This window comes from Tauraco erythrolophus, chromosome 7 (assembly GCF_009769465.1).
Source record: "Tauraco erythrolophus isolate bTauEry1 chromosome 7, bTauEry1.pri, whole genome shotgun sequence".
Classification (NCBI taxonomy): Eukaryota; Metazoa; Chordata; class Aves; order Musophagiformes; family Musophagidae; genus Tauraco; species Tauraco erythrolophus.
This window is the reverse complement of record NC_141471.1, coordinates 34,990,952-35,135,130: the sequence shown is the minus strand read 5'-3', so window position 1 is coordinate 35,135,130 and position 144,179 is coordinate 34,990,952. Positions and strand designations below refer to the sequence as shown.

Below are 144,179 nucleotides of genomic sequence, written 5' to 3'. Positions count from 1 at the left end.
GAGGTTTAATTGCTGGAAGAAGTGTTTTCAGAGAAGCTGGTTTGGGTTGTGTAGCTTTTCATAACACCATCTCTCGTGGAAGCCAAGGGGCAGCTTTTGGGGTCTAGACCGACCTGCTGCTGCTTTCATAGCATGAGCTGTCTGGACTTTTCAAGTGCTAGGAGTTTAATTGCTTTCCCAGGAAGTATGGCTAAAAGTCTTAGACATAAAAGCTAACAAAGATTTATCTACTGAAAAATGGAATAAACAGGCATAAGTAACTAACATCATGTGAGCAAGTGTAGTATGTGAGTGAAGAGGGATGGCTTAAGTATCTGACTAAGCTGAAAAGAGAAATTGCATCATCAAAGCTTGGTGGCTGTCAGAAGAAAAGCTACTTTTGACTCTACAAGTTGAACTAAAATGCTGAAAGCAAGTGGAATTTTCCCATGATTCATTTGATTTTTCCTCAGATTCTTTCCAAATGTCTAATCATGAAGCAATCTGTAATGTATTTAAATATATATAAATATATATTTTATAAATAGAAAACTATCATCCAAGTATATTCATATATACTGCAAAGTGGATGCTTTCCTGTCTTCCATAAATGGGGTTGATCAGACATGTTCTCTTAGAAAAAGCACATCCATAACTCTATGTATTTGTGAGAAACAATTAAGAAGTGAGAAATGCAAAGATTATCCAACGATGGTGGATGCAGACCAATTTATCAGAATCAATATACATTATCATACTGTGCAACTTAATGTATAAGTGTAAAAAAATTATAGCAAGGTACTAAGATATAAAAATAAAAAAAAAAAAAGAAAGAGAAAGAAAACATTAAAATACAACACTGGAAGAGTACCAAAAGGATTGGCATAAATTCATGGAAAAAATTGCTCCAAATCTCAAAGTATATGTGAAATAAGAAACTGAAGAAAATAGTCAAGTGAGTCTCTATTGGGAACCCTATTTATTCCAACTAAAACCACATTACTGAATATTAAAATAAATCACATTACAGATGTTTCTTCACAGTGCTCTAACATTATAAAGTGGCCCATTAAAATTTTTTTTTTCATATTCAGTGTTGCTAATATACACTTAATTTGCAGTAAATAAAACACATATACTGGGTTTGTAACCAAGACTATTAGTGCTATATAAAGTAGTAGTTGTTTGGTTGAGTTTCCTCTGAAACAACACACACACTACATTGACAGGTGTTCATATGAATAGCAGATGTGAAAATGGGAACTCCATTTACCATAAAAAACAGGCAAGGTATAGGATTGTCAGAGACACCATTTATTTTGATCCCTGAAATGTTAACTCCTTGTTTAAAATTCCCTTCATGCTATCCAAGTGGGACAAAATTCCAGATTCTGCTAATTCACTCATTATTATAAGTAATTTTGGATGCTTCTGCAACCTGTACATTTCTTTTCCATTTTACATGTTCAGGATAAATAATTCCCCTGAACGTGTGTCCTTCACTCCAACCCTCTTGTATTATTAATATCTAGATGAAGAAACTTCACCCTCCTGTGCTTCAGAGGCCCGTCCTTTTCCTTGGAGCACTCCTTGTCTGCAAGAGTTAGTTCCCGGGTGCCTTTCTGGTCAGGACCTCCAAAAATTATTTGCAGGACTGATAAGCCAACCTAGCAATCTCTTTAAGAAAGCGGAACTCCCTTCATCTAATGTAAATGTATAATCTGAACCAAAACTGAGACTCCCCATTTAGATTTCTGGTAAGAAATAGGCACTTCCCTGGTGTAGTTCACTGTGTGGTATGCTCAGACAGATGTTTTGGAAACAGATGAGTCATATCCTAGTGGCACTTTAAAGGCAATCATCTTCTTGATTGCTTCAGCCCTAAATGTCTGCAGTTGAATGATGTGTCCCGTGGCAGTGCCTGTTTCCCCCTTGTTTCCTCTTGGTAGAACACCATGTGTGTTCTCAGTGAATGCTGCCTGTGGTGGATCAAATACTGAGGATATTCCTTTTTGCAACCAGGGGTGAACAAAAATGGCCATATTCAGGTCAAAGGAACTATTCTACTGGTGGTTAACTGCAAGGTGGTTTTGCTTTGGAAAAGGCAGTAGTGACAGACAACGTTCCTAATGATTAGAAAGAAATAAGGGTGTTACTCCTATGGAAACAGCAAAGCAAGGAAATACATAACGGTCAATTCAAACAAGTCCACAAAATCTATTTTTTGAGCTAACATGACTTTCTGTGAAAGCATTCAGTAAAATAAAGACTGGCATCTTTGGGAGAATTACAGGAAGGCTTAGTGAGTTTGCTTTGGAGCATGTGATGCTGATGTGGTCAGACATCTGCTGGGGATAGGCTGGGGAGAACTCAAGCGGATGTGTGAGCTTCCCTACGGGCACGGGAAATTATTATTTCCAGACTGAAAGACACACTTCACAAAACAGTTTCTGGCCATAACTGCTGATGAATCAGGCAATAAATGCTAAAATGAGAAGATGGCTGCTAGGGTCTCAGGTAGGTAAGAGCTGCCCGCAGTCTAGATGACAAAACACAGCACAGAGGCAGATGGAAGCAATCCAGTGTAAATGATTCACTTACCGAGAGCAATGACCAGTCTTCTGCTGAGGAATTTTTGTTAGTTTTAGAAAGTAATCCTTTTGCATCACTATTGCTTTTGGCACTTCCCCTCTCATCTCTGTTTGTCCTTTTGCATTGGATCACATGGTGCAGCATTGGCTGTGTGTGCTGGGGAAGGTGCTTGAGGAGGAAAAGCAACCCAGGCAACTGGAAGTGAACAGTCAGGGAGAGCTGAAACCCTTGAAAATGTCAGGGTGATAGGCAATCTGTGGCAAGGTTTATACCTAGGGCAGCTGGAGGCTGATAACGAATAGTGAGGCATCTGGATTCTTCCACTTTTGCATGGAAAACTATCAGTCTTTTACAAGTACCAAAGGATCAGGACTTTAAAAATAAGCCCTCAAGTATATTTTACAAGAAAAAACCTGACATACATGCTGTTTGTGGCCTTGTTGCTTAGCTGTTCCTCACCCATGTTGGAGATCTTAGAAACATGTTAATGTCTCAGACACGGGGAAGGTGTGTTTTACGAAAGTCGAGTCTGTTTTACACACAGCAGTATGGATACATTGAAGGAGGTCAAGTAATGTACTGGCTTTCACCCACTGTCTTGACCAGTTCATGTGCAGCTTGGATATAGCTGTATTGACTGCCAAGCCACGTTTCTCCTGTATAATCCAAGTCCATTTGCAAACAGAAGAGCTTGGAAATACCTCGGAAAACCTGTCACTTGATTTTCTTCTTCAGCAAGCTACAAACATGGCTCCAGATAAACTGTGCAAACTCTTCTGCTTTTGGTTGTTTCTCCTTCGAGAAATGAGTTCCCTGGGCAGAGGGCCAGTGGCAGCAGGCAGCGGGTCACAGCAGGCACTGCTGTGACAACAGGCTACTTCATGGAAGCAGAGGCACAAGCCTCATCCAGAGAAGATACTTAACCCTTGAAATCCAAGCTCCATTGGCACTAGGTTATCAGCTGTCTTACTGATATCTGTATGATAGGATCTAGCAGATCGAGATCTGGCTTTTTTTTTTTTTTTTTTTTTTTTAAACTGGTATTACAAGGACAGCTATTTTCCTAGGGCAAGCACAGTCCTGGAGAGCAGTTTCACTTCAAACCCTCCAGCAATGTCAGGTGAACAGACCTTAACGATCCTGCGCAGTTTCTTAACGTTTCCCTTAGTAATTAGGTGAAATCACATTTAATTAACATTTAAATAGGCCCACTCCCAAGTGTGACGGGGAATTTTCCTAAAGCTCAGTATGGCAAGAGCCCTTCGAGCTGACACATTCCCACTTGCAAACACAAGTGAAAAGTCAGCAGTGACATGCATGTTGACAGTAGCAGAGAAAGGCCAAGGTAGGTATGGCCTGACACAGATTGTTTAGCAGAATTTTGCAAACTCTCCAAATTTTAACGAAACTAATAAATTTAATCCAGTTAAAAAAAAAAAAAAAAAAGGCACGTGGGTGTAGTATTTTGGCTGACCCTGAAAAAATGCCAGTTGATCTTTTCTCCTCGCTTTTCGAAAAAAGATCATTTCTAAGAGTACAAGGGTTGCAAACTGCAATTTCAATGAAAGCTTTCATTCTTGCCATACAGCCAAAATTATTAAATAACTTCTTTAAGAAGATGTGTACTTTACTGATTTTAGATGAATATAAATTGAAATTTTGTAGGCTGCAGAGGACAGTAGACATCTGGGAAAACACACGTGATGATAAGCACTGCATGAATTTACTGTTTTGCAAACAGCATTATTCCTGAATTGCCGACAGGTATTTCAGACTGGAATAGCACACCCAGGGATGGGAAACATCCACACCCACTGGGACTGGTGCACTCCAATGCCCATACAAACAAGAGGACAATTAACTCTTTGAGGGCATAAGGATAATCAAGTCCTATGTCCTCCAATTCACATGCTTCTGTCAACAACTTATCCCGTCTCTGGGGCTTCAGTCTGCCCAGTAGTAATCAACATTTTAACTAGACTAATGATTGCAAAGTTTTAATCAAATCTAACAGCTATGTATGATACTACAATGGGGTCAAGTGGTTAAGACACTCTCAATTCTTTCTCCAAAATCCCTTACGAATGCCTTCTCTGAAGTCTCCGCTCTCTTTTTTAGAACATCATACCTTAATAATTCCCCAGGAGGTCTAGATGAGTGCTGACATAAAGTAAGGGTCCAGGCTAAGTGCTTCTCATCTAGTCAATAACAAATACTTTGGTGTTCCTTGACAACCATGGGCTGATGTGTTTCCTTCATCACTGTTCTCGTGACAGTCATCTTAGGAGTGAGGTCCCTGGTGACACCAGCAGCGACTCACCACGTTGCAGGCATATTTGGAGAACACTAGCTCCTGCTTGGGCAGGGATAAGGGAAGTCTTTTTTTAACTCTGGCACTCGGGGTAGATGGCAGTACAAGACAGAGAATGATGGGACTGACAAATCCTTTGCTGTTAAGATGTGTCCTCATAGGCTTTTCTTTTCTACCAGGGCTGATCCTTTTGATCTCTATATCAGCTTAGGGTTTGGTGCTGAAAAGGTTCTTTTAACATGCATTTGCCTCTGAATTTAGGTCTGCTTTTAATCAGAGCCAGCCTACAAGCCGTATGGGCATATCCAGCTGGGAAGGTGACTTGGATGGCCTGAAATAAACCATCAGAGTTTGTTGTTACTGCCTACAAGCTGAGTGTACTAATCTATTTATATCTCATGGACTCAGTAAAATCATCCAGCTCAGTCTGTCTTTTAGCAGGCATGCAGTAGTGTGCTTTTTTGTCCTTCTTCCAGGTGGCTGGGATTTGGCTCTGTTTCCTTGCTCATCATCTCTTTTCCAGGATTTGCTTTTTTCTGGTGTTTTTCTCAGATCTGCAGACGATCTTTTAAATAGGGCTGTGATACAAGCAGCTTTTAGTACATTTGTATTGAGATAAATCAGTAAAGTCTGTTCTTGTGTTACACAACATCTCCTTTGTGAACTTAAGTAAATCAATGCTATTTACTTCAATGGTGTTTTCCACTTCCCCTGTTTAATGACGGAAGAGCAGAGGACATTTCTGAGGCACATCTGTCTGGCACTGCTCTTTCCCTGCTTGGCCACCACAGCTCAGAGTGGTGCACACACGTTCCCTCCGTCATGACGTCAGCACCTGCTTCTTCTGGTCCAGACCAAATCCTACCTTTCTGTAAAGAACAATGTGAGAGAGTGCTGCTGAGCCTCTTACTTCATTTATCCTTGCTTACTTTATTTATCCTTAACATACACAGCTGGTACTGAGTCTGTCCAGCTACAGCAGCATGAGAACACTATTGCAAACAAGGGTGAGGAACATGCCAAAAGGGATGCAAGTGTAGCCACTTTTTTTCTTCCATGGTAGCTAACATTCACCTCTGAAAGAGGAAAGAAGCAGAAACATGAGTCACAGAACTTATTTTTCTGACCATGCAGCAGCTCTTTCAACACCTTCCAGGTCAAATAATGCATATTTGCTCACTCCTCTTGTCTCTGTGCTGGTAAATAATCCCAAGCTGATGGGAAGGAAGCACGTTTTGGATTCTTCTGTTATCTGTATGGATGTGAATGTAGTATTTTCCACAAAGATGCTCTATTAACTAGCCCCAGATGTTAGATGATTCTTTATGCTATAGACCCTCCACTTAGTGACTGTTATCTCTTCTATTTATATACTTAAATCAATTTCCCATTATCACTTCATCTTACTTAATTGTTACAGCAATAGATCATAATGAATTGTAATACTACAAAAATTTATTATTCACTACAATTGTAACAAAACGACATACATATGCATCTAACACAAAAGCACAAAAAAACTCTTTCCCCAAAGATTTATGGGTTAAGAAGGAAGATATTTTATTTTCAAAACTGAGAATCAAACTCTACTGCTTGTAATTTTAACTCCAGTGCAGAAACAAAACAGGGAAGGTGGGAATTAATCAGAGCCCACATTGGATAATTGGGAATATAATGAGGGCAGCAGTCCGGTAGTATCTGCCTATCGTGAGAAAGCGAAGAGGTCACAGGGTCAGGGGTGCCTGAATGGGTGATAACTCCTTTTGTAACAGTCCCTGAGAAAAACCATGTAAGGGAAAGTGACTGTATTTATTTTGGCAAAGCTGAGACCAGAATTTGTTTTCTTTTGTGTGTTTTATCCCCTCATGAATTCTGATGCCAGAAAACAATTGAAAGGAGCGAAGGAGATAGTCATTACTGTAAGTTTTGTTTGTTACAATTGAGTAGAGTTATCTGGAAATTATAAAGTACTGCAGGTTGCTCCAGGCCACAAATCCTAACCCAAAGCCACGTGCAAAGCCTTAGAAAATTAAAATGCTAAAATTGGGTTTAACCAGCCAAAAAAAACAGCTGCTGAGTCACTCTGACTACACAGTACAGATTCTTCAACTGTTGAATGATGTATTGCAGCACCCTGAGGAATATATCAGAGGAATAATCAGTTATTAAAGCACATGTGTAAATGAGTTTTGCCAACATTTCAAACAATCTTTAAAATTATTCATAGAATCATTTAGGTTGGAAAAGAACCTTAAGATCATTAAGTTCAACTGTTAACCTAACACTACCAAGTCCACCACTAAACCATGTCCCTACGCACCATATCTACTCAAAATAAAAGACCTCATATTGAGAACTACTTTTTAACTTTTTTTTTTAAAAAAAAAAAACCCAACTATTTACATGGCTGATGTGAGTCCACTCCAAAAGAAGCCGTCCTAGCTCCCCTGCAAGACTTTTGATATTACCCTGATGGATGCAAAAAGCAATTAAACTCTGTTAGATCAGCAATTGAAAAACGCTAAACAAAAAAAATAGTATATTTTATGTCAGTTTATGTTTATATGGAAAGCTTGTAACTATTACAATTATTGTCTGATATAGAACATTGCGTCTCAAGAAACATGTGAAGCATCATAGTATCAGAAACGTGGCATAAACTGGGGAAAACCCCCAACAAACCCACACATCCAGCCACTTCTCTCTAGATTTAATACAAATGCGTTTATTTGGAACTCAGCAGTCAGTAAGAATTGACAGTAATCTTTAATTAAGATGATTTTATGGCTGCATCTGGCTGATGAAGAAACCCAAGGGGCAAGCACAAGCACCAGCTCACTGCTTATCCATGATGCTTAACCAGTGTCAAACGCTGGTACTGCCTTGGTTTATGGCACTTGATACAGGCCAGGGTTTGGGCAGACAGCGAGAGTAGTGTGCCCCACCTAAGCCACGGTGTGGATGAGACTACCCAAGGTCTGGCTCCCTCCAGATCACACAATTTCCCAGCAGATTCAGCCCCTGGGACTCCGCTGTGCCCCTTCCATGACTCACCCCAGGGCATGCACTGCTCACCTCCATGGGTGTGTGGGGCAAGGGCTATATCGGGCGCAGCAACCAGGCTGCAACATATGGTCCCTGCTCCATCAGCACAGACACAGCCAATGGTAATTTTCTGTAAGCTTTTCACGTCTTCACAGAAAAAAAACAATTAAAAAAAATAATCTGCAAACTATTAATTAGAGACTTGGGCATTTACAAGGGCATAGTAGTGTCCTTCCTTTGCCAGTAACTGGCTGTGGGTGCCCTGCTCAACCACCCTGCCATTCTGGATCACTGCAATGACGTCTGCAGTCTGTACAGTCATCAGGCGGTGCGCAATGACGATGCAGGTTCGACCTTGCCGGGCGTTATCCAGAGCTTTCTGGACGATCTGCACACAGATGGCATGAAAATGCTGTTAGCATCTAGAAAGCCTTCACTTGTCATAGGAAACACATTTGATTTCTTTCTCTTTGTTGTCATCTGAATATATCTCCCATAGATATACAGATTAGGGCATACACGAGACTCCCACTCAACAGGGTTTATCACTGAGGTCAGTGAGGCTGACAAATGAGCATGAGACATTGGGTTCTTAGGCAGTTTGGGTCAGAACACAAATTCAGTATTTACCATCAAATATAGCTAACAGGAAGACAGCTGAATAAAATCAGCTCCCCATGGTGTTTTCTACTTTTTGAGTTTTCTACCTGTTTGTTGAGTAGATACGCTCAGCTTCCTACTGTGATTCAATTCCCAACTTATAGCCAAAAAAGCTACCATGATACACCTGCCCTGTTGTTTCACAGCTGAGCATTTGCAACATATTTGCATTGATTTTATTCTACAGAAAGCAACTAGCCCTGTACATAGACATATATATTTCACATAACAATCATTACTCACCTTCTCACTTTCTGTATCAAGAGCAGAGGTAGCTTCGTCCAGAAGCAGAATGGCAGGATTACGAACCAGAGCACGAGCAATTGCTATTCTTTGTTTCTGACCTCCAGAAAGTTGTGTTCCTTTCTCACCCACCCGGGTATTATATTTCTGGATGTGAAAAATTAAAAAAGAAGGCCTGTGAATACTCTTAGAGAAGGAAGATTAGAAAAGTAATGTTTTTAATGTTTTATGTGTGGCTATAACAATGATTAGGTATTTCCATCTCAGAAGAAAATAATAGTGTAAGTGGTTTTAATAAAGCTAAGGTTTTATAAACACCTCTAGTATGAAGAGTTATACACATATATTCACATATATTTATGTGAATATATATATATATACGTAATTTAAGTGAATATATATATTCATATATATTCCCCAAAGGCTGGAATAGGTCTTGAATGGTATAAGCGTATGATTGTAAGAGTAACTAGAGATTCCACGTTTACTAACATATACATGAAGAACTTGATCTTGCATTACTTGTGAATAAAGAGTCCCAAACATTATTAGTAGTAATGAAAATGAAACATTTTTCAGCATCATTACATCATTTTCAAGTTACTCAGAACTACAGTGAAAACAAACCATCAAAGCATTTTTCTTTGTTGGAACCAAACTCTTGGCAGGCGTAAAGGTCAAAAGCCATGTCATTCACTTTTGATTTATTGCCCCTTTGTATTTGTTAAGAAACACTTGTGATGCATGGTTCATCCAATTAGAAATGAAGAACATTTAGTTTTTCTGAATCATTATAGAAAAAAAATTTTAAAAAAAATCTGTCTCAGAGTAACTCGAGGAGTTTCAGCTTTCAAAGGGAAAACATCAAGAAATTATGATGACCTGTTTGTACATGAAGTGTCCTCTTATTTTTTCCTCATAGTACTATATTAATAGGAACATTGACTTTTTTTGAACAAACTAACAAGAATTTTAAGCTTGAAACGTACTGACATTTTAAAACATAAATTCCATATTTTTTTCCTGTTAAGGGAAACAGAAATGTTTCTTTTTGATTTGACTGAAGTAAGCATTGCCTAGATTTCTCCATGTCACTCCAAAAATCTAATCTCACTGTGAAGAGAAGGTCACTATCTCTTACCTCTGGCAGGTTTTCAATGAAGGTATGAATATTTGCTGCTTTAGCTGCTGCTTCAATTTCCTCCTGACTAACCACCCGACTGTTGTCTCCATATTGAATGTTTTCAGCAATGCTGCAGTCAAACAAAATGGGCTCCTGGGACACCAGGCCTAGTCTGGACCTCAGCCATTGTAAATGCAAAGATTTGGTATCAAATCCATCTGCTAACTAGAAAAAGCAACAGAAAAATGATGCCAAGTTGACTACAGAGCTCATCCACAGATACAAACGGTAATCAGGAAAGAGGAATTGTAAAAGGAAGCCTGTTATGTGTTAGATTCCCAGCTGGAATCACGAAAATTTTGCATGCAAAATGGAAAAGAACCAGTAGTATAGGTGGAATATTTCCTTTCACTAGTTTTTCATTTTGTGTGTGTTTTTGCTTCCTTTTCCCAGCAGTTGGAAACACAGAAAGCAGATCACCAGCTGTCCCTGCAGCCCTTCCCGTCCGACTGACCACAAGAAGCACCAGGAACCTCACTGGAAAGCCTCACTCTGAGAAGCTGAACACAACAATAAATATTCACAGCTGTAGGCTTTTAATGCAATCTTAAAACCTCCAAGGAAGTCTCCTTGGACTTTCTACACCCATGAATGGAGACCACATCAAACAGCCCATTGCAACCCTCCAACAGCAGGCCGTACCATCTCTCTGGGATTACATTCATATTACCCGGACTATGCATCTATGTCCCTAATGTGTGAATTCATATTAACAAGATGACTTACACACTGACAAGCAAGTGACATGAACGTTAAGCCCCTGTGTGACCAGGCTGTGAGCAGCTTTGGGGAGGTAACATGATCTGACCCCATCATTCTGTTCCCCAGTGAGACCAGAACCTCAAGCTGCTGCACTATGCCAACATGGGTACCAGTGCTGGCATGTGTGTCTAACATGCAATGACAGAGGTCTTGATGTTGTCTACAGCTCCACTGGAGCCACAACCTCAGTAACACACACCTCTTAAAAAGGCACCTCTCCAGAGATATTGCTAGTGTTGTTTAAAGCCTTTGAAACCTTGGAATATAGAGAGTTCTGTAGATTTAATTGTTATTAATAGCTACACGAGTCTATTTTTACCACTTGTCCTTTCGCAGGGTCATAAAATCTCTCCAAGAGCTGAATGGACGTGCTTTTGCCACAGCCGCTGCTTCCTACTAATGCCAGAGTCTGTCCTTTGTTAACCTTCATGTTGAGTCCTTGCAAAACTTGAACTTCTGGCCTTGTTGGATATGCAAAATGGATGTTTCTGAATTCAATGTTGCCTTCAAAATTGCTCTGAAAAGTAATAGAAAGTTCACGTGCTCATATTAGCATTTATTAGCTTTAACTATAATAACACTTTTAAGACTGTTATTAAAGTGAGAGAACCGACAAGAAAGTTTGGGAAGATGTTTTCAAAACTGCTTTTGATGTCCTTCTTTTAAATTACATATTGAACTGAGCGTACTATCATTATTTATGTGATGGTCTGCAAATGTTAGTTGCTAGATCCTTCTGAAGAAACAGTTTTCTGCATCTCTTATCTATTTTTCACTTCACCTTTGAAAAGAATATCTTTAGACAAACAAGGTTAATATTTTTCATTTCTGACACATGCAATTGAGGCACTTCTACTCTTGCTGTAACCTATAGCGTTTGCGTTCCTGATCTCACACTGCAGGTAGCACAGTCTGAACGAATGTAACACAAGGTCAAGATCAGCTATAAAACAGCAGAGCTCCATTCTTCAGTCGGTGATTTACAGGCACGCAGGACAAACTGTGTTTTAAAAAGCAACGATAGCTGTTAATCAGCCATTCTAGCCAGGCTGATTTCTAAGCACAAGTGGAAAAAAGGGACACACATTAAGGCCTCTCCTGTCTCTTAGGGCAGGAGTCAGCCCTACATACATACTAGCAGCACCACTAGCACAGTGCTCTCACAGCAGCTGATGATCTCATTTAACGAGCTCAAAGCTTGGCTTTGCAGAAGTCACAGGCATCATCGGTATTCGAGTCCAGCCTATATTGGAAATATTTTCATTTATGTTTTATTTTACCAGGGACCTTCTGCCAAATCTTTCAGCATCTGTGCTGGAGGGCCCTGGTTCAAGAAGACACGTAAATGTGCTCGTAACTTTAAAGGCTGAAAATCCCGTGTGTGAGCTTAAAGTTATAGAAACCAGATTATGGCTCCCTGATCGGGGCTACTATCTGAATCCTACACAAGAAGTTCATTTTAAAATTAGATGGGTGTGCAAATGTAATCCTTCCAGATCATGTAAACTGAAAGCATTTCATGCAGAAATTTGACAAATGCTGACATCAGTTTCCTTAATGACAATTTTGGTTTAGAGGTGAAGTATTTTGAGATTTTTTTGACACTGTTTTTGGTTTTTTCTTTCTTGTCTTTTTTTTTGGGGGGGGGTGGTGGTGGGGGGGGTGTTTGTTGTTCCCCTGACTCCCCTGCCGCAACTTTAAAGCAAAACAGACTATTCATTAAGACAGTTCTGACTTCACAAGAATATATTTTTACTTTTAAGAGTTTCCATGGTTGTAAGAGGATGGATTTTGGAAAAACTGTTCTGTATCTGAAGAAACTAGATTGTCTTATCCACCTAAACAGTAGAAAAATGCATTTGTATTTCATTTCTCTTGTAAACCCTTACAAAGGCAATGCAACTGTGAGTGGAACTGACATTGTCAGAGCTTCCCTGAAATCATTTAAGATGTGGGTGAGTAGAATGAAAAGTAATATTTTTGTTTTAGTTCACTCAGAGCAAGACTACATTTAAGGATATACACTTCTGACTGAAAACCAAAAATAATCTGGCCCATTATAAATAGCAAGATAGTACCCACTATTTTACATAATACCTGTCTTTTGTGACACCTTAAAAAACCAACAATGATGAACACAGTTTTTAAGACAACACAACATTAGTAATTTAGTTTGTTTCAAGGTTTTTCTGAGAAAGACCTTACCAATTTTTCACCTTCTTCACTGTAACTGTCAATTAGAGGTTTTCTGTCCAAAAGTTGGAAGATTCTTTGAGCTGACATTTTAGCTTTGCCATAATCTGGTGCCAGAGAAGCAGATTGACCAACATTCATAGCTGAAAATACGATGGAAGAGAAGACACTAAAAAACAAGAAACAAAGCACCATTCATTTCAGGTAGAAGAATGCATTTTTTTCCTCATGTTTAAAATAAACCCTCAAAATAAAATTTTTTAGCATCTTTAGATTATGACATTTCTGGAGCTCTCCACTCCCCAAATCATCCAGTATTAGGAAGTTCTGCCTATTCCTAAAAGTACTTTATAGATGAGCAGTGGTGTCACATCACTCCTCCATGCAATGCTCTCTGCCTTAAAGGAACGTCAAGCAGCGAAGTCTTCTCCCGAGTGGGCATGCTGAGCATGGCACACGCTTACTGCTTCGCTGCCCAAAACCACACCTTTCCCCAAAGCAGTCCTTCTGCCCAAACTGCACTCCCAGCCAGACTGAATTCCTGAATATCTGTTCCCCATTACCTCTGTAATTAGATGAAATAATTTGCATGTATTGAAATCATTATCATGTGTATCGATTTTTTTTTTACATTTTATAAAGCATACTCACATAAATACATTTTCAAAGTTGGTCAGACAATGAGCAATAAGCCATGCTCCAAATCTGTAGACTGCTGCATTAATGAAGTAGTTTGCAGACTGAGCTACTCCATAGACAAATCCACGCAAAGGAGCTTTTGTCAAAGCATCTCTGATAAAGGAAGAGACTTTCCGTAAATAACTTGTAAAACCAAAACAGCAGACACTGACTGGGGGATGGCCAGATTTCTGTGTTAAAGTTTTTAAGCGATACAGCTTACCCCCTGAAAACACAACAAATCAGCTCAGAATACATGCACACTCACAAACAAGCCCTGCCAGATCCTAAAAGCATCCTGCATCGTGACATGGATCTGCCCTTAGGACAGAAAGTTAGAGCAATGAGATCCTTCATCCTCAGTTATGCTATCTTGAATCTCCTCCTTTGCTTTTCTATAGCAGGGCAGGTCACTAGAGCAGTTAAAGAAAAGGATAAAATTTACTAACTACCACATATGACCCATATTATTAAGAAAATAAGCAGGCTCCAGCCCAGGATAAGAGCTGCCTGTGGGCTTCTGCCAGGTCTTCTCATCCGAGCAGAGACCTCATATCCCGATTCAGAGCAGGGACGCACTGCTGGGTATCCCTCAGGGGCTCAGACTAAGCCTCGATTTCTCAATCTATCCTTCTGGAGAAGTTTCATTTCATGCAGCTAATTGAATGCACACTGAATCAGAGCCCGGAGGACCCTCTGCCCTCATGGTTTAGGATGCTCTCTGAAGAAACGGAAATCTCCGTTCTAGTCCGAGCTGTAAATCAGAGACCTTTGACGGTCCAAGCAAGCATCCTGCCCATATCTGGAGGTATTACTAGTTCACTAGACACTGAGTTTTAACTCTGTTTTGGCTGATTATGCAACGCATTATTTTCAACTCCTCCTTTTACATGAATTCCCTCAAAGGACGAAAGAAAAATTAGATTTTTCGAATCTGAAATTCGATGATTGGAATGCATTTCACTGGATGATACACAATCAAACACGGTATTCTGAGACACATAAGCATAAAATGCAGTTTATAAACCGTTTACATGATGAAAAAGCAAATCCTGCAAATGTTTTTTCACTCTGCATTTAAGAATATATATTAAAATATAACAAGTGAACAAATTTCAAAACTACGTAAATTGCTATAGATATCCTTCCCGATCTTGTGGATATCAGATAGTTTGCAAAAAATGTATCAAACCATGACAACAGTAAAACTGAAAGACTAAAATGTACAAAGAAAGAATTATTAAAGAAAAAGATCCTACCTATATGGACCATTCAAACTTTTAACATATCTTTCATAAAATGCTTCTTCCCTGGTCAGTGAAGCTACAGTTCTTATGTTTTCAACTGACTCTGTTGAAATCTAAATTAGAGATAAAACAAATAGGTAAGTCCTTACAACTGCAATTTACAACATACCTCCCAAATACGTTCTCTCTTCCCTAGCATTTATTATTTTAGATCAGAAAGTGTTTGCTTTAGAGACGAGATCCAGGTCTTACTACCAGGTGAAGAAAAGCCCAGAGGGACAAGATTATTCACCCCATGGTCACAAGACAGGATGAGGCCTGAAGCCAACAGCATATTTGAGTTCACAGCATTGGGCCAGCACACAGGAAGCATCAGCAGCCCCTGCCTTAACCCATGAGTTGTGATCCCAATGAATTAAACCTTATTTAGTAATTTAGGAACAAACCCCAATCATCCAAACGCAGCTTGCACTTTTGCATGGAGTACTGTCTCCTAGAAGAGCTTTATCAGCTGAATGAAGACAATACCCCTCATTATGCACATTAATGGCTTAAATTTTATGATGGAATAAAAAAATAGCAATGTCAGGGCTCAGTGGCTCAGCCCTGCCATGCTCTCGGCTGTGGCATAGAGCAGCACAGAGCTATGCCGCTCGCCCTCAGTACAAGGTACACCAGTGCCCGGTGCTACTGCCATTACAGCTGACCCTGCCCAAAAACCCACCATGGAGGCTTTCAAATGTGTTTTTATGGCCTAATTTATTGACATTTTGTGTTATCTATGTTTTGCTTTTCTTAGGGACGTGTAAACATTCCCTTTGCCCTCCACCCTGTCCTGTCTTTTCCTCTCCCCTCCTTCATTTATCTTGGATAATTGAGTCAGCTGTGATATAGCTACAGTGTCATCCTTATAAAGTGATCTCACTGCATAACCGTGTAGTTAAAATTGGAGAACTTACTCTTCCAGCTTCTTCCAAAGCTTTTTGATCTTTTGTGGCATGACCAGACATAGAGCTAACATTCACAGCGTTTGCGCCAATAAGGAAAGGAACGCAGGCCAGGATAAGCAAAGTTAACTGCCAGCCATATACGAATGCAATAATGATGGCAGTCAGCAGGGTAAAAACAGTCATAACCATCAGTCCAAGTCGGTTTCCAGTTGCCTAAGAAAACCCCAGAAACCCCCAAATATCCGTCATTAGATTTTGTTGCTTGTATCGCACTTGAAATCACTATACAGTCGAGGTCAGCAGTTCAGCTGGAAGATGAAACCATGCGCGGTCACGTGCGTGGACATTATGCACCTACTTCTCTAACTGTTCCTAAATGTTCCTCTTATCTGCCAGCATTCAGGCTTCCCAGCAAGGTTAAAGGAGTCTAAACAGTTGGTCACAGCAGTTATTTAATTAAATATGTCTGGGACTTCCTGCACTACCTGAGGCACAGAAGACTGTGGCCACTGTCACAGTAGGGTAGGTTGGCTGTTTGGTGTCCAGCATTAGGTAAGACAGGCTTCTTTCTAACAAGTAATTCGTTGACCCATCCCACTAACAGTGGTGGAAAATACTCATCCTCAGGTTCTCACGCTGCTGCACCTGGGCTTGGGTTCTCAGAAAAAAATCTGAATTTGGCCACCCTGCAGAAATGCTTTATTTCAGCAGGAATAATGAGTGGGAAAGATGAACTCACACTGAAGAATGCCTGTCTGCTCCCAGCCTGTGTAACCTTTTCATCAAGAACTCTTAAAATGAGAGATGATTAGCATCCAGCATCTGGGTGGGCTCTGATCTGCAGAAAAAAAGGTCTGAAAACAGCCCTGTGGAAATAGGTCATCTTGATGGAAAAAAACCCCAAAAATTCTTGGGTGGGAAGCAAAATTCTTCCTCTTTTGCCAAAAAACTTTCCTGCCCTGAAAAGGCTTTTCTTGTTCAATAAAATTTAAAATAGCAATAATTAAACCAATGTCAAGGTGAATTGTTGCCACATGTTCTAGTGGCTACACACAAAGATGAATTTGGAAGCTTCAGCCAGTGCAGCACGAGGCACGGTACTTACTGACACTCTGCAGTGCTCCAGAGAATACAGTAACTTTGGAGAGCAATTCATGCCCTTATCTGGCTTTTGTAGTTAGGGGACTCTGTTTACCCCTCCTTTCTACTGCCCTCACAGGGTGATGTAGTTCAATGCCACTGAAGCAAATTGGCACTTAAAGAAATTAAAATGACTAAGAATTGTCAAAGACTATTTTCTCACTACCAGCTCATAAAAAAAGAGGACAGGAGAGAAAAACAAAAATCTACTGAGATTGAAAAACATCGGGATTAAAGGGTTTTTGATGTACGAATCTGAAGGACACAAAGACATTTGAAAAATAAAACAGAAAACTTTTCTCCTACAAGTCCTGCAGTATTTTTTTTTTTTCTCCTCAGGGAGGAGGGAAGAAACCGAGGGACATTTGGCCAATCATCAGCAACTGCTGCTGAAGGTGAGCAGTAGGAAGAGTCGTACAGAATTTGCCATAGTCTCTTGCCAGTGCCCAGTGCCCGCCTCTCCCATACCAGCACCTTGAGTCATTCCCTCCCTTGGCCATCACACTCCCTCGTGTTTTTCATTAATGCTGGGCTACCTCTTACTGTTTGGCCTGCTTGTGTGTGAAGCACAGTTGGTGGAGATGGGAAGAATTACCTTCATTAAGGTCTGCAAAGATTTGTATCATCTGCAGATGCAACTTCTTCTGGTACTTAGGTGACATCCATCATAGTGTGTAAAAACCTGAGGTCCACTGATTCTGGTCCCCAGCACAGACATTGTTTTGCTTGGTGAAATGGTCTACAATTATTATATACTTAACTTAAAGACTTGCAGGGAGGAAAATGAAAGGTACATGCACATATGCTGGATTATTCATAGTTCTCAAATTATCAGCTGGGAAGCCATTTCCAAGGCATCAACAGCATGCTATGTAAATGCATCTGCCAGTGTCTGTGGGGTAGATTTACTACCTGTGTTCTGAAATAACCTCAGCGTCCCCTGCCAATTACAATTAACTTTTGTAAGAAAAAAAAATTAGAAAAGCACACAAAAATGGAATCAGCATACCCCTTTGACTTGGGAAGCATCTGTGGCAAGCCGAGTTAACAGAACACCAACAGCATTTTTCTGATCATCGTACCATCCAATCTCCTGCAAGAAAAGATACTGTTATTGTTTTTTTTTTTTTTCAGAAAATTACATGTTCTTATCATATTTCAGATTTATCAGGATTACCAATAAAAAGAACAAACATTTCCAGCTCAGGTGGCATATGGTGAAATGAAAGTTCAAGTCATGATGGCTAATTGTAATATTCTTCCTCTGTGGTCAGTATCTTCCAACTAAACTAAAAGAAAAAGCTCAAAAAGTATTATCCTGTTTTGAACATCTAATTGTTCACAATCAAAATGTAATTAACTGTAACGTTCTTCTGAATGTACCTATTTAGAAACTTTTATTATGATAACATCTTTTACTCAGTCCTTCCTTGAGCCTAATAAAGTTAAGTATTGTCTTCTTACAAGTCCTCTATTCCATTAACTATAGAAGAACAATTGCTTATCTATATTTTTACATAAAGAAAGGACTCTTATCTCCAAAGGCCATGGCAGTTTTTTTTCTCATCACTAATTTTTTTTTCTCCTAGTCCCTTTTGGATGTTTCTATGAATACACAGGTTCTTGTACCCCAATAGGTGTGCAGAGTGCCAAGTTATGCATTCTCAAAACTTCTATGCAAGTAGCATGAAATGGCACAGATTACGGGAAGGGTTTAATATAAGTACTTTATTCTTCTCATGGGTAATTCTTGATGCAATAGGGCAATTTAAATTTTTGATAGTAAAAAATTATCAGATTGTCTGTTTGCTATGAATTGCAGCATGTAGATTTAAATCTAAATAACTAAACAGATTAGACTTAAATCTACATATTCGCATCATGACCACACAAGCAAGAGGAAATTCAACTTTTTTCATCATCCTGGTACCCATAGACAGCTGCAAAGCATGTGCATGTCAGTGTGTCAAATATGCACATTTGCAATGACGCTCCTTCAAAATTAAACTATTTGCAGTAGCAGCACTGAGGTAAATTGCACATGAATCAGGAGATTTTCAGAAAAGCTGTATTTTTTCTGAAGCTAGTGGTAGAAGAGGCATATTTTTGTTTTCTTTTCTCCAGACCACACAATTAAAACCCAATATGTACCTCGTAACAGTCTGCAAAAGCCATCTGGCTCTCATGATACCCTAGCTGCGTAATTCATACCTGCTGAAGTAACGCTCTGAAGGACAAAGAGCGCAGTCTCATTGTTAGCATTTCTCCAGATTTACCAAACATGAATCCCTGGGAGAGGAAAGAGAGTCATGTTTTCTCATCTCATGCTTTAACTCCATTTATAAAGCCACACAACAAAAGCAATGACACCAAAAAGTCTGCCATAACTACCTGTGCATTTATAAGTCTTGGGAAAAGTGTCATTCGTGGTCCTGGAACCTGAAATGCTCTTTTCCCACAGAAAGGAAGCAACATACAAAGATGGCAGGAGCTTTGCTGTAATACCTTATTCATACACCTCAGCAGCGCTAGAAGATACATCCATCTGTCTAGTCGTCGGCCTCCCTAGTCCAAGTGCTACCAGAGACATTAACTCTCAGCACTCATACCAGTGGATTTTATGGTATGGACATGGACGTGCAGTAACTGTTTCCTGTAAGCTGTGGAGCAGTCATAAGAGAACAGCAAATGATGGAGTTTGCTTGATGGTATGAAAACCACCATCTGCTATGGAAAGAGTCTATTTTACACTTACTTTGGCAAAAGTCTATAGACTGTCAATGAGAAATGCCAGTCTTAACTTTGACTTTTATGGCCAGACCCTCAACTTTGATTTCAGTCGTGCTGAATCCACATTGCCATCACTGGCTTATTTAAAACAACAGCAGATATGGACATATGTCCTCAGGTAAGCACATCCATCAAACCCACGTATCTCAGGAAGAACCCTGCCACTTCTGCATGTTTTTGTAAGCTCTGATCAGTGTTTTGCTTCTCCAACTGCACTGATATGAGTTATACCCACAACCTGCTGGGGAGTTAAGAACTTACATTTCAGGTAGTGACACTTACTTGGATTATGTATGCTACTAAGATAATTGCTCCAAGTAAAAGAAACATTAAAGAAAGCACCACAGTGTTTTTATTCCTCTTTTCTGGATCTGTTTCTTGAAAAGCCTATGCAAGAAAAAACAAACATGAGTACGTAGACAATGAGTGCCCATTACATAAATCAGCCTTCGTCTCAAGAAGTTTGTCTGCTTCCATCCCTGGCAGTGTTCAAGGCCAGGTTGGATGAGGCTTTGAGCAACAGGAAGGTGTCCCTGTCCATGGCAGAGGAGTTGGAACTAGGTGATCTTTAAGGTCCCTTCCAACTCTGAGGTTGCTGACTGAGCCACATCACGGCTGTGTACCACAGGTCGAAATTCGACCTTATATTAGAACTCAAACCATTCTACGATTCAATTTCTCTTAGCAAGTATCCTGGATCCTGAAATCAGCCTGCAATCAATTGTCTGTTGAGGGCCAGAAGACAGTCCAGCTTTCCATTTAACCTACACATCACTAATTTGTTCACCCAGCTCCAACTATTGTTCCTCCCTCTGCTAGTTAGACACAGTTCCACTGGGCTTCTGCCTCTAGAGAGTCATTTCGGCATTTCCCCATTTTTCATTGGATCCATTTATACAAGTGAATCCCACCCAGAGTCTTATGTATCGGGACAACTGGTTGAGCGTGTAGGAGGCTCAGGACTGCAACGTCCATTTCAAAAAAAAGCTTACCCCAATGATTTTTCCAAATATAACAGCGAATGCAGGATGGACCCCTCCTGAGACGGCAGCAGCAATCACTCCCAGTAGTACATATAGCCACTCAGGTTTGTTCAGAGCCAAGATTCTCGAGTAAGGCACGTCAGGGAGATTTTCTTCCTACAGGAAAGAGAAGGCTGTAAAGTTTTCCTTGGAAACATGAAATTCCCCAGAAAATGGGTGTTCATCAGGTTTTGAGTAGTGAGCTGTCTTGGTAAACTACTGAAAGCCCTCTCTGTGCACTCAGAGCAAGCAAACTGCAGCTTTGCTATTTCATATCCTAGAACTTCCACTGCATTGTGAAAGTTTGGAGGCAAAAATTTAACAAAAGGCTAAGTTATGAGGGGAGAAGGGCAAGGACATGTCATTGAAAGTCAAGACAGGACTGGTCATCATGAATGGCAACTTTAACACTTGAATCTTTATAAAGAACTAAAAGTCTCAGTGTTCAGAGCACAGAAAAGATCCCTCCAGTTCAGCTAAATGCTAGTGGGCTGGCAGTAATACAATTGGGTAGAGAGGACATCTTTCTCTTTGCAAACTATAGTCTATGCATCATTACCAAAAGCATGAAAGAGGCATGTGTAACAGTAAGTCAGCCTGCATCTCCTTTGAAAGTACAAAAAAATGCCCTGTTCTGCTTTCCTAATTTATTCAAGTGCTTATGCCTCCACAAAGGGAGTTCTGGAGAAGCAAAAAAAAAGAAAATATTGGAAATGAAACAAAATATTAGGCAGGGTTACGATTTAAGTTGCTTTTGCTTGTTTTATCCCATGTTTCAGATGCTGAATGAAGGTGGCTAAACCTCAACCATAAAAGTGGGCTGAGGTTTCTGAAACAAATAGTTATGACAGCTGAATGCTTGATTTCTCAAGTTTTTGTGAATGTGATGAATACTGAAGTCTTAAGCATGAACACCCACCACTTTCTCTGATAAGGTCTTAAGCAGTATTAGTACACAGACAAAAAGTTGCAAAATTTTTTTTTTGTGATAATAGGAGTGGATCCAGTTCCTTCGTACTATTTGAAATATGTATTAGTTAGAAGCTATATTTTAGTGAAAAGGAATATCAATAGATACAAAGTACACTAAGGCTTCCATAAGTATTTTAAATAACCAGATGCTGCATTACAGATTAGATCCTAATCCTAGATCCTTCCATAGATTTAAAAGATTTTTAAAAAGGTTTTACTTCAGAATTTATGTTATCCTTTATTCATGTCAAGGTTTCTGAAGGCAGGTATAAAAAACAAATCCAAAACCCCCAAAATGCCAAACAACTCTTTCAATATATTTCCCGCAAAAGACTGTAGTTCAAGCAGTACAAAATAGGATCAAGTTTCTATTGAGCTGCCTACCCAAAGTCTGAGCCAAAGTCCACTAGAAATCTGCTCCTATTGATTGCGATGTGCAAGTTTTAGTCAATTTTGACAAATCAAGGTTCTAAAACCTGAACTTCCTCTGTGACTTTTATTCCTATATGACATTTGTCAATTAAAGGGTTTTATTTGAATAAAACCTCCAGAACTGTACGTTTTAAAGCATATACTAAGATTGAGAGAGAGAATAATAGTTCTTTTATTTAGAATACATTAGGGTTTTGATATTTTTTTTCGTTTGACATAAAGGCAATATGATATTCCAAAGGGCCTTAATACTTGGTATGCGCACTCCAGGGATTACATTATCCACCAGTATTTGCAACAGTGAGTACCAGAAATAAAGAATCCTGCAAATGAAGTCTCACAACTTGTTTTAATTATATAGAATTAAAACATCAGTAACACTGAAATAATACACTTACTTTTATGAAGCATAACAAATCAACAGCACAAGTTCTTTTCAGTTCTAAGTCAATAGTGTTAAAATGAAGTATTTAATAAGACATACACAATTGCCCTCATATTGCTATGACACAACAAATACTCAGCCTGGTGAATACTGACTGTAAGAGCACCAGGGTAAAGGCTGCATGGTAGCTAGCTATCTGAAAGTAATTAAAGTTATGTGCTTTGTGTTTATGCTTACATGTTATCACTAAAATTCCAAACTACAATTTTAATACTAACCTCTAGCTCTTTTTTTTTCTTTTTTTCAGAGGATTTTTTCTTAGAAGAGTTGCTTTTGCTCTTAAGTCTGCTGGATCTTCTTCGAATGCTGCCTCTCCCAGAGGTCACCGATTCTTCAAAACCATCTTGAGTCAGCTCCTTCGCAAGGTCATTTCTGTCATTTTCCTTGTATTCCTCAGCCCCTGTGTCTTCGCTTTCTTCTGATGTCCCGTCATCTTGAATGTTATTGCTACAACTCTAGTGAGGATTCAGGATATACAATCACAAGACTTTTTGAACAGGGAGAAGGAAGAGTAAAATTTTTTTCTCATGAGTAGTGCTGTTTCAATCATGTGTTCACTGATGCCCATAGGCTACAGATATTTCAGTCTGCAATGGCAGAGAGGTAAACTATTTGGTCTTGGTTTTTTTTCTTCCTATTTTCTCTTTTTCTTTAAGCAGTCTATGGAATCCTCCTGGAATCTAATTATTCTATGGTTATGCTATAATTATATCACTTATGTTCGTGACATATTGGATTGTGTAAATGTGAAACGCTTTTATGGGTAAAACCCCCAAGAATTTCAAGCCTGTGTCCGTGCCCAGACTAGAGTGACTGAGCAGTGGCCAGCTGGACAACGTGCAGGAAATATAGAGAGAAAATATCTCCACATACCAGCATTTCACAACTTCATGAATTGGAGAAAGAAAATAAATAAATTTGCCCTTACCTGCTGTGTTACAAGAGAATAGTAGACTCCCTTCTGCAACATGAGCTCACTGTGTGTTCCTTGTTCAACCACAATGCCATTCTCAAATCCAGCAATAGTGTCAGCAGTCTTAATGGTAGACAGCCTGTGAGCAATCACGATGGTAGTACGTCCAGCCTGAGCCTTATAGAAAAACAACAAAAGCAATTTACATTAAAATGTGCAAGAAAACAGCACAGAAATAAAACAAAGTTTTTAAGGCATTTATAATATAAAATAAATCCAAACTCTAAAAAGAATTATTTCTTCTAAAAAAAAAGATTACCCCTCTCCCCGCCCCAGATTCATGTATCTTGTTTACTAGTCTAAGGACACTTTCACTTGCCTAATTCAGGCAGAGAATACCACATTAATCTTAGTGCACAGGCAGTGCAGGTATTAGAGGCTATAATTAAGGTTACTTGTCTTTTCACCAAACTTGAAATGTTTGAGCTAAAGTTGCCTGTAAAGCGTTTCCATGTGTATGCATCCATGGGAGGGAAACATAGTGAGCATAGTTAGATCTCTCTCAAAATAAAGCTAGGATAGCTTTATTTGGAAAGAGTGGCTCCCCTCTTCTCTGGCTGGAGCAGACGGTGGCTTGGGGACAGGAGGAGAAATCCAAGGGGACATCGCGCAACAAGTGTTCTGTAGTCAAGAATCCTACTGGAAGTTACTTCAGTATGGGCACAAGAACAGGGGCATGGAGAAGACGGCAGCTTCAGTAGATGAATGCTTCCTTGGAGATTTGGTTTTTCCCCCTACACCTGCCATCAAGTTCTCACAGATCTGATGCGAGTCACTCAAAGCCCGTGACAGGAGTTCTGTCTCGGTGTCGTTATCATGCCTGTGCCCTACTGCACAGAGGTGCAGAGCCTTCACCACTGCAGTTGACAGTTGTGATCAGCACAAGCGAAATGCTTTAAAAGATGCAAGGTTATCTGGAAAACATCAGACTACAAGCATCTGCATACGACTGCTCAGACGCGGTGTGTGTTTGTGAGGTTAATATCTCTGCTCCTCAGCTGTGAAAGTAACGAGCATTAGCACCGCTTTTTGCACTCAGGGATGTTGAGAAGAATTTAGTAAATCCCATTTGGAGACTACGCTGATGGACATCAAAAGCTGTGAAAAGATGAGTAAGTTATGATTCAGGGCTCACTTTGGTGTGTTCTGGGAACATGCTGGAGGAAGAGTATGTAGAACAGTCCCCTTAATTGAGCGATCTCCCACTATATTATGCACTAAATGAAGCAATAAGCTTCTGGAAAAGGCTAGTATTTGATCGTGGAAATAAAGAACATGCAGAAGAAGGCTAAATTATGGCTGAAGTGGTAATTTTTAGTGCTTAACTTTGCCGCAATAGTATAATTTATATACCAATTAGATTGTTACTTCAAAGCTGATAGTATCAGTACAGTCATGTGAGTATAACCAACAGCTACATTTTACCTCAGATTTAAACTGACTGGCAATGAAAGTGGTAAATTCTGAGTTTCTCTTGAGCCATACTTGTAACTCATATCTCTGTAACTACTGAAATGAAAGGGAGGATTTTTCACTTAACTTTTATAAATACATTAAAATACATATTAGATATATGAAACAACATTCCAATCCAACCATTAATTTCTTTTTTAATCAAAGCCTCCAGGCTCCACTACATTCTGGTGGAAACAGCTGATGAAGGGACCATGAACTGGTGGGACAGAGGCACAGGTATGAGCTCTAACAGCTCTGCTCTGCATTAGGGCTCAGCTGCGGGGCTGATAAAAAGCTCGAGGAGGGCAAAGACTCGGTATTTGTAACTGGGTCTGCCTTTTGTTCTGTGTAGACTCTGATTTGCACTGTCTTTGTAAAAAAAGAAAATGGCTAAGTCTCAAGAGCTTCCTGAAAAGTATGAAACAACTGTTCAAGAATGAATGCTAGTAATATTGTACTATATGTTTGTATTAATCCACCTGAAAAAGGCCATTCAGTCCTCATGCCTTGCCTTAGATTCCATCTGTATTACACCAGCAAATGAACAATTGTAGTTTAAGGAATGAAGTGCAAGAGGCTTAAGTTAGTTACACATGAGTGTAAGTATCTTCATAATTAGTACTAATGTTTAAAAAACATCCCAACAAATAGATGTGATTCCTAAGTAAAACTTTGATTATTTAAAATGCCTGTTAAAACCCTGAAATCGAAACTTGCATCCAAATTTTATTTTCCAGTGTTCTTTATTCCAAAGGAGACCTGCAGTAAAAATTGAATGTTCATTTTTCTTAAGTGCTGTTGCACCTTTTCATGGTGACTGGTAGCTTCAACAACATGACTCCTACCTTATCAAGAGCTGCTTGCACTATGGATTCACTCTGCGTGTCTAGTGCAGACGTAGCTTCATCCAGAAGAAGAATCTTGGGATCTCTGGCCAGGGCACGGGCAATAGCTATTCGCTGCTTCTGTCCCCCACTCAGCTGAGCCCCTCTTTCTCCTACCATGGTGTTGAATTTCTGAGAAAGAAGAAAATGAAACAGAAGTTGTGGAACATCTCAGATGAAATCCTTGCTTCTCTGTGCAAACAGAAGTACTCAGCTTCTAGACAACAGGTGGCGTTATCCAGCTGACTTGAGCATAGGCAAACATGCAACTACATCCATCCATCTAGCTCTTCACCTCTTACCCCCATTATGTACTTTATATGCCTAACTTTGAACCTACGGTTCTTTAAAGTCTTGATTTTCACTTGCTCGGAGAGTGCCCCAAACCCTGGGTTTTCTCAAGACTGTAAAAGGTATCTCTGCCTTTTCTGAGGACTGCCTACCTTTCCAACAAGGTTGGGATCACAGAAACCCACCAGGACCTCTGACGCCACCTTCTCTGAACCTGAGACACCTCCCCCCCCGGAGCCATGGCTTTAGTTCCTACTGACTGTGTCATTCAATCCAAAGTGGCAAGTCTCAAAGTCCACTACAATCTTTTGTTATATAGCTGTTTAAGAGTAAATACAATTAAATAACTCCTCCTGAGTAGGAGGAACTTTGGACTGACACGCTAGAAGTGGCACATGCTTGAGTGATGGGGGTCAAGCTCTCTGAAATAGGAGAACTTGAAATCAAATCCCAGGTGGGCACTTCTTCCACATTTTTTTAACTGCAGGACCAAGAGGAAGGACACATCAACATCCATTCCTGAGGATATGTTTTGAACGACTGATCTTGCTTTCCACCCCCACTCTGAAAAGAGTAAGGCACCTACTGCTATAAGAGAATGTAAAAAGCTGCGAATCTCAGGCAGAAGGAGAGCTCAAGCTCCCAGCTACTAAAACCAGCCTTGGTTCAAGATGTACTTATATTTACTTCCACCCTTCATTTCCTGTTGAATGCACAGACAGCTCCCAACAAAGGATTTTGGATTTCTGGATCTTCTGTTTAAAAGCCCAACTCTTCCCGTGTTTAGTGAGATGGGCAGGGATGGTAATACAGGTGTGCAGCCTCCTTTCTCCTGAGTTAAGGCACGGACATTTTTTCCAGACTTTGGCACAAACCCTTTGAGGGCAACCAAACAAAGGCACAATATCTAGCCCAGGAAGTCCCTAAACTGAAAGTTGCTAGAGGCTGTAAGAGTATTTTGAGAAGTTATACTACAACTTAAACTCCCATGCTCTCCCTTCTCAGAAACAGGACACCAGCCTAAATGGACCTTTCGTTCTTACACTCGAAAGAAGTTAATGAACTCACATCAGGCAGTCTAGATATAAAGTCAAAAGCATTGGCTTCCTTGGCTGCTTGCTCAATTTCAGCATCAGAAATATCTTCTCGGCCGTAACGAATGTTCTCAGCTATAGTTGTTCCAAACAAAATGGGCTCCTGACTCACAATACCAATATTTTCCCGTAGCCACTTTACATTAAGCGTCCGAATATCCCGACCATCTAAGGTAATCTGAGAGGAAAAAGTGTATGTCAAAGATGTTAAGGAAATGCATTCTGTTCATAATAAATCAATTAATTACTATTACTTGACTTCAGTATCAGCTACAAGGACAAAAAAAAAATTGTTGTCTTTAGTGGAAAACTCTGTTGGGGGAGAAGTTATAACTGTAGTTTTTCCATCCACCGCACAAGCTAGAAAATAGTGAGAAGCAGCATAAACGGAGAAGACTTTTTTTTTGTTGGGTCCTCTCCCTCCAATAACCATGCTGTCCAAGCTGGCTTAAGAGTTTTCCAGCTTCCTTGCATAGCTTTTACCCTGTTCTCATGCCCCTGTGCCAGTTTGTTGCCCTTACAGTTGTGGCTACACAATCGCCTCAGTGGCTGTGCTTTACGCTAGACCAAAGAAATAATCCAAGTTGACCAGAAAGGAAGGGAAAGTTATTTTTAACCTAGATCATTTGCAGTGTGGTCCTGTGAACACTGACATTAGCACATGGGAGGAACAGCAAACTGAGGCATGGGGCAGGAATGGAGAGCCACTGAAACACTGAATTTAAGAAACAACTGTGCTAATAATAAATAGCCATCTTGATACACTATGTAGTGATAGTACAGCATTTAATATTTGAAATGCTTACCTAGTTTCAACTAGTAGTAACGACTACTAAATAGCATTCTTCAAATATTAAGTATAAAAAGAACATTCTCTTTAAAAATATATTGTTTATTTTTCTTCTTTTTTTGTTTGGAAATGTCTTATGAGAAGTATTTACCATTTACTGATTTGATCTAGTGTTTAGTGGTAGAGCAGACGTACAACGTGTAACGATGGAAACTTTTGGTGTGGGTTAGCAGAGAAAAAATGAGCCAAGAAAACAACCTTTTAAAATAAAATATGAAAACTCTCTCCAGGTTTTAGTTCATGTTCAATTAAAAGTAAGCAAAGTACAGCAGAGCACTGTTTGCTTAAAAAAGTTTACAGCACCTTAAAAGCCAATAGCTGATGAAAATAATTTTAAATTCAGATCTTGCATCAAGATTTGTGGTATTTACTACTTCTGGCATAGTACTGCAAGAAGGAGGAGACTGATGAAGTGAAACCAACAGGAAACAGTTCATTTGAAATTTAAATTGTGGAATTGCTGAACTAGGCAGAGATATGCTCAAATTCAATAAAAAGTGAAAATCAAGGTTCAGTCAATATGGGAAACTTGTGCTTATCCTAACAGCTCTCAGGTTTACAGTTCACTTGCAGGAACTCACTTCTCCCTGGACAGGATCGTAGAATCTCTGCAGCAACTGAACAGTAGTGCTTTTTCCACAGCCACTGGCACCAACTAAAGCAAGGGTCTTCCCGGTTTGAACTTTCAAGTTTAGGCCTCTGAGGATCTGGAGGAAAAAACAAACAAACAACAACAACACATCAAAAACCTTAGTTTGATCATTTTTATTAGAGAATGGTCTGTTGAGGTAACTGTAGCAATAATCAAGGCAGTAGTAAGGGGCGCAGTGTGAAGTTATGGCAATATTAGTAAGTTAATTTTACCTGGGAATATCCTGGGACAGTGGTATGAAAAAACCTGCATCTATGCTTGTGAAGTGTATTAACCTTTGAAACAGGATAGCTACATGCAACCTGCCTTTTGGGAACAGTCCCTGGATCCTTCTGGCTACCAAACCAACCCTGGGAATTATTTGAGAAGATTGATAACTGGAACAGGCCAAGTTCATGCCAAGAAACGTTTTAAGAGTTCCCTTGCATAGACCATTGCATTCCAGTGCCTGGGAAAATTCCCCAGCACACTAAAATCAACTAATATAGATACAGCCACAGTACTCTCAACTAGATAGCTCATTTTCTACAATTTGTGTGATCTGGTAGCAGGCTTGGGGTCTTACATTCTCCTGCTGTACTCTGTTTCCCAACACTTGGACAATGACATAACGCTTAGCTAGGAATCTCACAAAAAAAATGTTTCTGATGTGCTAAATATCATTGCTAAGAAACAAGCCTGCTTTCTTCTATTTTTAGAACATAAATGGCTGTTTTGACAAGATAACTGCTGGAAAGCCCTTAATAAATCCCAATCCTTATTGTTAACAGCCTCAGTAACCTGGGGAGTAGTTATAGATTAATGAAATCTTTGTTGCCATTTTCACATTTAGGAACATTTTACCTCAAAAGATGTCCATGTCATATATGAGTAATGATGTGTAGTTGCCAAAATATTTGGCTGCTATGGGAACTCTTCTTGTTTATACCAGGCTGATTTATAATTTTGCCTGCATATGTTTTTGCAATGAGATTAAAATAGTTGCAATATTGCTCTTCTCCCTGTGTTACATCCAGCTGAGTTTCTGTCTCCAAGAAGCTGATATCCTGGTGCCTGCATTATCAAGTAAGAACTATATTCTGGATACCATAACTTCTCCAGATGCAAATAGTCACAACCATCTAATAGGCTATTTTTAACTCTTTTTTATTGGGCAAAGTGTTGTCAAGATTAAAACTGACAATAACTAGACTCCTTAGATCTCTCCGATTTGGTTCAGCCTGGACAGGGGAGATAACACTGTGTTGCATCCATTGCTTGAGAGATTGTGGACAATTTCTACATCTCTTTGCTGATTCCTTTTGGCTCTATTAAAGAACATTAATATTTTTAGTAGGGAGAGCTGCTGACTCAGTAGATTTGGGAAGGATGACAAAATATTTCTTATTTCCCTCCCATTTGGCTTGCAGACCCATAACGTAGTTCATCAGCCTGAATAGCACTTTTAGGAAAAAGGATGAAGAGTCTGCTCTGTCACTTCTGATTTCTGAGCCAAGAGTGAAGGATGATGCATTGCAGTGACTTCAGTTAGGCAGAAAGCCTAGATCTGGGTCTGTCCTTCAGCAGCCTCAGCATCCTGGAAACAGATGGGACAGACCTCAGATGGCTGAGTAGGGAAGAGCCAGTTGAAGAAATAGCCACAGTGGTATGAACTTCTCCTTTCTCATCCCTTAATTGGCATGTTCGGCTTTTAGTTGTTGACATTTGAAATGTCTATTTCTATATTTCTCTGCATCAAATAACAACAGCAGCAAATCACTTTTCCTTTCACCTTTGTTAATGTCTTCAAAAGATTATCAGCTGTTGAATAGAGAGGTCAAACCAACTGTATCACCACAAAAGCAGATCACCATTACATGACATACATGGTGCTGCACAATACAGTTACTAAGGGAAGTTTAACTGGCAAAGAACAGAGACATCTGTTTATTGAACAGCAATTTTAACATCTGCCCAAAATATGATTTGGCTTCCAAATGTATACTTAGGATCTAGTTTCAATCCATTTGATAGCATATTGTTGTAAAGCCTATCTCACAGGTCATTTTTCACATGGGATATCACAGCAACTCGTAACGAGCAAGGGACTGGAAAGAGCAACTTCCTGGTTTAACTCTGTAAGTTCTAGAATTTTTAATGACAGATCTTGAAAAATCTTATTTGGCTCGTCAGACCTCTTGTTCACAGAAATTCAGACTAAAGGCAACATATTTTTCTTAGCTTTGTCCAGCACAGGAGAACAGTGAAAAGGTAGCCAGGGGTAGTAGATCTAGAGCTTTGTCTTTGTGTACTACTGGAGGAAAAAAATAATGTCCTATCTCCTAAGATAGGAATGCATTTTGCATTCAAGAACAACAACAAGATTAGAGAAATAATATGGACATAGGCTGCAGAATTTCAGTACAGTAGCTTAACCTGAAAAGAACACTTACTTTAACATCAGGTCTGGACGGGTAGCTGAAATGGATGTTTCTGAATTCAATTTCTCCTATGAGCTTGTCGGGTTTGTAGCCTTCCTTAGAACTGCTATCTATGAGCCGTTTCTGGAAAAAGGTTTTTAAAATATGTTGCTGGTTATTACACTTTTGAAACTGCTATTTCAGCTGGATACATTGTGCTCTCCCTTGCTTTCTCAGCTGATGGTTTATACTGCAACACACCATTGCAGAGCTGTTGCATTTTACTTGCAGGATGCTGAATGCAGGGGAGCATGTAACTGTGAATTATACTTTGACAAATATAGCACATTTTCAAATGCAACAGAATCCACAGCAAAAAATCTGTAATTGCAGAACTTAACCGTATTATCTTGCAGCCAAAACATGGCTCTCAGTTATTCATATGGGAGGGTTTTATACCCACATCAAGAACTGTGTAGCCATTTCCATATGAACAGCATAGTCCTATTTGTTTAAAATATCTTATATACACAGATATCCAACTGCTCCATAACACAGCAAGACCGTGAGTATAACAATGTAGAAACCTTTTTTCATAGCAACATCAACACTGCAGCTTTATATTATTATAGCTTTCAATAGCACTGTTAATCCCCTCCTCACCAATGCCGTCTCCTCCCAGAAAAACAGCTCAGTTGAAATTGTGCATATGTGTATTTTTTAAAAAAATTATGTAGTGTCTTTCTACTTTCCCTCTGGAGTTGCAAGTCTAATATCAGAGAAAGACTTCATCCATAAATCTCAGATAAACATGCCAGGTTTCCCAACATTCATTGTAAGAAATAAAGAGGCAGTTTTCTTGATGTGAATGGAAATATTATGGGTTTCAGTGGTAGGCATCTTTAGAGTTTATGATTTAGGGCCTTTTGAATGTTCGTTACATTTCTTGAGAAAAAAAAAGGGGGGGAGGGCAGAATTAAATCTGGTTGAAAGGCTTCATTTCTACATAGATACTTACTTTATTTATAATTTTATACACTTCATAGGCAGCCCCACGTGCATTAGCCACACTCTCCAGGTTAGGAGCCGCCTGGCCCAGGGAGAAGGTTCCTATGAGCACAGCGAAGAACACCTGTAGGAGATGGACAGAAGCATCTCAGTTAACAGTGATTACAGAGCTACCAGTGCCCAGCTGTTAAATGCCTGAGTCTTTCTAGAGAACCTTTTCCAGGAGAATTAAACACAAAAGTGAAAACTGCATTTCACAGTTGCTCCTGTCCACTGCCCACTTTCCTGGAGTGAATGGTAACTACTGGCATATGCTTTGCAGCATGAATAACTTTTCTTTTTGGTGCTCTTGCATTTTTTATCATGGACAAATAGAACAAAAATTTTTCTCTGTAGCTATCCAGATGTTCCCAAAATTAAGAGGCTTGCAAAATTTAGACCAGATTTTTGGAACTGAAATCTCATCTTTGGGACAAACACACAATCAACTTGACATGCTATGAGGAACCATACTGAGGAGTCAAGACATCAGAAGTCACTTCAGTGTGAAAGTTAAGCATGTAGGCAAAATTTGATGGCAAAAACATGGCTAAACATCCTCAAATCAATACCAGCTTAGACATGTTGGTAATGTATGGTAAACTCCTGCAAGTGAACAACAACAAAATGCAGAGAAGACACTGTCATGGTTTGATGTGGAGGGGGTGGGGGTTCTGGTGGCAGGAGAGGGGTTTTGGTCCCTGCGACCTCCCCGGTTTTGGAACCGGGTTAGGCTTAGTTCTGGCCACCAGATCAGACTGCCATCCCCCTCGGGGTTGAGCCAATAGGGCGCCTCTGCAAATTGCCCTATTTAAGTCAGGACAAAGGAACCGGAAAAGGTGCTTTTCCCAGGATAGAACAGAGAAGGGAGGAGGGCACTGCCCCCGCTCCCTGGCTCCTGGCCGGGCAGCTGCCTGCGTCGGGCTGGCGCCGCCCACGGAGAATGGCGGCGTCAGAGCCAGCTGGGGAACTCGGGGGCACCCCACTCCCGGGGTGCCCACTGGGCTGAGTTCACCTGGAGAGGAGGACTGAGATCTGAGAGAAACAGCCGCATCGACAGCAGGTCAGTGAGGATGGAGCGGGAGGAGGTGTGCCGGAGCCGAGTTTCCCCTGTGGCTGATGGTGAGATAGCAGGCGCCCCCCCTGCAACCAGGACGGCCTCAGTGGAGCAGAGACCCACTCGCAGCCCGTGGAGGGAAGATGCCTGAGCCTGAGGATGGTCGTGTTGGGGTGCACGACAAGGCAGAGCGGCATCTGGAGTCTGCGTGACGACCCACGCCGGAGCGAGTGGCTACAGCTCCCTAAGTATCCGAGACTGTGGTAAAGCCCACACCGGAGCAATCTGTGGGGAAGGATTGTTTCCAGTGGGCTGGACTCACGTTGGAGAAGTTTGTGGATTTTTCCTCGTGCGTAGGGGATCCACTGGAGCAGGGGAAAAGGGTGTAAGGACACCTCCTCCTTTGAGAGAGAAGCAGCAGTAACAGCACGGAATGAACTGACCTGCACTCCCCCAGTCCCTGCCCCCTGTGCTGCTGGGGGGAGGTAGAGCCGGGAGGAAAAGGAAAGGGGTGGGGGGGGGGGGGGGGGGGGGCGGGGGGAAGGTGTCAGTTTTAAGATCTGGTTTTGTTTCTTTCTGTCCTCTCGAGTAACCGGTTTTGTTTCCCTTTGTCCTTCTAAGCAACCATTAATAAATTGTTTTGCTTTTAAGAAAGCCAAGTCTGTTCTGCCCAGGACCATGGTTGGTGGGTGCTCCCTCTGTTCTTGTCTCAACCCTCAGTCCCTTTATTTATTTATTTTCTCCTTCTCTCTACTTTATTGGAGAAGGAGATACTGTGTGAGTTTTAGTTACTGGATCAGCCTAAAACCACAACAGACACTGAGGCTAAATGAGATGTTGAGGACTTCCCAGTACATGTTCAGCACACCTGTGGAATACATTTAATCCTAGTGTCATAGAATCATAGAATAGTTTAGGTTGGAAGGGACCTTAAAGATCATCTAGTTCCAACGCCGCTGCCATGGGCAGGGACACCCTCCACTACACCAGGTTGCCCAAAGCCTCATCCATCCTGGCCTTGAACACTTCCAGGGATGGGGCATCCACAACTTCTCTGGGCAACCTGTTCCACTGCTTCCCTGCCCTCTAACTGAAAAATTTCTTTCTTATACCTAATCTAAATCTCCCCTCTTTCAATTTAAATCCATTGCCCCTTGTCCTATCACTACATGCCCTTGAAAAAAGCCCCTCTCGAGCTTTCCTGTAGGCCCCCTTTAAGTACTAGAAGGCTGCGATAAGATCACCCCGGAGCCTTCTCTTCTCCAGGCTGAACAGCGCCAACTCTCTCAGCCTGTCTTCATAGCAGAGGTGTTCCAGCCCTCGGATCATCTTTGTGGCCCTCCTCTGGACCCCCTCCAGCAGCTCCATGTCCTTCTTATGCTGGGGACTTCAGAGCTGAATGCAGTATTCCAGGTGGGGTCTCACGAGAGCAGAATAGAGGGGCAGAATCACCTCACTTGACCTGCTGGCCACACTTCTTTTGATGCAGCCCAGGATACGGTTGGCTTTCTGCGCTGCCAACGCACGTTGCCGGCTCATGTTGAGCTTCTCATCCACCAGCACTCCCAAGTCCTTTTCCTCAAGGCTGCTTTCAATCCATTCACTGCCCAGCCTGTACTTGTGCTTGGGATTGCCCTGACCCGCGTGCAGGATTTTGCACTTGGCCTTGTTGAAGTTCATGAGGTTCTCACAGGCCCACCTCTCCAGCCTGTCAAGGTCCCTCTGGATGGCATCCCTTCCCTCCAGTGTGTCCACAACACCACACAACTTGGTGTCATCTGCAAACTTGCTGAGGGTGCACTCGATCCCACTTTCCACGTCTCCAACAAAGATGATAAATAGCACTGGTCCCAGTACTGACCCCTGAGGAACACTGCTTGTCACTGGCCTCCACTTGGACGTTGAACCGTTGGCAGTCCAGGTTACTTGTCTTTGCTCCATAACCACCAGCTCTGGGTTGTTCATCCTGCCCTACAATAGGGGCCAAGACTTGCGAGAAAAGCACAGATACTTTGTCTCTACATTTATTACAGCGGGAATTCTTAAGGTGCTCTGTTCAAACTTGTTATCAAAAGCTAGGTAAGAGGGAAGCCTTCCTTTCAGTTCTTTATAGCAAGCAAGTCTCTAATAGCTAATTTAGCAAGCACTTGGCAGAAGATAGAGAAAATCATATGCGCCACTTACATAACTATTTTCTTGATGTTACAGAGCATTTTTCAAAGCTGCATTGCTGTACTTACAATTAACACACGGCCAATGTCATAATTTTCTTCCTCAGCAGTGAGCTTGGTTCCATACCAAAATGCAAGCGCATAAGATCCAAAGATAACAAATTGTGAAACACCTAGAGATACGTTGGTCGTAATTGATTTTTTCACTCCAACACTTCTAGCCATCTCTAAGTTAGCATTATATCTGAAAGTGGATTAAGCAGACTATTAATTTGACAGGTACCACATGCCATTCTGATTGATATTTCCTAGTGCCCTTTTTAATTAAAAGGTTTTACCATAAAAGCAATTGAAGTCTCACAAAGAGACTACAGATCTAATATATTTTTTTTAACAGAGGACTCATAGGGATATAATTCCTTTGAATAAATCTGCTCTGACGTATGCTGACAACATTCTCATACTGCTATGGAAGACAGATTTAGAAAACAACTGAGTAACATGACTTTATTATCATGATGGAAGAGAAATACCACTCTTGAGCCATTTGCATTAGTTTGCATTAGTCCTGAAAGGAAATCCTGAAAAAGTTTTATCAACATTACCTGTCAAAAGTAAGGTTTAGTTTTTCACATTTGAAAAAGGCAAAACCAAGAACAAACCCCAGGCACTATAGATGAAGGCAGGTAAACAAATAGAAGCCAGAGCTCTAGCACCAGAGTTGTTCTCTTACTGGCCATTCTGGGAAGTCAGGCATCTTTCCCTTAGGTTAGCTTACTGATTGATACAGCAATATAGCAAGCAAGTGGACACGAAAGACCAGTATAAAGACTGACAAGTTCAAGGAGAGAATTATTTCTTTGAAGGATTGTTCACATTCATTCGTCTATGGTGTCCAGCTAATAGCTTTCACTTACTCAAGCTCAAGCATAGCCTAGGAATAGTGCATCTATTTACTTGTTACTGACATGCTCAGCAGCTTGCACTTTTTCCTAGTACATGTTTTCTATACAAAAAATCCCCAAAGTAAGAAGACATAAAATTCAGTCAGCTGGGAAGGAATCCTAAAATAAGGTGCATTAATTTTGTTCATGTAAATTGCTCACAAGCTATCAATGCTGTATTTGTTACTCAAATATATCTAAGCATTTTAGCTTGATTGTGTTATTAAAACTAAGCCCTATGTTCAAGTCAGCAGCATCACGGACCCTCCAGGGAAACGAGAACTGGATTTAAGCATTGTAACAAGTACATGTGATCACTCAGCTACAGAGGAAGAGCCAAGCCACTGCCAGAGGGAGAAGATGACTGAAAGTCCCTTGCAAGTGTAAACATTTGTGGTCAGTGGAGGCACTGTGCAGCGAAAGATTGCTTTTCCTAACTCTGAGGTCATTGTTCAAAAGCCATGCATGAGTCACAATCCACAGTTTGCAAAATACCCTTGTCAGTCCCTGGTAGCAGTTTGTTCCTAGTAGAAAATGTTTCTAGGATGGCCAACAGTTTCATGTATTTTTTACATTAAATGGAGGTGGAGCTGTGGAAAAGGCTGACTGGTCAACTGTGGAGGAAAGAATGGGTCTTACTGGCATGGAGTTACGCAGGTATCAGTTATTTTCTCTCTAGATCTCAAAACAAAAAAGAGCAAAGAAAAAGTATTTTGAAGCAGCTCCTACCATTGGATTCTCAGACACTGGTATTTGCAGGGACCAAGAAGATACGGGGCAGGAGGGACAACTGATCTAGGTCATCTTAAGGCTTTTATGTCTTTACTGCGTAAGCAGAAAGGGTCTTAATATTGTTGCAACTTAAGGACAAATCCTAGTAAGCAGAATACAGTGCTATGAGATAGTCAGAGCTCAGCCCTTAGAATCACACAGATGCAGGAGCAGGGTGTAGGACTTTGAGCCAAGGCTAACATCACCTTAGAAAATTCACACAAGAACCAGGGCACACATAAGAACTGAAAAAGACAGAAGAGCTTCATGAATTGTATGGACGAGGTCTTCTGCTTTGCCTTTCCCAACTGCATGGTATTGGTGATGCCTTGTATCTGTATACTGAATGTTATTGTTTATGATATGTGAATAAATTTGTTGTCAGCCATATCCACCTCACCTTCCGCATGTGACTAGAGCCAACACTGGATTAGGACAACTACCATTGTTATGTACAAATCATTAAAGTAATAGAAACCAGTGATGCGACTTTACTTAGGGCTGCTATTCAGCAAAGCTTAAACATAAGGTCATTAAACAAAGATCAGAACAGCAGTGCACATGTTTCAGAGTTTAAGCAATTAATCACATGCTTTGCCACATTTGACTACAAGATATGTAGTCACTTTCAGTTTAAATTCAATTCCAGATCTCGGAGGAGAAATCTGAGTCTATGCTGAAGTGATAACTCAAAATAGTCTGTACTCACTGACTAGATCTGTTTACACATTTTTATTTTCAGACGAGTTGTCCACTTACAGAAGTACAAAACAACACTAAGGAGAATCTCATTCCCCTGCCCTCCAAAATATCCCACCTCTCAAAGCACAAACCCAACCCACAGCCAAACTCCTTTTCCACATTTTAAATATAATGATGATTTAAAAAACCTACTTTTCTAATGCCTTCTGCTGTCCATTGAAAGCCACAACAGTCCTGATTGCTGTCAAAACTTCTTCTGCCACAGCTCCTGCTTTGGCATAAGCAGACAGCTCTTCAGCAGTGAGGGATGCCAGGAGCTGGAAAGTTGAAAAACAGATGTTATTGCAGCCTACTGAAAGGGGTATGTACGCTGTATGGGTAAATAAGAATGATCAACTTTCAAGGAACAAGACTAGGTTTTAGGAAAGAGGGAGTCAACTCCTCTCCACACCCTGAATTTCCCCCCAATCCAGCTTATTCTCTCGTGTCCTCATTAAAGCGAAAGACTACACAAGCATCAGATGAGCTTTGCAACTGACCCACTTTCCTCCCCACCTGAGGACAGCCCACCAGCTACGCTATCATGTGCGTGGGGTCAGGGAGGTGTGACATAGCTGCTCTTGTCAGGGGTGTCAGAGGTGTTCAGAAGCTAGAGTGCCAGTAGACATTCTAAGCAAGGTAGTTGCAGTACAGCTTCTAATGCTCTCCTTCGTAGCTATTTGAAATGCTTCCAGTAGAAAAACCCCTTAGTATCATGTCAGTAACCACTCAGGAATACGAGCAGTACCTATTAACATGGCTACAATGGATCACAAAGGGAAAACATTTTCCTATTTGAAAGGAAAACCTCTCCAGATACGTCACTAATTTATATCACTTCAGTCTGCGGCAGCTGTGTGTATGTCCTAGTGTCTACTCTGCACACAGCATAGAACTCGGTAAATTATTTGCTAGAGATGTGATATCATATAAGGGCAGGTTGAAGGAGCTGGAAAGGCATTTATGCTAAGAGGTAAGAGTGAGGGTCACAAGCGCTCATCTGGGCTTCCCCAGCGCTCTGCATGAGGAAATTACTGCAAGAGGAAGATGCTCTGATGCAGGATATCCTCCCGCCATATGGCACGAGGACAGAGTAGGTGGACAGAAGGAACACAACATGCAGGTATGTGCTTGGGAACCCAGAGAAAAGCTACAGGAGGAGCGGAAATCATCAAGTAAGCGTGGGGCCAACCTCCCAGCTTTGAAACAACACTAGGTTTCTCCCATGGTCTCCCCATTTCCTGTGCATAAGAATTGTCATGTTTTTCTGGTTTGCTTTGTTTATGAATCCCCACACACTTACAGTTGACCAAACTGCTGCTGATCCAGCAAGCAGAGGGCTGACTGACAAAATCACCAGTGTCAGCTTCCACCCGTAGATGAATCCTATAATAATCCCTGCCAGAAAAGTGGAAAAAAACTGTACAAATATACAGATCTTGTCTCCGATGCCTTCGTGGATGGTGTTGATGTCACTTTAAATAACAATAATAATAAAAAAGATTTGTTAGCTTTGAATGCCTTTCATTCTAACTCCCTTCCCCTCCGTTTCATGCTGTGTGGCCTAATGTCAGAACCTTTGCCATTTCCTAACTGGCACAGTGAAATTTCTAACCACAGCTACTGAATGGTACCATTAGTCTCTTGTGTGGCCAAAACACAGCAGAAGCCTCCTATTTTTTAGGACTCGTTTTCTGTATTTTCCATCACTCTCTGCTGTTTCTATGTCCTGTCACTAGGTCACAAATGACCTAGTTTCTTTATCCAGAATCCAAATGGAACAAGTAACAGCTGAACAACCTCCTCACCTCCCGTGACCACCTCTAAATGATTCCTTCTGCTCAGCTCTCTGATGCATTTTATGTTTTTATTTTTGACTACAGACTCAGATCAAGGGTTATCTCCATTCTATCAGAAAAAACACTATTTGGAAGAATCTGTTTTCCATACAAATTTCCTTCCTCATTTTCTCTTCCCAGCACATACAGATATTAGAGCTGAGTGGTTTCATTTAAGCTTCTCTTATACCTTTCAGAACACAGCTCTGGCAACAGCTATCATAAAATTGAGGAAAAAAAAAAAATCTGTGTCCATGCACATAGTCACATTTCATCTGGGGGCATATGGTCCTCATCCCTGGGTCGATTTAAGTCTATGGAAAAGCTCCAAAGACTTTAACTGACTGGATGGAGTCCAGTCTGAGATCTGGCTGGATGTAAATACAAGCTCATTTCCATTCAATAAAGTGTCAGAGCTTTCAGTGTTTGTAAACTAGCTGGAGACAGCAGAGCTGTTTATCTAGTACTGTCTGCCATGTACTTCATGGTCATTAGAAAGCCAATGTCAGGCATTTCACAGCAAAAACCCTTCCAACGCACATATCGCAGAAACTACACAAATGAAGTTGAAGAAAATGAATTTCTTCCTCAGAGCTGTAATATTTCACACTCCAGGTTTCTTTTTCTTTAAACTCTCTATAGGCTATTTCACAGAAGATAAATAGCAATTTTCTTTTAAATGTCAAAAGGAACAGAGCCCTCACTCTGTCAGTCTGGTGTTCAGCGTTCCTATCTGGGTAGTATCAAACCAAGCCATCTCCTGATGGAGTACTGCATAAAAGAACTTCTGCCGGATCCTGGCTGTCTGCCTTGTAGCAGCAATCAAAAACGTCCATACTTGGATGGTGCTCAGGAGCAACACAGCACAGCCAAGTCCCACGTAGTAGTAAGCAAACCTGTGATAAGGGAACAAAGGTCATATGACCCCGTATGACTCCACTGCATCTCATGAGAGAAGTTAGACACACAAAGCCACAATTAGTCTTCATTTACCCCACTAAAGTAAATACCGAAGCCTGTGATAGGTTCTCAGAAAGCTTTTTTGAGAAGACAAACGTTCAACTCCTGCTCAAAGGGGTAATACAGTAAAAGAAAATTCCCCAATACTCTGTTAACAAAGATTCTTACTTGGTCATTTCAGCTTCTATATCTACGTTTGGAATTGATGAACAGCTGGAACTATTTATTGAAGTATCTGTGAGGGGGGGAAAAGTAAAGTAGTAATATCTGTGAAAGTATTACATTTAGAAGATAAATCATGGCAATCTAGGGTCATCAGTATGGGAATGTTTTGTATTTTGCAAGCAGGGTTTAGCAAATACAGATTTATTTTTTCTGAACTTTAGTAATTACAGTGACTGATAACTGATAATACAGCAAGTGGTTGTGCTCCTTATTGTCTCACCAAAGCTGAAGTTCATTCATAAAGAGCACAGCCAATGCACTGCTTTTGTCCTGTTCAACTCACTAAAGATTGATTTAAACAATTGAGTTATCCATAGCAGTATGAATTTTTTTCCTTATATACTTGTTCAGATGTGTGTACCAGTGCATAGTCTGGGGAAAAAAAATCTTAGTCCCTGTAGCAAAACATAACAGGTATGTAGAGAAGCCTAATTTTAACTTTTTACCTTCTGATGTGTTTGTTTCCACGCCGGTTAGCACAAGGGCGTTTGTCATCTCTCCAAAGACAATGATCATAAGTGGCAATCCGGTACCATTTGCAGCAGCTGCGATCAAACCAACTACCATCAAAAGGACATCTACCCAATCAGCATAGGAAAACTACGTGAGCATTAAGAAAAAAGGGAAAAAAGAAAGGAAAAAAAAAAGGGTGACATTATGCCTGACAGCTCATGTATTTGTTACAGTACAGCAGACTTAGAGAACATACTTTGTTTCTACCTACATATTCTAGGCAGCAACAACACTCCAGCTGAAGGCAAACTCAGAACACGAGAAGAATTTTGTAGTAGGTCTCCTACATCTTTAAATCAGTATTCAGTAGGGCTGCTAAGGGGATATTGGCAAGATGCATGGCTCTTCTGCAATGCAGCAGGTAAAAAACCAAAGCGTATGTCCTACATGTTTCTAAGTGATTACCTTCTCTGTACGATATATTGCATTTTGTGTTCCAGTAAGTTACATATTTACCAAGATAATGCCTTTGAAAAGTAAACAAGAGTGAGTCATCCACCAGCACCTGGGTTATATCTACCAGTAGAAAGTATCTGCAGCAGTTTGTAGCTCAAGGCTTATCTACCCTTGAACATTTGTTTGGTTTAAAGACGGATGTGAATTTAAACTGCCACAACTGTTCCTGGATGTGTTAATATGAAATCAGAACATTTTATTCCTGACTGTTCTAACCCTCTTCCAAAGCATAAATGGACATGGAATAAACCTGAGAAGAATAAAAGTTCTCTTTTTTCAGAATAAGTAAGTCCACATGTAAGAGCTATTTGGGAGTAGCTATTGCACAGAAAACTGACACAAAACCATACCACCGGTTTTCTCAGACAGTAGATCCCTCAGATGTCAAACAAAGGAGAAATCCTTTACAAATAGAGGCAAGACAAGGGCCTGTGCAGTGTATATGTCCTAGATCAGCCTCAGCCGGGGTGAGCTTCATCCTCCAACAGCACTAAGGCTGAACTCCTGTGAGTGCTACCAGTACTCTGAGGTGAGAATCTGACCTAACAGGCCAAATTTTAGAGAGGCCTAACATAGGTCTCAGGCTTCTTCTCCAGTTTTAATTGCCTATTAATTGCAATTCGTAAATAAACAACTCGCAGTGACAAACAAAGAAAAGGAAACAAAGCCAACCATCAAACCAGTCACTAACCAATTCAAAAATGCCAACCATCTTTTTCTCTGGCTTCTCATTTTTCTTCCTAGAGGAAAACACAAGAGACTAATTAAGATGAGCTTTTTCTAGCAAAGCTGTATTAAGACCCCCCACCCCCCCATACACAGGATATGTCAGTGGCCAATGTTTTAAGTTCAAAGAATACCTACGTTTTTTTCCCAGCCTTGAACTGGTCACTTTGCTCTAGGTTTTCATCGTGTTGGAAAGAATGGTTGTCATATCCCTTGCTTGTACATTCTGTGAAATAAAACCCAGACTTTTAAAACATATTATCCCATATTTTGTACCAGTTTCTTACAACTCTCACTGTTGATTCTTTTGTATTAAAGCTTAAAGACTAGTTTTTCCTCACGTTTGTGGAACTGCCTGGTAAATTTTTTTTGAAACTTCCTTTCAATTAAGCTCATCTACCTCTACTCCAGAAAAAAACCTTCCAGCTCCATTTCTGAGATGGAAATGAACTTTGTTTTTACAATTAAAATATATTTATCCAGAAAGGCCATCAAAGACTAAAAGCAAGAACTTATTAATTCTGCAAACATCTTTGCAACTGAATGTAAATGAGAAGACCTACTGAAATAAGTGGAATTGCTTACAGTGAAGGTTATAATTGCTGTAGATAACATGGAATAGATGCAAGTTAACTGAAGAATCATGTCTTTGCCTGCAACAACCATCTTCACTATGTCTTTGTACAGCAGTAGATGTCACACCCTACTTCCTTTGTGCTAGGGGCTTTAGAAATCTAGATAAAAGAGGAATTGTACCCCAGAAAACTTATGATTCGAAATCCATAAAACAAGATGCAGTAAACAAATAAAGAAACTGATGAGCAACCACAGTAGGGAGCCGGTTGTGAATCGCATGGGGAGAAAAGGGCTCCACACACCAGCCATCTCCAATTTACATTTATTTTAACTTTAACTGCTGGCTCACCATGAATAGAGCTATCCACATACTGGTTTTAATGTCAATCAGTCTGTAAAGACTGGTTTAGACAACTATTCAAAGGCAATAACATGCTTCCACCTAACAGATTATTTTAGGAGTGTTTTCATGCCCAGGCTAGGGCCCGTCTAAATATTTAGTCATATGAATGACTTCTGTTGAAGTTGGTGGAATGACTCAGGCATAAACATTTTCTGGGTGGTGGCTTTAGTTCTCTAGAAACTCATTGTGGTATCTCCTATAGAAATACTATGGCAATAAAGAAACATTTATAATGCACCTTTAGATTTGGAGCTGTAGATTACATTCAAACACACACAGCACTTTCACACCTCTGGCTTACCAACATTAGAGATGTCCTTTTCCGTGGAATTTACGAAATGATCCTTCATTGTTATCCTTTGCTGTATGCTTATGAGATAAAGTCACATTAATCAAAACCTTCATTAAAAAAACAGCAAAACATTTAGAAATAATAGATACTTAAAAGAGTTCACATTAAAATACTTGTGTTTTTTTCCATGACTCGTTATATTTTGATCTCAGCGTTGTCCTATTTAAATATAATGACTAAAAGAAATACGCAACAGCACAATAAAAAAACCCTACTTTTAATGAGATATTAAGAACAGTGCAAACTAAACCAACAGAACCTAATTCAGTCTGTTTTAGTAGTCTTTTATGCTAAATTCCTAGATCATTCATATGCAAACTGCTGTGGATGACCAATTACAGAATAAAAGATTTCCCTCATGATTTTGTGTTTGATTAGAACTTATTGAACAGTTGTAACAAGATCATAATGATAAAGACTAAAGATACATGAACACATTACACTGTACACCAACTAAGTGAAATTTAGAGGCAGTAAATAACTGATGCTTCAAATTTCCTTAGGCTTTTCCTCTCGATATATCACGTATGTGGGTTTTAAAACAAAAAATAAAAACATGAAAAACCACACAAGAATTTGATGTAGACTAAAATAATAACGATAAAAAAATGCATAATCAACCAGGCATTCAAAAAAAATTTTTTTTTTTAACCCCCCCTTTTTGATAGATTTCTGACTGTGTTTTTTCCTCATGTTATTTCAGCTTACCTTGACAACCCACGCTGTGCTCGTACGCGGAGGTGACTACAGTCCCTTATGGGGGACGGGACGGGACGGGACGGGACGGGACGGGACGGGACGGGACGGGACGGGACGGGACGGGACGGGACGGGACGGGACGGGACGGGACGGTGCCTCCTGCCCCGCAGCGACCAGTGTCGCTATCCCGGCCACGGGCTTTATAGCGGCGGGCGCCGCCCACCGCCCCTCCCCGCCGCGGCTCGCGTTTCAGGTGAAGGTCGGTGCCGCTGCCGGGCAGGAGGCTTCGAGGAAGAGGAGCCCGTGAAGAGATTTTGGCCGGCGGGATCCTTCCCTCAGCAGCCCCCTCGGAGACAGCCCGCGGAGCTCCGGGCCCTGCAAACCGCACACGGCGAGCCCCTCGGCCCCGTTATCAGAGTAGGGTTTTCCACCTTCTATTACTCGCTCGAAGAATTTTAGTTCGGAAAACCCTGCTGATAAGCTGAGGTGGGGGGATATTCGAAGAAGGGTCGCTCGTCCGGTGAAAAACTCTGGCTTGTGAAAGCTATCTGCAGGGTCATACGAAATTTTGGGAGTTGCTTCACTGAATTTGGTGAATTTCAAGTAAGTGTACAGATATGCTGGTGAATTTGAACTAAGAAATGTTGTTAAAGTAAGTGTTTTCGTTTTGCACTTCTAAATGACATGAAATCAATGCTAGCGAAATTCACTAGTGTATTTAGAGAACCTAAGCATCACATTTTGTTCATTTAGTTCCCATCTCTTCCCCACAATTTGTGTGGGGTTTTATTTTGGCAAAAGTAAGACTGTTTCTTGGTTTGGGTTAGCTCAGAGGGGTTTTTTGGGTTGTGGTGTTTTGTGTGGGTTTGTTTGTTTGTTTGTTTTTCTCAGAAGAAATCAGATAAACAAATTAGATTTTCTGCATAACCCTAAATATTACAGTTTGTCAGCTTCCTCATCTGCACACACTGGAATCTGTATCATTTGCTTCCAGTAATGCCTTTAGTGTTTATAAAAACTAAACTCCTAGTTTAAACTCTCATCCGCTCACATGCTATTATCCCAAAGCTGAATTCCAGATAATTAAACTAGTTACTCAGCTGAAGTTACTGTCAAGCAACAAGTTCAGGACTCAGCCTAATTTAAGATTCCCTTTTCTGCCTTCCCCATAGGATTCAGATTACATTACATGTTGGTTAGGATGCCCTGAAAGAACCTCAGAAGAAAAGGCATTAGGCATCATCGTCTCCTGCCCACTGAGACCTTGTATGTTCAGTGAGATTCAAACTCCTACATGTTAGACCTATTATTTTTTGGGACTTTTTTATCTCATTAGCATTACCCAGGGTTTATATTACTGACTCAGTTTTAAGCCTGCATGATGCACACACAGAGCTGTGTTCTCTGTTCCAGAAAATTAATGAAAAGCTTTGGCTTCTGCTGCCATGAAGAATCTGAATTTACAGATTAGGAGAAGAGACAGAAGAGGAAGCTGAAGTACTTCTCTGTCCCAGCCCCAATGTTCACAGCTGTATGCAGTACTTTCAGCAAAGACAACAGGATTTTCCTGTTATCTCAATGAGAGCAAGAATAACTCCTCATCATGTTTGAGTTTTTGTTAAAACAGGTGATTAACTGTTATTTTCAGAAGAAACTGTCATCACATTTAAAATTTTAAACATAAAGACATCCTACCTAGACAGCAAATGCCTGGATTTGATGCCAGATGTGGGGCTGACAGAGCACACAGATGGCCAAGTAGAAGAACGGAGGTAATATGAATTCCAAAAACTCTCTTGGATCAGTTTTCAGAGCTTCTAAGTACCCACATATCTTCCTTGGGATCACTGGCAGCTAGGGAGTGTTTGGTGCCTCTGAAACACAGACACTTTGACTTTTCAAAGCCTAGTTATTCATGCACAGTAGCAATAAAGTGTCAATTACAATTCAGATGCACTGTTCTGCGCACTGCGTTGCCTGGTAAGGAAAAGCCTCCGAGCTCCCCTGAGCAGGACAAATGACTGAAAAAAGAAATGTAGGGTGTTGAGAAGTTGTTTCCTTCTCTCTTCCCTGCCTCCCCATTTCTACCTTTGCGAGTGATGTTATACTCTAAGCAGGTTAATGAGCATCTCCAAAGTGGGGAAAACCCTACAAAAACCCAAACCATAAGCAAACAGATTAAACCAGAAAATGAACAAAAGGAGGAGTAAGAAATAGTGTCCTGGAAAAAGACTCCTGATCTAACTTATTGAGAAACAGGGACTCGTAGTCTAATTACAGCTAACTACTCTGTGCTTAAATAAAAAGTAAATTTCCACAATCTCACATTTTTGCAGAAGCAAAAATTCTGAACTAAAACACATGTGTCAAGCAGAGAAGACTCCCATCAATAAAAGAAGCCAGAGAAGCAACATAAGAAATGGTAGTTCACAATAACCCCCTTATAATTTGAGGGGGAGGAGGGTAGGGAGGGTAGTTGCAGGGAACAGACATCATGATGAAATATCATAAGATGATTTGGAAGGGAAATACTATTTCTTCTTGTATCCAAAAATATTTGTGTAACTTTGGAAAATTAAATCTGAAAAATACTGTATTTCAGATAATATACACCCGTGCCTCCATGCATTTGGTTAATCTGTCCAAAAGTGGTCAGTAACAGGAAATTAAAAACAGTCAAGTATCATTAATTAGCACCAGCCATAACTGACTGACCTAGAAAATGTACCTACTTCAATGAAGTACAGCATTATTAAAAACAAACAAACAAAAAACTCCACCAAAACCCCTTCAAAACACAAGCTGGAAATGAGAATTCATTTCAGAAAAGCATTAACACGGAAAAGAACACAATGTATGGTATGCAAAAGTAGTAGACACCCAACTTTACTGGAACTTTTCCTCAAAGTAACAGTCAAATACAAATAAGGTGTATTGTATTTTACAAGTTTTGTGGCTGTTTGCTGCTTTTTGATGTCTTCCACAGACAAGAACACTATCAAGACACCCAGCTTGCATCTACAAGACGCATGTGGGGAGTCAGGGCTAGTATTTGACCTGTTATCTTAATTGCAGTTGCTCACCTACTTTTTCTGTGCACCTGGGAGGTAATTAATATGACAGAGCCATAAAAGACCTTTATCTTTCCTTACTGCTCTTCGATGTTAGTTGCTTTGTGACTTTTGCATCTGTCTTGTACGTGTGATTCAGCCAGAAAAGACCTGCCAGAATCACTTAAAAAAGAAAATTAAAAAGTCCTGTTTTCTTACTTGTTTGTCAGAAATCAGACTAAAATGGAACACTGATAGGATAGTTCTTGTAGCCTTTGAGGACTTGTCACCATTAGTTGTAATCAACTCCCACATATCTGCAGCAGTAGAGAGACATACGTGTTGTACTCAAGCTCAACAGTAATATTATTAATAACCACTGACAGTAGGTGTAGTCATGGCACAGTACTCACAGCCTTACTCTGAGACAGGGTCATATTTTGATGGCATAAAAGGAGCGGCTCGTTATCATCCAGAGTTCTTCACTGATTTTGCTGAGTAATAGGTTATGGGTGTTGGCCATTTGGCTTGTGAATATGGGACTTATGAATGTGTCCTACATAGTTAACTTTTGTCAATGTAAAAATGAATAGACAGATTCTGCCTAAGCTGTTAATTGATGTCTGGGGGGCAGAGGAGAGGTAGGATTTTCTCCATCACTGCCTGGCTGATCCAAGTCGGGCTGTACAAACGTTTGGCAGTACTGAGTACCCACAAGGAATGGAAAGGACTCTCTTCTGGAGCAGCTGTGGGCTTCTGTGTCTTTCCGAGGAGACAGTTTTTTCCTCACTCTCTGTCACAGCGACCCAGGCTAAACCTAGCTGGGGTAGTACAAAATAGAAAGTCCAGTTTCAGAATACCAGCTGGGGCAATGAGAGAGGGGTAAATTCTGTTAACTAAGGTAAGCTTAATTACACCATTGGTTAAGCTGATCAAAAAGTTTGGAGATATTAATCACATTTGCAAACTCGAAGTTAAGAAGTTTTCTAGTTTCTTTCCAGGGAGCAACTAGCTAAAATGTTGTAATTCTCTGAATCAAAACCAAATTATATATATACTACTACAGCATTGGCAGCTGCAGAGCTATCAGGGATTTGGTGCAAATGATGGAGAAAGTCTGGGTAGAGGAGAGCATTGGAAGAATATGATATCAGGTAAGGAAATCATAGAATCATAGAATGGTTTGGGTTGGAAGAGATCTCAAAGATCGTCCAGTTCCAACCGCCCTGCCATGGGCAGGGACACCCTCCACTACACTAGGTTGTTCAAAGCCTCATCCAACCTGAACCTTCTGAGAAAGACTGAGCTATGTTGTCCAAAAGTTTTAATGCTGTAAACAAGCAAAAAAAAATATTTGTGGTTTTCTGCAAATTGGGGAGTGCGAACATATCTGATTCTTTTAAATAAACTGAGTTAGATCAAAGATAGTTATTTAATCATAATTGTTTCTAACCAGAACAACTTGTAAAAATTTATTGAGGCTGAAATGGTTTTTACAAGTTCTCCGTAGTAAACATATTCTCAAACAACAAAAACAGAGAAATGCATCTTATTCTCTCCTATGAAGTTTGTATGTCTGTTTTAGGCGAGACTTAACTGATAAGTGTTAAGAATTTGCAGATTTATCAAGTTATTACCGTAATTTTTCTTGCCTTTAATAAAAAGGTCAAGTCAATGTGATTCATTTCTTTCTATAATAGAAGAGAAAATACTAATTTTTTAGTTCTAAATAATAGCATCATATAAGTAGTAAGATCATAGGGAGCACAGAAGGCAGTTATTCTGTGGAATACTTTGTATACCTTAAACAGGAAAACTCAATGCATTATCAAAATGATGACTTAACCTGATAAAGACCTATAGAGGTAGTTCACAGGACTGAATGTCAAGTTGTACCCCTATTTTGGAAAGACAGAGAGGAAAGAAAGGGAAAGGCAGAAGGAACTGTCTTATGTAAGCAAGTTACTTACTCTAGGGCCTTCCCTGTGTCAGGAGAAAGACAAACCAAGAGGTTTTCGCCCATCAGACCAGGACTGTTAGGAAGATGACATTTCATTAGTCTAGCTAAAGGAAAGAACTAAAGAGACCATTGCATGCCTGGACATCTGTTGGGCAACACATACAAGAGGAAAAAATTGACTCTTAAATTCTTGGAAAGTGCTGGGAACAAAATTTTCTTTCAAGAGGTGAGAGAAATAACTGGAGATGTGCTTTTCTACATTTCATCCTGAGAAGTAGAATGTGATCAAGGAGGAAAATTTGCATGAAAGTGATGGTGAAATTATGAAGTTCATGATTCGTTAGAAAAATGAGAGGAATGACAAAAGAATAAAGAAAATAAATTTGAATATGAGATTATTGTTATTCATGGAAAGGCAGTCTAAGGGCAAAGGGGATAAAAAGAGTTGACAATTAATATGTACTTGTTATGGGCTTGAAACACAAATAAGAGGTTGTTCATGCAGAAGCACAAGATCCTTGTGTAGGAACAATCTATCGATAAGTAGAGGTTGGGAGTGACTTTGTAGGCAGCTTTTCTGCAGAGTAGCATCTAGGAGATATACTGGACGGAAAACTGAACAGAAGCCAACAATGTCAAACTGCTGCAAAAAAAACCCAAAATTCACAAAAGCACAGAAGAGTCATATGCGAAACACGTGGAGCAGTGTTTTCTCTGCGTAGCACTGTTAAGTCCTCAGCTGGAGTGCTGTACCCAATTTTGGTTATTTCAAGAAAGATGTGGGTGATAGGAATTATGGAAGAAAGCAAAATTGAAGGGATATAAAAGACATGACCTCTGAGAAAAGACAGATGGAATTGGGTTTGATGTAGTGGAAAATATGCACCTCATTTTAGAAAAATATGAAAGACTGTTGCAAAAATAATGTAATCCAGTGTCTTCTGTGTCTACTGTGGCACTAAATTACAGTAAGAAAGACAAAAAGTAGATATTAGGAAGATGGCATTAACTCTATGGATATTTAAGCACTGGGCCTGATTACTGATGGAGCTGTTGGCATCTAGATTGTTTATTTTTTCTTTTTTTTTTTTTTTTAAATTCAGGTCAAGTCAAGGAACTGTCTACAAGGAAAAATTTGGCATAGAAGATTTTGCCTTGAGGACTAGGGAAAGATGAAAATGTCTTCTGAGATCCTTACTGGTTCTATTTTCTCTGTTGTACTGATAAACATAAAAAAAAGCAGAACAGAACAAAGGTGATACAAGTTATATTTTGATTAAAGACATGAAGTTATGTATAAAATGAGTCTGTGGAACAGCTGGTGACAGTTTTGGCAAAGGTTTCTGCTGCTGAGAGATAGAAAATTGGACAAATGGAGTGACTTTGCTACCCCTACTCCGTATCCTGGGGTGAGTCATTGACATGGCGTTTATATTACTTCCAGGATTCTTTCTGGAGTGAACCAATGAGTTTACTTTCAGATGAAGATGGGGTTTCGTTTAGAGAATAATTTATTCCTGAGTTTTCTCCCAAGAACTAATTTCTATAGGACAGTTTTGGTTCTTTCCATCTTCTGCGTCCTGGAACATGATCCTTGTGTCCTCATTTCTGCACACTGTCACAATATATCCTGGAGCATGCAATGCATATCCTTCAGTTTGGAGCATAAAAATATTTCTTTGTGTTTTTGCTTTCTGTATAACATCACTGTCACACAGCTCAGCACTCATACACAGCACTATGGTCTGTTAAAAGACAAGTAGTAATCAAGATGTCTTAGAGTTTTGGGTGCACCACATGAGACGGAAAGCAAACTAGGAATGTTAGGCCATAGATATGTGGCCAGGCTGCTCCAGAGGGGCTATTTCTGAACAAAGTGGTTAAAAGCTGTTGAAACCATGAAGTTTATGGACCAATTTGAGAGTTAGATATTTTTAGCAGTGTAGACGTAACTACTGATACAGTTTATTCACTGGTAGGATTTCATAGTTTTACTAACGTAATCATCTTTTTTAACTTCTTTGTTGGAGACATGGAAAGTGGGATCGAGTGCACCCTCAGCAAGTTTGCAGATGACACCAAGTTGTGTGGTGTTGTGGACACGCTGGAGGGATGGGATGCCATCCAGAGGGACCTTGACAGGCTGGAGAGGTGGGCCTGTGAGAACCTCATGGACTTCAACAAGGCCAAGTGCAAGGTTCTGCACATGGGTCGGGGCAATTCCAAGCACAAGTACAGGCTGGGCGGAGAATGGATTGAAAGCAGCCCTGAGGAAAAGGACTTGAGAGTGCTGGTGGATGAGAAGCTCAACATGAGCCGGCAACGTGCGTTGGCAGCGCAGAAAGCCAACCATATCCTGGACTGCATCAAAAGAAGTGTGGCCAGCAGGTCAAGGGAGGTGATTCTGCCCCTCTGCTCAGCTCTCGTGAGACCCCACCTAGAATACTGTGTTCAGCTCTGAAGTCCCCAGCATAAGAAGGACATGGAGCTGCTGGAGCGGGTCCAGAGGAGGGCTACAAAGATGATCCGAGGGCTGGAACACCTCTGCTATGAAGACAGGCTGAGAGAGTTGGGGCTGTTCAGCCTGGAGAAGAGAAGGCTCTGGGGTGATCTTATCGCAGCCTTCCAGTACTTAAAGGGGGCCTATAGGAAAGCTGGAGAGGGACTTTTTACAAGGGCGTGTAGTGATAGGACAAGGGGCAATGGATTTAAACTGAAAGAGGGGAGATTTCGATTAGATATAAGGAAGAAATTTTTCAGTCAGAGGGTGGTGAGGCAGTGGAACAGGTTGCCCAGAGAAGTTGTGGATGCCCCATCCCTGGAAGTGTTCAAGGCCAGGATGGATGAGGCTTTGGGCAACCTGGTGTAGTGGAGGATTTCTCTGCCCATAGCAGGGGGATTGGAACCAGATTATCTTTAAGGTCCCTTCAAACCCTAACCATTCTATGATTCTGTAATCCTATGATGAATGAAGTCATGTGGGTAGAAACCACATATTCTGTTTCTGAAAAGTCTTATTCAAGGACTCAGTCCCATTTACACCAAAATGTTAGGTGATGGTGAATCAACAGTCCACATATGAAAATGTAAAGAAAATACTGGAGGTCTTTACTACAAGAGTAGCACCAGCCAAGCCCCTTTCTATGACCTAAACAACATTTTGAATGTGCTGCGCAGCGCTGGACAAGGTGTGGGCAGCACAGACAATTTCAGTTCATTTCTTCTTTAGTCTCAGACTCTTGGAAGGATTTGCCAAGTGACAACGGCTTTCCTTTAAATATTTGTATTTCTCAACACAATGTCAAATCTTGAGGGCAAGGACCCCCTCTCTCTTTTGCTCTAACCCCTCCTCTTGCAATAACCTAGCGTTTTGTACATATATATAATTTGAATAACATGACTGAATTAAACAAGTGTTATTCATACAGGTAGCATGTGTTTACTACTGGATGTTTATATGATTAAATGTTTATATCCTCCCAGGGGTCAGCGACTGCAGTCCTTTTCATCTAGAGGAATCAGTGTAAACATCCCTGCTCATTGAGCATGCACTTCCTGACTCTAAGGAGCACATCACTGAGCGTTTCCTTTGCCAGGACAGACCATGGTTAAAATGGAGAGTTGGTTTTTTTTTTTTTTTTTGCGTGTTTTTTTTTGTTGTTGTTTGTTTGTGTGGGTTTTTTTTGTTGTTTGTTTTTACAGAGATGTGCACGGATAGTGACTGTCCAATGATACTATTTAATTTAGGAAAAGGAAAGTTTAAAAAGCAGAGGCAGAAGGTAAGTGGTTGAAGATATATGTAAAGCATTTAACCCTAACTAAAATAAAACTCTTAAGACAAATAAAAATGGGCTTCCTATTTAAGTAACATATATGGACACCTCCTGACTGCTGGAGAGAGTGGCTATATCAGGACTGGGCTGGAGCTGATCCCATGTGGTTTAGGAACACAGTTTTTCCTAAATCACCTGCTCCTCTCACCAGCTCCACACCATGATTTTCCTCTCCTCTGAGAGCTGCAGCACCTGCCTGTGTAGCTGCTCTCACCATTTCCCTCACTCCAAACCCACATTTTTCCTTTATTTAAAAGTTTCAAATCCTTCTTCTATGCCTTGGGTGTCAAAAATCCTGGCTTATCCCCTAACATTACACCTCATAGTCACCTCCAATTCATATGGCCCCTGAGGGTATGAATGGCAAAAGGCATCCTAGGGTTAATGAGGAATTATCTTGGAACAGAGGAGATGGGGCACGTTTCTGAAGGCAGCTGCCTTGTACTACTTGCGCGAAAACTACAATTAATCCCCAGAATAAATTACCCTAATTGTGACTTAAATCTCTTGGGTTAGAGAAGATATTACTTCTGCTCATAAAGTTGCATTATATTATCACAATATTGTTTTCCCTTGGAGCAGCTGGGTTTTTTCCATGACAGCTCATTCACATATACTTGGCCATATTCTCTTCTGAGGAAAAATACTTTGGCACTTCAGACAAAAATGATGGGATTTCTGCCAACTGATGGTTCCTGCTTCTCAGACTGCTGTGTCCATGGTGGCTAGTCCTGATGCTGACTACCATGACACTAAGTTCTGGTTCAGAGGAAACAGGACTGACTGACAGGGCTGAAGGGAGGAACAAAGTATTACGCCAGTCCATCGCATACATAGCTCGTGATGAGAGCCAGAGCAAGAACTCCATGTCCCAAAGCTGACTTAGTCAAACCCCAGTGCTTACAAGGAAGATGCTAGCATCCTCTAAATATCCTCTGCTTTTGAGTACCATGTGGTAGACTCAGTTATCACTACAATTTCCTTTTTTACTTCTTCCTCCCTCCACTTGAGAAGTAACAGTATTCACTGACCTTAGTTGTCTGCATATTCTCCAGATTGGGGTCGAAATCTACCTCCTTTTCCCATAAGTTCCTGATCCAGTCCTTCAGCTGACAGATGAGTGCCGTTTAGGAGCATGTTTTTTCCAGTGTAATCTTTAACGATTTACACTCACGAGAGTGAAGGAAACCCTTCACATGGACCGAGGAGTGCTCAGGCAACTAAGGGGGCTAGTGAGATACAGATCCTGTTTTTTGTCTTGTTGATGTAAACTCTAGATCAGGACTGTCTGTACTGTTTTCATGCAGTGCTGAACTTTTAGCTCTGTGTTTGCAATATCAAACTAGTTATGTAAGTTTACGTTTCTGTATGCATCACTGCACAGTCATGCTTAGGCTTTCACCAAACTTTCTTTCTGTTCTGCTACTTTCTAAACAGATTACAAGAACTCTAGTGAACTTGGACCTAAATTAACATGGGCATCAAGGAGGTCTGATGAAGGATATTTCCTTTTAAGGAGGAGTTGGTGCTTCCAAGGTATGCACAAGAACATACCTGAATAGCTCTTAAAGACTGAGGAAACAATTAGTTTTTTCTAGTTAGCAACAGTCTGCCAAAAAGTATTAGAGTATCAAAGACTAGCTTTTTAAATATGTTGATCTTCCTTTATATGCCTATGATTATGAGAAAAAGGGTAGAAACATTGAAAAATAACTGTAACTGCTGCCATGTATTTTTTAATTTGTCTTTATTCTTTTCAGAAGGATGGTCAAATTATCTCTGCTATACTATCAAAATCTGTTTGAAGCTCCTGAGTGGTCTCATAATTGTCTAATGAATGACTTAGTACAGGAATAAATTCAGGGAGCACATCAGTTAATTAGCTGACCCATAAAGTAACTTATGTTCAGAGAAGCAATACTTCATTTTAAGGGGTCTTTAGCTGCATTGCAGAACGATAGTAAAAGAGATATTGTAAAAAGTAACTGTTTGGGATCAGTTTCACCAAAAGTAAACTCAAGAAAAAGAAGATTTTCAATTTTAAAATGGTTGTTACTCAAATATTACCTTGATTTATTAATGGAGACAAATTTATTTAGGTCAATGAAAAAAGAAAAAACAAGATTTTTGCTTCCTATTCCTACTTTTAACAGTCTATGTCATTCACTAGGGCCCAGTTGTACTATTCTGATGAACTGATCCTTATGGAAATAATTAGAAGATCCCAGCTGCACTACTCATTACTAAATATCCTTGAAGTCAACATGCACTGTGTGTTCCCCTTTTTGATGCCATTCAAAAAACTTTTAATGAATTACAAGTAAATTCATACCATATGTCCAACACAGCAATCAGGACGAGCTTTCAGACAGTATCACTGTGAATGAACTGGGTTTTTTTTTTTACTCTGTTTATATTGGATGCTATCTATAACTAATAAGGAGACACAATCTAAGCATTTATCATTCACTATTACATCTCCAAGCCATTTGTATTGTAATTCTGAGGAATAGTAACATTCTGCAGTGTTCCCTTACCTATAAACCTGGTAAAAATGAATCTAGGCTCAGAACTCAGTTATTTCTCCTGAGAGCTTGGAGAATTATTTCATTTTTAATCAAGAAAGCTATTATTGTCTCTTTTCCAGCCCCAGACCCCAACATGAGCTCATGATAACTTTAACCAGAGTCCAACAGGGAGCAATCCCTCCCTCATCAAAAGCACATAAAAGTCCAGCCATGGAACAGGACAAAGCCAAGATTTACTGAAGTGTTAAAAATGATCAAGATGGAGGGTGAGAAGCCCTCCTCCACCAGCAGCTCAGAACGCTGTGGGACATACAACATCTAAATTCCTGCTCTGCTGGATGTGGGTCATGGGTCTGGCTCCGAGTGTCCCAGAGGACAAGGGTGCCCCAGTACCAGGACGCAAGCCGTGTGGCAGCAGAAGAGAGGAGACGCAGTTGTGCTGGTGGGAAGTCCCATAGCTGACAGGGCACTTTGAGTCCTGCTTTTGATCCAATTAATGCTATGTTATGTACACAGCATGAAGTGGTTTTACAGGCAAGATTAGGCACCTGGTGATTAACAAACCCTCCTGCTAGTGAGGGAGGATTAAAATTCTCTTTGGAAAATTACAAGTCTGCAGTTGGCTCTTCTACATCCTACACTGGGAATGGGTTTCAGCTGACAGACTCAGATGACTACAAGTCAATGCCTGAATATGAACTGTATGTCCACATTCCCATTATAGTGAAAAGGAGTCTAGTCAATAATGTAGATATCTACTTTAAGGTGAGCTGACAGGTTTTCTGCTCTCTGGATATCTCACTTCCTCTACAGACTAGATCTTCATTGACAGTAATGGGAGCTAGACACTTTCACAAGCAGACATTTAAAATGATGCATCTGAACGTGGGAACTGTATCCCACTTTGAATGTAAAGGGCACATCATGGCATTTTTGCCAATGTCAACCCATTTTTTCTCAGGTGAAAGCCTGTAAAGCAGATGGTTCAGGATGGTCAAAACTTACAGTAAGCGTGCTATTTGTTTAAATAAACCAAATCCAGAATCCATTCAGGTCTAGTGTCCTCTTGAAATGTTGCACTGGAGGAACCACAGTAGCCCTAGTTGACATTTTTGTGGAGACCAAAAAATTAGATTGAGTTTAGGATAACTGTGCTTCTTGCTGTCTGAAACTCAGCACATAAGGGTCACTCTTTCAAAAAAGAACATCTGACTTGGTTAAATCTTGCGGTATAAAAACTGTACTTGTGCTTGTTTCCTTCTGATGATTTTAATTTCACATGCCAACATGTGTTTTGAAAATATTATGAGTTCAAATTAACCGACAACACTGAAGAAGAGTGATGACTTTGGTAAATGATTTGATTATTTACAAAAAAAATTGCAGAAAAGTTGTGTGGCTTGTGACAGTGGTCACAGACATGAAAAGAGACTAGCTAAAATCCAGTTTTCAAACCATATATATAAATTTCTCCTGTGTTGATGGTCTATTTTATATAAAGCCAGGAATGTTACTGTGTTGGATAAAATTTACTGTAACTGATGTCTTCCTTAAAATGTCTTCATTGAAGAAGAAAGACTGCAGTATCATGGGCAAGACTTACCCTACCCATTAAGGTAGATTCAATGCAAGAAAATAAAATAGTGACATTTATCTACCTCAATGTAGCATAATATTGCCACTGCAACTGGAAAGAGTTTTAAGGTAAGTAGCAAGTCAAGAAGAGAGGTATATCTCGTTTTCATTTGCTTTATTTCTAAGTATCACAGTGACAGTCTAAAGCATATGTTATAACTTTAAAATTCCATATAGATGAATAGTAGGATTGAGAAACCATGAAGTATTTCTAAAAGGCTGCTGTCATGACAGCCTCAATATTTCTATGGCTTTGAGTAGAGTTCAGGTTATTTCCTGGTAGTCGTCACCTTGTGAAGAAGGGACCTCTTCCCATGGATTTCGATAGGAATACAGCATTCAAGGAAGTTTTCAAAATGCATTTAAAATTATTTTGTTGGCAAATTAATTTTTATACAGCTACAAAAAGACAATGGTTTTTCATATATAGTTTTATTAGATAATATTCTCCAAATGGCTAGATTATTCTCATACTCTTCAAAATACTATGCTTCAAAAACTTTCATAAACATATTACAAAATGAATGTTCAAAGTAGCTTCCTTAAGATAGTATTTGAAACTTCGAGTACAGAGTAGAGATGAACATGGAAATTAAAGAGTGTTGCTGTATTACCAGCAGCTGCTTTTATGTGCATATCCTGATTTAAACTAAATAATAGAAGTTGTTTCACCAGAAGCTAGAGGAGAGGCAAATCAAACAAGAGGTTGAATCAACCTTGATTCAAGGAATTGAATGTGAAGAATTAAACTGATACTTCACGCAAAACTTTCCTTACATTATATCCTTTATTCCTGTAATTATATCACTCCCCTGGGCTTATAACAATAGAAACATTGCTCTAAATCTTTTAGAAAACAGTTGTTGAGATAGTCTAGAAAGTTATGGTTTGTTTGCTTTTTTAGCTCTTCTACCACTAACTTGAACGATCTTGGGCTCCTCCTATTTACTGAAAAAAAAAAAGAGAGGATTTTATTGAAGTTATTAAATATTTACCTATTTATGAAACAGCATTTATGAAATACACTTTTTCTGATCCACAGAATTGCTATGAGAATACAAAGACATAGTGAAATGCCCAGGTTCTACAGATAGAAAAGTCAGATGTATACCTGATACTAAACATCAAACAGTAAATGCAAAAAAAAAATCAACTCCAATAAAATTTTCTTGTCTTCTGAGAAGGTAAAATGTGTGGGTTAAAGCGCTGAAATACAAATTTTTAACTGGGAATGGCAGTTGCCCACAAGAGATAATCTAACATTTCTGTGGTGCTAGCAGATATGTTAAAGCCAAAGTTAACTTTCCCATTGAGCAGAAGAACATGCTAATATGAGTAGGATTTTTCAGATTTTGCTGAATGTTACAGTGTATGAAAGAAGCTGCTAAACTTTCCCAGGAAAGCACAGAACCATACCAGGCAGGTCAGGAAAACCTTGGCGAATCTGAATGGCTACAGCAGGACACACCTGTTTAAAACTCGGACATTTTCTAAAGCGTTGGATATATTGTAGACTGCGGAAGAGCTACTATTGCATTTTATGAAAAAGTCACCTTCCATTTACTCTCCCGTATGTTGAACGATTTATTTAAAAGAGAGGAAAAAGACCTCGGCAGCTGGAGTCAGGGCTGTTTCTTAGCTCAGTGCCAACCTTGCCACGAGGGTAAAACAGTAAGGATACACTGGCGGAAACCTTGTGAGAAAGAGCCGCGCAAGCCGGTGAATCATCGGAATGCGGGGACACGCGCAGGCGCGCGGCCACTTGGCTGGGCTTTGCAGCAGCCAGCATCTGCAGTCTGGGCTCCAGCCAAAACATGTGATAACAACGTGAAGGGCAATCTAATTAAAAAACTTGAAACACTGCGCTGAGGTCATCCCTGTTTACCTCCTGCTGTAAAAGATGGGCCCTCAGTTGCCTGCTGTATAGTTATAAATAACCCTGTAGAAAGGCACTGTGGCAACCCTGCCAATTCCTAGGGCTGTTCTTTCTCCCCTCTGTCCTGAACCTCAAATAACGCCTCCTTTCTGCCACCACTGGCCTCACCAGCCTTCTTGGGCAGCTATGGCCAAGCTCAGCTGTGCTCGTCCCTGCCTTGTGCCTCTCAAAGATCACTGAGGACAGGTGCCCTGGCTGCTGCTCTGTGTGTCATCAGAGAGAAAAGGCAGCTGGAGGCCTGATCTTGGCTTTATAAGAACTCGCAGAACAAACCAAAAAATCCCTGGACGTCAAAGGAAAATCCCGATGTTTCCCTCCCCTCTCTGATCACGCTTGGCATTCACCCATTACCCCCTCAGAGCAGGAACAGTTTTATTCTTGAAGCTGTTATTACTTAACACCCCTAAATTAGTAATATCTTGAGTTTTGATAATGACTGTCACCTGACACTAAAAATGCTTTGCAAGCCTTACATTATTGACCGAGTTTCAACTTCCCAGTGTAGCAGCAAACCCCTTTATCTCCCTTATTTTATATCAAGAAACTGGGGAACAGTAACTAAGTAGACGATCAATTAAGTTGATCATAGTAAAATAAACCCAGCCAAGAGACGCATTGAGCTCCAAAATGAGGCATTAAAATCCAGAAACTTGTTGTAAAAATATACCTTGAAATAAACAAGTGAAATTTTGGGATATGGTGTCCCTCTCACCACAAGGCCCTTGAAGGTTATGCGCTGGCGTGGAATATGCAGATGAGATATATTTGATGACTGGTTTGACCAATGTTTAGTCTGAAATTTGCTACTAAATCTCATCTCTGTTCAATGTGACAGTTATCAGAATCCAATTACAGTTAAAACTTTTGATAACAAACTATTAGCAAGTAGACTGGAAGTTTATAGAGTGGCAGGCACATAACCGGATATAACCACTAATGGAGAGAAAGGTGAAATGCCTTCCTCCACCAAAGGGGCTATAAACAGACAGGGAGAGCACTACTGATACGTTGGAGGAGTCAGAAAATGCTAAAATAAAGACACAGTTCCTGTTTCTTCACAGAAGAACAGACCTACTTCTTCACAGATCCTGCACATGGGTCGAGGCAATCCCAAGCACAAGTACAGGCTGGGCGGAGAATGGATTGAGAGCAGCCCTGAGAAGGACTTGGGGGTGTTTGGTGTTGCTTGATGAGAAGCTCAACATGAGCTGACAATGTGCACTGGCAGCCCAGAAAGCCAGCTGCATCCTGGGCTGCATCCAAAGAAGCGTGGCCAGCAGGTTGAGGGAGGTGATTCTGCCCCTCTATTCTGCTCTCGTGAGACCCCACCTGGAATACTGTGTTCAGCTCTGGAGTCCCCAGCACAAGGACATGGAGCTGCTGGAGCGGGTCCAGAGGAGGGCTACAAAGATGATCCGAGGGCTGGAGCACCTCTGCTATGAAGACAGGCTGAGAGAGTTGGCGTTGTTGAGCCTGGAGAAGAGAAGGCTCTGGAGAGATGTTATAGCAGCTTTCCAGTACTTAAAGGGGGCCTACAAGAAAGCTGGAGAGGAGCTTTTTACAAGGGCGTGTAGTGATAGGACAAGGGGCAATGGATTTAAATTGAAAGAGGGGAGATTTAGATTAGGTATAAGGAAGAAATTTTTCAGTTAGAGGGCAGTGAAGCAGTGGAACAGGTTGCCCAGAGAAGTTGTGGATGCCCCATCCCTGGAAGTGTTCAAGGCCAGATTGGATGAGGCTTTGAGCAACCTGGTCTAGTGGAAGGTATCCCTGATTTTGTATACGCAGAGCAGGAGCTTCTCTTGAGCTGGAGAGAAAACTTTGTCAGGTTTCCTAACTACTTTATCTGTTTTACAACTCCCTGAAAAAAATGCACTGTCACTTCGTATCAGAGAGTAGTTTATGTTTAACATTTTCAAGAGATAAGAAGGTTATGAACCAGGAAGCTGCCCTTGACATTCATACAAGGTGACAGAAACAGGGAGTGGGGTTTATTTCATCTTACCTTTCAGTATAGAGAGCCTGTCTTTTGCCATGCACATCATACCGTAGTGAATAGTCACAGTAAGTCGTTGTGATGAATAGGACACATCCCTTTCTAATATTAACTAATTAATACAAACAAATGTCACTGGCAGAGCGGTTGGGCAAGCTGCACAGCTGCTGAGCTGTACGGAAGATAAAAGAGTTGCCCTGGTACACAAGACCAATATTTAGAAGCCAATTGTTACTGGATAATGCAGATCTTTTATTTTACCAGGTTGATGTATACCAGCAGGCAGAGAACTCAAAGAACAATCTTTGCATTGGTTATTATTTGCTTCTTCATGATCAAATCTTCTACATATTCCAATATGTCTGTGCTTAAGAAATCGGGAGTGATATTCCACAGTAAAGATGAATTTTCTATCATTTCCTCCAGCACCTGGGAAAACACGCCCAGGAAAGTTGGAATTGTTTCATGTTTCTCTAGAAGGGACTCACAAAGCTGTGCCTTTCCCTCCTTAAAAAAAGTGTTAGTTCCCAGTTGTCCTTTTGACCTATCTTCACTGAACCGGATTCCAGCCAGATTTGACACCTGCTGTATAACACTTGAAACATTTTTCCTATCAGTGTAGCATTTCAGCTGGAGTTTTCCAAAAGACGTTAACATTTTTTTTCATTCCTTTCTCATATTATCCCAGTGGCTAACTTCCTTGTTATTTCCAACACCTGGCTTGGCAAGATCTTACCTGTAAGACAGTAAGGTTGTCCTTAGTGTCAAAACAACTTCAAATGACAGGATTTCTAGACAGAGGATTTCTGAAATTCATGCCACTTCAAATATCAACAGAGGTAAATTTATTTTTACCTGATAGACTTCAGATGCTTTCAAAAAACTTCTGTAAGCCACTGAGATCTCCTTTATTCCACTTCATATACATTTCAGTTATTCCATTGTATATGTTTCAGTTCTCTTTTCAAAGGCATGCAAGAACCAGTCCTTTGATATTTGCTTTTTATAGAATGTGTAATGATGAAAGACCTGAAGAAGATGAAGGCAACTGAAGGCTGTGATGGGGTTTGCACAGGTCTCACAGCCAAACGTGTTAGAACCAGTTTTTACTCCAGGGTTACATGAGCTTTGAATATGGCAAATTCTTTGGCAAAGGGAAAGCAGAATAAAATACAATGAGATCTTTCTAAAATGAATGACTTTTCTTGATTAAACCGCTGATTTGTTATGTGAGGAAGATGCTTTAATGCCAAGGTACCTGCTATCCCTTCATGCATTTGCACGCTACATGGAGAAAAGCAAGTCAAACTGGAGCAGGTGTAAATTTGCACAAATATTGTGAAGCAATAACTGGCCAAGCAAAGGGGATCAGTATGAGGTTTTGTTCAATTAATGTGAAGTGAACATTTTCTCCAGAATCTGTTTTGCTGTTCCCCAAAACTATTACCCTGCCCTAAACATGGCAGGATTGCAAGGTGACTTTACATAAAGTTGACTTCATGTCATGCAAAGTTTGGATGAATGTTTCCTTTCTTGTCAGAAACTTTCTCATGCTTCAAGATGCTTTTCCATGTGGACCTTTACACTTCAAAGCAAAATCCTTATGGATGATTGTGGCTTTAGCTATAACTTGGAGCTGCAGTTGTTGTAGGCACTGTGGCAGATCTAAACACAAGTGCTGCTTAGAAATAAGTGCTACTTAGAAATTCAATCACTTCCTTATCCAGTTTACTGGCTTAATGGAGGTGGCCTTGGTATGTAAATGAAACAGAATGGTCAGACTTTTTAGCTAAGCTTGAAAGTCATGTATTTAACTTAAGTAGAGCAGGACAGTATGCGTTTTTGTCTCCCACACATGTAGTTTGCTTAATTTTTGTCCATAAGCTGTTATCAGTAATTGACATTAGTGTATTTATCAGTTTCAGTATATGAACCAAAAATAACAAAATACTCATTTGCCCTTGGGAAAACAAAGCAGAACCATTCATATACAGCATTAAAACATAGTTTGCTCCATTTACTGTGTACAGTTCCTGTCTCATGGAACATTTGTTTCTTAGCATTTCATGCCCTACTCGGCAGGTTAATCACATGAGACCTCACTGGCACAGCAAAAATCACGGGGCTTTCTAACTGTCTATTTATTATGTTCAGTACCTGGAAAAAACGTGGAAAAGAGACTCCACTGTGTAAGTTACGTGAAGGGGAAATGGTTAATTCAGAGAACCTGCAGACGCACTGCACGCTTTCAGGAAATTAATAAAAAATCTTCATAGCCAAGTGAGGGAAAAAAAAACCCCTAACCCCAAACAAATCAAACCCAATGGCCTAGAAATGTTAAAGCAGATAGTGGTTTTCCTGAAAGTTAACTATTTACTGCTGTTGCCTTTACTGAAATGCTGATTTCTTTCTGATGCACCATTTGAATGTCAGATAATGGGACTGGATGACATAAAAGAATGTATTTGGGTTTATTCCAAACTCAGTATCCAGCATTTTGGGAGGTTTGCTCAAGTTGGCTCTCTTGTTAGCAAAGTTCATTTCTCATATCTGCTTATCTCAAAATTGAAGGACCCAGCTGGGACTGCAAGTAGAAAAGCCAAAATGCTGTCGGAAAAAATAATGCTTCTAGCATTTCTAAATCGTGGAGTTCAGTTAAGTCTGTAAAGGAAGATTTCTTTGGAAAAGTATAGTCTCCATTTGCAACCTAAAGGTGTCCAGTTAGAAGTACTTTTCAGCTTGCAATGCAGTTTATGGAATAATTCTCTTATTATATTATCTAGGAAGAATTTTTCTTTATGCTGACATCAATTGAAGGGGAACAGAAAAATATAAAATATACTTAAAAAAAAAAAAAAGACTCTTCCTTCCTATTTAAATGATCCAAGCCTATACAGTCACAGCTGGCCTTCTACTTATTTATTTTTGAGAGGAAGACAAAGCCATCCCTGCAAGGCTGGTCCAGGAAGCACCTCACTGGAAGCACATGTGTAGCTCAGTCTAGCAATCCTGCCGCTGAATTTGCATTTGAAGAGATGACTGCATCCAAATCACTACACAAACAATTTTTAAATTGCCCCACAGTAACAAATTCCATGGCATTGTACATTTCAGCCAAATAACAATGTCTCCTACATTACTAGAGAAAAAATTGTTGAACCTACTTGCACCTGCAGAGTGGTCCAGCTGACAACAATAAGGGTATTAGAGGATACTGTGCTCTACGTGATTAATGAAAGAGGCTAAGGTTATTAATACTGTGGAAAATAATGTTAGGTAATGATCATATATGAAAATTTCTGAAGTATTTTTTTGTTATCTGGACTGATGCTCTGTACATGATTTTTTGGGCTTTTTTTAAAAGGCAAACCACATAATCCTACAAGCATGCAGGGAGCTGATACCAGTAAGAGGTGGGCATTACAGCTGAAGGGAAGAGGAGAGGTGCACTGCTGCTGTGCAGAGACGAGAGCTGCAGAGCTTCAAGGGCAGTGGAATGCTCAACGTGGCAGCTGTGTTGGGGCTGCCTTTTGGTACGAGTTGCCTCATGAGGTTATGCATTTCCCATTGCAGGCAGAGGATGCTTGGCATGCTTTACTTTGTTTTGTGTAGCTTGAGTCATTCCAAACATACACATCTTAAATTTTTTATTACATTTTTGGAAGCTCATTAAATTGATGAAAAAAAATTAGAAAATGCTACGATCTGATGTTTTTCATACTTTGCTTAGCTTGAGATAATATTTACTCCATGCTATCTGATCCGATACAGCACTTAATGAGGAAACAAAAATACTGGCTGCTTTGAATTAGTCGTTAAAGTATGGACAAATTTAAGGAAAGAAGTATCATTTGGTCAAATCAGTTTGTCTAGTACCAACTGGAAGGCCTCTGAGGGATCTCCAGAAGTAAAGGGGGAAAAAGAAGGTTTGCCATGAAAGAAAGCTTATCTTTTCATGTTGACTTAAGAACTCCACATGTGCAGATTAAGTATTATGTAAAACCCAGAATTAACTGTTTTTTTGACATTGACTGGATTTTAGGCTATAAAAATCAAGTAATTCACTGAAAAACGTACAGAGTATATGCAAACATAGCCAAGCCACCTAGCTTTTGTTAGATGAGTAAAATCAAAGAAAAAAGTGGAAACTCCAAGAGGGGAAAATCGTCCAGCTCACGTATTGAGTAAAGTTTAAAAAACAAACACATCTTCAGTGAGAATTTCTATTGTTGTATAAATAACACCACTGCAATAACTAGAAACCATGAGTTGGAAATATGAACGAGACTACATTTGAAAAGGAGCAACACAAAATAAAATTAAACTTTTCACCCATTCTGGTAATTTCTACTTTTGTATTGAACAAGTATCCATGGCGTTTGGAGCCTGGAGTTTTCCCAAAGCCTTTCAGTACCTCCAAACCACGACAGGACTTGTTCTTGATGAAGCTGATTAGAAAGCAAATCACGAAGCCAAGAAGTGAGAGGACCAAGCCTTGTGCTGTCTCTCTGAGATTTGGACCCTTGCTGAGCGACACTGAGGTCCTGGATCCCCATCACTGCTCCAGACTCTTCATCTGCTGATTGAACTTAAAATGCAAATGCAGAAGCTGGAAGCAAAGGACAGCCTTTAGGACTTTGCCTTCCTGTACTGATAGCCGAGGGGGATGCAACTGGAGATACCAGTACTGGAGAGGAGCAGCGAAGCATAGTTCACACGTTTCTCTTGTCTGCAGGGCTGGCTGGGGCAGGTCCTGCAACTGAGAGCAGGTGTAAATTGAAAATAACTCTTCTCTTCCATGGACAAATGCATCTTCCTGCTGGTCAAAAGAGTTTGTATGCTTTTATCAAATCCTATATTTACTTTTGGTAAAAAAAAAAAAAAAAGGCAAAAAATCAAACCTGGGATTTCAAAAGTAGTATATTTTGATCTTCTTCAATTCTAAATTATAACTTCTTAACTTCTTGCATTTTTTTCGTCCAACTTTTTAGAAATAGATTTCTCCTTTCCTTTTTCTCATAAAATATAGCACTCTAACAGTTTCTTCTGGGGAAAAAAGTCCAAACTTCTCCTCCACAAAAGTTTTTTTCATCTTCTGCATTGTTTTGATGAGAGAACATAGATTTGCTTTGGCCTGAAAACTCACGTATTTCCTCAAACCTGTTACTGTACTTTATCCAAATGGAAATAAGGAGGAAAATTTCATCATTGGAGTTAATTCCAAAATAACTTATCAACAACTTATTCACTAATTGTGGAGAGCAAGGCTGGGAGTCAATTCATTGTTGAATAAGGCACTCAGTGAGGAAGAAGAACTCTCAATGAAAACAGATTTTTTTTTGAGTGCCCATTGACTAACAGCTTCCACCTGGTGAACATTTGAAAACATCACCTTATGATTTAGAACAGAGACATTTATCAACATTGTCACTGGTATCTGCAAGTGTATTTTGTACAGGCATAGCAGGCTGTACTGTCTGGTATGAATGGTTGTATTTTTCTTTAGAGCTCATAAATTCTGTGTTTGTGGGGGAGGAGAGGAGAGTTTCTTGCACGGCAGGTCTTCCAGTCTCGCAAAAAAAACCTACCTTAAACTCTCGAAATATCTGCAACAGGAAGCAGCAATGATGTGGGAATAAGCTCCACATCTGCTTGAACTCAGCATTTAACCCACTCTGAGGCAGGCAAGAACATATCTACTGCCAGCAAAGCCACATCCCTGCACCTGACCTGAGACAAGTGTTTGTTCTTGGGTATCCCCTGTCACAGCTTCACTGCTGCTTTGCCCTAATTTCGTTATTTTCTCTCCCTAAAATTAAGCACTTTCTTTACCTACCGTGTTAAGAGATTTATTTAAGCCATACAGCTTCATGCATTGCACCTGGCATGAAAAGGCTGAATGTTGGTTGCAGAGCCTTTGTGCCACTTAAATAGAAGTAAAGAAAATACAGTAACACCATTCCATTGTCCTCAGCAAAAGACAACTGGCAGTGTTCAATCCAGTGCCGTCAGTTCCCAGTCCTGTCAGCAAACACTCAGTAAAAGCCTTTGTTCTAGTTTTCTGAAAGAAATTACAGCAGCCTGTTAAAAAATAATAAAAAAGTAAATGAATAACCAATTAAGTCACCACAAGGTCCTAAGTCTATGATTTCGTCTGAGAAAAAGCTGGCAATGGTTCTCTGCTCATTCCATTTTACAAAAGCAATTTGGAATTAATAACCACCTTAGAACTTGCGCAGTCAGTTTTTGAAGGGAGCAAACTTTCAGCTGAATTTTGTTCAACCTTTTTCTGCACATGCATATTGTGCTAGTGACACAACAGCAACTCCAGGAGATCGTAGGCAAAATGAGTCCATAAATACTATTCTGCCCTTAAGCTTTGCCCTCCCGTCCCAATCCTAGCCTGATGATCAGGTCTAGCAAATGGCCTGTGACCAATTTTAATTTACAGGATCAAGGTGAAACGGCTATCGGGGTAGAGGAGCTCCCAATGATTTGGAAGGGAATTGCAAGAGAGAGGACTGCATATCTGTGTAATTGTAGGAGACGTCTGCCTCTTATTCAATACTTTTATCTTAATTTATCTTAATACTTTTATCTTAATTTACTTTTGATTCATGGTAAAAATCAATTTACCCGGGAATTCCTACAGTAAGGTGAGCTAAAATTTGTATTAACCTTGCTTCCTTGTGCCCTGTTTCTCTTTTAATTCTGCTTACCTCATCTTAGAAAAAAACTTTTTTTGCCCTTCATCTTCACGTTGTGTCATTCATGGTGATGCTTTTTCTCTGTGCTGGTGCTCTCAGTGTTTTGGACTAACCCAAATTAAAGCACTTGATTGGTGACTTAAAGTGTACCTACAGAAAAAGGCCTGGTTTCCACACCGCCCTGCCCCTGCCCTGACACAGATGTAGCCCTGAGATGTTTCAGATCACGGTATGACACCCTCCGTGGGGTGCAGGACCTCTCTTCCTCACTGGTGACCCAGCTCCCATGCCTGCCACCTGGCTCCACGTGTGGTGGTGCGTAGCAGTCTTCATCTGCCCCTCAGCTGGGCTCTTCCCAGATGACCTCAGAAGCCCTGCTTGCACTTTGCTCACCTGAACATGGAGACCTTGTTGTGAGTCATCCCCAAATGAGACAAAGCGGTTTCCATAAAGCTCTCCCTTAAAATCTGTCTGAAATGATAGCAAACTGCCTAAGAACAAAAGAAAAATCAAACACATGAAATTCAATAGTTATTTATCAAATCACCCAAAATCAGGCAGAAAAGAATCCTGGGTGCTTTCAACAGGAAAAATTTTTTTTAGAAGCCATGAAAGCTACAGCAGTGCTGGAGCTACTTTGATCTGTAAATTACACCATGCACAGTTGTTATTAGCAGTGACTGAGGATCATAACTTCCAATGAGAGTTCATGCCTCTTGTAAATGTTTATAAGCAGTTACCTTATTAGTAACTCCACCTGCAACCAGGCAATGTGCATTTATGACCCGTTACGGTTAGGTATGTACAAAAACCAGACCTTGAGCCAACACGTACACACCAGAGGTGGTCGGGGCAGAGGACTGGTTTTGAGGAAACCAGTTTAAAAATCTCCTTCTCATGTCATAAGAAGGCCGACACCAGATGTGGTGGGTAAAAATCTGTACCTTCCAACACTATCAATGTTTTAATGGCCCACAACCTGTCTACTTAGTTGTTCTGCTTTCTCCCCAAAAGGTTAGTGATGCTGCAGATGTGGAAGAAGACAATGAGTAAATGTGACGTTCTGGAAGCAGCTTCATGAAAAATTAAGGTCAGGTAGCCTCTTATAAATGAGGACTATCCTGTAGGTAGCTTGCTTCTCTTCAGAGTTATATTATATAAATCAGCAATCACAGCAACAGAAATACTTCTAGGAGAACAGGAATGTTGGAAAGAATTTGGAGACCTGTCTACGAGACTCCGCACCAGTACTGAAAGCGGGCAGTAGTTGCTGGCTGGGTCCTGAGATTTCGATGCAACATATTACTGAAGACTTTCAAAGTAAAACTCCAATTTCTCTAAAAGCAAACATGAATTCCTAAGAGAAAGGAGTCCTATGTACAGAAAAGTCTACTGGAAAACACAGAAGGAAAACGATACGTGGGATGACAGTACTAAAAAGGAAGAAAAGTCTGTTTACTGTAGAGTTAGATGGTGAGAAAAGACGAGTGAAAACAAGTTACCAAGCAGCTGTAGATCTGGATGTGAACACGAAACAGTGCAGCCAAAAGCAAACTTGTTGCTGGGTTCTGGTAGTTTATTCCTGACGCTGCCTCACTGTCTGAAGTTTTAGGAGTCAGAGTTGCAATTTGTACACGTTCTCATTACATGTGACTAATGAGACAGCAGAAAAAGTGGTTTAGCATCCTCCCCTGGGTGGTGACCGCTCAGGCTGTGAGAGAAATTAATTATTGAGAGCAATTTGTGTCAGGGTAGCTCACAAATAATACTGCTGCAGAAGAATTCACAGCTGGAAGAAGACAGATCTCTGAAAATCGCTTTTGACAAGGTTTTCCTTACAACTTCGACATCATGACAATTGCTTTTTATGATGAATGGAAACGACTATTTAACACTATGCTAATAAACGTGTCCTAAGAAGAGGTCAGGCTTGGCTGTTATCTCCTATCATAGATAAGCCGTAGATGGGGCAAACACACAGTTTTAAAAAGCACGAGCCTGACTCATCCTTGTGTTTCTGCTCTTATGGAGCAGACCCTGGCAGATGGCCAGGGCATATCAAAACTATCAAAGATTAGCTCTAACTTCAACAGGAGTTCATGCCTGCACAGCCAAGAGCTCCCTGATGAGAAGGGACATAGACAGCCAGGCTTGGGAAGGTGAAAATGAGTGGGAAAGGAGTGGAGGGACTTAATTAGGGAACGCTGAAACCTCAGCACATGAGAATCTGGACATAGGGGTATAAATGAAGCCGCACACCCCGCAGTGGGCTGAAAGCTCAGCCCAGTGACCGCTGTCTTGTTTGCGGGCCCAGCCTTTGCACCAACAGGGTGGGTCTATCAGGCGAAGGTGTCTGGTGTGCCTCCTTCTCTGTCTGCCTGCTTGTCACCAGGCAGGTGATTCATCTGCTAATGATGCGCAGCCAGGAGCAGCCATGCTATCTCAGGGCCCCAGTCCCAGCTCAGAACCCACACTCTCAATACCAGAGATCTCTTAATGCTCATGCTGGTGCCATCCTGCAGTGGAGGGCTCTCTCAGCGTGGGAAGCTGAGGCTCTGCCAGGAGCAGACGAGATGCATGTTTTTCATCTGACCTGTCAGCTACCATGGGTGCATGTCGCGGACTGCCTGTGTCTTCTTCCAATGGGTCGCAACCAAACGGCTGTTGCGACCACGATGTGTCTCACAATCAGAAGGCTCTTCTAATCTCCAACAGAGAGCTCCAACTCACTGCTCTCCAGGGGCTCCTATCACTCCAACCTCCAGGAGGGAACTGCCCCACTCCCTCTTGGGAGTGCCCCACCTTTAAGCCTCCATGGGTCACGTGATCTCCAGCCAATCAACGTGACTCAGCACCTGTCTTGATGAGGCACAGGTGCTTCTCATGTAGCAGCCAGGAAACTTCCCCGACAATTCCCCCTTTTCTTTTTTTTAAAAAAAAAAATTGCTTCGCAGCCTTTAGGGGTTTCCAACGTTTCAATTCCATTTTCCGTCGCCGTTTGTCAAACACCTTGGGACCAGGTCATGGGGAAGTCGTTTTCATATTTTCTTATCATATCACGTTGGCGGTGGATATATCCATTGTTCTGACGACGATGGATACATCCACCCTGGCTGCTCTGGCTGCTTCTCTGGTTGCTTTAGCATTCCCTCTGCGGTCTTTTCTGGACTGGTCTGCGGCTGTTGCAGCGTTCCGGCAAAGGGCTTGCCTGGACCATAAGACATCTGTGCATACTTTCTCTTTCTGCTGCTTCCCGGCCGGCCATTAGATTTGCAGTTTTTGGCGAGATGACATATTCTCCCACAAATATAACATCTTTGTTTGGTTAGAGCCGTGGCCAATGTGGTCATCTCGCTTTTTACGGGCCCGACTTTCGCACAAGCAATCACCATTTCTTCTAGGGAGGGGTCCCCCGGCAATACTTCAATGACTCTCCGACAATCGGGGTTGGCATTGTCCTTTGCCAACTGTTTTGTCAACAGTGCCCGTAGTCTACTGTCAAATATCTGCTTTTCTATTGCCCCCTGCAATCTCTCAACGAACTGTAGAAAAGGTTCGTTGGCCCCCTGTTTAATTGTTGAATATTTTGCCTTAGGCTCAGCCATTTCTGCTGTACGTAATAGTGCCTGCATCCCTATTTGTTTAACCTGTTCGAGGATCTGGGGATGCCATTGAGCCTGTATTGCCGGGTTACTAAATACTTGACCCGTTCCCATCAATACATCAGTGCCTATAGCATAGCATGGGTCGCTTTGGGGTAATTGGATATTCTGTAATGCCTGCTGGTCGGCCAATTGTCTCCAAACATTTGTGAAAACGGAGCGCTGCACTGGTTGGAACATGACCTGGGCTAGATGTTGAAAATCGTACGGCACCAAAACTTCTAAATTTAATAATCTTAATAATTGTGTTACCGCCAGTGAGTTTGGTCCGTATCGCGCTACCGCTTTCTGCATGTCCTGGATCACCTTCCATGACCAGCCCAAATGTTTATTGGGCTGGTTAGCACCCGGGAGGGCCAGTTCTACAGGAAATGCACTCGGTTCTCCTTCCATTTTCATTACAGATAGTTTTTTATTACTAACTGGTAACCCCAAAGCTTGTATCAAATTCCAGTCCCCGGCCTCTATTGCCTCTTTCTTAACTTCGTTCCAGAAAAGTACTGGATCACGATGAACTGTCATGGCAGGCGGGGTAATTTCTGTCATTTCTAACTGTGGAGCGGGGGATAAGCATGTCTCTAGAGGGGCCGGCCGGGCGGATTTTGGCGACTTTTTCTTTGGTGGAGAAACCGGTGGAAACTTTCCGGCTGAACTGTCACTTGCTTTAGGGGTTTCTCCTGAAATCTCTTTCACTGCAGGGGGGGTCATGGCCTGCTGCAGCGTCTTCACTACGGTTGCTAACTGCTGGGATATACCTTGCAGCATTGTCATGGCCTGTCGTACTAATAATGGCTGCATTGCTCGTACTTGTGCCATGTATGTCGCCGGATATGAATTTGCCAGGGGTGGGGTTATTAAATCAAACGGCGGAGCTGTAGGCTCGATACCTCCTGAGGAGGAAGGGGGGGTTGCTGGGGCAAAGGGTGGGGGATGCTCCAGTATCTCCTGGAGGGTGGGGCAAAGTTCCTGCATAGTCCCCGCCACTTTGTTGATCTCCGTGAACAGTGAGGACACGTCTAATTCGTTGTCCACACTGTTTCCCTCAGACAGTTCGTTGCCCCCTTCGTATCCTTCGCTTGCAGATACATAATCTGTTAATTCCTCTTCCTCCTCTTCTACTGACCCCTTTTGAATTATATTATCTAGGGCCTCCCACGTACGCAGCAGGTCGGTCCGGCCCTTTTGCTTAACCACAGCTTCATAAAGTAACTTATCCCCCAAACTTTTCCAAAGTTCTAGGTTAAAGGTAAAGGTGAGGTTAACTAGGTCTTCATGTCCCGCTGCCCAGTTGAGTAAGTAATATAAATCTTCATTACTTATATTGAGCCCTGCAGCCATCCCTGCAGATTTGAGAAAGGTGAAGGTCTGACTTTCCTTGACAAAATTCTGGCCCATTTTAGCTCCCAGCAGCTCACCTTGTTCCAGGTGTCTAGGTTGAAACTGATCAATTTGTAGCTCTCCTGCTGCTCTCAAGCTTCGCTGGGTTTTATCTCCACCGCAGTTCACCCTGCGGTTCAGGCAGTTCGTGTTTCGACGAATCACGTCGGGGTCACCAGATGTCGCGGACTGCCTGTGTCTTCTTCCAATGGGTCGCAACCAAACGGCTGTTGCGACCACGATGTGTCTCACAATCAGAAGGCTCTTCTAATCTCCAACAGAGAGCTCCGACTCACTGCTCTCCAGGGGCTCCTATCACTCCAACCTCCAGGAGGGAACTGCCCCACTCCCTCTTGGGAGTGCCCCACCTTTAAGCCTCCATGGGTCACGTGATCTCCAGCCAATCAACGTGACTCAGCACCTGTCTTGATGAGGCACAGGTGCTTCTCATGTAGCAGCCAGGAAACTTCCCCGACAGGTGCAGTTGGCTTACACCTTCTCAAAGACTGCAGCATGGCAGGGCATATTGAGGTCTTGTGGTGAAAAGCGCTGGGTTTCTAGGGTGTAGATGGCATGTTGCTGTGAAAAGTAGCAGAAGTCTCACCACAGCTGCTTTGAAATCACTGGGGCTTCACCACAGTTAAGGAACATAGATGAACGAGCTGCTCCAGGATGGAGGAGTAAGGTTTTGAAAACCACCAAGTGTCACTGAGGAACCCACTTTGAATTTTTTCTGGTTAATAGATATCATGTGGAAGTTTTGAAAATTCCGAAACCCCTTATATGCCTTCAAAAAAATCTCCCCCACCAAGTCTAATGCTCAAGAGTTCATGCAAATTGGAAAGCTAATGTAACAGCCTCTCAGAGGAAGACTTGCTCCAGTTAATGATTATGGCCTTATCTCCTTCCTACTCAGATTTGACTCGAAAAGCTGTGCTAACACTCCTAGCAATATGGTGAGAACGGAAAAATATCCCTACTAGCACTTCTTCTTGTTTGGCTCATTATTAACTACATAGCAAGAATATCAGCCGTGTTAAAGCACTAATACTGCTTTCTTCTCTTGGTGCTCAATATGAGGACTGCAGTTTAATATAAACCCATAAAATATTCGTTTAGGCTGTGAGAAACTGTTAAACTTTCCCAGACCACATTAGGTCATCTATTCAGTACAAATTATTGAGTAAAAATTCAATAATCTTTCTTTAAGAAGGCTCAAACTGAACGTTTTCTACTTTGGTCTGAACTATGGTCATCACAGCAATGCTGATCTCAGCCACAAATCTGTATCCACATCTGGCCCCAACTTCTGCTGGATTTGATCAACAAGATCCATGCACAGGAGGGGCAACAGAGGTCTGCCCAGCAGACACACGCTCAGTGGGAATGAAATAGTGAGACTGTCAGCACTTTCCTTCTTCAAAGGGCCCCAGAACAGTGAATTCTTGATCTGCCTCAGGAGGCTGGGTCTTGCTCTTGGGGAGGATTTTATTTTTTTTTTTCCCCCACAAATATTCAAAATTGTCATTTGGTCTCCTTATAGCTTCATCGTTGAGGAGGTTAGAAAAATTTGGTTTGGGAAGCTCTTGCTTCTCCACCCATCCTGACCTCTCAATGCTAGGCTTTGTTTTTTGTTCTGGGTGTTTTTTTTTTTGATGCATTAGTTTTTTATAACAATTTAGAAAAGAAAGAAATCAACTAGCAGAGAACTTCTGCATTTAGCTGTTATTCATCTCTATTCTGAGTATAGATTTTTATATATTACAAATAATATAATAAACATAGCATAATATAACATAATGCAATATAATGTATGAAACAACATTACATAGCATAGCATAAAATAATATAAAAAAATCTATACCTAATACGATATATATTATCTATAATCTCTCTCTCTCACTCTCTCTCTCCTCCCCCCTCCATTTTTTAAGAACTGGTCATACTTAAAATAAAAATAGTAGCATGAATGTTCTTTCCAGGTGTGGAGGTATGGTATGAACAAACACTGTTTTGTAAATGTGAGTTGTGTGCATCAGGGACAAAGTATCTCAAACAACAATTTCAAAAAGTGACCAGTGATTTTGCTGCCTAATTTTTAAGAAGCCTTGAAAACGCTGGATTTTTGCCAGGAAGAAAGTTGTTTTAAGTCCCTTAGTTTGGCCCTCCAGAAATCAAGACACTCTAAATCTGTAGCCACCTTGTAAACTTCAGGCCGAGATACAGCTCTGTTTAGATCAAAGAGTTTCCTTGTGATGGAGCCTTCCTGTGTGTCTGTAGCAAAAGGATTATCAGTGTGTTAGCTAGTCTCTCGTATCACAACGTGGAATAGTGCCTAAGGCACCAACACGCAGTGATTCATGGCCTAGAAAGGCAGGACAGCATTACATAGACGTTTCCCTGGAAGTCCTTCTTGGCATTGGAGAAGTTGCTGCTTTTGTTCAAAAAAATATGTAGAGAAATACTTAATCCTCAAAGAATCGCATTGAGATATAGTGAGCCACACCTATGTTGGGAACATAGCGGAGAAGGGAGACAGGGAGGACATGCCAAAATGGGGGCTGGATTGGCTTCTGTATCTGGAGAAGGGTGCTTTGCGTGGGGTCACAACATATGTTTATACTGCTCCTGGAAGAACTCCACAGCTGGATTGTGTGCAGAGCCCAAGAAGCTGAAAAGCTGCAATTAAAGCCAAGTGAAAATAAACAGACGTTCTACCTGTTAAGAGTGAGGCAGCTGGGCATTCCCCTCTCCTTCGCTGCCAGGGCCATGAGGGCACAGGTCTCTTGTATGAGAACCGACGAGCTGTAACTGTACACTGGGGCTGTGAGATTTCCCTTCATGAGCCATACCCACAGCACTCACATAGAGGCCTCCGCTATATTTTAACAATCACATTTCCTCCAGGTGACAGTCCCTGGGATGTGCAACTTCATCTGCACAAGGTTATTGTTTCAGGGCAATGGAATGTCTCAAAACACAGATGTAGCCAGAAGAGCCAGAATAGCCCATCAGAATCAGTTTTCCTGCTTCAACTTTATAGCAACTGTGTAGCATTATACTCTTTCCTTACGTTTCCCCTCTGCTGAGCACCTTCAGTTTGTTTTTTCTTTCCCATGTGCTGCTTATGTCCAAATTCGAGGTTTCACACGGGTGCCAGAAAGTTCATTTGCACAGTGAGGCTTTCCCCCAAAACAGGCTTGTGGTTCACCAAGAAAACTTTGCAATCAGAAAGGTCCTTCTTCCTCAGAAGTGATCATGGTAGACTTTGCTTTAGAAATGAGGAGACCTTTCTAAGTCATGAGTCATGGCCACATTTCCTATTCTGCTCAGTGCAGACCCAAGTGACAAAGACCTTGTGCTCCAGAGCATTGCTTTAGAAATGATGGTGGTGAAACGAGTGAGATTGATCATACAGTAATATAATCATACTGTAGGATTTTTTTTTCCAAAAGAATCTAGCCTGACTCTTTTCAGTCACAGAGATGTTTCATAAACCAATTTGTAAATGCAACTACAGTTATTCTTACAACACTTCATCAAAGGCTCTGCCATGGTCCATGGGTACAGTAGGCAAGCTGAGATCAAGAGCTGTGTTTTTCTTGGATCAATGTTGTCAATAGTCCCATGGAAAGTGTAGCAAAAGTCAGCTAAATGGTAAAGACATAGCTGAAAGCAGAAATAAGTCCAGCATCTGTTGCAAAATAATTACCTACAAACAGACTGGTCTATTCATTAATGGCATAACATCTGATGATAGGATGTGCAGTAACAAGTAACTTGTCTCTATTTGATTCAGAAGGATGTATGGCAGATCCTTCTTCTCTTTGGGCTTTCAGTTTGAGAAGGATATTAGAAAAAAAGTGTGATTAGAATTAACATTTTTATTGCATATATTAATGGGATGCAGCAATAGAATGAACATTGTACATTACAATAATTACATATTTTTTGAATAAGAAACAAGAAATACTAAATGATCACGTGGAAGGAGAAGAAATGAGTTAGCCTAGAGAGCCACTGGATGGCACAATTGCTCTATTTAACTGTTGAAAATCTGGGTTGTTTTTTTCTTCAGGTGCAAGCGAACAAACAAATCAACCCGGATGCAAGGTAGTTATTTACAGTGTAATAAACCAAGCCAGAAAAACAAAGTCATACACCAAATAGGAAGTACAGTTTGTCATTGCACGATTTATGATGTCCTGCAAACACTACTACTTCAATAGATCAATCAACCAAAACAATTGAGCAATTGTCACAACACTGAACTTTGCTTTCCCTCCTATTTATGCAGCTTCACTGCACTGTCTTCAAATTTGTGAAAAAAAGTAAAAAAGAAAAATGACTTAAAATATAAAAGTATAAAGGTCTAACAAAATGAAATCAGGCTTCTTGATCAAATACCTACGGTTTTAAAAATGAATTGCAATTAATAGGTCTAAGCATTGAGATTATGGAGGTGTCACTAATTTCCCAGTTGAGTTTTTTTTGGATCCTCTTTACCTATTTTGTTTCAAGGCCTCAGTTTCATCGTGTCAAGGGTACTGTAATTACTTTATTTATTTTCTCACTATTTTTCTTTGGATCCACACCTTTTTTCCTCTCTTGAGGAAATGTGGGAAAGATTTCTGTAAGTCATAGCACAGAAAGCAATGACATATGATGCTTGCCTCCTGTGAGATACGTTACTAGTTACCCAGGTAGTATTTCAAGAAAAAAGCAGTCATGTAAGGCTGATAGTCAACCTTGGTAGTACCATAATAACATGCAGCAACAGCAGCAGTGTCCCTTTGAAGGCTTTACTGGCAGCCTATTGCTCATATGGAACCTCTCCTCCCCAACTTCATTTTCAGCTGTGATTTTGACTGTTTTTTCATGGGAAGATATAAACCCAGTGACAACTGCAAAGTGGGTGGGCACCACTGTTTGCCCAAATCAACCACAGAAAGAAGCTTAAGAACTGCTGATTTAAGGTTTATTGTTGTTTTCTAAAAAATAACAATAAAAAAAAAACAGGAGAAAGAGAGATTTGCACGACCACATCATTTTTCAGTAGGCCACTTGCTTTTAATAACTTCTGAAAGATGACAGCAGCCTACAGTTCTTAAATGTAGACATTTCTCCCAGTTTGGGGCGGAATAAAATAGTACCTGGGGACACAAGACACGGAGCCAGCCTGCTGATTGGCATGTGCATTGCTTCGACCTCAGGTCTGCCAACCAAAGAAACAGGGACATGAGAGAGAGTGTTGGGGTTATCAGGGAAAGATAGGGAGGCTTCTAGTGGATGGAGAGCAAACAGACTTCATTGGTTCCACGACTCGTGCTTTTTTTACCTGTTTTGAAGACTGAAAGGCACAATCAGATGCCTAGTTTCAGATGCCTGGTTTCAGATGCACGTCAAAAAAAAAAAAGGAAATAAATAAGTAATGATACCCATGAAGGCCGTAGAAGCACAAAGCCACGATGGAAAGGCTGAGAGTAGCTCCAAGGGTTTGCATGTGGAAATGGTGGAACAGGGCCAGTTCCAAATCCCAGGGATGCTGCTATCGCAGCAAAGCAAATTTTTTAATAGGCATAATACAAAACCAGAAGAATAAACAGTATTTGTATGAATAGCTGACCAGTTCATGTGTGGAGGAGGGATCCCCTTGACACGGAAAAGGAGCGGTACCCTTGAGACTTAAAACCACTGGATGAAACTGAAAAAAAGCCTGTACTTAATATTACCAAAGACTCCTACACAGACCAGAAGCATGAGCATAAAGGAAGAGCTTGCTTTTCTGTAAGGAGAAGAGAAGTCCTGGCACACCACCAGTCTCTAGCGCACAAGTTGGCTCTCCTTTTGAAGGCATATAAGTTAGGGATTCTAATTCTTTCTCCTCGGAGAGTTTAAAATGCAAAAGAAAAAGAGGCAAAGAAGAGTGTGATACTCTAATAGAGAGGGCAGTGGCTGACTTGTGTGGGTGCTACTTTTGCTGAGCAGAGGGGCCATGATGATGGGAAGCTGGCGGCAATGCCCAAATCCTGAGCTGGGGCTGGGATTCCCCTGTGGAGCTCCTCCTGAGCTGACCCTCATTGGCCTCAATCCCCTGGCACTGCTGTGCTGCTCACAACCCCCTCCCAGTGCTAGCCAGCTGCTACAGAAAGTGAGGAGGAAAGTGTGGTAGGTCACAGCGGTCCAACTGGGGGGTTTTTGGCTGGGCAGGTCCTACCCAGCCCTCTACCCATGTGCATCTGTGCCCATCTGCATGGCCCTGCCCAAACGATGGAGGACAGGTTCCTATCCTGTCGCTCTGGGGTGCCCACCAAATGCCCCCAAACCAGTGCTCCTCCTGTCCACAGGCTCCCAAACAGATCATCGTCCTGACTCCAACGGATGACCCAGGGCAGGGACTGTCTTTTTTTTCAGGGCTTGTGTTGCCCACAGCACAACAGGTGAGTAACCAGTCTTGGCTGCTCCTGCAGTGTAACTAATAACCCCACTTTGAATGTAGTTAAATGTACATGTGGAGTTATTTAGACCTACTGAATCGGCAGGCAAAATCAGCAGTGTTTTGGTGTCTCTGAAATTAAAGCTTCGAGGATAAAAGCCTTCCATTCTGTACATTTAGTGTTTATTTCTCATCGTGAATTTAAAGTCATTGTCAAGAGAATGGAGCTCGTAGAATAAATATACTGTAGGCCTATACTGTAGGCCCCTAATTTATTCTCAGAGCTTTACTGACGCCGCAAACCAAAACCAGCAAAAGATCCGTTTTTCTGAATTAAAGCTTATATTCGGTTACAACCATCTGTTTACAGTGTGTAGCTTTGAGACCTGATTCGTTATGGCATAACTCTAGTTTTACAAACAGCACTTAGAGTAACATTAGAATGACGCTTGGATGAATCTGGCTTCTAAATGTTTTAATAGTTTGTTTTTCTGTAACTGTCAGAGTTATTACCTTTTGAAAAAGTAACAGCTGAATGTAGCTTTCATGGCCATGAGTGCACTAGAAGAAATGCACCTCAGGTCTCCTACAGCAGCCTAAGAAAAGAACTCTGACTATGGACTAAGAATCGGAATATGTTATAATGTGGAAGAGTTGGGCTATATATTTGGGAGGGTGTTAATATTTTGCCTGATGTACTAATCTGTTACATGGAAACTGAAATGTGTGATAGCTTTTTGGGATGTAAATACGACATCCATAGGAAATTTATGAACGCACCTGTAGCGGCAAGCTGATGTCTTGCTCTGAAGCCTTGTTCTCCTGGTTGCCCAAAAGGTACATGTCCACCTGAAGCAAGCCAAGCGACTTCACAGGAGGAGAGACAGCCTTACTCAGGGCACACTGCTGTTGCCTTTCCTGCAATGCCAAAACGACAAGTCTGTGCCACACGGTTTACATGTGAACAACCTAGATGTCCTGGCTGGAGGCACAAAGGGCTCTTCTGACACTAATGACAAAGTAGCACAAAAGCAACCAGTTGGAGCTGTCCTTAAGGTGTCTGCCTTTCTGGGTTGCAACATCAAGTTTGTTGTAAGCCTGGTGTAAACCTGGTGAAAGCGCAGTGTTATTGACACAAGAGATCTGCTGTTGACTTAAGTCCTGCCAGATTTTGCCCATCCCTTTTACTACCCTGAAATAAAGTGAACAATACAAACATTGGAACCTGCACCTTGCCAATACTGAGAACACTGGTCTCAGCAATTGTTCATGGGTTAGTACACAACTTACTGCAGGATTAAGTTGTTAGAAAAAAAAAAAGTCAAAAGTGTTCCTCTTCTTTCCTTTTTCTTTTAAGAAATACCATCCCATCCCCAGGTATCTTCTGGAATCTTAAACTTCCTCATATTCATTAAAGAAAGTAAATATCATGGACTGAGAATGTGTAGTTTGCCATCATCATGACTTGCTGATAAAGACGTGGGTCATTGGTCACCTCACTAAGTCTCACCCTGGCACACCCTGCCCAAGGAAGTTCACATTGACCCCTTAGCCAGGAGTACTTGCAGAGAGATTGAGTTTTGTCAGAGGTAGCTGTTGCCCTCATGCTTGAAAATGTGGGAAAATGTAAGACTGTAGGTTGATGACATGATGACATAAATATATAGCCCATAAAGTAACTAAAAGCAGGTCTGGTTTATTTTAACTTTAAACATTGCAGAGCTAATTGCAACTGTATTTTTTATTAGTTCCAATTCCTACAGGTATGTACTATATTGTATCTTGAATTCCAAGGAAGATTGCACGAGTATGCACTGGTTTAGAATTTGTTTTAAATAATATTTTACTGGAGCTATAGAAATACATTCTTTACAAATCAAGCTAACTCACATTTTTGGGAAATATTCGGTTTGTATCTTAATCTAGGACTAGTACCTTTCTCATTGTTTGTTAAACAAGTTAAAAAGCAAACTGAAAACATCGGAGAAGGCACAGATGCAAAAGTTAAGTTAAACTCAATACTGCTTTTATTTAGCCTCATTCCTGACATTTTTACTACATAAAATGGGAAATTAACACCAGATTGAGGAATCTTCTTTTTTTTTTTTTCTTTGAAATATCAACATTACTGCAGCTTCATTTTATACTGTAAATCAGTCAATTTTTGACAGGAAAAGAAAACCATTAATAAAAATATACATATATTTAGTGTCTTTTCCTATTGTTTCCCTATGAAATCAATCTACCTTCACTGCTATAGCATCAGATACCATGAGTGGCACTATATTTTGCCTTGTTTATAGAATCTCTTCGTTATATTCCTCTGTTTAACATTTAAAGTAGCTTGGAGCCTGCAATTTGATTCTGAAATGCAATCAAATATTTGACAGTGGATTAAGCTTTCTCATAATCATACTTTTCCCTGCCAAACTCTGCTTTTTTGTAAACTATCAGTCAGCAGCTAAGTGCTTAAGTGTCTCCCTAAGTTATAGCCATCCCCGTAGTTTTTTTTCAACTCAAAAGTTTATGAGAAAAGCTTTTGCCTTAGGATCCTAGTTTAATAAGAAAAATGTTGCTGCTGCATCCAAATAGTTTAAGCAATATTATAGATGCCCAGAGGGCGAAAAACAGACAAACAAACAAAAAAGAAAAAAAACATTTCTGTATAACCTTGAGCAACACACATACCCATTTTATAGTTGCTATTGTATTGGTTCAAGGTTTTTACATAGAAGACTAAACTGTTTTTTCCTGGTCATTTCAGTGCATGTTAGTAATGACTTGAGGCCACACAACCCTGGGTTGCAATCTCCTCGTGTCTTCATAGGATCATGCCTCCTTGGTGCGTCAGTGAGAAACCTCCAAGGAAAGTGAGGGTTTGGGAGGAGGTGACCCCGGGGTCCCTGTCCTTGGCACAACAGTGGGGACAGTGCTGCGCAGACATGAACCAAGTTCTCGCCACCAGCACCAAGGTGCCTTGCCCTCTGCTCTGCCACTGGGCTGTCACCAGTATTTCATCTTATGGCATTACAACCTCACTAGTTAAATTCTTGCAGCAATTCAGCCAGGAGAGCCTTTCCTTATAGCACCCTCTCTTCACGCGAAGCAGGGTGTTTGACTGTTTTACGTGACTGCGGTGTTTCAAGATGGACATGGCTGAGCTCAGCCCATGGAGACAGTCATGCCTCAGGACAAGCCTGACACAAGCTTCACTGTTTTTATTCTACTGAAGACAGTATATGGCTTAACAGTTAAATTACTAAGAGTAAATTTTAACTTAGAGTCTGTAAATACACTTCAGGATCTTCTGGGCTGAAAGTGCTGCAATTGTAAACAAGATGCTGCTGTACTGTAAAAGTGATCCATGCACTGCAAGCAGAGGCACTTTCTTGTCGAGCACTGTCCTGGTTTCAGCTGGGACAGAGTTAGTTCTTCTTTCTAGCAGCTAGAAGAGCTTTGTGTTTTGGTTTTAGTCTGAGACTTGCTCTGAGAAGAATGCTGACAGTGTGCAGATGTTTATAGATGGCACTGAGGTCTCAAGGACTTTTCAGCCATTGCCAGTGTGCAGGAGCACAACAAGCTGGGGGGGGAGTATGGCCAGGACAAAGGGCCCACAACTGCCCTTATGATTTGAACTTAGATTTAGGATTGAGGGACAAATTGACCAATGGAGTATTCCATATCACGCAATGTTATGCCCAGTATATAGATGAGGTTCAACTGGAAAGAAAAGCTTTTGCTCTTCTGAGGGCTCTCACTCTTGGTCTCTTGGAGTGCTGTCGCTCTCTCTCTCTCTCTCTCTCTCTGGGTCTCTCGCTTATCTGGGATTGAGGTGGCAGGACTTACCTGTTTTGGTTTTGGGACTGTAAATCCAGGACTGGATGGGCCTTGGTCACCAGATGGTGAGCAATTACACTGTGCATCACTTGTTTGTATATAATATTATCATTACACATGTACATATTCATATATTAGTAGTAGTAGTAGTAAATTGTTCTTAATTCAATCAGGGGGTCTCTTTCCCTTCTCCCCTTTAATTCTCTTCCCCATTCCCTAGGGGTAGGGGAAGGTGAGTGACTGTGTGGCATTTAGTTGTCAGCCGGTCTAAACCCCAACAGGTACGAGGGAAGTGATGAGATGCTAGAAGATGGGATACAGCATGTCTGCCCCTCCCCAGCACTTCCCAGTGCACGCTGCGATGGGCCACCCGAGCAAAACACAGGCATGTGCGTGTGTAATCCCATTCCCTCCTCTCCCCACCCTCTGCCGCTGCCTACAAAGGCAAATCAGGCCTGATTTCACACCAACCCAAACACCAGGGCAGACAGACAAGGCCAGGGTGGTTCAGAATGGCTGTAAGGATCAATTTTCAAGTTTTTACAGTTATATGTAAATAATTCTGCACAATCATTTATGCACGTCTAACAAAAGGGCATAGATACCAGCTGTGTTTATTTTAGAACATCTTATCTTGCCGGCTCTACGGATGCAGTCTGTACCCGGCCTTGGACGCTGCAGTCGGAATAGATCTCGTGTACATGTGAGGCTTTCCTTGGGGAAGTCACACGAGCTATCCTGTCCGTGGAGTCAGCCTCAGTGAGATAAGGCCTGAGCGCGTTTTGTCCCCTGTTATTATTTTCTCATACCTTGTGGCAGTCTCCGCTTCTGGCCAGTGTTGACACTGTATAGAAAATTTTCCACTCTGGTACCCTATGCTTTGCTGAGATATGGCGGGCATCTTTCTGTTGTGAAGTTTCTCACTTACGTGCAACAAACCCCCTTTAAATTCCCTGTAAATTAACGATAGCCTTCACAGTATTTCCAAATTATAGACAACCAAGTTACGCTTTGCAACTTCCTGGACACGCATGATGTTACCCTGTTGTAATGGACAAAATACAGCTTAATGTGGGAAGAGGAAGATTGTGAGAATGGACATTTTCCATAGGAAATGTGAAAATAGACTATATAAGGAACATTTGACATTTCTGTGATATGTCATATATATTCCACAAGCTTTTCAAACCCAACTCATGAGTGGGAAGAGAGAACGAATTACAGAACAATTGTGTAATATTTGGTTTAATATTGCTTCGTGACTCTTTTGGCCTGAAGCAGTCTTGTGAATTTGTATTTCAGATTACCCGTGGTCTTTCTCAAGAAATCTAATTAGACTTCAAAGATGTTCCCACTAAATTGAACTCTGTAACTGCAGCAACAGGAATGACATCAGAACCTTTGGAAAGGAAAAAGATGAATACTGCAAGAAAAAAAGATGCAGGAAAAAACCTTTTAGGAGGCTATTGACCATGGGCCAAACCATGCCCTCAGCTATATATATGCTATTCCCATTGCGGCTAAGGGGATTTGTATATGCCTCAGAGCACAATATGGTCCCTCGCTTTAGATGGCAAAACTCTTCCATAGCCAGGTGAGAAATACACCTTCAAAAATCAACATATGATATAAATTTCACTGTATTGACTTTCCTTATACAGCCATTTTTTTCAATTAAGAAGGTCTATGTGCTTTGTTAAGGAATTTGAATATCACAGCTTTTTCTTCCCAGCAGATTCTTAGTAAACTGCTGCCAGCAGTACTGCTTTACCACCTGCACGCAGCAGCCTCTTGAAGTAAATGCAAGTAATACAGAAGGAAAAACCAATGTCTTCTTGGGTATTAGCCAGGCTCCCCATTTATCACAGACCTGTTCAGGCTGGAAGGGACCTTGCGAGGTCCCAAGTCCAACCTCCTGCTCAAAGGAGAGTCAACGCTGCATCAGACTAGTTTGTTCAGACTTTTCCAGCTGGATTTTGAAAACAATGAAGAACAGAGACCCCCACAGCCTCTTGGAGCAACCTCTTCCCTTATTTAGAACTCCTAACGTTGACAGGCTGGAGAGGTGGGCCTGTGAGAACCTCATGAATTTCAACAAGGCCAAGTGCAAGGTCCTGCACATGGGTCGGAGCAATCCCAAGCACAAGTACAGGCTGGGTGGAAAATGGATTGAGAGCAGCCTTGAGGAAAAGGACTTGAGAGTGCTGGTGGATGAGAAGCTCAACATGAGCCGGCAATGTGCGTTGGCAGCCCAGAAAGCCAAACGTATCCTGGGCTGCATCAAAAGAAGCATGGCCAGCAGGTCGAGGGAGGTGATTCTGCCCTTCTACTCAGCTCTCGTGAGACCCCACCTGGAATACTGCATTCAGCTCTGGAGTCCCCAACACAAGAAGGACATGGAGCTGCTGGAGGGGGTCCAGAGGAGGGCCATGTAGATGAGCCAAGGGCTGGAGCACCTCTGCTATGAAGACAGGCTGAGAGAGTTGGGGCTGTTCAGCCTGGAGAAGAGAAGGCTCCAGGGTGATCTTATCACAGCCTTCCAGTACTTAAAGGGGGCCTACAGGAAAGCTGGAGAGGGACTTTTTACAAGGGCGTGTAGTGATAGGACATGAGGCAATAGATTTAAACTCAAAGAGGGCAGATTCAGATTAGATATAAGGAAGAAATTTTTCAGTCAGAGGGTAGTGAGGCACTGGAACAGGTTGCCCAGAGAAGTTGTAGGTGCCCCATCCCTGGAAGTGTTCAAGGCCAGGATAGATGAGGCTTTGGGCAACCCGGTGTAGCGGAGGATTTCCCTGCCCATGGCAGGGGGATTGGAACTAGATGATCTTTGAGGTCCCTTCCAACCCTAACCATTCTATGATTCTATGATTCTAACCTCAGCATGAATATTTTTTCTTATATCAGTCTCAATCTCCTGTTTCAGCTTATGTCCATTATCTCACCATGGACCTTGGTGAAGATGCTGGTTCTGTCTCCTTGATAACCTCCCCATAGGCCCTGGCAGGCTGCTCTTTGGACTCCTGAAGTCATCTCTTCCGTGGGCTGAACAAGCACAACTCCTTTGGCCTCTTCTCACTGGGCAAGTGTTGCAGCCTCAACCATCTTGGTGGTCCACTACTGAACTTGCTCACGGTTCTCAATGTCTTTCTTGTACTGAGGCCCCAAAAGTGGATACAATATCTAGATGTGGTCTAATGTGAGCTAAGTAAAGGGGGACGATCACCTCCATCATTTCACTTGCTACACTCCTGTTAATACAGCCCAGGATGGTGTTTCCTTGCTTTGGTGCCAGGGCTCCCTGCTGTCTCACATTCAGCTTGTGTTCACCAGCACTCCCAGATCCTTTCCAGCAGAGCTGCTCCCCAACCAGGCAGACCCTGGCCTGGATCAGTGCAAGGAGTTGGTCTGCTCCAGGTACAGGACTTGGCATTTGCCCTCAGAGAATTTCATGAGGCTCCTGTCGGTCCATTCCTCCAGCCTGTCAAGTTGTCTACCTTAATCCAAATGCTCACCCCATGTGGAAAAGCCTTAAAGATTCATATTGCGGAAAATATCTTAATAGATTTCTGCCATGCCGACTCCTACTTTCAGAGTTATCCCAGTAGTCTTTTCTTGTTTTTTAATTTTCCACTCCTTGGTATTCAACAAATGTAGGAGTGCATTTGGGCCTGTGCTGTGCCAAAAGTTGGAGGAATCCCTGCCAAAATTTTCAAGTTCAGCATTTGAGACTTTGAATAAAGCCTAGGAGTGAAATAATTATTTCCCACCCTCAAAAGACCATTTTTAAGGTGATAGTCACTATAGTAGAGAACATGATAATCCTTGGTTTAACTGTTTTCAGATGTACCCTTGTTTCTGTCTCATTTTAATTTTTGTCTTAGAAACAATCCTTGCCATGGATTGGTCACATTCAGCTTATAATTCAGGGAGCCTCACTTACTCAATGACCTGGTTATCAGATGATATCTTTTACAGCAGCACAGTTTAGGGCCCATATATAAAAACTTCATCTTCTATGAGACTCGGCCATAATCCTTTAACTCTGGCTCCCAAATGCTGAAACCTCCTCAGATTTCTAAACTCTTTCTCTGAGATCTGCCGTGTTTGAATCTAAGTTACTCTACCACAGATTAAGGTTGCTTTTTTTTTGTTCTCCTTCCCCCTTAAAATACTTTTGCAGAAGTTCTGAAGATAGGAAGGAACAGATCTCAAAGCGTGCAGAATCAATGCACAGGAAACCAGCCTCAGACGCTGAAGGAGCTGTGCTATAAAGCATGAGGAATGGTCAGAGAAACTTAGTCAGAAGGTAGCAGATTTGCTGAGCAATTGTGATGTTATAGGTACCTTCCCCATTGTGGGAAGTTGTGGACTCACTAGTAGGTAGAAAAGCTAAAAAGAAGTAAAAGGCTGAGCTAGGAGATAAAGAACTTAGTTCAGTTACTGAAAAATTAAAAGTATTGCAATCCTTTCAGTTGTAAATCTTATCATCTCCTTAAATAAAACTTGTTTCCACATCCCTCTTAAAACTCTGCAGGTTGTAAGACTAATTCAGTATCACATTGAAGAATGTTTCCTTTCAAGAACCCTCTGTATAGACCCAAGTTGCTAATTAACCAATCCAATAGTCAACCAAGGGCATCCAAGGACTCTTCCCAGCCTGGGAAGAGTTTGGAGGGGAGTGGTGGGGAGGAGACCAGCCAGCCGCAGGTATAAAGCCAGAGGCAAGGTGAAGATGCTTTCCTCTGTTAAGGTCAGCTCTAGCATGGAGTGAGTAGGGGTCTAGAAGCAAGTGTCTGGAGAAGATTTTTCTCTCTTGTAGAGAGATGGGAGCAGAAGAGGTTGATGGCTGTCTGGGTTCTGTGCTATGGGAGGTCAATGAAAGAAGGAGCAGCTGGCAAAAGAGACTGCTTTAGGAATTGCTCTTGCACCTCTTCAGAAAGGTGAAAGGAAGGAAGAACACTAGAAACACTTTTCCTGCAGGGAGAGAGGGAGACTTATATGAGTGCTTCCCCTGTGGGGAAGCCAGCATATGTGTGTATGGGTATCAGGGTAGGATAGCTGAGCCAGAGGAAAGTGGGCTAATGGAGATGTTCACTGAGGACACATTGAGGTTGCTGAACAGTTTAGTCTTCAAAAAAGCAATTTACTTCTGCTGATGCCTGGGCTGACAGAAAAGATATGCAAGAATGTCATACAGGCAAGTGAAAGGAAACATGACTACAATAACAGGTTTCTCTTAGCTGGATTATAAATAGATGACCTTTCTTAATGTGAGTGCCCTTTTGGAATTAGAATGTCCAGCAGGAAGGGAATCATAGAATCATCGAATGGTTAGAGTTGGAAGGGACCTCAAAGAAGGAGAAGATGCTCTCATCCAGCAAACCGATGTCCAGGGGTTCAGATATACAGATGAACACACAATTTGCCTACTCAGTGCAAAGCTGCTAAACCTCAGAGGCAGTGGGTTGCAGCCTGTAGTATTCAGGTGAGCATTAACCACATAAAGAAGAGGAAAGGTAGGAAATTCTGGAGGCAAAAACTTTTTTGCTCTGAAGAAAAGCTGGAGACCAGGACTTTGTTGGGAACGTTCTCTGAAACATTCACTGTACCCTGTGCAGGGCTGGAGGGAGAAGTAGAAAGGCAGAGCTGTAATGCTGGGAGGGTGGTATCTGGAGGAGATTTCTGCTTCACAGGGAATGGGGCTACTTGCAGACTAAGCAGGATCTATGAAGAAGAGACACAGATTCTGCTAGAACTAAAGAGGAACCAAACTGTGAGCATTTGCATTCAAGACAGCTGTGAGTGTTCAACTTTCCTTCACGCAGTGATTTCAGAGCTAAACATCGTAGGATGATAATTCAGTATAAGACCTCTGTTAAGGAGAAAGACATGAAAATTCTGTATCAAATGAAGTCATACCAATGTTAGGAAGTATTAGGAACAGGAAAAGACTCACATCAGTATGTTCCTGTGTAAATAGGTGGTTCATCTACATTTTGAATCTTGAAAATAGCTCTACCCTTTCACCCTTAAGGAAGGAAAGGAGCATGCCAGTGATAGGAGAGGGTCAGAAAAGGGCAGCAAAGATGATCAAAGATAAGGAAAGGCTTTGGTATAAAGAATGACCGGGTATGCTTGGACTCTGCAGTCTGGGAAAGATGACTTAGGGAGACGTGATAAATTCTATGGAAGGGAGTGGCTGGGGCTCAATGTCCATTCTGTTTGAATGCAGGAGCTAAGGGCAACCAAGCAAAGTGCTGGATTCAAAACAAAAGGAGGTGGTTCTTCATGGTTCCAACCTCAGTGTTTTGTGGTTTTTTTTTTTTCAAAGTAAGTTCAGCGGCACATAACTGAAACTGAGGGTTAACGATTAAACAAACTAATCAGATGTAGGAAATTCCCTAAGCTGAAAAATGATTGGAGGCTGGGGGAAACTCAGTGAAGTGATATACACTTGGAATGTGCTTACGCTTCCCATGGCAGCTTGTCTCCACTGTTAGAGACAACTACACTGGGCTAGGTGGACTCCAGGTGTGAAAAAGTCTGGTTATTCTTATGGGGACTGGTATAAAGAGTAAGCACTCTTGTCAGAACATGGTTCTGGTGCTGTGAGAGCACTCATCACTTCTGTATCCCTAAGGTAAGGAACAGTGCCACTCGCCTTCCTTGAGAATACTGTAAATAAAATCTTATTTAAACATCTTATAGGGAGGCACCATGGGAAGTGAAGTATCTGAAAAATATCACTTCAAGGGACATCTCAAAAAGATGCAAATTGAAAAAACCCAAACAGATTAATCAAGCAAATCCCTTGTACAATAATCTTTAGAATTAGCAAGATTTCAGGTATGCTGTACCGGTGACTTCACGAGCAGCTGTGTATGAACTGACTATAAATTTTACATCTAATAAAATGACAATAATCCAGTTGTTATAATCATAGGAAAATTATAATACTGTCTTCTTTGCCAAAGCTTGCTCAAGAATAACAATTCCCTTACCTCACTGATTCACAGGACATTGCAGACTTCACTTTGTTGGCCAGCACCTGTGTTGGCCTAGAGAAGCAGCAATAACTGGGCACTGATGAAGCAGGGAGTAAAATCTGGCAAGGTAAAAAGCACTTGAATTCCATATGAACTAGGTCACTAAATGTATCAAATAGCTTAGATGATAGCAATTAAACTCAGTAACACATTTTCCTTCAAGACATTTCAAGGGATGTTGACAGCCATTTGTTAAATTTTCTTTTTTTACCCCCTCAAAAAATAACTGAGTACATTTTTCATTAACAGACTTGACAAAAAGTCAGCTAACTAGACAAGCAAAATTCCTGGGTAGTACAGGAATTTACAGTGAATTATGCATTATGCTATTTTGAGGTAGTTCAAATCCATGCTATTTTTTCAATGAGTGAAAAGGGGATAAATAGAAAATGTAAGAATATTCTACAATAGTTGCTTGCATAAATTCTTTGTAATCCAAGAGGGAACACCAGCTAAAAAAATAAATAAAGCTTCTTATGTTTTGGCTTGCCAAACAGGTCCTGTAAAATATCTTTTTTTTTTAAGAAGGAATATAACACATGTTACATTAACATTCCTAATTTGTCATATATCTAATGTCAAAGGGGAGTTTATGGTCTTGATATTCAAAGACGCTCAGCATATTCACTCCTAACATGGTCTTCAGCTGAACCGCAAGGGCCAAGCAATTTCACGGAATTGAACCTTGGACAAAATTGTTGAAACCAAAGGTTTCTTTGGTGTGGTGTGGTTTTTTTTGTTTGCTTGTTTGATTGTTTTGTTTTGTTTTCTGGAAATTAATCTACTTGATTTACTTTGATGCTTAGGCAGCATGAAACATCTCAGTCTGTCATATGACAATAAATCATCCTTCTGAGAATACCACTTTTTTTTTGGTTTGTAAAATGATCTGACATATTATTTTTTCTTTCTTTTGACCTAATGATTCTTTTCTTTTTAAAAACCAAGACCTCACTTTGAAAGGCATCAGAAATAAATTAGCTAAAGAAATATTCATTTATTATTTTTAACATCAGCATTAGGACTTATTAGTGAACCAAGAATGCCTGTGTAAGGTGCTGTGTCTGTTTTCCATGATTTAGGTTTGATGTGCAGGGCAGCAGCTGAAAAAGATAAAAGCTCAAAGACTCAAGGAGATGAACATTGGGGAACATTTCAAGCCATGGTTTCAACATGGTAGCAGCCTGGACATTAACAGAAACTGGGAAATGTGAAGGAATTTTTAAAGGAAGGTTCTGCTATGCATCAGAAATTAAGGGAGGAATCCTATTTTGCATATAAATAAAAAAAGTATAGAAGACTCTACCTGTCTATATAGTGTGTGTACTTACATAGTACATGTATTTATAAAGTTTGGTCTGACAGGCTATTTAGCAATCAGAGATGGATTTCTTGATGCTGAATAACAGTTAATTTGGATGGAATATGCAGACACACAAACGCATAAAGGTATACATGAAGAAATATTTACGAATAATAAAAATTGTCATCAGAATGGTGGTACTGGAAGGGAAATGCGTCTACAGGTTTTGTAAGTTGCATATACCTTGTAGAAGCTTTGAGAGTATCAGATTTAAAGGTTATAGCTGGAAAATCCCTGCAGGTAACTTGAGGACCAGTTAGTTCACCAAGAAACAGCCCTGATTTCTTAACATTGGAAAGGAGCAGAGGAATGCGACTGCATCTGACCAGCTTCAGAGATGCTCTGTTTAGCTTTGCACTACACACTTTAACTCATTCTTGTCTGCCCAAAAATAAACAAGCTATCTTCATCAGCTGTTCGCTGAAGAAGCCCTCTGATTTGGCATCTGCAATTTTCAAAGAAGGCAGAGTGGCAGAGTGAGGAAAATTTTCTCCGATAGTCCAATTTAGATATGGAAAGATGCACAAGAAGCTGAGAAAGATGGGAAATATTTATTTTAGCTGGGCTGGCGCTTTTTTTTTTTTTTTTTTTTTTTTTTTTTTTTTTTCTGCAGGAGCCTGGGTGCAGCTGCAGAATGATTCAAGGACAGAAGCCAACTTTAAACACTTCTGAAGTCACGGATAATCTAGAAAGCATCACATTTAAGTTGTAGAAGTCTTTGAAATTCTTGCTTTGTCCAGAGCAGAGTAAAGTGAACATGTATCTAAAAATTCAGTAGAAAACCCATCCACTGACATGTCCCGTCTCCTCAGCAGTTCAGCCACGTATCTTACAGCCTCCCTGACGCTTTCAGAATGGTCGTGTTAAGGCTATAGTCAAAGGCTAAAGGATCAGAGGGGGGTTTGTGGAAAAGGCTGCTCATGTGAGCAGTTTTGAGAGCAGAGAAACCGCTCTCAGGAACAGGTCTGGGACTCTCCAGATTACTGAGGCTTAAACAAAAGGTTTAGGGCCCCAAAAGAGAGGCTTGGCAAGCTGCAAAGCTGAAAGAAATACATCATATGCACTGATTTCAATAAGCATATGTGACGTAACTTGGTAATATTATGCTTTTGTGGTTAATCATTTAGTTTTATCAGCTTGCATAGACATCATCTTTATTAAAGAGTAACTGCCCTTCATGAATCATGCAGTCCAAGGCCAAGAAAATAATCAGAGGCCATATTATGCTCTGGGCTGAGCAGATGATAGAACTGTTTCCAAAAAGGAAGACATTGTTTTCTGCCACCCATCATGGTTTCCCTGGGGTGATGGGCCAGGAGAAGATAATGTTGGGGCTTCTTCAGTGCTAATTAATCAGGCTGGCACCCTATGTCTAGGTAACAGGGATTCTGTACAGTCCAACTCAGAGCACTCTGAAACTCCCAAGCAGAAGACGAGCAGCCAGAAGCCCCTGTACCACACTCACAGTACCTGTGCTCCAAACACAGCTTCAGACAATTTGGGTTTCTGTAAAACTAGATTTTTTTATTTAATTCATACAATAAATTTAAACTATTTGGTTTTAAATCCAGGGTAGCAGGAATGTATTTCCAAGGTTCTTGCCCTTGTAGACCTGAAAGCAGAAGAAACCACTCACTTTTCATATTAATTCCTTACTAGTCAAAATCAGTCTGTTAACAAAGTTTTTAATCTTAATCCTAATCATTGCCTTTTGGTTGTCATCATGCATATTCAGATCTTCACTCAAACCAAGTGTCCCTAAAGCCATCCTCTCTGTATATTGGCTCAAAATCTGCATCTACCACAAAAGGAATCATGCACGGAGAGAAATTCTGTAACAGCATGCACCTACATGACTGGTGTCAAAAAAGTGGTTGAAATCAGGATCTCTTTCCTCATCCGGCTTTAGAAGTTGTAACTTAGGTTTCCTTCCTCTTTGTAGAGACTGAGCAGCAAGCCTTTTTCTTGTCAATGGTATCTGCAAAAAATAGCAGTTGCGTCACATTAGAGCCAAAGTAGGGCACTCTTGTGCCCTCACTGACAACTTTGTGGGTGTGAATAAAAATTGGCTAAATACAATGTCACTAGTGGCAAAACCCCTATCCTTACCTGGACATTTTAAGGTATATAGGCATGTTTTAATTGCTGGATTTCAGGACATAGGAAGAAAGACAGACTTTGTACAGATCACTTACCATCATTCCACAACATACAGAGTATGCAACACAGCTTGGTGCCAGGATCGCTCTCTACAGCAGACTTAAGGTTAATGGTAACACTAACCTTAGTTTTGAGATTACTATCAAGTGGCAAAATGAAGCCCTATGTGTGTGGAGCTCAAGTTATATGTTTAAATTATACACCAGAAATTCAGATCTAGGTTTATTTTACTCCAAGTCAGTGACAACATTAATGTTCCCTCTATAAAGAACTTTTGAGGAAAATGTGTATTTCTCATTTGCGGGACTGGTTGCATGTGCTTGCTCTGTGTGTCAGTGAATGCTGATGAATCTCCTGCCTCTGAGAAAGCAAATTCATCAGCCTCAATCTCATCAGACATATATTTGGATTATATTCCTTGCTTTGATAAAGAGAGCAACAAAGAAGAATAGATTGTCCTTGTGATAATTATTTATTTTTCTTTTTAGTTTTGCTGTATCCCTTTTCCCAGTTTTTTCTACTGGGAAAGTAGAAGTCCGGGACACTAAGTGATGTGGTGACTGGTCATATCAGTTGTCACTTGATTCTAGCTCCCTCATATCCCCAGAGCAAAAACTGGATCATGTTAGGAGCATGAACAGCTAGTTTTATCAGTGATATCCTTCAGGTGTCTTAGTGTCACAGCTGTACCTTACAGAAGCATTGTGGTCTTACAGCACAACTTTTGAATGTCCTTACACACAGCATGTCTGAAGTCCTTTTAATGAGAAATTTTGTGGCGTGCAAAGCAAATGCTATCACTGACTCCGCATGAAACAGAACGCATGTCACCTTCCCAATCTATTGGTGTGTCTTCAGGCACCCTGAGCCTGCAGTGAGTGGCACAGATGAGGCACCTGCAGAGATATGTACCCATTCGCAGAGCACTAGCTCCTCTAACAACCAATGGAGCTAAGCAGAAGAAAGGCTATCATAACCACCGGTCAACAGATAGGGTATATTTGTACAAGAAGCGTCTCCTTGTCCGCTACAAAGTGCTGACACCTCCTGGTGCATTCATGTTTCAGTTGGGTTGGGTGAGATAAACCAGGTGCACCTCCAAACCACTAAGAGATATTGTATTCCTTCCCACCTTCTCAAAGTTCACCCTGAATGTGCATTCCTCTGTTTGTCTACATCCGATAAACATGGTATTCTTCCTGACACACTACTACTCCATTTAAAAACCACCGTAATCACATACTTCCTCTTGCAGACATGTTTGTAGATCTTAATGAAAGCGCTTTGCATTTTTAAAAGGAGGTGAGCATCTTTTCCTTAACTTATCATAGATACATTAAACATTACAAATATGAAAATTCCATATGGATTAAATATTGATTTTATTTTTTAGAGAGCAAGTACAATGATGTTGCATTAAAATAATGCTATGTCATAGTTGTTACAGCTCTGATAGAAAAATAAACATCTCAATATACTACAGTGTCAACTCATTAATAAATATCAAAATAGAAGTTAGTAGTCAACTGAACTTAATAAACAGCTATAAAAGTATACTATTTTAAATAATAAAATATTCAGTATATTTCCAGACAAAAGTAGTGATTTAAAAGTATCATTTAAAATGGAAAATGAACAGTAAGAAGTTATAAATTTATTTAAGACCTCTTCCCTTACTAACATTCTCTATGCATAAAATCTAGAGAAACATTATTTATCTGTATATATTTTTTTTACAAAAGGTAGTATATGTTAAATAGAAAGTTAAAAATTGTAGTATTATTAATAGCTGTCACACTGTTGCTAAATAAGACACTTTAAAGTAGCTTTACTTTTTGAAGCAGTAGTAGGTAAAAGTAAAGAAGATGTTAGCACAGTAAATTCATCCAATGCTAATGTCTTCCCAAAAGAATCTTTCAACATCTCCCTTCAAAATATAACTGGAAGAGCAAAAACACAATACAGGCATCAGGACGAAATGTTAGGATTTGGGTAGAAGCCATTATTTTAACAAATGCCAGACATTTTAATATTCTTTTTTAATAAGTAGGTACCTTTTTTATTTTTTTAAGTGTGTGCAGAAGAGAAAACAAAAAGAATATGCATTTCAGAGCAGCATTTATAAAACTTAGTAATCTACTAATTTTTTTTTTTCCCCTCATCACCCTGAAACGCCAACCATTCTGAGCTGGCTTGCACTCAGTGAAACCCCACTGCTTTGGCTCACTATAAAAATGCATTCACACTAGCTAATTTTTAACCTTTTTTCCCCTCTCCATGAATTTCAATTCTCTGTAATATCCATGAGAGGCCTGTGTATCAAGCAGTGTCAAGATTATCATTAAAAAGTAGTGTTCTTCTTAACGACTGCTTCATTTCTGCTTGGCAAATACATCTTTCCCCTCTCTGGCAAATGGACAGCCAGAACACTGGCACTTCGCTTCACTCACGGAGCAGAGTCAGTGTCACCCAGCCCTGACTCAGCATGAATACCTCTATGAGAAGGTGCCCTTTCCCAGCTTACATTCCTTAAGGCTGGCTGGTGCCGATCCTGGGGCTGGTGGGAAGTCAATGGGCAGGTGGCCGAAGTCTTCCTAGAAGCTTTAATGGAGGTCTGCAGCACCCAGGTTTACAGTACGTACTGGCGCAGGCGGCCCCTTGCTATGCTATGTGCAAGCATGTTTTGATGAGTAAAGATGCGAAAAGCTTGCAGGGCTGAGGATGGCATGTGGCTGAGTGCCTAGGACAGAACCTGCATCGCCTCCAACAAGCCAACCTCCTTTGGAGAGACTTCCTGCCCTGACAAACAGAGAAGTGTGGTCTCAGAGCACCATCTCTGCAGGGATGCTGCAGGATCACCCCCAATTCTGGGAACTGTAGGACGCATTGTGCCTGCTGAGGATGCCAATCCTCTTCAAGACCCTGCACAGGCAGCAGAACCCTTGCATCTCTCTGCCTTGGGCATCACTACGCCTTATGGCCACATCCACGACTAAGGGTTGCTTGAAGCTGCTTCACACGTTCACTCCCACAGTTTGCAACACATGTACATTTAGGTATGCGAGCTAAGCAGGAAACAAATATTATGTATGATCAGACTGGGAAAACAATTTTTTCCACTGCAGTTTGAAGAATACTTTGCATAGCAAGTTTTCATGACACCATAGAGAGGAAAAAATAAATCCAGTTGAAAATAATGGATAAAATGTAAACTATGCCTATACAAACGTCCTTCCTTTTTAAGGTTCACTTTCAACATTCCTCATGAACGTAAGGGAATTTCAGCTGGGCACAATGAAAATTCCTCGCATACCATGTGCACGTTTTCTGGATGAAACAGCTATTTTCCCACACACTTCTGTAGCAATGTTATTAACATACTCATGATGCTTGGAAATAATCAATTGATAGTATTACTTCATTTTAGAGTTTTTAAAAAACATCTGAAGTAAAATGCATGCTTTTTAATTGCATAAACACATCATTTCTGGAATGTTAGACAAATAACCAGTTAAAAGTAAAAAAGTGAGATTAGAATTTGAACATTAACAAATCTGCTGTGAAAAGTTGCGCATATGCTCTGTTTGTGGGGCAAATCTAAAAACAACTCCCAAACCCAATGATGACATGCAACAGTATCTGCTGGTATACTTTTATAATTTTTTCTCCTATTTTTATGAGTATCTGTGACACACAATACATTGAGAACTAACATGAACTAATTTGTCTTTAATATCTCCCATATTAAGCACTATAGGAAGCAGAGTCCTTCTGCAATCGCTGAGGAAATTCCTTGTGAATTACAGGCTGCTTTCTCATTTAAGGTCATGTGCTGAGGGAACACAACTCCCTAAATAGTGAGGCTTTTGTTGGGCTATTCATCTCCTGCAGCAGCTCTTCTGAAAAACATGGTCAAAGGCAGAGGGAAACAAGTACCGAGCAATCCAGAGTTTCTCATGGATAGATTCCATCCCTAGAAACAAAGCCTCCTCCCAAGGATCCTGCTCTGTATAAGCTCCCCATGGGCCTTCTAAAAGCCTTGACCTGTCACATTAGCAGCAGCTTATTCTTTTTCACTAGCCTCCTCCACAATACAGCAAAGCCATGAGTGAGATGCAAGAAAAGACTTTTTTCTTTTTTTTCCGTTAAAAAACTTTTTTTTTTTTTTTCCAAATGTACCTTTCTTTTAACCTCAGGACAGCAAGCAGCTTACAGGGCAATTTGTCCTGTGAGCCTTCTCTATTTGACCTGAGCATATTAAATATTCAGGCAGGTGTCTGATAAGGAAATATTAGCTGTGCCCCTTCAGGCAGCACTGCAGAAGAATAGTAGCAGTGTGATGTGTGTGGAATATGGGTGTTACAGCTCAAATCTTTCTGACACAAAGAACCCAGCTCCATTGTCCTCTACCCACACAATTTAAGTTCCTCTAACAGTGAAAAATAATTTCTAGAGAAAAAACATTAGCTATCACTTCAGTAAATGCTTTCAGGGCTATTATGGGAAATACATCTGAGGAATCTTTTTGCTAAAAAAATATATTTTATCACACTGTTTAAAGAACATAATCACATCTTTTGTTATACACTTAGATATTCTCTGCTGAGCTTTTACGTTTGGCTTTTTTTTTTGTTGTTAAGGGAAATAGATACCCAGACACTTTGTTTCTTACTCACTTAAAAATACTAACAAATCATGACAAGGCCAAAACCAAGCAAACCTTTATCAATCTTTTGTCTTAATCCCACTGAAACCAATGGTTTGGAGTCTATTAATTTACCTATGTAGAAAATGGTTCTACAAGTTTTAAAAGAAAATGAAAGTTTAAGGTATACTTGACAAATTACAGAATTAATCTATAATTAAAATATTACAATGGAGGTATCAACTAAAATCAGGGTCAATGTAAAGAAATCCTCTTTTCTTTAAATGAGACACCTTTACCTATATGGTAAAAAGCTCAGGGACTACTTTGAAGACTGCTTTAGAAACATTCAATAGTCCAGTTTACTTTTTAAAAAAAAAATAGCCCTAAAATCTAAAGCTTTTATGACCATTTAACAGAAAGCTCACTGTCTCTATATTTTTTTTCTTGATCCCTCAATTGATCCATGACTCAATAAATTAATTGAGAACACTCACATAACACTTGTCATTTGTTCTGCATCCTGCCTTCCTTTCATATGTACACTCCTCAGATTTCGGTGAGAATTTGCAGAAGAAATACAAATTTAAATTACAAATATATATTACTTTCTAAAAACTGCATATAAAGAGGTCCTGCTTTGTTTCTGTAACTCCTATCTATGACCAATACATACTAATATTTAGTTATCAGTAATCAATGTTGTTAAAATGATACACTGCATACTCTCTTCTGAGATGATTTTTTTTTTTACCAGCAAGATTTTAGTGTGTTAGAGGTTGACCAGATTTTCGTAGCATTTGGCAACATAAAGTTAGTAAATCAGACTGTTGGCTGTCTCTTCCAACTAGCATATAACAATAACATGTCTTCTACCACTATAGCCGGGTTTAGGGGTAAACAAATGCTTCTGCTTGACCCTGTAGCTCAAATTCTGCTCTCAGATAAGCTCATATTGGTCATGCTGTGTTTAGAAGAGTTTTGCCCACTTCTGAAGGCAGAATTTGATCCCACATTTATGAAGTCAAGGAATGTGTTCTCTTGAGAAAAAGACTTCTGTTATCCTCACCTTCTTCCAAGTTGCAGGTTCTTTTCCACATCACACTGGACACACTTCTCAATGTAGAATAACAAAAATTGAAGTGGTTACGTAAGGATTCACAAAATCTAATCCTGTCAACTAATTTACACAGGAAAAAAGAGCACGTGTGTAAAATCAGACTTATGTCTGACATCATACAAAAAGAACAAAGCCCTTATTTGGCAAAACACTGACATGTAGCTAGCAAACCAAACACAGCTCTGCTGTAATTTATCTGCTTGCAATGAAGTTGATGCTGCTGACTCCAACGGTGCAGTCAGCTGGCAGTGATGATCATGTAGACTATGCTGTTGGAGAGAGGAACTCTCTTGTTTTCGGTAGCCACTCAGTTTCCAAATACCTTAAAATTTTTATAAAAGTTTTTATGTTGAAACAAGTAAAAAAGCTAAAAATTCCTCTTTATCAGATATAAATTATCTTTCAATGACATCATACATATAAAAAACTATATATATACAATTTAAGTCTGTGCGTGTGCTTGCATGTCTGTGTGTGTATACACACACAACTGTACACCCACACCAGTGACTAAGCAGTCATTTAATCCAGTCATTTTTATTAATTAATGAGGAAAAGCTGAGAGGCTAAAGCAGACAAATCAGTGAAATTTGTCAACTGAGAGAACTATAAAAGTACCATTTACTCTATTTAAGAGCGTTTGAATAATTTCATCTATTGCTATAATATACAGCAATGTTAGTATTTCAGTCACAGCTTTTGTCCATTCCCACAGAGCACATCAGTACCAGCTACATGTAGGGTGAGATCAGTGCTTTGTCAGACTGGTTTATATCTACATTCTAGGCCATAACTAAATAAATTAGAATACACTAAAGTGCTACATCAACACTAATGTTCCTGAACAGTAGTAACGCACATTTCTCTTTCAAAAAAAAAATACAGCAGCTATAGTTTCAAACATAGTCACATTATGTGAATATGCTTACATGTCACTTTGTTACAGTATTCAACAAAACACAGGATACAAATGAAACGGCAACAGTCAACACTGACAGAGTACAAAAGGTAAGTTTTGTTGAGCACGATGGAAATAGACATTTGCAGAAAACACACTGTCTTCAGAATTCACACTTGAAAGTCGCATTTAATCGTAACTTGCTGATGTCGATATTTATTTCCTCTGGTTTGTCACGTCTGTATGTTACTGTTCTTGTACAAACAGTAGGCAAAAACATCTTATCCTTGAAGGAGAAGATACAATTTTTATCAACAATTAGCTAACTTTTATGTGCAAGAAAAAGATTACTGAATATGATGGCTCTGAAATCAATTACCTTCTTCGTTGCAGATACTCTGTAATCAGCTGAAGATTTAACTTTATTGCTGCTCCCCTGCAGAATTATCTGCCTGATGATAAGGACAACAAGCAACCCGATCAGAAAGGTAACTATAAAGATTATGGAAAAGACTCTAAAGTAGCTTCGTCCCGAGAAACATTCTGCAACAAAAGGAAAACACAAGTGTAAAGCCTAAAGTTTGGAATAGCCACCTCCCTCAAAGACAGTTATACCTACCACTGCATAGTAATGTCATATAAATGTAACAGGAGCCTGATAAAAGTTAAGGGAAAATAACTTGGGGGAAGATAAGGGGAAAAGTTGCCATATGCAAGCTTTTAAAGCAGGACTATAGAAAAATGGTGAAACTATCATTCCTTTAATCTACAGAACTAAGACTCAGGCTTCGTTGTGTTGGCCACCATAAATACTCTCTGTAAACCAATGAGTTTATAGCTGAAATAGAGAGGATGAATAGTTAGAGATGTACGGGGCCAAGACAGTTTAATCTTCAGAAGATTACAGTGCAGATTATTGGCAAAATATGAAAGAAAATGTGGCTTCTTGAATCTCTGTCCAGTGCTCTCCTCACTTGTAAACCTCTTTCACCCAGCAAGCTTTCCTTTAGGTAATACTAAAGTTATGAGAAAAGTATTCACAGTTAGTTTTCTTTTATGAACAACTGTAAGATAAAAAGACATACAAAAATGTGAAGTGACAAAAGATAACCATTTACCTGCATTTTTGCTGCAGTGTGTACCCATTAAGCTTCAGGAGATTTTATAAAAAAAAAAAATTCTCCCACAGCCCTTATAACTGCAGTTTTTTATACTTAAAAGGAATATTTAAACATTACTGAACGTGAGATGAGCATTCTACTTCATTCTTCCTCGTTTCTGGTAATGTCAAATAACATAGGCATGTTCAAAGTACTAAAACACACAGATGCCATAATAGATTTTTATAAATATTTCTCTAAGCATTGCTCAGGCAGGATTCATTATTATTAGATGTGACTTCTCAAGAAGCTGGGAAATCTGATTTAGCAATGCTTGCCCATCACATTTCCTGTTATTTATCTTTTACTTTCCCTGAAGCTGTGAGTGATTTTTCCCTCTTCCTGCTGTCTTTGTTATTGTAATAATACGACATGCTTTCGAAAGACATCGTAACACTGGTGAATCCAATTATTAATCCCAATAGATTTTCATCTCTTATTAAATTACCGAGAAATAGTCACATACCTGAAGTTTGGTCAATATAATGCAGCAGGTAAGCACATGAGGTTGTGCATTGGTCAAGTTTAGCTTGAGATGCATTGTTAGAATGATGGCACTGAACACAATTCCTGTAAAATAAAAACATAATTTCTCTGCACTCCCCTTAAAGAGTCTTTCTCTGCACTCCCCTTAAAGAGATTGTATCAACAGGCTGACGTATCGCTTGCACATAATGCTTTCCTGTTGTTAGTAAAAACATTGTGACATTTATTTTTTTTTTTTTTCTGAAATGAGACGCCTCTCTCAGCATTTTATGCCCGTGATGCTTCTCAGAACCAACTAGTCAGAAGTTGTAAAGTAAAACATGTCTTTGGCATCCAGTCACCTTCCTCCGGCCCCTGCTCTGCATTTTGTGATGTGTGCTTGTCAGGGGGTGCAGCTAAGCGTCCAGCACCCTTTCTTCAGCTGTCAGCCTCTAGTTCAGTCCGAGTCTTTCTCATCTGTCAGTCTCACTGGGATACACACTGCGACTGAAGGAAAGAGGTAGGTGTAGGAAACATGGCTTTGTTAATGATTTTTTGGATGCTGTGTTAAGACAAAGACACTTTAGGTCCTGCTGCTGGGCAGTTCAGAGGGTCGGCAGCACACTGGGAGGCAGCGCTGTCAGTCTGGCCATTTCCACTTTATAGCCTGGCAGAAGACGGACATCACAAGTGATCCTGAAAAAGCCCTGACTGAATTTTTAACGAAGCTATGCCCTCTTCTGAATTTATTATAAGCATGCATTTTGCAGCTACTTCGAACAAGTGTAAGCCAGCTAACAGGCTAACTGCATTTTATCTAGTGAAGTCTTAGCAGCCGCCTTTTCAGACATGGCCTGGCTTGGCTCTGCAGTGAATTCACCGAATGAGCTATAGTTCAAATGAATACGGATAAACAACAATTCTGTCTTGATGACAATTCCCTTTCCAATAAAAGGCTGATCTCTCACCCTCTTGGCCACAGTGGGATGTAGAAGATTACATGTGCTGACGGGAGGGCATAGATGAGCCATGCCCAAGGACAGGGCTTCGTTGACTCCCTAAGCCAGCACCAGCCAGTGTGCCACTGACGCTGGATCGAGCTTCTCTTCTCCTTGGGCTGCTCATTTCGACCTTCACACAGTCCCTTTCTTTACATGGGTAAGGAAAAATGGCTTGCTTTTTTCAAAGACTGAGTGGTTTAAGACTGAGTAACAGAGAATGTTGTTCTCTGGGCAAGACCAGCTCTGCTCTGCTGACCGATGGCAGTGATAGTGTGCAGGTACTGCTCCTGTTCCACACCTCCTTCTTTCAGCTGAGAAGCACAAGGAGCATGCAAAACCAAATTTGGTGAATATTATTGGACTTAGTGGCATTCAAGAGTAGGATCTACTGTCCATTTTTAAAACTCCAAATTTATGGGCTTTATCTCCTACCCAGAATATTTCATATGAAGAAGCACCTTTTAATAAATATATGGAAAAAAAGATACTCATAGGACACACCTCCTTTGACTTCAGAAAGCTGAAAGTTGGACACAGACTGGTGAACACAGAGAAGGATATGCAAATCTCTTAACTGCCAGTGTGAACCCCTCAGCTACATAGAGAAGTCTCAAGTATGAATTGTTTCAATCTCCTAGTTTAAATATCTAAGAAATATAGCACGCATCTAGACAAGCAGAAATATTTCTCCTTGTTGCAACACTACAGAGTTAAAAAGTCAAGTCTAGCACAAGAAACGTACCAGTTTTCTTCGCAGGCTTTGTTACAAGCAGGGCAATATTCACACAAACGGCCAAAGCTTCTTGGATCTGTGCACTCACACCTCCCACATACGCATTTTCCTCTTCCACTGCAAATCTGTCCCTTTGAATTCAGGCAGTGCTTTGCTGATTGTGATGAGCACTGGCAACGGTCACCTTCCCAGCCAGCAAAGCATTTGCATTTACCAGCTTCACATTCACCATTACCTACAACATCAGATGGTCTTGAGTCATATGCTTTTATGAAAACAGAAAGTCAATTTTTATATGCATACATTTGTATTAGAATCATAGAATGGTTAGGGTTGGAAGGGACCTTAAAGATCATCTAGTTCCAAACCCCCTGCCATGGGCTATTGCTGGTGCTTTACATTAAACAGAGTTAATTTAGACCTTGGCTTGCTAATTAGTTTTTCAGTTAACAATTTGGGCTGAAATTACCAGCACAATAAATATTTATGGCTGCTGTTTGTTAAGTTGAGCAAAAGCTGCTACCTTGATGTCATCCTAAACCTTTTACTAGAATTTTCCCTATTGCCTTGGATCAAAGCAGTGGGGATTAAAAATTATACAATGACCAGGAAACAGTCTTTGGGCAAACTAAACAAACTTCTCTTTAGCAAGAAAGCATTCAATTCAAAGAAACAGCAAGGTTTGGTGGAGGAAGGAGTATCAAGTTCATGTGCACATGCCAGGTGGTTCTTCTTTTCTTTTCAGAAGCACGCATGACAGCACTGCTTTTCTGCCTTTCTAAAGGACTGGTGCCTGAGCTGGACAGGTGGGTATGCTGTGCTTATGAACTCAAGGTTGTTTAATAAGAAATTAAAATGCACAGCCTCAAAGATTCAAAGGCTATGAAGAACTTCTGGTGGCCATTACAATTTTCCAGGCAAAACCGTGGGAACTTTAGGGCAAAACCATGTTTTCCATAGCACATTTAGGCGGTTGTACAACTGACATGCTGATAATGTTTAGGCACATTTTTTAGTGTGGGAAAGCACCTTTAGGACATATAGAAACAGAGAGCACATAAAGCACAGGCAAATCTTGAGGTCTCCTCAACTATGCCTCGACAGTACCTAAGTTTCATACAAATTGCGATGGCCCTTCTTGTGCTCCAGGGATCCACAGAGCAGCTGTGGGGAGACTGTCTCACCTAAGAGACAGGATCCCCTAAATAAGAGTGAGGCCAAGGTATAGGTTGCCCCTGTTTTTGCCTGTGCTGGGCAAAAAGGAGGCGGGAAGGGGATCACAAGACATCTCAGAGCAAGGCTCTGCACTGGAAAATATCCCATGGAGAGGCACACTGCTCAGCCATGGCCCTGGGTGCCAGGTTCCCCTGCTGGTACCCCAGGGCAGGACTCTATCACGTGACAATCTCCAACACCTCTTAGACAAAGATCTCCCTATCTCCTCTGCCAACCAGGGCACCACGTCTCAGGCTTTAGAAGCTCATAACTTTGAAAGGTCTGCTTAGGTTAAGAAATAGTAAATGTGCAAAGTTGGTTGGGGGGAGGCAAGAAGAGTGAAAAGATGAACCGTAATTTTTTGTGTAGGAATGGAGTATTTAAAGGATTAGGTAACATTATTTCTCTTAATTTTATGTAAAATTCACAATCATTAGCAGAGCAAAACCAAAATAACTCTACTAAAGTCCATAGTATCATTCTAAATTTATCCAACTGCAGTCAGAAAATTTGGTCCCTCAATTCACTCATTGGTCAGTATACAGTGAAATGAAAGGATGTGGGACCACGAGTATGGATTTTAAAATATTTAATTCCTCTGAGGGGAGAAAAACATTCTGGTAGAGATACAGTAATTATACTGATTCAATCCCATTTTTCCTTAATAACACTAACTTAAAATACATGTTTTGTATTTTGTTCATATGCAATTTTTGTTTGCATGCTTTCTTTAAAAAACATAAAGTAGGCTATGAGTAAGAATTTCTAATAGTTCTCCCCGTTTATGTTTCACTTGCACTCTCCTCTTTGGAGCAGGTGTTCCGAACAGTGTTAGCATATATATTAGTATTTGAAATCAAGTGTCACTGTATCTCTCACAAGACTGATTTAGGGTGTTAGAAAACCAGAACCTCATCTGGGAGTTATAATTCCTCCTAATCTCTTGGTACCTCATATTCCCATTAGACTGAAATGTATTGACTTACTTTCTGGAATAATGTTACAGTTTTATGCAAGGTGTCAGTATCATTACTTCTGAAGAAGTTTGAGATTTAAATCTTAAAATAGCTAAACCTAGAAGAAACTCAATAAATCCCCTAAAAAGCAGTGCTAAAGTTTAGAAGACAGTGTGTACCTCTGTGGTGAAGAAAGCCCAAGAGCCATGACTTCCGTCCAAGCTGTTCAGGACATTTCACACACTAATTCTGCATCCACAATTCTTGTACTTGACAGCCTGATATCATTGTTTTTAGCTACATCATGTATTTAAGTTTCAGAAAACAAAACCAAATAAACCAAAACAAACCCCCCAAACCAAAATACAGACATAAACTCTGCAGCTTACCAGAACATAAGTTTCCCTGGTGATATGGGCAGGAAAAATCATCCATTTCACAGTACTTGCCATACACCTTGCCTAGCTTGTTTTTGTAGCAGAAACATTTTCCATCTATGCAATTTCCTTGACCACTGCAGATGGGCTGGTCTTGGTGTTGTCTGCACCTCTCAGAAGGAAGCGTATCTCTATTAGGGCTACAACTATTGTCACTGCAATAGGACTGTTTGCCATCAGAAGAAGTTTCATCAGCCCATACTCTTTTGTCCCTTCCACTGTCTCCATATTGACAGGCACAGCTTTTCTGCACATTAACGATGGTGGTTTCATTGAAACCAATAGGCTTAAGTATTGCATATTTTCTTCCTTCAGTTGCATCACATCCTTTCATTGTAATGGACACATTGAAAAGCACCTAAGAAGAAACAAGACAGATTTTACATCATTCATTATTATTTCCTATAAATTGCTTAAAATTTTTAACACACAAATAAAGTAGAATCTTATAATCTATATGAATGTGCACTAACTAATAATAACAAAATACACAGTGACCATCTGTCAAATATGATATATTAGTAATAACGGGCATCACAAATACAGTTAAAATAGTAACAATAGAAGACTGACAGCAGTCTACTTTTCATGTTAAGAAAGCGTAGTTGCAAAAGACAAGTTTAATACAAGTGAAATAGTAATAGAATTACCATCATCATCCTCCTGTTATTTAATGAATGTGTGCATTCTGTTATATTATAGAAAAAAACTCAGATGAGAATTGGGACTAGATTGAGCAAGACAATACACAAACAGAAACAGAAATACCTTCATAAAAGGAACCTATAACTAATGTTCTTGCTGCAGAAATGGCCTGTGCAAACAGAAACCACACAGGTTTTTTGGATGGCCCTATCTGCTCCTACTAAACCACAGAAATGGCTCACGTCTTTGTAGCAGCTTATTTTTCCCAATGCTTACAACGGAGATAGAGCAAGAGAGTCTTGCTGCTCTTGCTGTGACCGCGGGCAGACTAAGTGCTGCTTCTGAGTGGACCAAGTTGCCTGGCTCCTGGCCATGTCATGGCCCTCACCACCATGCCCCAGGTTCTCACCCCAGCAATGCCCACTGCAGCAGCAGCCTCCGTGGCTTTCCAGAGTCCTGGCACAGGACCCTGGCTCATGTTGGCGGTTAGGTGACTGCCTTAAGAGTTTGCATCAACCACTACCAAAACTCTCTTGACAGCTCTGTCACTGTGATACTTTACTGGATAGCAATCTTGTATTTCACAATTGGGTTTTGATTGGTTTTTGATTGGTAGGCTTCTGACAGGGTATTCTCACTAAGGCTATTTAGCCTGCTGATGGAAAAAAAACTCTTCCTTGCCTCCTCACAGAGAAAATATAACCAAGAGGAAAAGATGAGAAAGGAGCCCAAGAGAAGCAAATACCTTTACTTTTTACCACCAAAGATTTCCAAATAAAAAAAAGAGAAAACCCAAGAAACTGACTACATATGAGGTTGAGGCTACCCGCAAAGACTAGGGCCATTCATTTCCCATTGCTGTCTCCCCCTCCCGCTGTGCCCCCACAGGAGAACAGCCGAGCCCTTGGGGACAATGGTGGCTTTGTGGCGAGCAGGGCTGTGGCTGCCTACATGGACAACAGGAGAAGAATGCTGTGCAGAAGCATGCGCTTAATGTCGTATCGAGGGGGCACACAGGCTTTGTCTTGCCCTTTTCTTTTCTTCTTCTTGTTTCAGAAATGCGCCACTACGCACATAACCCCTCAGCTGCGTACGCTCTCCGTGCATGAGACTTCTTCCCTTTGGTTACGAGGCAAAAGCGTGGCTATGCACGAATTAACTCGTACAGCAGGTGCGTATCACGCGGGGAGGATGGGCTGCAGCTAGAGAATGTGCTTTTCATTCAACACAGAGGCCTGCTAGAAAACACCATCCTCATCTACAACACGGTACTGGAGGAACGGCAGGGAGACGGGAGGGAAGGGCTAATTGTGTCTTGCGCACGAGTCGTAAAATTTGATGTGTCTGAACACAGCAGCAGAAAGATTCAACACATTGCAACTAAATAATTGCAGCACTGTGAACACTGACACTTGCTAATAGCCAAAGTTAGTTTTGCACCCTGAAGAGGCTGTAGGATTCTTCCAGAATATAATACGCCCTGTGTTTTGGTAAGGAAAGGAAGGAAGAAGGATTAGACAATGAAAGGAATGTGAGAATTACGGAAAAACATTTTGCCTGTAAACAAATACTGAAAGGAGGATTTACGGTTAAAATAAATTAATCTCTTGAGGATGGCTCTTTTTCAACAGCAGTAGAGGTTTAGGACCACATGCAATCTTTTATAATCAACGGGCTTGGCTTTTTATTAAAAAGAAACAGATATAAATATTTTTCTTTTCATTAAACAGAACAAATTCCAGTCCTATTTCTTATGAAATGCACAGGGAACAACACTGGAGAAGAGATGAGTTAAGAAGAAAAACATAGCAAATCTCTTTTAAACTGTAGAAGCTAATCAACAGCAAGTCATGCAGACCAAATTCAGAAGAGCATAAAATACACCTAAATGAACATATTTAAAATTCACACATTTAATCTACTGATTTGTTTTGCTATTTCTAAGTAAAATCACACCAGCTGAGATGTGTGTACATGTCAAGCAGGAAAGAACTCCTTGACCCGGCTCTCCAGAAACACAGACCTCTTCCTGGCAAGCTAAATGAATTACTCTACTCGTTCAAAAAATTAAATAAATATATCAAAGCACAAGAGATGTTGTTCTGGGAAGAAAACCATGTTCTTTATATTAGTCAGACATCTTCCTCCACATATTCAAAGTGCATGATGCTCCAATTTTACAATCCATTTCATTCCGTACGTAGCACTAATCCAAATAGGGAGAAATAATTTTTTTAATTTGATTTATAAAATAAACTAATTATCCACAACCATGAGTGTGCATAAAGACTACTAGAGCAAGGAGAGGGAAAGGGGGTGTCCTGTACAGACCTAAGGAACACAAATTCCAGTGATTCCTTTCCACAGGGTGATTATCTTTCAACCTCTTATATACAGATTTCATTACAATGATGAACATGGCCATTGTGCCCAGTGGAGGACAAAGGAGGAGAGTTTTAATGGACATTAGCTTTCAGGAAAAGCTTTGAGCTTTAGTTTCATGAGATTAGTGAGAATTAAAATAAGATTCAGGAAAAATAAACCCAGAGAATAATAGAGAGTCTGTGATCATTAATCACATAAATCCAATTTCAGTTTAAGTAAATCCCTGGAAGATTTTGCACCATTGAAACCCAATCAAACAGAAAAATAGGTATTCCAGTTCCTTGAAGAATGAGAACTATCAACATACTTCTTCATTATATCCCACATTTTTACATCCTTCCATGCCAGTTTTTTTACTTCCATCAGGACAGATTGCAGTGATATTGAAATGAAGACCTTGGATTTGGTTATCCACTTGAATTTTCACTTCAGAGATTAGTTTCTGTAACCAGAAAACAATTTTAGTCACATTGCATTTCAACATATAATGTCCGTTAGTGACTAACACCAAGGACGGATACTACGTCTGACTGAAAATGAAGAAAGCTTGTCTGTGTGAATAATTGAATGAATTAAAGCATTGTTTCCCATATAAAGATCCGATTACATTCCAAATATACACAACCAGTGAACTGGTAACTCTGATAAAGAGGATTACGTTTTCCAGATAAAAACATTTTCAGCTTTTCTAAAATGGTTTCGAGACTGTATTTTTGGCAATTTGAACATCTATTCTAACTGTGCACAACAAAAACTGCCTATTGTCTGAGAAGACCATACTGCCTTTTAGCCACACATTTAAAATAAAACAGAAAACATACATACAACTGTTGCTATCCAGCAGAAAAGGTTCCTAATTGACTTGACACTTTATAAAATTTTGCATCTGTCTTGGAAAAGTTTCCTCTGAACAAACCTTAGGGTGATCTAAGGGTTATTGGGATTATTCTTCTTGATTTACTTGGGTCAGCTAGGACAGCATAGATCATCAACTCATTGATTTCCATTAGGCCCTTTTGCAATCTAAAATAATAAAAAAGCCAGCTACTTTGTAATTTGTGTGTTTACTGCATGCTCTAAAATCCTGCTTCCTTCCAAGAAGGAATATTGCTTCTTGACCTTTTAAAAATTTATAATAGCTCTGTGCAAGCCTATGAGCTGAAAATTACACAGAGATTACTTAAATTCCTGGCATATTAGTATTTTAAAAATTAGTTTAGTGGGATATTTTTACTGCTACAAATGGAAATTTGATTATTTGTATCTGAACACGTTTATCTTAGTAACTTTTTGAAAATTAGTGACTCATCTATAGCTTTTTTAGCCAGGGATTTTCAGCCAGGGTTTTCCACAACTAAGCCTAAGGTTTCCCTGCCTAGAACAAGAGTGCAAAAGACTCACTGTCATCAAACATCAACACTAAATTTATTTTCTTATCTAAGTACTTTTGCTTTCAAGAAAGTAAAACATTCAAGCCCTGTTCACCACGTGTTTGTGTACTACAAGCCCCTAAAACTATGATAAAAATCTCAAAGAATCAGATCCAATGAAGTTTAGGACGGGAAGGAAGATACTGTCTAAAAAATGAAAATAAGCCAAGAACAAACTGAGGGTGGCTGGAGCAGGAAAGTCCCACAGAATCTTCCATTGAATTAAATAATTACTTTGTAAATTTTTGTTTCCTTTCCTTGAATGTTTGCCCTGCATTGTGCTCTAAAAACTGGGATACAATTTAGGATGGACTGTAAAAGTGGCATACGAAAGGACCATGATCTTCAACATTTTTTGCCAGCAATTTCCTGCAAACCTTCATATTCAAAATCGGATTTCTCAATTTTATAAGAGAAAGTACAATATCAATGAGAACTTCTCTGCAAATTGATTATATCTAACCTCCTATGCATTTTGAATGTCTTTGCCTTCTGCACAATGTTTTCAACATGACAGTGAGAAAAATGTGCACAAACCCACTCTATTGAATAGGAACAGACATGGATAATGCCATGGATAATGGAACTTGGCTCTCCATTATAGTCAATTTGCTAAAAGCAAGTAGACTGATTTAGATAGTTAACCTAGTACAATGGATAATTTCAGCCTCCCATGCCCAATTAATTAAAAAGAATGTGATACATATTGATACCTTGCATAAAGCTCTGTAACTGATTTTTCAATTTCTGGAACTTGCATGTTTGTGTAACTTGCACACCTTAACAGCATTCAACCATCTAACCCACCACGTTCATTTTGCTGCTGCTGAATGGGCTCCCTTTGCTCTATTGCATCAAATGTATACTACTTGGCTTCATTTTCAAAGCTATTTATGTCCCCTCTTATCAGGCTTTCATTCACTATCAAGATGCCAATTTCCACTTTCGAGCTGCCATTCCCTGTCAATCAGTTGTGAAAAACGACTTTATGCTCTTTCCCATACTATTACTTTCTCTTTCCCATACTGCTACTTTCAGTTAAGAACTCTAGGCAAGAGTTCACAGAGTCATTTCATTATTCTTTCCCAAATATCTATCAAAACTCTCTTCATGACTATGCCTCAAAGCCCTGAGTCATTACACTGCTTTGTGCAGTGTAAATTCTACTTTCCACAATATCTACTGTTGTCAAACTATGTCCTTGTAAATTCCCATCTGCTGTCCATTTTCTAAGAATTATGCTGTAAAAGCCTCTAGACGCTGCACTATCTTTTTGCTCTGAAGTTATATGGTGCCTAGACAGTGGTGTCTGATCTGTAACTAAAGATCTGAGATACCAAAATTCAAGTAAGTCAGATGTTTCCTTTGAAGTTACACAGCAACAGGTACAGAGAATTAAACAGCATGCTTAGGAGCATCCTTAGGAAAGAAAAAGTGCTAGCTCTTGGCTTTAAGATCTCGACAGCCTGGGAATTTGAGAGCTACCACGGGATAGTGTCACCCACCGACCTGGATATTCAGAAAAGTAGGAAACTTATCCTTGTGCACTTCAGATAGGAGCCAAGATCCAGGAAATTCCAACTTGAGGCTACGAAAGGTGAAAAATCCCTGTACAAATACGGTGTACAACATCATCACTCTGATCATACCTGATAGGCTTCTACCACCAAATCATTGAGATTTGCTGCTTGTGATTCTATCTGTCTTGCAACAGTACCAGGCAACAGAGGTAACAGGTCCTATGAAAAACACAATCATTTATGCACAGTTTTAATTTTTAATGGAAATAGCGTGCTTTTGAAATTGGAAAAAGAAATCAGGTTTCTAACCTACTTTATACCAATGGAACTGGCTTCCTTGAACTGCAAAAATAACATTGATGTTATTGTCGATCAATTTTTCAGAGAGCTGCCCAAGAGATGGATGCTCCTGCAAAATACAACAGAAGACTGCAGATTAGTAGGGAGAAACCTTGTATTTCATATATGACACAATACAGGATTCCAAAACCACTCCTATCCTCATTTCTAAATGTACAGAGGAATGCTAGGCCTACATCCAAAAAAAGGTGAGACCAACCAACCAAATAAACAGATCATGGCACAAAAGATTATCAGGGCATCATCCAGGCTGTGACAGGCTTATCTGCTGTCAGCTATGCAGTGGTGCTGCACACTGGGAGGACCAACTCATACAGTACCATTGTGTTGGCTTGAGCCTAATGCTTGAGAAACACGGATATGATGTTGTCCACGGTCTTTCTAGAAGAATAACAGGATTCTTGAGAATGACAGGTGGGTTCTCGTGCAAAAGTCAGAGAGAAAGTACAATATGAAGGCACTGAGATAAGGTGTGCTTTTGGGAAAAGCAAGGTGAGTAATTTAAAGTTCGTTTCTCAGAAATGTATTTTGGCACCAGGGATCAGACACATCAGTTAAATGCAGCCACTGGGCCAGGTTCTCACACTGTCAATATTCTGTACATAACTTTTTTATGGCTGACAGCTTTCTCCTTCTTTGTATGTCCAAGACCTGCCTTAGGAGACATGCCTCCAGCCCTCACTGTGATGACCTGCCACATTGTCTTAACCACGCTTGTGCCTGAAGAAGGCAGCATGAGTTTCATGTCTCTCCCCAGAAACGACATTGCTCTGTTTGATGAAGTACCTACAATGGCAGTGACCTGTCCTTCTACACTTCTCATTGAGAGATCTGACACAGATTCAAGAACAAGAGGTGCGTTGCTATCCCTTCATCCAAGATCTGGCAAAGCACAAAGGTGTCTGTGTGGTCCCAGTGGGCTTTGTACACATGGGCTATGCGAGATGCCTCCAGTTCGAATACTCTAAACCAAACTGCATCTGCAAGTTACTGCTTATTTACCGTACACCTGCAAATACTTCTCAAGAAGTCAATTCAACATCTAAAATTAATGACTAAACATAGAGAACTGACTGGGGCCTTGGCTTGTATTTCCCCTTACAGAGATTTCATGTGGACGCCTCCCCACCTATGTCAGGTCCTTCAACCTCTTTCCCCCATACACTTCTGCTGTCTTTTTCTTCCTGCTATTTTCATCATCTATTCCATATCAGCTCTCTCTCGAACAAATACACCTTCCCTGTTTCCCTGCACAATTCGGTACTCCTCAGAGTGCCACTTGTTACTCAAGCCACCCTGCAAGTCAACTGCTATCCTAACAGTAATCTGAATGCCAAGACAACTGAGACAAAGTTACGCAAGGGGGCAAAATCCATTTTCCATCATATTGAACCATTATAAAGAGCCTTGCACAGAACGAACAAAGGAATTTCTTGTCGTAGTTTGATCTTGGCCAGGGTCCACGGCTCTCTCAACTTTTCTAGCTTTTGCTAAGAGATTATATTTCTCAAGATAACTGATGAAAGGTAGGTAACCCAGCAATAAACAGGCCATCTAACAGCTGCAGCTGGAGAGCGCGCCGTGCACAAGGATCCATTGCGCACGTATTCCCATTACACACCAGCTGTGGGTGAACTGCAGCAGCAGTGGCTTTGTTGCCATTTTCAGTAGCCTACAACACAGTACTCAGCCCTCCTTCCTTCTCCACGACCACAGAGCATAGTGGTGGGGCTTCCATCATGCTGCACAACCCTACAAGGCCACATGCAACTATCTGGCAGATCACAGAAGCACCAGGTGGTCCCAGGACATGGGTGAGTGAAGTCAAATTTTCTGCAAATACCTCTGGTACTGTACATATGTGAAACATAGGGACAGTGTTGAGGAATCATGAGATGGTGATCAAAAAAGTCAGTCTTCTGACTTAACACACGGCACTAGATGTGTCCGAATTCCAACACGGTGGCCCTTCAACATCTCTGCAACTAATGGCAAAACTCGGGGATCGGTGGTATCAGAAATGGGTTTCCAAGCCCGCATGAAAGAAAAACTTACACAGATGGACCTTACTGAGCAAGACAGAGCTTACTGAACAAGACAAGAGGTGACATGCATAGACACAAAAGGGTTGCAGGGACTGGATTCCCAAACTACCTTGTCTGCTTACAAGTAAAGCTAAACTTTCATCTACTTGTTAGCTCTAAGTCACTAGAGTGTCCAGCTTGGTTAGTAGTACATTAAAGCCTCACTTCAGATTAGAAGAAAATATCTATCTTTATTTGAAAGAACTTGAAAAAAAAACAAGCATCAACAGACTCACAATATCTTTTTCATTTTAAGCATGTAAAGATGTGACATAAGGAACTGTTGGTCACTCAGGGAGTCTCACTCGCTTGCTGTAACATCTTGCTGTACTTTATATCATATCTCTTCCCACTACTGCTCAGACGAATGTACTTTCATTTTAGATCATCTTTCTTGTTCCAATTACATCATTTATTTTATTATTTTAACCTACTGCGTTAAGCTGAGAAGATAACTAATGCAAATGTTAAGTATTTCAGAAAGGGAGTTAACCAAGCACAGATCTAATTAAAACGGACTAGATTTCTTTCCTGTCTTATGCTTTTTTTGCTGACCTCTGCGTGACTGCTTAGCAAAAGTTTGAAAGAAACAGGCAAAAAAGTGACTAACTGGAAACATTTCTGAAGTAAAAGTTAAGCTTATGCAAATAAATAAAGCAAAGTCCTCTTAACTGGCACAAGGAGGAAATAAAATTATGCCAAAATGCACTCTTCTCAAGACTACCAGAAGCTAAGAATCAAAGTAGGAAAACAATGTGATTACAGATGGCTCTTTAATTCAACATAGAAAAACAGAATTGCATTGATAAGGAAAAAAAAGGCAAAAATATGTTTTATATGACAAATTTTTTTAAAAGCTGACAGCCTTTCACGACATTTCATTTAAATATCAAAGAGTCCTTCCCTGCTCCCTGCCCCAATGGTACTTGTAGATTTGAAGCTTCTTTACGGATCTCTATGACTAAAATAATCACATACCACTGAGAAGAAAAAAAAAGCAGGAAACCAGTACATCTACCCTCTCAGACACTATTGTGTTATTGTGTTATCATGTCAAATCTACTCCAGAAAATATCTACTACCGAAGAAGATTTCCATTCCACTCCTTTTCTATTTCCAAGGGCACTATCACGTGGGCCATGCAAGAATTAGCCCCTCGTCGAAAAAACATATGGGCTAGTAGCCAGAAAACACATGGGCCAAAGTGGGCCACCACAGATGAAAGCATCTTTAAAGGTCATTTCATTTGGGTGGTCAAAAAGACAAAAGGCATCAATAGCAATAATCATGGAGATTTCTTGTCGTATATGGGACAGTAAAACCATGATCTTTCAGCCCAGAACTCGGAAAACACTTTCTTCAGTCAGCCATCAATCTGTCATAGTTCTTTCAAAAGAGATTAACTAATTTTGTCTGTATTTTATATTGGTGAGGTTTCCCAGATGAAAAAATCAGTTAATTCCTCAAGTTGGACAGAAAACAAAAATAGTTGGTTTTTTTATTTTTATTTTTTCTGAAATAGACAATATCTTTATTACCAAAGGCATCCTGAGCACTAGAGTAAGATTTGTATCTTCAGCAATTGTTAATAAGCAGAGTAAAATTCCTCTTATTTATAGTACTGAAATTAGGAAAAGAAAAGAAAAAAAAAAAAGGCAAGAAAAATAGAGATAGGGACACCATAACCTGTAAGTATGCTCTGCTTTGGGAAAGTTTTAGGATTATTTAGTCTAAGTAGAATAAAGGAAGGGGTTGGTTTTTATCCCAGGTACACTGTAGAAATACTGAAACTGAACTGACTGGCTGTGAGGGAATATCCAAGATGTGACAGAGGGAGTATATAAATGCAAGAACATCAGATAATCGGAAAGCCAAACAACCTTCCTGTTAGCACACACTCAGCTCCCTCCTCCGCTCAGCGAGGTCCCAAACACCCACTGATTCCCAGAAACCTCCCGTATTTCATGATCACACACCACACGGTGGTTGCTTCCTGCTGCCCCACCATCCACGTAAACACCAGTTCATGAGATCAAATTCAGGTCTAGCCTGATTTACACATAGCCCTCACTGACTTCACTATCCCATCGCTGGCTTGGGCTGAGCACAGGCTATATACTTTAACTAAGTGCAGCTAGCACTGAGAATAAATCTGTAATGTGCTCTAATGATACCACAGTTGACATTTCTGTTTTCTAGTGATTACATGGCAATTAAGTAGTGATTCATGTTTCTTAAATAGTCATATTTATTTAAGGAAATAGGCAAAGCAATTAAAAACTAGAGATCTTAGAAAAAAAGATCCTTTAGTCACTCATGACTACTTCATAAATTCTTGAAGAAATTATTTTGAAAGCTAAAAACATCTGCTGAAGGCATTATTATTTTGCTAGAGCGGATTTGATGCAACTTTTTGCACAGGTATGCATTACACATTGGCTTGATACTGTGATACATGTATTCAATGCTACATTGCCATAGCAAAGCTTTGTGACACAAGACTATTTTCTAGTCCATCGTGGTTGAATCAGCTCATTGCTTTTGTACATCTGTTTTACTCTTACCAAGCTTTTTCAATCAATGCAACTATGCATCTTCTGACCATAAACCACGAGCACTACCTTTGGCTTATTAGAAAGACTGTGCAATTCTTACATATTACCAGCTTCTTCTTGTGCAATATATCACACCAGACACTTTCCACTGCTATGTTATACAAAATGTCTGTGATTTTTATGTGACGGAATAAAAAATCACACCAAAATCAGTATTGATTGATTCTTCATTTCACAACATGCCTACCTGGAAAAATACTATTCTATGTATATATACACAATATATGCAAGCAATACAAGCAATGCTTTGGCAGCAATCTAAAAACGTTGTTTATGCAGTTTTACACTGCACCTCTGAAGGCAGAATGTATGACATATACCTTACCATACTCGTAGCTTTGATGTACACATTATCTTTCAAATGACAGTTTCCATCATGGGGAATTACGATCCCTGCTAATTTACTATCAAGGGCCAGATGGGAAGTTTGATCTGTCATCACAAGAAGCAGTCGCTTTGCTTCTTTACGCCATCCAATATGGCTCTAAAAAGAAAATAAAATTGAGCATAAGAAAGCAGCAACTGCTTATCAATAATTAATTATTAATAATAAATAATTAATTTATTAAAATAATAAATAATAAAATGAAAAATGACTGTGCAAGTCTACTTTCAGATATTACACTGCTTAGAAGCACTGAGTTTAAACCAGACTATTTAAAGAATTTTGTGTGGAAGTATACATTGTGTCCTACGTCTGAAAACTACCACTGCAACTCAGAGATCCACTTACCGCTTTCTTTGCTTTTTAAAGAAAGATCTCTCAAAATATATACAAGTTATGCATTATATTCTGGGCTTGGGTAACAGCTGCTGCATCATGTGTGTCCCTGTTACATACAAATGCAAATGCATAGCATTTGTAAAATTCTCTGGGATCCAAAAAGCACTATGACCAATAAATATACGTTCATTCAGATTAGTACTTGGTGCCCTTTTCTATTTTTACTTTATATTTAATTATTTTATATTTTCATCATTCTATAGTTTCCTTTTCGTGTACAGCTTTCCAGAAAAGACATTGGCATATGATCAGCCAATCAATAAACTGAAGTTTGAGTGTCTTCATGCACTTGCAAATTGAGAAATTCCTGATTATGCAGGAAAATACTAGATCTATCCACCATCTTAAGGGATTAATAGCAAAGTAGCATCCACAGGGGTGAATTTAATGTTTTTTAGGAATTCAGTGATGTGAAGGAGGTAGCAGGGCAAGTTTATATCTAAATTGGCCAACTTGTATTTCTGTAACATTTACTTCCCTGCAAGGTATAAATGGCTGCTTTAAATCAAACTCCCGAGGCACAAATGAATTACCTCATACGCTTTTACATTATTCCTCCTCCCAATTATTCCATCTTCTTCTTCACTAATTCCATTTTTTCCTTTTTCCTCCTTCCTTGATCCTCCTTCCTACAATGCTGTCTCATCTCTACTGTTTCCCTTAACGCTGCCAGATATCTTTCACCTCATGTGAAACGTGTATCTGCAATACAGTCCATGTAATCAGCCTGCTTTGTGACTTATTCTCTACCTTCCTTTCTTTGCTTTGCAGGGAGGGATTTAGCTCCCTTCTCAGGCTCATTCCCTGCTAGCTCTGAATAGGGATTAAGTATCTCATTGCAGTAGGGACAATGACTACAGAGGGGTATGGTGTCTTTTCCAGCTTACACGTTTGGCATCAGTCTCCCTCAGACAATCCTAGACAGCATTCCCCTAAAGAAGGGGTATTTTAAGTTTTATTTATAAACAGGTTATATCTTAAATAATCCCAAACTCTCCTCCAGCATTGTAGAAACTTGCTGCTCCTAAGACTCCATCATTTCACTTTGTCACCTCAAGACTCCTAACTGCATACATCACAGCAATTAAAATTTTAGCTTCACGTCCTAACCTGCTACCTCTTGCAACAGAGAGGTATTGGTTAAAGCAAGATGGAGCAAGTTATAAAGTTCCATTGTAGGCAAAATGAGTGCACATTAATATAAATTATAGTTCATGATGGTTGTTATGAATTGCACATTGTTCTCATCCATTTTGGTTCACAATTCAGTCAGCGGGAAAGCCTCCCCGTTCTCATGAATGTTTCCATTCTATTGTTTTTGGAAGCATATATTATTCTAGAGCTCACAGGTCACAAGTGTGGAATGTGTCCAATGAGAAACACTGAATTTTAAGGAATTTTTCCAAAGCTCTACAACAATTTTTTATAACAGCTGTGATCACAGTGTCTATGAAGAGTGGTTTTTATTTACCTGTTTTACAGGTCATCAAAATTTGAAAATAAAACTGGGCCAAACTATTCATTTTCAGCATAGTTTGGATTGCTTTTTTTCCTTGACTCATTCTACTGCTCCAAAAAAGAAGAATGTGAAGATGGATGAGAAAAAAGAATTGTTCTGACATCATCCCAAGAGATGAGAAACACACCAAAAGCCTGTGATTTGGACAGCAGTTGAATTACTTTTTTTAAGAGGACCAGAAAGAGTATCTTACAGAGCATTAGGAAACCCACGAATCAGTCAACTTTCAAAACTTCTGTTGCAGTACTACGCATAGAAGAAAAACAACATGCAAAATAGTCCTTTAGAGCAAACAAATTATTATTAATTAATATGCTTGGAGCTTGGAAACTACTGATGCAGATCTTTTCCATCCTTTTCTGCATGGCAGAGACGGTGTTGAAATTTTATGAATATAAAAAAGTTAATTTTTAGTTGATTTGTATTTCTTTTAATTATAAATTCTTTAAAAGCTGAGGTAACATTGAAGTGCATTTGTTTTCCTTATCTACACAGCAGGTATGTAACTGATCCTTCAGTTTTCAAATCCATTCTTAAGGAGAAGAAATGTCAAATGGTATGTCTTCACTTAGGAAGACAAGGAAGGCTTTAATGATTTTTGAAACTAATTTTGTAATTGACTGAAATGAATACATGTGCCTGCTCAAGCAAGAAGAAGTTGCTTTCACTGTCCCTTCTATGTTGGTTAGGCTGGTTAAAGCCAGAATTTGAAGAATATCATTAACCAATACTGAAAAATATTTCCTTATGCTCTCCTTTTTCAATTTCAATGGGAAATAGAAATACACAGCTAAGAGGGAAATAATGGAAAAGGAGGAAGAAATCTTACTATTATCAAGCCTAGAACTGACATTTTGAATTCAGGAACACTGAGCACTGTTGTACCAATATATATATACATATCTGTGTCTGAACTACCATTTAGTTTATCGTAAATAAGCTCCTTACCTGACACACAGCTGCTTGGAGCATTGCATCAAAACCCCCTTCAGGCGTATCAATATTCCCAGAAATTTTTTGTTTATTCACTGCATTTTTGAATTCTGCTATATTGTCAGTCAGGGATAGCACGTGAATATAACCATGAGGAGGCATACAATCTAAATTATAATCACTGTACAAAAACAAAACAAACCAAAAGTCTAACACATTTCATATCTTCCATCTGAAGGAGATGTAAATATTGCATCCCTATCAACCCACAAAATCCTGTTACTAATGAAGACATATATATGTACAGTAAAAGAAATACTTAAAGAAGAATAACTCCCTGTGAAATTAAGTTTGATGGAAATTAGTTGTATGATTTTTTTTTTTTTTATGGAAATGTATATAACATAACTTAACATAGTAACAGTACATCTGTAGTGTTTCTGTACAGAATGAAAAGAAACACAACATGAGCGATGGTATGATCTCAGAGAGTATATGATTCCTTTTGGAACATCTACAGAGCTGTACAGCTTTGCTTGGTATTATCCTGAGAAAAGTGCTATCACATTGCAACATTAAGATCCTTTAATAGCTCAAAACAGGCTACTGGATCAAAACTAAAATAAAATCTAAGTTCCTACATTCACTAGTAGTAAGTAAATTAGTAAGAAAATCTATGTACTAGTAGTAAGTACATAAAATTGATGTTGAGATTACTGACAGGTATGTCATGAAAGGGATGGGAAATTCCATTTTCAGTATCATCTTAGATGTAAACGATACTTTTTGGAATTATGTATAAAGGAGAAAGTATGAAGTTTGACATAAGTAAGCTAATGCCACAGCACTTATACAGGTCGTTGCTCTGTGACCCATTCACAGCAGTGGAATTTACAGCACAAGCTGATATGCTCATCTGATTCAGAGATGCTGAGCTCTCTTGCATACAGTGTAGGCATCTAGACTATGACCTGCCCGCCTCCAACTCAATTTACAGTCAATGAAGAGAAACTGGGACTGTAAGGATTAATACCTCTGCAGTTGTCTACTTTTAGACAAAATGAATTGTGTCCCAGAAGGGCTAATTGATCTCCACTCATATATAGACAGTCTAGATGACTGCTTTATACATAGACATTCATATCTATCTAATGAATTCCACTACTAGTTCCCAATTCAAAAACCACTGAAATCAAAAAAGATACTTATGCACTTCACAGAACTTTGGATCGTGACTTCCAAGGAAAGATAAAAATGAGCAAGAAGATATAAACAGTTAATATTAACTTTTCCAAGTATTACCGTTTATACAGATATGAATGTGTTGTGAATAATCTTATTCTCCAGAGGGTTTTGGAAGTGATCCCTCACTTTATGTAAGTGTTGAATGCAAGGTATAAAAGACATGGCATGAAAAAAAGAAATGCAAGCCAGAACACCTTTCTCATTTAAAATGGGAGTTCATTCATATTACAAATGTGGAATTAGATCAGAGGATCACTTTTGTTCATTAAATGAACTGAAAGAAACTGCACCCTCTCGACAAATATAGAGTTTTAAGAAAAGAGTTAATGAGTACATGACCATAGGCTAGATGAGAAGTTCTAGGTCAGAAAGTACAAAATTTTATGATGAATCTAGGTGGATTTGGATATGCATTATATATCCAAAATAAATAAGAACACAACAGTTGACTAAAAAATTAAATGCAAAACACGTTCAAATATACCAAAGCAGCATATTGTTTGGCTTGTTTTGCTAAAGAAAATACAGTACATTTTTTCTGATACAGAAATATTTTTTTCTGAAATCACTCACCAGATATTTCAGAAGTAATCATTGTATAGTAATTTTCAGCATTTTCCTATGAACTTTGTTGGAGAACCAAGGTATAATGAAACAAAGATAGATTCTGAAGAACTTTAAAAATAAATATGCATAATACATACTTGTGTAATTAAATAATTTCTCAGTGGTACAGTAAACATACAAAGACTACATACCTGCATTGGTTATGGATTCTACCTGGATGAATGCTAATATAGGGTGATACTGTTTTATCCACATAGGATCCAAATCCAAGTCGAAAATCAACAGAAATATTCGCCATCTTTTTAGATAAAGCAAATCCAACGGAATTTAGTTTTTCTATGTTGTTGTGCATAGAGGCTGAGACATCAACTAAATAATAAAGATCCACAGGGTATTTCTCTAAAGGACGAACTTTTAACATAAAGTTTGCTTCACTTCCTGATTCAAAGGAAACAAATAAGTTTATTTACTATTTTGAATGGACACTCTTAAAAATACATTTATTTTTGCAGCAACTTCACCACAAAGTTGTTTGTTAGCAAACAGAAAGACAAACAAACAAAAAAACCTCCCAAGAATAAATGAAACCTTGAAGCATCGTTCAAAAAAAAGCCATAAAGGGGCTCTTTGTAGAACATGTTGCCTTTTTTTTCTTGCAGAAGCACTGTGCAATTTATTGTAAAAATCTGATTTCTCCCCATTTTCTTTTAAATTCCTGGTTATGTAACCCCTTTGGCATTATATCAAAAAGAAGTTATGACTCACAAAGGACACAGCTCTGCATACAAATTGTGGTCTGTTACTTCAAGGTTGACTCTAACTATGTAAGTGTATCCTGCAAATAGTTTGTCAGATGAGTCTAAAACTGCATGTGTACATCAAAGACAGCATAGCCTCATATAAATTATGTTTCAAGTTTATACCAATCTACTTCCAAAGATTTGATTAGAACACTCAGTATGATCAAAATATTTTTTTAAAAAAGAGGTTTTAATAGAAAAAAAACCCATCTTTTGGTGTATACAAAACAGAACTCTCATATCACAATGACAAATCTCTGTCTCTCCAGCAGAACCACATGACGTTTTCACATGTAATAAAAATGTTAATGCTCTGGAAGCCACTAAAAAGTGTTCCTAACATTGCTTGCCTAATATTCTGTAATGCCAGCAAAAAAAGTGAAGTGACTGGAGCATGGGCAGCGTAGGCACAGAATGCCTGACTTCAAATTGTTCGTTATTTTATGTCACCCGAAGTGTGAGCTCACAAAAGAAATGAGGGAGCAGAATCTTAGTGTGACGAGAGCACAATCGACTTCAGTATTGTGCAATGAAGAAACAGCAAAGGACAGGAGGAAGAGGGACATTACAGAAGAATTACGCAGGTTTGCAATACAAGCTATCTAAACACATTCAGAAACAGATTCACTAAAAAAACCCCACCCGAAATGTGACTTCTGTATTCGTGACATTTACTAGTGCATATGACATTGCTAGATAGCATAATGAAAGTACATGTAACAAAGATCTGACCCACACAAGTTAAACGTGCAAAGTACTTTCTTCCAATGGTCTTTGAACATAATTCACCTGAAAATGTCAGGATTTGTCTGTATCAGGTCTTGCATGGAGAAAACAGAATTTCAGTGTGCTGTTACTTATATATTTCCTCTTTGCCAATGTAAATCGAAATACTTTTTGTACATGACCCTTGCAGGTCTCCAGTTTGCATATAGTAAGATGCTGAGTGCAGCTTTTATTTTTTCCCACATAAATCCTGACAGTTGAGTCTATGTAAACAGTAACAAAAAGACCTTGTATCAAAACAAAAACATATTTGTCTGCATGATTATACTGTATCAAATTTCTCTTTAGAGGCTCAACTATAGTTGTATATCTGTTTATTTCCCTGGAGGATAAAATACAGACAAGATGTCTATATATCAAAAGTTATTCTTCCTGAGCCCTCGGAATTCCAGTCTTGTACCTCCCTGATGCAAGAACTTCCACAAAGCATATAGAACCCCAAACTTAATTTCACTATTTAATGGCAAAAAGAGTAATTAAACCAAATTTTAGAAAGCTAAGTTTTTTGTATGCATCTAGTATGCCTTTGGAAATAAATGCAATTACAGACACATCTAGAGCTAGCTCAGTTTCTGAGACCATTTCTCAGTACAAAGCAGAATTGTCAGTCATTTCTTTGGAAGGAGAGTGGGGAAAGGAGAGGAAGTGCTGATGTTACTTTCTTAGTTTTATTATTATAAAGATGGAAAACCAGTGTTCTTTTGTGCTTTGCACTCATGCAGACCCTTCCTTTTTCCCTTGTAATTGACAGAAAATTATCTCTTATGCAGTGAAGATCAGCACAATACTTTTCCTGTTCACTTAATGTTTTTCTACCAAAGATTGATTCCTCTTAAATGAAGTATTTCTTTCTCCAACTATCATTTGCAAAAGAAAGAAATAAATTTTATGATATGAAACATACCCTGCATCCCTTTATATCACCTTCCACTTCTGCTGTTGGCTACAGCTGTTTTAGAGACAGAGAACATACATTAATTTAACTTGAGCTCAGCTGAGGGCAAATAGAGCTATACTAGAAAATCTCAGATCCATAAAGGGACTTGTAGATTCTATTAGGGCCAGGTGTCCCACATTTTATAAATGAAATGTTAGGCAGTGAATATTTTAGCCTCCTTTAGGAAATTGGTCCTTTCTTATATATTGGCTTTGGTGTCTTCATAGCTGTCTAGTCAATGCACTTAAAAGTAAACAAATAATCCAGAAGCTTATCAAATGATGAATTTAGGAATTCTAACTCAATTTACTTTCAGTAAGGAATACAGTTTATATGCATGTAAGGGGAAACTATTTGTGTAAGTGACTAGATAAAAACAATCAAGAAACCATAACAGAAAACAGAAAAGACTACTTAAAATCCCTTTTCCACTTATTACTTGCATTATTTTAACCTTCAGCTGTATTTGACAAAAACACTTCTTGCTGAAGACCATACCTGAGTATGGGAGCAACACCATCATATTCCTACAATATAATGTTATAGCATCATTCTTCAAAATAATTATTCCAGCCCCTTCTTCACACAATATCTGAACTTAAAAGTATTGTATTTTTATATCAATGTGTTAGAGACAACCCAACCTGGACGTAGCTGGACTGAAACTTTTCCTGGTGTCACTTGTGTATTTGTTTCATGGTCACCGGGTATTGTGACATGAACTGTGGGATTTTCTACAAAATCTGATTGGCAGCCTCTTTTCATTAAGTTGAAAACAGTGTCACAGCGTCCCTTCTGTGTTGTGTCGGCCATGAAATCCTGTTTTATAAGAAACAAAAAGTACAAAACAATCTGAGCTGAAAAAAACCCTGTAATATCTTCAAAGGAAAGAGAATAACAAAATAATAGTCTTTGAAACAATAAAAGATGCTACTATAATTGCGTAAATTGTAGAACGAGTTCATGGAAACCATATGTTTTTAACAAGGGCAATGACAAAATATTTAAATTAGAGTTAAACCTAATTGCCACAATGACTTTTTTCTACAAAGGACAAAACTTTTGTATGAGAAAGAGGATCTTGCACAATCAGAACAAGCTGACTTTGGAGAAAAAGGAAACTATGTACTGTCACTACATCAGTAAAAAAAGTTCTATGCTATGCTAAGAGTTAGTTATAGCAAGAAAGTGTCATTCACGTGACATTAAAACAGGTCAGTTTTCAGAGGAATCTGCTGGTAATGTTACTCAGGCTAGTATTTAAAAGTAGCAGCAGAAGTCAGCTTTAGATTTATCTAACCTGAATTTGTCTATCAGAAATGTTTTACCCCATACCCTACACCAAATCCAAAGACCATCTGGGATATATCTCCAGAAAGAGGAAGCTATGTACTACAGGACTGGACAGTTTAAGATGCCATCAACATAAAAAAGCCCCTGTAACAACAGAAAAGCAATTAGTAGTAAGATGATCTCAGAAGCAGCACATCCTTTGTTCCAGTGAAAGGGCAAAGTTACCAAAATTGTGCCAACATGATCCAATGCAAAATTCCTGATGATTAACATGATCCTGATCATGTAAGGAAAAAAAAGACAAGACCCTTTGTACTCTTTCAAAGCATTGGTCCATCCCAGCACAGCTGGTGACCAAACAATGGACAATCTCTGATATTTCAGAGGCAGATGGGGAAAATAAACAATCAAAGAGTGCATACAGCCAACCGTGTATTAGAGAATGAATAGTGATCCAGACCCTGAAAAGACCAGAGAAGGCCCCTGAAGAATAAGACTTGACAGTCACATATATCTTGTTTTCCAAGTTCCAACTCATTTTTATAGTCTACCTCTGATATATTTTTTTCCATAACCTTCTTTAATGCAGACAACAGAGACTACTTTTTTAGGTTACTGCTATATATGTAACTTTTTTGATGTACACATATTTCAAAAAGATAGATTTTTAAATGTATAAAGAACTTAGCTACTGTCATTGTTATCACTAATGACTGATAGATATGTAGTGTTTTCTGAAGTTCACTCTGTTGGGTATAAAGTCAAAGCATCTCAAGTGTTCCTCAGGGCTGATTTTCTCATTAAAAACATTCTTTAGATGAAGCAGACATGCTAAGCTGAAAAATGCTCCTGTAACTTTACTCTGGAAAATTTCTATCTGCATTAATATGGGTTTTGCCATTCCACAACCACAGATGGTGCGTAGGTGAACAGGCTATTAAACCATGGTCTAAGAGGGTTTGACAAACCCTTGGCTTCCATGAACAGCTCTCAGGATTGACATGAGAAGTGAAGCAAGAGAAGCAGAGCAGAAGTGAAACCTGGTCAAATCTGAGCATACAGTTAGAAGAAGACCTGCTGCAGCTCCAGAGCCCTGGAAAGCTAACAAGTGCTATTCCATGCTACATACAGGTGTAGCAGGACAAAATTGCCCCCTTTGTAAGACAGGACACCAGGCCACAATAACAGATTGCTCCACACTGTGATCCATTGTGCCACCTACACATGTCTTAAGGCTCCTCTTGGAAAACGAGCCCTCCATGACTCTATTGCTTTGCTTTTTCTTACACTTACTTCAGTCTAAGTTAATAATTCCAAGATACAGTATCTTGGATAAAGTTACACCAGTGCCTTACGCTCCTTATCTCTTCCAGCCATACCCTAGGAATTTATCTGCCTTCTCTACTATTGAAAGCTACTACAGATAATTTGCATGTGACCTTCAAAAGCATATGAGATTGTAATTGCCAGTGATATTCTTAAACACCTTGCTTCTCTGAAGTGCTTAAAATGGCCGAGACTTACTAGAAACCATGTAATCAATTGGGTTTTTTTTTCTGTCAGACAAACCCAGAAATTCTTACATATTCTTACAGTTCGCAAAGCCATAATAATTTCAGAATAATTCTTGCTATCTAAGATCTATCTTCTGTGATAAGTCTCAGAACTGACAGTTTCAAGTGTCAAAATAAGAAAACTATAATTTTTTCCATTTGTGACAGGGTCAAAAGATATGGTGAAGTCAAGGTTAACACAACTGTTAGTAAAACCTTTTGCTAAATGCAATAGGCATATATGTATAGACTTGCTCTGATATATAATGAGGACTTAATATAAATTACTGATTGGTAATTTTGCTTTTGAAGCCAAAAACTGTTGAACTCTCAAAGTTACTATAAGTCTGCCAAAGCTGTCTACAAAGCAGATGGAATGCATTAAAAAGTTCTCACTTTATTTAAAATTACTGCAATTTTCCAAATAAAAGATTGTATTTTCTCCTTTGGAAACAAAATATATTTCAAATGATTTCTCAGGTTCTGTCTCCAGGGGTCATTTAAAGATTTTTATTGCTATTTCTCACTATAATTTTCACAGTTTAAAAGTCTTTTATCTTTATAAAGATCAGAGGCAGCTAAAATACAAAGTCAAACGTAAGTAAGCAAAATGCCATACCTCTTGAGCACACCATCCACACTCTGGACCCAAGGCAAGACACTTTGTGCATGTTACTGCATTTGAAGTGGCACATCTGTTTTCCGCTGCAATGAAATATAAACCCAAACATTCATGATTTATGATGATATGTGGGAATTGTAAAATACCTAATTTTAAACCAAGATTTCAAAAATTACTTCACCAGATTAAGAGTGATGACAGCGTATCCAAACAGAAGTCAAATCAAACAAAGGCAGCCCGGTGAGGGAATACTTGCAGCATTTTTTTGTATCTACAGTCTAGAACTATATGTACAGATTGAAAAAACTCCATTCTCAAGGCCAAATTTTTAAGATCCTGATTTTGAACAATTTTGATGTGAAAGTTCATCTTTGGCATGTACCTTGCTGATTTACTGCCTAACAGAAAAAATTTACCAGGTAGCTTATCTCTTCATAGACATTTTCCTTTTAAGTCATTTACACTTGACTGAGTTATTCATTATTCACTCTGCACGGAACCCAAAATATTTTCTCACCTTCTATAAATATTCCCTCTCTGCATTTTCTGGAATGAATAGTTTCCCAGAAGACGCAGATTTTTTTTCAGAAGTGAATTCAAATTTATCCAACATTACGTGTGTCACAGATTGAAGACACATCATTCTGTACTAACTGCAAAAATTGTGCCTACTAACAGGTCTATCAGTAAAGTCCTTTATACCCGCTTCACATTTTTGTTTTATAGGTCATTGCTTAAGTTACTACTCCTTGCTATGAAACGTTGGCAGTCAGAATTGAGAAGAAGAGTTAGGTTTTTCAAGGGACTCAGTCAGCTCAACTTGAATGTCAGCATTGGCGTATCCTTTCAGCATGTTCAGCACAAGTCTCTCAGACACCAGTGTGCCTCTCCATGAGACAGAATTCACCTGCCAAGAGCTGTTAGGAAGGCACATAATATGACTCTTCAGAGCAAAGCACAGCAGTAGTACTGTTTAACAACACTACTTAGTGGCATATTCAGCATAGCATATTACAGGACTACAAAATATGCTGGAAACAAGACAAAACGAAATAGTGCATACTGCAAAGGCTACATCTCTCAATCGGTCCATCATGATAATGTGCGTATCATTACACCAAAACAATTTGAAGAAAGGTTTGTTTTTCATCCAAAGTTTTGGCTACATGTACTGTCTCTCAGATTATTTCTTTCCAACCTGCAATAATTCAAACCATCTCTCTTCTTAGAGTAATGAGAGCAACTTCTCACAGTGAAAAGCTGTATTAGGAAAACATGTACTAAACCAAGTTTTTTATCTTTAACTGATTTCAGCTACGGATTCCAAGATGTGACCCCGTATCACATGAACAGCTAGTCCTCAACAGGCCACTTTGAGTAACTGGTGATCCAAGGAACTAATCACAGCTTGCAAGTTATTAGTATCAGCAACATATATACCATTATCAGTATTAACAAGACAGAAAAGCCTAGTACAGGACAACCGCAGTGCTACACTGATAACATACAGGTGTAGTGGCAACGTCATTCATTTCAAAGGTCAGACCTGTATTTCTACTTCATATAAAACGCTGTTGACAACGTGTGAGAAGAAATGTATACAAAAGGGAGAGAAACTCTTACAGATACGATGGAAACGATAAGCTAAAGAGCAGCGCAGGAAAGTACTGGAACAGAGGGAAAAAGGATTAAAGGGTGAGAGAGGTGGGCAGGGATAAACAAAGGAGGAGTCGCTAAGGAGAGAGCAAAGAACAAGGCAAAATCCAAAAGGTTTTTGTTTGTTTGTTATAAAAACAAACACAGCAAGTTTGACTTGGATATGAAATGAAAGCAAGCTCATTCGGCACTGACACAATAAAATGTCTTTGCGTTTATAAGAAGATGGCAACAGCACTTTACATTCTGCAGTCTGAAAGAGCAGACCTGGAGGCCATAGAAAAAGTTACCACAAACCACAGGAGAGGAGAAGGAGGATGAGGGTTCTAGGTAGGTACCCACATGCACAGGGTTGTAGAGCTTGCCACAGTCCTCCTTCTAGGCAGTATTGGTAAAGCGCAAAGACACGGGATGAAAAGTTGTTGAAGGAGTACAAACAAAAGGAATGTAATTGCTCTTGGCACAGAAACGTCACTCCCATCTTCAGCTAGATTCCAAAGACAGCAGAGATGAAAGGTATTACAAGAAAAAGAAAGTAAAGTTATGGATTCAGTAAAAGTGTCAAAGGACAAGGAAAGATACGAATTGCTGATCTGCAGCATAATAGTGGCTAAAGACCACCATGGGGCAAAATAGGGAGGAGATGACAGGAACTTTGAAATTAGCAATCAAGTTAACGTTAGTGCATCATAAGAGAGAGTTGTTCTGATAAGAATAAATAGTTGACAGGAAGAAATGAGAGACCTGTGCTTCTAGCTACACGGATAAGGAATAAGCTACATTAATTTCTGGTCATCATAATCAGTAAACCAAAACGAACCAAATAATGAGTTTGGCCCAATTAATTTCCTACAGTAATGTCTGAGTGTCTTTTCTTAAAATGTATAATCTCATCTGCATAACACACATTTCCCAAAATTAAATGCCATTGACCATGTAACAAAACATTAATGTTTTACTGTAACGTTCACTTACTAGAAAAAAATTGGTATTTGCGTATGGCTGTAACAACTGCGCCATATTTCCAAATACATCGGAAAACTGACTAAAAAATAATTGTATCTTTTTTTTTTTCTGTATGGTTAGTTTTTTGAATCTATTGAAGCTTGATTTAGTTTGGTAATACAGCCTCTCTGATAAAATATAGGGGGAAGATGTCTTTCTAAACTTCTAAGGCAGAAGAAAAGATCTTAAAATCCACTTTGGGTTTTCAGCGTGATCATGGCAGATGAAATGATTTAACAAATGAAATATACAGTATTGCTGGATGCAAATCTCTTTGCTGATAACTCTCCAGTCACAAGAGCTCAGTTTTCGCAACATGAAGTCACAGATTGGCAACTGACAAGCTGGGTACCATTGGCTCGAAAAGTTGATTTTTTTTGGAATAAAGAGAAACTTGAAAAAGGTTTATTAATGCCCGAGACACATTCTGGCTTCATCACTCCTGTAGTTCCCAAGTACATAGTCCCTTATAGCAGTAACATTTATGGACATGCTTTCATTCACCAAATATTTATTATTTAGTTATAAGCCTACTCTAAAACCGTAACTGATTTAGTATAAACTTCTCAGTTTCTTTTAAAAATCATATGCTAAAGCAAGAAACATTTTTTTATGAGTTGGCTCAAAAAAGAACTGAGATTTTTCCTGCCACTTCACCAAAAACAGAGTCCAGACAAGACTAAGTTACTGTTCAGCCAAAGCTAAGGGCAAGTTTCTACTGGCTTAGTTATAACTGATGTATGCCAAAAGGTATTTTCAACGAGGGCCAAATTTTCTGCTGGGAACCGCACAGGCATATGCATATAATAAAAAGTGAGTGCAGCAGGTTAAACTGCACTTTTCCAGCCTCCTCCACAAAATATAACTGTGCTCCAAAGACTGCAGCTATTTACAGTGATTTCAGGTGTGGCAAGCCTAAACTCTCAGCAACAAGAATGATCAAGGCAAGACAAATATCATATACGTTATAATCATATCCTACCTCCCTACCTTCAGTCGTGATCGGGGTATTTATCTCAGAAATGAAATAACAGTAATGCACACTGGCATTTGAGAGGGGATGTTAAACAGGGTTTCAAACAGACAGCACTGTGCAAGTACAGCCAGGAATTCAGATTTATATCAGCTTCACTGTTGGTACATGTTTGTGCTGTTTTTGGAGGGTGTACCATTTGTTTGCTTAAAAAAGAAAGCCAAAATATAACTAGCAGCTTATACTCCCTGATCATGGTCCTCAGACTGTTGAACACTAGTCAAGGCAAGAGGATCCCAAATTATCTAGCCTCTACAGAGCTTTTTTCCTTAAATTCTGCACCCAGTCTTGTTTTAGGGCAGCAATCAGCCAGGCCATCCCTCTCCACAGATAACATGGCCTTCAGTAACTTGTGTGTAGCACCACTCATGAGGAAAGCTGCAGCTTTTATGCAGTATACTGAAGTTACCTTCACCTTTCTGTCTTCAGGAGCTAAGCAATGTGACTCCTGCAGAGCGGATAGGCAGTAACAGTCCCAGCTAACGCACACAGCCTCCCAATTCACTTTGGCTGAATGTGCAGATACAATGAAAAGCATTGTAAAAATGCTACAGAGGGGGAATTTTTTTCCATGATTATTGTGTCTGACACTTACTTGCTCAGATTACAAGGAAAAAATGAGTGCCTGTGCTTTAACTGCCAATCCTAAAACCTAATCCTGGAATTAGGGTTTTTTCCTCCTTTTTCCAAACAAGCAATAATTCTCTCTACCCTTTGTGCACAATACCATACTTTAAAAACATGTTTTGTCACCATCAGTTTTTCCGAGAGGGTTACAAGATATGCCTCAGAATCAGTTTTAAGAGGTCCTCACCCTTGTCCAGCAAAGGAGATTTCAACTTGAAAACTGTACATCTTTTATGCTTTATAACAAATTTCTATGCAAATTACCAGACAACTTTTATTCCCTCTCTCTTTTTTTTTTACTACATACTGGATTTGTTAATTGGTTTCATTTCTATATTAATGGTTGTCCACTTTAGTTTCACTATTCAGGCAGGAGCTAAGCTGCATACTGATTTGAAAATATGCTTTACGAGCATGAGAAGCAGCAGTAAACTAAAACTTGGCATGTAAGAGACGTGTTTGCTAAGAAAAAGAAGATATGTAAAAGAAAGGTGCAAAACATGACTGGCACTGTCAAATCCTGAGCCCTGGAAAAATACTTCTGTAAACCTGGCAAGTAAGTAGAAGGAAAAATACTTATGTAAACATGGCAAGTGACTAAAACCACCTTTTCATTAAAATAAACAAATAAAAAAAAGCCAATCCCAAACCAAAAAAAATCCTAGACCTTCTTTTTCTAGTAGTCATTAAAAAAAAAAAAATCAAGTGTTACAGTGTTCCTAAAAAGAAAAATGAAGTATACTGGAAGAGATAAACCATAATGTGGTTACAGAGAAGATAAGAAATACAAATGAGACATAAATAAGAAGCATACATGCACATCTGGATAAATGCAGTGAAAAGCATCACTAGCAAACAAGTCCTGATGACTGATACGGGCTCCCATTCCTAACTCTGCCAATATCCCCCTGATACTTCTGGGATTGCCCAATTAATCTGCATTACCATATGAACGCAGTACCCTAGGAATATGAGGGGCATTACTGAGAGCAACAAGAATGATATAAAAAGCCATCAAAATGCTCAAAGTAATGCAGCAGTCTGCCTCATTGAATGAGAGTTCATGCCTTTGCGAACTATGCAGGAAAACAACCCAGATCTTTCTTTTTTGCACATTGTGCAAGCTCTGAGTGATGCCACTCAAGGGGACTGATGCGGGATATCAGCTGAACAAGGCAAAGGCAAAGTAGGAGGAGGAAAGGAGATCTCTGTCAACACAGCAGTAGGAAGGCTCTGGCAGAAAAGGACAGTCGTAGCTGATGCTGAAGGACAGCAAATGTCCTTCAGAATATCAGAAGTCTGCTAGATAATGGCACGTGGAGATGGAGTTCCTGAGCAGTCTAAGGACACTTGTGTAATTAGGGAATGATGCAGACACTAGGCTTCAGGGAGGTACTCCTGACACCTCTCTGAGTCTACATGTCTTTCTCAGCTTCATCTCTTTGAAAAGTTCTATCACTTGTACGTACGTTGCCTATCATTCAAGAGGAAAACTGGGAGGACAGTAGCCTCACACAGATACATATAAACTCAAGATTTTCTTGTATATGTATCACTTTAGAGGATTTTTTTTTTGTTTTGCCAGAAAGATGCCTATAGCAGCATTTTGGAAAAGGTATTAGCCAAAATAGCTACTGGTCTAGCAGCTAGGACTTACAAACACAACATTCAAACCACAGCCTCAAACATGACCTTGCCTGTGGGAGACAGAGCTATTGACTACTCCAGACTGACTTTGTTCCCAAGCCGCAATACAGAATGAAAACAAGAAATGTAACCTTGAAATTTTGCACAACACAATTTTTGTTTCTTGGCCAACTTTATTTGTAGACTCTCCTTTCTATGAAACTTCCTGCTTTTACGGGAGATGGTTAAACTTTGTTGCTGCAATCTATGCCTGCAAACAATGAGTCAAAGACTATTTGGCTTCTGAAACAAATCTATTCTGTCTGTTGCAAATAAAAACATACAGGACAATTTACTCTGATTGTATCATTAGAAGAGACACATTTCCCACAGCCATTAGCTTTTATGGCACAGGTTTGATGGTCCTCTTTGCTCAGCTTTGCACCAATAAAATTGCAAAGTATATGGAACCAGAGAGCTTAAATCCTTTTTTACTAAATTCCTTGATTTAAAGGGAACCTCAGGATATGCAGAGCTGTGTTAATTCCTTTGTTTCCTAGGACGGAACGTGGGCATAGGAATCATTATATTCTAGTAATTTCCAGCTGCTAGAATCTCCCCTGGAGTTGGCCAGCTTGGATACAGACATGCTGCTCTAGCAAAGCCTGGAACGGCTACTGCTGTATTTCATTGCTAATTTAACTTCTTCTGTATCAGTAAGCACTGTTAGCAAGCAGCACATCAACAACCTAGAATAGCCAGTATATTCCTGTGCATGCTATGAAGTCTTTACCTAAATATGAGGTCATGATGAATATAGACTATTTTTTGCCTGCTTGAGAAGTTCACCCTTGAGTAAAAGACAAGCCCAAGCTCTATCTCCCACCATCTTCTATAGCTCCACCTGTTCAAACCAGGCCCTCAACACTAATCGCCTCCCTAATCTACCTTTCTATTCCGTATTCTAGCCTTCGCCAAACTGTTGCTTTCTGCCTTGTAAAAGAGCACTACCTCTTCCTGGCACTGTGCCTGCATTCACAAACCCAGAAGCAGTGCAGAGGATGGACAACAGCTCAGAGCTATTTCTTCCCAAGGAGCACCACAGACCACCTGATCCACAGGTTCTTAGTCCACAGTAACCCAAACAGCTCCCTTCACTTACTTTTATCTGCACACATTGTGAGTTGTAGCAAACTTACCAGTCCCTCAATTCTCAACACAAAATGATAACCGAACTGTGCTTCTACAGAAGTTTTTCCTGAACAAAAGCCCCAAAACAGAAACTATACACATGTGTATATTAGGAAGACGTCAGGGTTAAAACAAAACATTGAACACGTAACACATAGCTTACATGCACAATGAGAAAACCTCAAGAATATTAAATAAAAGCTAAGACTGGTATCAGACAGGATAACCACCTTAAGGACTTGTGTTATGTACCGCACAAGTCTGGGAGGAGCATTCATTCAGCAAGGCTACTTTAAAAATGTTATTGCCTTCTGGAATACAAAGTGTTTGGTATTTGTTATTTAGTAATTTGCTTTTCAATAGGGTTTTCAATCTCCAAACATGGTTATTGGCCCTGAGACAAATGGAATGTGGTAAAAACTTTCTGGGATTTTCTTCTAAATTATTTTTGTTACTTTAATGCTCTTTGAATGCAGAAACAGATATCGTATTTTAATTAACTGTGTGGTAACACAGGAAAAAAGATCCCATTTGATGATTAGCAGCTGTATTAAAGTGCTTCAAAAGTGAGTTAAACTACAGCGATTTTATGAATATATAGATCAAAAATGGATGAACACGAAGATCTTCTAATAGAGTACTGAGAAATTAGCTTCTCAAATAGGAGATAAATGCATTATTCAAACGAAAAACCTGAAATCCAACCACACTTGTCTAGGAACAGACACTGGCCAACTTCCACTTTAGATTTGTATAAGCCTGTTAGGTTTTTAAAATCTGGGGACAAAGATTACGTAAAACATGACTGCAGGCCATAAAATACACAGACTCACATAGTAACTGTAACTACTGGTGCACACATACTGTTTGAACGCAAGCTTCTGCTTCTGCAAGTAAGTGTTCACGTACGTGTATGGTCTGCAGGTGCAGCTCTAACAGTCTGTAAGGGCCAACCTTCAAACACGCAAATTCAAGATTTTAAACAGGTAGTGGTTTATTTATGTTCTGAAGTAAAGCCACAACATTTTTGACAGCAAAATGCAATCCAACAGTTTTGTTTAGGTTGGAAGAGCATGCTTGCCGATGTCATTATTTAGGCAATTTTGTATCATTTGTGCGAGAGTATAAGTTGTCTCAAGTCTTATTTCCTGGGAGTCCTGCTTGTACAAGAAGATGAGATCTCGGTTCGGCTTTCCAGCAAGAAGCTCCCATCTGAGAGAAGCAAGTTGTCCCTGGCACAATACTCACCCCTGTCACCCTGCAGAGATGACATGGAAATAAATCATACTCTTAAGTACAGTAGAACAAGTGGAATTCACTTATCCTAATTCCCTTGAACACCGAGAAGGAACAGAGTTTATTTTGGAAAGGGCAGCTACTGGTTTAATCAGACTTGGACTACTTTTGTGATGCCACCATACATCATGCAGCTGTATTTCTAACACAGCTCCAACAGCAAAATACCAAAATACTGAAGTTTTCAAGATTTGAACCCGATGAAACACTGCTGCTAACAACTTAGCTTTCAAGTCAGTGAGCCTGAAGAAAAATAAAAACTGAGCATCCAGGAACATCTTTCCACCTGCCTGAAGCTACAGAATTTTCCTCCTCCAATAACTGTACTCAAAATCTCTGTCTTAGTATCTTTTGATATTTATAAAAACTTTAGACTCATTACTGTCACCATGGGTAATAGCAGGAAGAAGTCACTGCAGGCATATGACAATAAAGTAATGGGAAACACAGAAACACATGAAGAAAAAAGCCAATTATGAGCTTTGCAAACTTTTCAATTTAGGCAAATATGGCCTCAGCTAGAAGTTGCTTTTTTGGCAGCTTTCTAATGCTGTAAATTCCGATCATCTTGAAACACTTACATTTTACTCAAGGGGTTATTCTTGTTCTGCCACCAGAACAAGGGGGAATCCTGAATGGCTGGCAAGAAGATTACTTTTCTTCTTGAAGAAAGGTTCCATTACAGTGGACAGTGAACTAATTCATTAGAGCTCTACTTCCTTCCCAAAAGCTAAACTAAATAGCCCAAGTCCATTTATGTAAACTGCCAAAAGAAAAAAAAAATATTTTTTAATAAAGTTCAAGCGCTTAGAAAAGAATAACAGACCATATCCTACTTTGTCTATCATAAATTATGCCTATTTAAGCAGATCAGAAAGAAGTATTACATCTTTCCACTGGTTAGACAGAAGTCAGCAATTAGTAATGGACACATACAGATGCTTTAAAGACAGATTTTACTGGAAAGGAGGACATAAGTAGACAGCGAAACACTGAGGCCTTAAGAACTTGATTTTTAAAAAAACACAAGAAGTTTATTAACACAAAGGAATTGATATTCTTCCCCAGAATTTTGTTTTCAGTACATTCAACCTGAGAAGCCAGATTTATAACAACATGTCTGCATTACCAGTTACAATAAAAGCACAGGATAGTTCACATATGTGATTCTTGAAAATATAAGATATGATTTTAGTGTCATTAATGTATTTTAAGAACACTGAGCAAACTTTAAAGCTCAGCACACAAAGCCATTTTCCTTGTTCTTCTTACCCTGACAGAACTCATTAAATCCCAATTACTGCCTAAGACACACCTATCCCAATACTAAAAAAGTATGACTTTGCTATATGCAGTTTTTAAAATGTACATTAGTGATAAATAAAACAACTCATTTATGTAGCGTAGATTTTATTTGTACAATAAGGCTAATGTTTCTTATGTCAGGCCTATTCTAAAGAAGTGAGATCCCGACCTTCTAACTAAGGACTTACTCCCAAAATTAATGACAATGAATCTGATTTTCTGAAAAAGTCTTGATAAATATCAGTAGCCCAGGTCAATTTACACAATTTGTAAATATAGTATCTTATGCCTCTCTTCTCATACCTCCTACTGTGGATTAGTAACTAACACAAATTGTTCCAAATTCAAGATACAATTAACAGGGACATGTAATCATGAGTCCTTTCTAGAGACTTGAAAAATAGTACCAGCATTTAAGCACTTGATGAAGTATAAGGGAGATTATTATCTGATATTTTAATGTCTTCTTGTTGAACACGCAACCAGATGAGGGCTTATTTGACGAAGATTTTCTTAAACTTCCATAAAGCTCACATTCTGACATCTTTCTGATGCTCTGAGGAGGTAAATTATACTTAGATTATACTTTAATGGAAGATCAAATTTATCATTCAGGCCTCTTGACTAGTGGAGTATAATTCCTGCTTACTCAGTTGTTGCAGTTCCAGCCCTTGATAGTTTAAGGACCAGAAAAGAAGCTACTGCCTCTTCACAGTGGTACTGTGGTATTCTACACAGTGGTGCTCTACACAGAGTACTCCTACTGCATGCAATCTTCAGGCTGCCTTCACAACTTCCTTCAGCAACAGCATGTCCTAAATGACACAACGACAGTCTTCCCAGAGCACCGAAAGTATGGTTATTCCTCTTCTAGTTGGTAAACCGTCCATCTCCTCTCTTTTCCCACCTCAAACATCTGTAGCATGGAAATGTTGTAAATACTGTACGTGCAACCACCAGTATCATTCAACTTGCAAAACCCACAAAATAAAAAAATTGACCACATAAAACCCCTGAAGAGACATGAAATTGCAACAGATTATGAGAAGTGTACAATCTGCAAAGCAAATTTATGCATACCATTGGCATAATACGCTCCTTGGGCAATGTGCAAACCTCCCCCTCGCAATTCCTCAGAACTGCAACCTACAACCAGGCTCCCTCTCAAACACCCAGGTTGGCTTTCCTGAAGATGGGGAAATACCCCTAGGGAGCAGATCACCCACGCAGACTCAGGAAATTAAAACCGGATTTTCTCCTCTTGTTAGATTGCTTTGAGCCTCAGGAAAAGCAGAACTGTCTCGGTGCTGAGTATCCCATACAACACAGCTTCTTCCACTGAGCCCCAGAAGGAAATGGGCCAAGACAGGAGAGAAATCAGACCAACACTGGTTAAAGCTATCACAATGTATCATGTATTTCAGACTTTGTTTTGCGTGCAGGGACATTTCCTGACCATCTCTCTTCAAAAACAGTTCTTCCATGGGTGATTTGAATAACTTTTTTTATTCCTTTGAGAAGTACAATGATTTATGAAACCTTCTAACTACAGGGGATACACATGAAAATCTGACGTGACAGGACTGGCAAAACACCAAAGACCCAGATGAGGGAACATTAATGAATCTGTTTGGCTTTAGAAGTCCTGCTATTGGGATAATGAATTAACAGTTGTCCCTGTCGTGATCACAGATCCTCTACTTTCTCAAAACCCCTAACTGGTCTTTCCAAATGACAGCTTAAAGAATACTGAAAATACCAACTTTTAAAAGGTCAAGAGATTTGTCAACCATGACTATATAACAGAATTGTTGTGTGCTGTTCTCCAACTCTTAAATTAGGGATACAGATTGTCATGCCATCCCATCCCTATGTGCACATCACAAGTAAACTCTGTTTACTTGAGCTTCAAATAGGAATGACTACCTAGATATTTCTGAAAGCACCAAATACCTTAGTTTTCAGAATTTAAAATATGTAAAAACTGTTTTTGAGACCCTATTGAGATTTGAAACAATGTCCTCTGTTAACCTTGATCAATCAGTCATTCCACAGTATTTAAGCCCTACACATTCCATGTGCTTATACAGCAGATAAAATCTGAAGAGTTTCAACTGTTTAGTTTTTGAACAAGGCAAGGGAACTGACACTTTCCACTGAAGTGAGCACTTGCACAACTGGTTAACACAATGCATATATGTGCTCTGGCTGTAGAATACAGCTTTTATTCAGTTTGCTAGTTTACATCTTTAGGGGTTTGTCAGGTTTTAGTGTTCAAATATAAATTTGGGATCTCTACAAATCACTGTGGAACTAGCTCCATTCTTATGTCAGGTATTTGTTTTAGTTGGCTTAGTGAACGGCAAATTTCTTTTGGTGAGACTTACCGAACAAGGGACCCTTTGTAGAAGGCGTCAACACTAACCTTTTTTATCTGAGTTTACAGAACCTTTAATTTGGAACTTACAGCTTTACAGCATTGTGAGATTTCCTTTTGTGCTCCTCATAACTACAAGCCCAGGGCCAAATTCTACCTTTACTTATCTCCAAGCAGTAACTCACATCTCAAACTGCAGTCTGCAGAACAAATACTTCAGGAAGCATCAAATTGTCCATTTTTCAATTAGAAGAGGCACAAATGCTCCAACAAGAATGAACGATCTTGAGTGTCATGTATGTTTCATGTTAATTCCAGTCTCTTTCAGAACTGGAGATTCAATGCAACAGATGTGTAGGTTCTGCCAACTCTGCACATAAATAAACTGAACTTGCTGATGGCACGGGAACGGCACGATGCTCTTCTCCATGCCCAGCGCTGCCAATGCAGAAGCAAAGAGGAGTGGCTGCTTCAACACAGCTGTGCTGCCAAATAGCTGTACATGGAGCTGTTGCCCAGCGTCTCTCTCGGAGCAGTCTGCAGAAGTTTGAAGAATCCAGGTGGTGCTGCACTGGCTGATACAGCTATCATAGCCAAAAGTAAAAAGCATACACCACCAACAACAGCAACAACAACAACAATAATAATAATAATAATAATGATAATGAAAAATTTTATGTGCTCATTCACAGAAAAACAAACCAAAACACTTTTCTTGCTTTAACTGTGGCTCTAGTCTGTAAAGTGATTATGTATGAAGGAAAGAATTCAGTATGACTTTCAGCTTTCATGAATTAGCAGAGGTTTCAAATGAAGAGGAAAAAACAAGGTCTATCTGAGTTGTGGCCTGCCCAATCTGGGAGCTGCTGTCGCAATAAACGCATAACCCGTGACGTATCACCCATGTACATTTTCACTATCAAGCACAACAAAGAGAGCAAGCATCCTTTGGCGCAAAAGCCCCGTGCCTGATCTTCCCCTATGGCATTCTGTTCTGATGCATTATTTGCACTAGTGTGTACCCAGGAGCTACACTCACGACTAAGCACAACACTGGGCTCAGGCACAGAACTATCCTCTCCATAAAGCTCCAGTTAGTCTTTCAACTCAGTTATACTGCATAAAAAAGAACCTGGGATACTAAATACAAGATGTCATGTTTTGTAAGAAATGTAATAATATTTTGTTTTTCCTATTGACATTTAGTTTGGTTTTGAATTCAAAATATGAAGCCAAAAAAGCAAAATAAATTATCCTATGAAAGTTAACAAATTATTCCATTGTTTTAATAGCACTGGGCAAATCTCACTGAACTAGGCATGAATTTGTCACATCTGCAATAAAGAATTTAAGACTAATACACTGTTCCCATTGTAAATCTTATTTTTAGAGGTTACATGTTAACATTTTAAATTAACTCCAGGCTTAAACTTGGAATAGGCGATTATTCCACAAGGGGGGGAAAAAATAAGGAAAGGTGATTGACAGCTTGATCTGCTTTTCTGACCCTTACTAGTTAAATAAGATCCTGCATGAAACACTTAACTAACCTGATAGCTCTGTCTGATCAACCTCTGTACGATCTAAGGTACACGTGCACAAACTCCTCTCAGCCTGCATGCATCAAAACTGACACCCGGGTCTTTGGGAAGCCCTTCCACAATTTGAGAGGCCAGAGCCTTTCCCACTACCAGTACCACAGCTCCCAGAGAACTGTCAGTATACACTTTACCCCAAGGTAAAGAGAAGACAATCTTCCTGTAACTCTATCCATTTTAAACCGTGCCGCTAAATGCCATGCAGCGTTTTCCTTCCTAAGAACCGTCTTTCCGCAGTTTCTGACCCCCCCGGGGGGTCTACGTGTGGCTTAACACTGGCTTGCAGAGGGTGCCGGGGGCCAAGCGGGACCCGCAGCGCCCTGCTGCGCGGCACTCCCCGCGCTCCCGGGGGCTGCCACGGCTCCGGAAAGGCTGGACGGCCCCGGGATGGACAGTTAAATCACAGGCTTGCGCTAGCGGTGCTCCAGCAGTGTGGCGCTCTGGCAGGGGCCAGCCGCTGCAGCGCGGCTCTCCCCGCAGGTACTCTCCGCCCGACAGCTCCGCCCGGCCGGCCGGTGCGGCGTGTGCCCACGGCGCCGGGCGGCCCCGGCCGTCAGGGCTGCGGCCCGAGGGCGGCCGCCGAGGCTGGGCATGCCCTCCGCTCACGCACGGCCCCCGCGCGAAAACCAAACCCAACCCCAGCCCCAACCGGCCCAGGGCACGGCGAGCAGCCCGAGGGGCTCGGCAACTTACGGCGCTGGCAGAGTCCCGGCACGGCCGCCAGCAGCCGGGCCGCCCCCAGGAGGGGTCCGGGGCCGCGCTGGCACTTGGGCACGGAGACGATCCCCGCGGTGAGGCACGCCAGCAGCGGCACCCACATCATGCGCCGCGGGCGGCACCGCTCCCGCTCCCTCGCCGTCTCCTCGGGGCCGCGTCTCGGCGCCGCGGCGCGCTCAGTCCCGGCCCCCGCGGGGGCGGCGGCGGGGCCGGGGGAGGGGCGGCGGCGGCGGGCCCGGCACAGGTAGGGAGCGCGGCGGCGGGGCGGGCGCGGGCCGCCGCACCTCAGGGGCAGCGCCCGCCGCGCCCCCGCGCCCCGCGAGGGGCGGCCCCTCGGCTGCAGCGGCGGCGGCGGCAGCGGGGCCTCGGCCGAGCGCGTAGAGCAGCTCCCTCCATCCGCCTCCAGCCCGGCGCGCAAGGGGCGCCCCGTCGCCCGCCCTGCCCGGCCGCGGGGAGGCACTCGGTACTGCGCGGGGAGCGGCGGCGGCCACGCACCTCCCGCAGGGAAACAACCGTCCAGCGGCTGTCCCCGCCCTCCCCCCGCCCGCTGCCCGCGCCCGCCCCGCACCCCCGGCGGGGCGCCGCGCCGCCAGGTGGGCGCTGCCGGCTGCCGTTCCGAGCCGCCGCCGGGGCCGCTTCTCCGCGCCGCGGGGCCGGGGTCGGCGGGAGGCACGGGAGCGCGGCCGGCTGCGCTGTGCCGCCGCTGCCGCCCAGGCCGCCCGCAGAACCGACGGGCCCCGCTGCTGCCGGTGCGCGCCGGGCCCGCGGGTCCCCCCCGGTTGCTAGGAGA

General features: G+C 40.2%; 2 protein-coding genes across 5 annotated transcripts; both read right to left on the bottom strand.

Moving 5' to 3' along the window:
• Window positions 1-8,117: 8,117 nt before the first annotated feature.
• Window positions 8,118-44,020, bottom strand: ABCB5 (ATP binding cassette subfamily B member 5). Of its 2 annotated transcripts, none has more exons than XM_086614901.1 (28): window positions 43,972-44,020; window positions 42,830-42,917; window positions 42,657-42,705; window positions 41,443-41,596; window positions 40,940-41,006; window positions 40,516-40,707; window positions 39,277-39,448; window positions 38,127-38,251; window positions 35,587-35,761; window positions 32,261-32,374; window positions 31,276-31,386; window positions 28,773-28,898; window positions 27,316-27,519; window positions 25,918-26,088; window positions 23,573-23,734; window positions 22,863-23,099; window positions 20,766-20,912; window positions 20,056-20,160; window positions 19,195-19,272; window positions 17,993-18,076; window positions 15,853-16,056; window positions 14,906-15,006; window positions 13,620-13,760; window positions 12,981-13,137; window positions 11,079-11,292; window positions 9,972-10,174; window positions 8,831-8,977; window positions 8,118-8,315 (listed from the first exon to the last, which is right to left on the bottom strand). In XM_086614901.1, exons 1-28 carry the CDS (start codon window positions 44,018-44,020, stop codon window positions 8,118-8,120), a joined length of 3,975 nt encoding a protein of 1,324 aa, XP_086471027.1. The 2 variants fall into 2 exon arrangements, with proteins under 2 accessions (XP_086471027.1, XP_086471028.1); XM_086614902.1 differs by having other exon boundaries at window positions 9,972-10,178; window positions 11,095-11,292.
• Window positions 44,021-78,796: 34,776 nt separating this feature from the next.
• ITGB8 (integrin subunit beta 8) lies at window positions 78,797-143,495 on the bottom strand. Of its 3 annotated transcripts, none has more exons than XM_086614635.1 (15): window positions 143,366-143,495; window positions 128,956-129,041; window positions 126,135-126,309; window positions 123,159-123,405; window positions 121,171-121,336; window positions 118,245-118,403; window positions 113,174-113,269; window positions 112,990-113,079; window positions 110,218-110,352; window positions 106,833-107,238; window positions 104,282-104,507; window positions 102,540-102,643; window positions 101,293-101,456; window positions 93,943-94,068; window positions 78,797-78,973 (listed from the first exon to the last, which is right to left on the bottom strand). In XM_086614635.1, exons 1-15 carry the CDS (start codon window positions 143,493-143,495, stop codon window positions 78,797-78,799), a joined length of 2,487 nt encoding a protein of 828 aa, XP_086470761.1. The 3 variants fall into 3 exon arrangements, with proteins under 3 accessions (XP_086470761.1, XP_086470762.1, XP_086470764.1); XM_086614636.1 differs by lacking the exon at window positions 78,797-78,973 and adding an exon at window positions 93,652-93,702; XM_086614638.1 differs by lacking the exons at window positions 78,797-78,973; window positions 93,943-94,068 and adding an exon at window positions 101,077-101,199.
• Window positions 143,496-144,179: the final 684 nt, after the last annotated feature.

Bases quoted from the DNA above. Each gene is read 5' to 3' on its own strand.
- ABCB5 (XM_086614901.1), bottom strand. From the start codon at position 44,020: ATGAAGGATCATTTCGTAAATTCCACGGAAAAGGACATCTCTAATGTT. The intron at 11,293-12,980 runs GTAAGGTCTTTC...ATTACTTTTCAG, and splicing joins GTGAAGAAGGTGAAAAATTG to AGCAATTTTGAAGGCAACAT. The intron at 10,175-11,078 runs GTAGCTATTAAT...TTTTCTAGTTAG, and splicing joins AGTGGTAAAAATAGACTCGT to CAGATGGATTTGATACCAAA.
- ITGB8 (XM_086614635.1), bottom strand. From the start codon at position 143,495: ATGATGTGGGTGCCGCTGCTGGCGTGCCTCACCGCGGGGATCGTCTCC. The intron at 104,508-106,832 runs GTAAGCTGCAGA...CTGATGTTGTAG, and splicing joins CCAGGGAAACTTATGTTCTG to GTAATGGTGAATGTGAAGCT. The intron at 78,974-93,942 runs GTAGGTGCATGC...TGCCTATTAAAA, and splicing joins ACTTTTTTGACACCAGTCAT to AATTTGCTTTGCTGCGATAG.